Below are 103,035 nucleotides of genomic sequence, written 5' to 3'. Positions count from 1 at the left end.
TATTTACAACAGTCCTTTCTGAAATCATATAAATAAACACTGGAAAGTAATTGTCATCAGTTAACCGTTTATGTGTTTTAAGTAAGTAAGTAAGTAAGTAATTCTTATGTGTATAGCGCTTTTCTAGACCAGGGTCACAAAGCGCTTAAACAATCAAAACAATATTCAATAAAGTATATACTTTAAAGGTCAAGATAAAACTGATAACACAACAGGAGTTCCAGAAAATCAAGGAAACAGTTGATGTAAGGAAACAACACAAAGACTCATGGTAGCTCCAAGAAATGTCTCAAGCTCCAGTCGAACCTCTTACCTTCTGTCTGTGAGGCTGCTCCCACCGTAAATGTGTGTCAGAGGTCTATACATTATATGAAATAAAAATGTACAGCACTAGAGAGGCAATATCTTTGTTGCTATGCCAACAGAAGATGATGATTTATTTGACGGGGTGGGAGCTGAGTGTCATTAGAACGTCAGCGTGTGTTGTCTCAAAGCCAGGCAGGATTTTATCAAGCTGAGATTAAGGTTTGTTTTCGCTGGCTTTGAAGAGATAATGCATCCTGTGTGGAGTTAGATGAAGGACACATGAGTACCTCAATCCTTCATAAACCTTTAGCACCACCGCTTCAGTCCTAAATCTTTCTGAAGTCATCTTTGGGTATTTCATTTCTGTCAACGACCTGACATTGACCTCTCCAGCACTACAGCAGGCACAATATTTGTCATTCTCGTCTTCCCTCTCTTGCTAGTTCTTGTCTCCAGAGTACCGATTTCCTCTGCAGCATCTCTTTCGCTCCCTCCCACTGTTTGGTTTGATTCCCTGAGCTTTACAGAGGATTCATGGAAGAAAATGCCCAAGGACAGAAAGAAAACTCTTGAAAGTAATTCTCTTAAACTAAAGAGAGGGTTGGAGTGAAACAGAGTGACACACACCTGGGAACAACTTTCAGAGGTGGGCTTGTGTGAGAGCATGTACATGATGAAACCACGTTGCAAAACATCTGACATGACAAAAAGCACTGATCTTCTCGGCTGTGATCAGAAAAGAAATGAAACCCATAGCGTCTGAGATACTGGCCTAAATTCAACTAACATGTCGGCAAGAATCACTCGTCATTCGAGGTTTTGGAGATTATTCTGTTTTGATTAATATTGGATATAAAACTTAAAAGCAGTAAATGGGATTTTTTTTAATTCAACGGTTGATTACGCATAAAAAAAGTAGATAACTAATAAAAAAAGGTAAATTCTATCACAGGGTGTGTGCAGCTTTACTTAATCTGGATCGAGACATGGCTATGACTTAAAGATAAACCAAAATCTTAATAGTTGATGTGTCAGCTGGAAAGTCAAAAAACAACTTAATATTTAATGACATTCGGGATAAGAGAACACATATCACCACATAAAACCACTTGTGCTTCTATATTTACAGATAAGATAATGTCGTTCTTTAGAAGTAATACTTGGTTACCATCATGAACAAGATGCTAATAATTAATGTATAGTGATTACTAGCCATAATGCTAAATATTCTATGTACAAAGAAATAAAGTTAATGTTCAGACAGTGGGACACTTAACATAGTAATGATATATTCAAGGAAAAAATGACATGTTTAACATTCAAAGTGTTTCAGCAGATATCTGACTCTTGGAAGTGACGATTTACAATGTCATGAATGAGTGAAAAACGTAAATTATTATGACTTTCCAGTTACTCGTGTGGCTTCAGAGGTTTGAGCAGAGCTCCATCAAGTTCCATAAATCAAATCCATTAAAGTGTCAGTGGCTTCATATTTTAAAATGACGCAAAGCGAGGCTGCAAAATAAACTCCAGGGCACAGAGTGAGAAGCTCCATGTTCACACATACACACAACTGTGATGCAAAATATCACCTAGAGCATTTTTATAACTCTGTAGTAGATAATGTGATTGCGCACTAATTCACTCATTAAAACCCATATTGGGATTTTAATCTTCATTTTATAGCAAAATGTAATCACTTTTTTAGCATTTGAATTATGATTGATAGCCAGCACTGAGCTCAATAGGATGAAAGATAGCAGTGGTTTAATGTTTTTTGTTAAATTAAACGATTTAAAAATGCCACTTTAAAGGTAGAGCACTTAGTTCACAATTTTATTTATCACACATATTATAAAAAAAAAATTTCAAGGAAAATACTATGTCTTTTTTATCTAAAGACACATGGTATATATTCTTGAATGGCATTTAACGAGACTTCTGTCCTCTTTCTCAGAGGAGAAATCCGAGGCTTTCGTAACATTTCGAAGGAAAGCTCCTCCCTCTGGTGGAAAAATGCCAGAATATCCTCCTGTGTCAGTTGAGTCACCTCAACTGACACAGGAGGATATTCTGGCATTTTTCCAGGAGCAAAAGTTCAACATTGAGTCCATACAAAATAATTTGAGTTAAAAAGTCCCCTAATGCACCTCACTTGTTCAGTTTTGAAAGAGACAAATATTTGTTAGACACTTAAATATAAAGACAAGGTAATAGATAAACAGTTTGGAGGTGAAAGTGTGAGAAACATCCTGCAGCTGTGAACCACCACTCTCCTGACATACTTCCTTTGTCTAGCTGTGCTGCAGCAACATGTCCACTCTTGTCTCGAGGAACTCCTGCCCAATCTAACACGTTCGTGTTACGCATAAAAGTCTGAGAGTGTTGCTGCAAGCTGGGTTTCATCTGCTGAAGACAAAAAGGCTCTGAAGATGGTAAGTTTGGACAAACATGAGATTTTGATGAATCAATCTCTGAATGGATTTCTCCACAGATCGGCAGCAGCGTTTCCCTTCCTGCAGTGAGGAAACAAACTGCTTTGTTTGGGTTCATCCTCTTAGGTTGGGCCTTTACGAGTTCAGGTGAGCAGTTATCTCCATTTTGATTGGAATTTCATGTTTTAGCACAATCTTTCGCTAAACCAGCACACCAAGTAATAAGATAGATAAAATAGACACACATCTCTACTGAAAATATGCTATTTAAAGAAACAAGTTTTCATTTAACACGCTGTGAAAGACAAAGTGAACTCAAGAACAGGCAAAGAAAAATAGTTTCCTTCTTTAAAAGGACATTTAAATGTTTTATGTTGTAATCTTCAAAGTATTTAAAGTGTTATCGGGAGGCAAAATAATATTTTCAAGTATTATTTAAGATACAGTTGAGATTAAAATAACCAAGAATGTTTGAGACCTTGGCTCTGGAAGCGAGAGCATGCCTTATGTCAGCGGTATGTGAAAACACACCCACTATTAGGAAATTTCAATTACATATACAGTATATAAACAAATGCATTGGTTAAGCAATCCAACTAAGTGGTGAAAATAAAAATATAATCTGCTAACACGGACTGGAGGACAATATATATATGTACAATGATAATGACACAGGTTTGAAAATAGTTGTTTTATCTGTGGATCTCTCAGAGGTTCTGCTGGATGCTCCTAAGGAGGTGTCGGCTTCATGTGGGGAGAACCTGACGCTGACGTGCAAAACCTCCTCTGAAGAAAAGGACATTAAGATGTTTAGCTTTATGGGGAACGAGAAAGTGTTGTGTGACAAAGAGTACAAAGGGTCAAAGAACGAGTGCAGGATGGAGAGCAGCAATGGCACTCGAAACCTCATGATAACCATCCACAACATGACGATCAGCAAATCCGGACAGTACCTGTGCAAGCTGCACGCTGCTAATGGAGTCCTGACGAAGTTGATCAAGGTTCAAATTAAAGGTGAGAATGTTTTTATTGTGATTATAACTGTATTTTGAGGATTCTAATCCCTAAAGTCTTCATTATATATTCACATTTGAACTCCTCTCGATCTCTTAACCCTTGTGTTATCTCAGGGTCAAGGTGACTCAATAGGCCCCGAAAAAAAATGTGTTTGTAGTATCCCTTACATTGTCTCTAGGCCAAGGTGAACCTCCTTGATAAGAATTGAACCCTTTCAATAAGACTGTTTTTTTTTTGCTTCAAGATTGAGTTTATTGCAGAAATGCTTTTTTTGTTTCCTGTGTGCACTCCAGTTGCCTCACCTTTAAAGAAAAAATAAATGTGTGTAGGTGCCCCTTAAGTAAGATCACGCTTGACATAATCCAAATATTAAATAAATAATTTTCTTAAATAAGAAACCCATTAAGCAATTAATTTGCAACTATGAATGCAAACAGGGAAAACTACATGTTTTACTACTTGCATGCATTGTCAAGGAAAGAAATGCCTCCTGAAAAAAAAACTATAAATGTTAAACGTAAATATTGCTATTTATATAGGGGTGTTTGGGCATTTTTTATTTTCAAGGTAATTTATTTTCTTTATTAAATATATAGTTTGTTAAAATAAAAAAAGTTGATGTGAGAATGTCAGTGACTTTAAATGTTGTTGTTTTTTCTCCACAGAATGTCCTGTGGTACAAAGTTCCTCCATCGATGACAAGTTTGCTGTGTGTCAATTCACCAATGTTCATTTCCCGGCAAATGTTCACTGGTTCGTGGGAAACACTAATCTGTCCCTGTCTGCGGACAACGACGTTAAGAGACAAAGGGGAGGATTCTTCAACATAACAGGCTCTCTCATCCAGACCAAAGCGAAGCAACGTCACAAGTGTTCCTTGTGGAACATCCTTGAGAACAAGTACGTGGAAGGTCAGACCATGTATCTCGGCTCATCCGGCTGCTCTGCGACCACACCCTGGGCCTTGATGCTGACCATCTTCCTGCTGCTTAAACTCACCTTGTAAACTAAGGTTAAGCCTGGTGAACAAAAAGGCGTTGCAGTTTCTACTAATGACCAGATGAGGGCGATCGTTCCCCGCTACAAATCTTTAAGAACAAAAAAAAGGATAAAGTAAATGTTAACTACATTTTTTTTAATGAAAGACCATAAAATTATGTGAATCCATCAGAAAATTGCAATATTGAGCACTTGCATTCGATTTGTCATACATATCTACAGGACTCACGTTATGGCTGAACTGCTACTTTGGTGACACCTTGTTTTTCTTTACTAGGATTTGGTGGTGGCTGTTGAAATATTAGGTTTTTCATAGGTTGATGGGAATGTGGTGTGTCTGTCACTTGAATATCACCTAAGATGTTCAGTTTTATATTTTCCCTGTGTCTTTTATTTGAAATTAATATTTGAAGTCAATTCTCTTTTTCTGCTTTTTAGAGGGAAAATGTAATTCAAACAAATGATGCAATAGGATGTTATGTAACCCTCCAATGACGGAGACTTATCTGCAGCATGATTATTCATACTTGTGTCTTCTGCTGCTTCAGGCATTTCACAATAAAAACATGTTTAAGGAGTGAAATGATTTGCCTTTGTTTGTTTACCTTCGACTGTGAGGATGATCCGTCAGATTTTAGCCTCCAGACTCGCAGATAATTCTTCGGCAAGTAAGAATATGATCTTCTAATCATAAGAACACAGTGTATATTATCAAGATATTACATCTTCCCAAACTCTTGAAAATATAAGGGTGCACTTCGGTTACAGCTTTCACAATCAGCAACATCTTGCAATCAGACTTACAAATACAAACTTGTTTTAAACGTTTAAATAGCTAACTTGTACTTGTATTTTTGTTAAATGGGTTATTTTGCATTTTTTTATGTTTTCACAGTGTGCCAAAAAATTTCCAAATTAGTGGACACCCCTCCACTAATAATGATTCTGATTCCTATTGTGATTCTGACACTCAGAGAGGGCCATGTTAGTTTTACTGTGGGTCATTTGGACCACGTAGGGAAATAGTATCTTATTTTAGTTTTTAAGGTAACACAGCTTTTAAAAACGTTTGAAGCCAAATTTCACAACCAAAAATGTAGCTTTAATCTTGAATCTATAACTAGACTGATGTTGAGCGTTTAAACGTAGCTCTCTGGTAATTTTTTATACCTATCCATCACATTCAAAAGTAAAACTATCCAGTTTTTATTCAGAATTTTTCTTTGAAAAAAAAAATATAAAGATACAAAATTAAGTGTAATTTTATCTTCACTACAGTAAATAAAACACATTGAGTGTTTTATAGTCAATAGCCAGCTCATAGATGAGATAATTACCAACAAAATAAACCTTGATCTGCTTGTATTTTACAGTAAATTAGCTCTTCTAGTGCAAGGGTATTTATATAACAAAGCGAGCTCGGGAATTGACTTTACCTCATTTTTTACTGCCTATAAACCTTGTTTTATTAGCTGGTAATACGTCCACATATCCCTGTACTCCCTCTCATGAAGGGACCTGGATTGATCCAGGACAACCAACAAGGGATGCATAGATATTCATCAACAAAAGGTTTCCTTGAGGCTGAAGATAAGCTCAAAGTAAACATGTTGTTTTTGAGACATGCTGGGGGAGACGCAGCCATTCTCTGAAGAAACCTTGTTGAGCAGATGAACGACTCAGATGAGAAGATTATTATGAGAGTATATGAGATCAGTGAGGTCAGTTTAACCTTGAGGGTTATGGTCACGACAAGCTTTGAGGTCACCTGGATACAGACAAAGCTTTCTTTTGTGGTCAGAGAATGTGAGGCTATTTGTAGATGCTGCAGCATCTGAGTGTTTAGATGTATGTCAGTGCTGGCACCATAGAAAATAGTGTTACCTTCATTATAGTTTTTTTTCTGCAACTTACTAAAATTATAAACCAGCACTAAACTGCACTGATAAACACACACACACACACAACCCGTGACCCAGTTACTTAAATGAATGTTGATGATTTCCAATTGCATTTTTCCCCTTTTTATTTTTAGCTTTTACAATCATTTTGATCAAAAACCACTCAAAAATGTTATTTTATATAACACTGGATATGTCAAAGGTTGGAGCACATAGTGGCGCAGTGTTTAGCACGATTGCCCCACGAGAAGGTTGTCGGTTCACTTCCAACTCAGGAGTAAGCCTACTCGTAACCTTTGTGTGGAGTTTGTAAGTTCTCCTCATGTTGCGTGGGAAACTTTCCATAGGTATGAATGTATGTGTGAATGTTTGTATGTCTTTGTATGTCCTGTGACAGACTGGCATCCTGTTCCGGGTGTGCCCTGCCTCTCGGTCGTAGAATCTGCGATCCGCTCCAGCCCCCCCTGAGAAAATGACTTGGGTTTGAAAATTGATTATTTCTCTTCCACAATTTAGAAAAAAAAAGTCATTTCCTCTTATATTTGAGACACATCTGAAACCCTCTTTGTCCTCAGCTACACAACCAGGCGACACAAATGAACAAATGCTTTTAGCTAAAAGCCTGACTTAGACCCATCTGAGCTCAGTAATGACAGGCCTATTTCTAAGATTCCATTCTTCCATTCTGCTTCCAAGATCTTGGAGAAAGTGGTGTCTGAGCAGCTGTCTTTGTTCCTGGATCAGAATTTCAGTCTGGCTTCTGCAAACATCACTCTAAGGAGACGGCCTTGAAAGTGTCCAGTGACATCATGATGTTGGCTGTTCGGGTAAATACTCTGTTCTGGTTCGCTTGGATTTGTTCTCAGCCTTTGACACAGTTGATCACCAGATCCTGCTGAGAAGACTGAGGGATGAAGTGGGACTGTCTGGGTCTGTGTTACAGTTGTTCTCGTCATACCTTTCTGGGCGCAGTTTCAGTGTATCTGCCAACCAAATGAGGTCTGAATCAGCAGATCTGTTGTGTGGAGTCCCTCAAGGTTCTGTTCTGGGTCCTTCATTATTTTTGCTTTACTTGATTCCCCTGGGTTCAACGCTTCTTGCGTTCGATGGAATCCGTGAAGCATCTTAAGAACCATTCCTGTGTTCGATGGAATTCAAGAAGCATCTTAAGAACCATTTATTTGTGCTTTCTCTTAATTATCTTGGGGCTAGTATGTTTAGTTAGTATTACATGTAAATGGTTTTATTGTGTGACTTTTTTTATTTTAAAAGTTTCATTTCAATTTTTTGATAGCGACACTGTTTTATTGCTAAGGTTCGAAGAAGGATTTCTGGAAGTGCAACACCATCACAATCAGAAAGTGGACACCAGCTGTGGAGGACGCCATCAGAGACTGCTTTGAAACAACAGACTGGGATGTGCTGCTGAGGTCTCATGGTGAGGACATCGAGGGACAGACACACTGTCTAACAGATTATTTAAATTTCTGCTTGGACGTTGTCGCCCCTACTAAGACTGTCCGCTGTTACCCTAATAATAAACCGTGGGTAACAAAGGAGGTCAAGGATGTCCTTAACAGGAAGAAAGTGGCATTCAGGAGCAGAGACAGGGACGCCATGAGGTCAGCTCAGCAGGAGGTGAAGCGATGCTTGAAGGAGGCAAAGGACACCTACAGGAGGAGGTTGGAGGAGAAGCTGAGCCGAGAAGAAATAAGAGAGGTCTGGGATGGTGTTAAAACCATCACTGGACACAAGACCAAGGCCTCTCTGACTGCAGTGGACACGGTGGAGGAGGCAAATGGACTGAACAACTTTTTCAACAGGTTTGAGCAGGTCACCTCACCCTCACTGCTGCCCGCCTCAGGACCTGCCCCACCTTCTTGTGCCCCCCCCAGCTCCACAGAACCACTTCCCAGCTTCACCTCACTCCAGGTACAGGATGTACTTCGGAGGATTCGTCCAGGGAAGGCTGCTGGTCCTGATAAGGTGTCTGCTCGACTGCTAAAGACCTGCGCTGCTGAACTAGCTGAGCCACTCCAGCATGTCTTCAACCTCAGTCTACGGCTGGGGAAAGTACCAACTCTGTGGAAGACTTCCTGTATCGTTCCAGTCCCTAAAAAGATCCGACCGAGTGTGCTGAACGATTACAGACCGGTGGCACTGACTTCGCAGCTGATGAAGACACTGGAGCGGCTGGTCCTCAAACATCTCACGCCACAAGTCCAGCACGCGCAAGACCCCCTGCAGTTTGCCTACCAGCCAGCAGTTGGTGTGGAAGACGCCATCCTTCACCTCCTGCATCGGACCTACTCCCACTTGGATAAAGGAAGCGGTTCAGTGAGAATCCTGTTCCTGGACTTTTCTAGTGCCTTCAACACTATCCAACCCACTCTGCTGCAGGACAAACTGACTAAGATGCATGTGGACCCTGGTCTGGTCTCCTGGATTACGGACTATCTTACTGATCGACCACAGTATGTCAGGCTGAAGGACATCAAGTCTGACACTATGGTGTGCAGTACAGGAGCACCTCAGGGGACAGTACTGGCCCCTCTCCTCTTCACCATCTACACTTCAGACTTCTGCTACAACTCAGAGCTGAGTCTCGTCCAGAAGTATGCTGACGACACTGCCATTGTTGGATGCATCAGGGACAACAGCGAAGACGAGTACAGGAGTCTGATATGTGACTTTGTGGACTGGAGTGAGAGGAACCACTTGCAGCTGAACACCTCAAAAACCAAGGAGCTGGTCTTGGATTTCGGGAGGTCCAGGACAAAGCCACGTCCAGTGTCCATCAGAGGCGACGAGGTGGAGATAGTGGACAACTATAAGTACCTCGGTGTGTGGATGGACAGTAAACTGGACTGGTCCTGCAACACAGACCATGTGTATAAGAAGGTTCAGAGTAGACTGTACTTTCTGAGGAGGCTTCGATCATTTAACATCTGCAAGAAGCTCCTCTGCATGTTCTACCAGTCTGTGGTGGCCAGTGTCCTGTTCTATGCTGTGGTGTGTTGGGGTGGAAATGTGTCCAAGAGGAGTGTCAACAGGTTGGACAGGTTGATCAGGAGGGCTGGTTCTGTGGTTGGAATGAAGCTGGACTCACTGGTGACAGTTGCTGAGAGGATATCATTGAACAAACTACTGTCCATCATGGATGATGACAGTCATCCTCTGAACACTGTCATCAGTGAGCAGAGAAGCAGAATGAGTGCACGAATGCTCCTACCCAGGTGCAAAACAAATAGACTCAGGGACTCATTCATCCCTCGGGCTATTAAATTGTACAATTCTGAGTTCGGGGGCAGGAGTGGAGTGAAAGTATCTGGATGTTCTGTTCCATGTTAGTCTCTGTATCTTTGTCTTTGTTGTTTTTCTTTCCTTGACCTATGTCCTTTGTCTTTGTCTTTAGACTTAGATTGTGTCATCTTGTTCTTCCTCTTTATGTTCTTCTTATTTTATTTTTTTATGTATTATTTTTTATTGTTTATGAAAAATTGCTGGCTATTGGTAAAAAACAATTTCCCAAAGGAGACCTCCTGAGGGATCAATAAAGTTTTACCTTACCTTACCTTACCTTACCTCTGTTGTCTGAATGCCAAAGACACCCTGAGAACAACAGTAGAACCACACACGGCATGAATTCTAATGTTGATAACATAACAATCTTGTCTCTAAAGTTCTGTTAAAAAAATATATATCCGGCAGTTATGTAACCTTCCAATTATTTTATGTAACCGATCCCCCCTACTCATGTCTGAGCGCCACTGGCCATCTTACATCTTCCGAAGCGAAGCACCATTACTCGCTGTAAATACAACTGTGACCATTACCAACTGATAATGCTCGTCGGGGGTCAAAATATAGCCTGAGAGGAAAGTCAGGAACATTTCTATTCATTAGAAGGGGCAGAATGTGACTTTTCTTAAATTCATTTATATCCTACAGTTGAACATAAAACTGCCTTTTCCAAGAAAGAAGTAAATCATTATGCAACAATTATTCTGGATTCTCTATTTAAAAACCATAAAAAATACATGCAAATGCAACTGTGTCATGAGATGTGAACATTCTTAAAGGTTAAAAAAATATATATATGAAAACGAAAGAATGAAAGACAACCAGTACATTTGAGGAGGAAAATGGAAAAACAAAGTGATTAAATGGGCTGGACAAGTCAGAAAGGGAAAATAAGCTACAGAAAAGAACAAAAAAAAAAGGCAAGAAATTGCACAGAGGCTGAATCAAGATTACAAAGAGTGCAAAACATCCTAAACGGTCGTCCTGTCGGCTTCACCCTGAGTAACTCTCAGATAGTCATCCTGTAATTCTCAAGTCAATCGCTGAAGTTGCTGATGGTGTTACTATCCATTATCTCGCTGCATTACACAGTCAAACAAGGTCATGTGCCTCTGATCCCAAACATTAAACACAGCTACCTCTCTGTCAAGCTCAAGGGTCGCCGTAATCCCACCTCAGACACGAAAGAGCGTATCTGTTGGTGAATATTCAGACGTGTTTGGGGAGAACCTCGAAAGACCCTCGTTTGTAATTTGAGTGCAAACTGGGAAGTTATGAGTTACTGCTGCCTCCAATCAGAGTCCAGCGCTCCATTTGTACTGAAAGCTCGATGCTGAAACATCGAAAGAAAGGCAAATATGAAATAATACATCAAAGTCTTTTTCTTTATTGTTATTGACATCATAATTAGAGGTAACTTAGAGTGAGCTGCTCACAGGACCTTGTTTATCCAAGATTCTTGTCTTTGGTTTTATTTATTTTTTATTATTACTGTTGACTTATGAATCCATTTCTTTTTTAAGAAATTGACAGTTGCATTATGCCGAGAGTCTTACAAAGTAATGTACAGATCTCATTAGGAAAAAATTCCAGACTGTGACCCTAAATCGCTGTACCGCGAAGAAGAGGAACCTAACCTCCTACCAATTCCATCTTCTTTAGGTAAAAGTGGGCTGATTATTAACTATTTAAAAGCATCTAAAAGTCCTATAAATGTATATCTAATAGCCCTCAAGAAGAGGGCACATCTGGGAAAACAAAAAAATCCCTTGGTAATTCCCTGTGGGACTTTTCACAGCATACCTTGGAAGTCAGTAACAACCAGCTACTAGGACGTACAATGTAGAGTTTATAAAGATAAACCTGAGAGTGCATGCTTCTGTTTGTTCTCTCAGATTGAGGGAGAGCTCACTACATGTTATTGTTTGTTTTTTCTTATTCAAGAAGAATATATTTATTGACAGAATAAAGAAAGTCCTGAAGCAATTAACTACAGACTGAAGTCGTGATGAAGAGCAAGACTGACCTTCAGAAACATGTAACCATGCGTTGTATTGGAGTTCAAATGAGGAGTAAACAGGTTCTCATGGTCAGACCTAAATGCAAACAATGTTTGCATAAGAAATAAAAAGCCAGAATTATTCACAGCGACGTTCTATTTTTACACTATCTTTTTAGCAACATGCCACACTTCTAGCAGACACTACCTGCTGAGTCTTTACAGAATCTTTAGGAGGGGCACGATTGTGTTTATTGTCTGACCGACTGAGTTAGAACACTTAAGTGGCTACATTAGTTGCCATGGCAGCAGCGATCTCAGCGACTGCTGCTTGTTTAGCAGCAAGTTTTTTGGTGATCTTGATGTAACATGAAGAAAACCAGTAGATAAAGGTGATGAAAGAAAGAGTTATCTTCTCATCTTTGTTTGCCGTGCCAGAGCTTATGTGTCTTCTTTGATCATCACGTTGCATATAGATCCAAATGTGTTATGTATGTACACCACTTCAGGGTGAAGCTCCTCATTCAAGTCGAACAAGGGACTTGTGTTTGAGCACATAACTAGTGGATACAACGACCTGGTTTCTGTTGACGGACACGATAGTATGGCTGTTTGATATTAGTAAACTATGTTTTTCATGTTATCCCTGTGCTTGCGTGGTGTTCCTCTTCTCACTCTTCTCACTGTTTAAAACATAAAAGTTTAATAGATGGATTGAATTTGTTTGGAGGTGTGGATTTATGAGTTGTCTGTTTACATGCCCTGAAATTCATAGTAAGTAAGTAAGTAATTTTGTATAATGTTTGTGTAATTTGTATAGCGCTTTTCCAGACCAGGGTCACAAAACACTTAAACAATCAAAACAATATAAAATAAAGTATATACTTTAAAGGGCAAGATAAAACTGATAACACAACAGGAGTTCCAGAAAATCAAGGAAAAGCCTGAACAAATAAAAACGTCTTAAGATTTCTTAAAGGAGTCAGTAGATCCATCAAACACAGAGAGAGAGGAAGATCGTTCCAAAGCTTAGGAGCAACAGCCTGGAAGGATTTCTCTCCTCTGGTCCAGAACCGTGTGCGAGGAACCATCAGTAGATTCTGATCCACAGACCTCAGAGCCCGAGCTGGGGTGTAAGGCTGGATCAGATCAGTGATGTAAGGAGGAGCCTGACCATGAATAGCTCTGAAAGTAAGAACCAGAATTTTAAAGTTGATCCTGAAAGAAACTTGAAGCCAGTGAAGAGTTTTGCAGTATTTTAAACTATGGTTTCATCAGATTTAGTTAGCTATGCTAAATGTTACAATCTATTTTCTACTTCTTTTGTATATTTTTTTTGTTCTCTGTGAGTTACTCATATTCAAATGTATTGTGTGATCATCCATGCAGGAAGAAAAAAAACAGTGGAACCTTTAGTCCTTCAATACATGATGGGATGTTTATTTTTCCTAATAAAAAAGGATTTGAATGATTTGTGGCTGGAATAAAAAAAAAAGTGTACCTTCTAGCTTGAGAGAATGAAATTAAAAGATGTGCAATATGTCATAGAAACTGTCACTTGAAGACTTTGGACAGACTAAAATACCTTCAAAGAAAATCACACGATGTTCCTCCAGTGTGGCCAAAGGTTGTGTCAGATCAGAAGTGACTCTGAATCCAGGTCACTTTAAATTAGAGCCATGTTTGCCACAGATGGGTCCCTGGTGGTTCCAGCAGTGGCGGCCTTGACCCCGCAGTAATGAGCACATGAGGGGACAGCTTGATGCATCGGGATGTTCATCTGCTCCCCCAGCGTCTATTTTCCTCCATCTTAGCAGCAAAATGTTTTATTTTTTAATCTGGTCACACCTTGTCCTTGAGCCACCTGAAGGCTTGGATGTTTGAGGTCTAACTTTTATTTGAAATGATGGGTGTTTTCATAAGGAGGGTGTTTGTTTGAATATTTCGGTACATAAACGTAACTTATAGAGCTGCCAGGCAAGAAACGTCACTAGTTTGAACTAATATTTAAAAGTGAAACAAGGATGCAGAATATTTTACAATTTTCTCATGGGTCATTCTACAAATTAGGGGTCTTTCATGGGCCTGAAAATTGTAAAAACTATAAAAAGGGAATCACATAATGCATATTAAAATGTTAAAACCTATTTAATTGAAACATCTCGCAGAGAATTTGCACCTTATATATTCATCCAGCTATAAAGTGAGGCCTATGGGAATTACATAGTTTACTTGCTAGCGCAGCTTAGCATTCTAAGCTTACAATTTGAATATTTTTTTTATACTTTAAGAGTACGGTCTAAATTATTCAAATCCCATTAGAGAGAATATCTGATCAAAACAATGTGTTACATTAAAACATGTGAATACATTACAAAGGAAGCACCGCTGTCTTCATTTATAATCATTGCACACTTGACCGAGATGTAAAAATACTTTTGATATAGTCGATGAGTCTCAGGAGACAACGGTTAATAAAGGTTGCCCTTGTAAGATGTAATGCACCTGAAAACATGAGCAGGATTCACAGTCATTTCCATCTGGCACTAACATGGACAGTTAAGCTTTTTTTTTCCTCCCACAACAAACAGATTGAAGTCCTTCTGTAATGGAGGCGTTCACTCGTGTTGTTCAGGCTGTCGACACACCTCTCGTTATCCAGGACATGATGTTCCAGGGCCAAAGGACAATGTCACCGTGCATAGTAAAGTGAAGCCGCGTCATAAATTCTGCTAAAAAAAAGATCAGATGTCTATTATAGATGTGGCACAGAGATAATATAAAAAGATGTTTCTTATTTTCAGAATTAAAAACCTTTACTGCCAGTGTTGTTACCTTCTTTATTAAATACTACCAGAAATGAAATGTTATCTTGCTTTTGCATCATTTGACGGTAAGTCCTGCATGGGTTTCTGTTAAAACTTAAAGAAGCAAATACAGACATAAATACATTGGGCAATCCCAATTTATGCTAGAATCCATCTCCAAAATGAGAATCTTTCTGTGCTGCCTACTAGCGCTCTAACAGTCTTTATTAGTCAAATCTTTTTTATGCCCTCCATCAAAGTCAATTTTCAGAGAAGGTGCTAATGTGCTCTGAGGCGCCAGGCCCGGAGCAGATACGTGTGAATGAAGGAAGAAATAAGATGTTTCAAATATGGTGTATGATTAAAATCTGAATCAGGAACCTTTTATATTATATCAGATCTCCAGTGAAGATGGTACCCAGCTGAAATAAACTGTTAGTCTCAGTTTTACAAGTTTCAAGTGGTTCAAGACATCCCTGATCCAGTGCAACGGTGTAGGCGGTGAAGGAGATTTCCATTTTAAAAAGTCATCTTGCTAGTAGAGTTGTAAAGGCAGAGATGACAGGTTGTAGTTTGGTGGTGTAACTCTGAACCAATCCCACCAATTCTGACCACAAATCCCCAGTAATATTCTCCCTGAGATCTGTCTCCCACACTCTCCACTGCATCTGAGCGTTTAGCTGCAGGTTGTTCTCACTGAATATGTTGACAAATATGTTGATAGAATAGATTCTTGTAAACAATTTTCCATTCATTGGTTCAGAAAATGAATGAATGAATGAATGAATGAATGAATGGTCCAGTGATTATTACAGAATGGCTCAAAGGGCAGATAGACAGTTCTGGAGTGTACAATGGTGCGGGAATTGCATGTTGAGAAAAGCTAATATTATTTGATTTAATTAAAACTTGCATCAAATTGTTTGCTTCTGTCTGTATATTAAATGTTGAAAGTAATTTCCATCAGAAGCATTAGACTTCCGATTGTAGTTTATTCCAAGATTTCTTTAACCAAAAAAATATAAACATTTTTATATAAACACAAGTATTTTCAAATGTAAAAGTTGTGAAGTTTACAAGTCGTATGTAGGGCACCTCATAACTTAGTTGAAGAACTTTACTGCTGTACTTTAGCTCTAAACTAAAGGTAATTTAAGTTAAGTAAAGTCCAATGAAGGCCCAGACTGTTGTTTGCTCACTGCACTTCCTGCTTGATGCTTTCCCAAAATAGCTCCATAAACATTTGTTTCAAAAAGGTGTTGACATTGACATATAGTGGTATAGTATGAGATAAGACTGAAGACTTAAAGTGCAACAGGTCAAACTGCAAATAACCTCAAATGAACTTGCATCTCTGTAATTGCCCAAAACTGCAACACCATGCCTTGACTACTTTCCCGGGAATTACTAATGACAATTTAGTCAATAAACCCCGCAAGAGTGTAGAGTAAACGTGCCCTCGGGTCAGCGTGAGAACCAGCACAAAAGGATAATAGATGCACAGAGCAGCAGGTCATTTGATCATGTTCCCCTTTTTTGATGATAAAAGACCTCGTGTCGACGGAACAGCCTGTTCTTCCATAACCTGCCGGCCACTTCTTTAGACTAACACCTCTGTGCCGACGTACTTGCCTCGCAGATGGACGTGAGAGAAAGTTTTGTTCCACTGCTAGTCAAAAACACAATAAAAATTCTTAGAGAGAGCGAGCAAAATCAATCAGAATCATGTTTACTCCCCGTAATGAGAATTATAGTTTAAATAAATACCGCTTTACTCCAAGTAATCGCTTTTCAACTATCAGTTAAATATTGGATTTGTGGGCAGGAATTATAAAATTGAACTTTTGTACTTTTTAGGTCTTGTTGTTGTCAACAGGTAAGCAGAGGGGGAAGGACAAATAGTATTATTGGAAGGACGCCAGCGATAGTATAAATGTAAAAAGTGAAAAGAATGTTCAAGCTTATCGTTCTGTTCATCACTTTCACCTTCCTATTCGATATTGTTCCTTTGAACTATAGCAAATATGATCTTTGCTGCCAAACTTAAATGGAGTTTCACTACAAAAACTCCTCTGCACATAGAACTTGTTTTCTTTTGTGATTAACCTTCAGTGTCAAGAGAAATATGCAACATAGAGCTCCAATGTTGTCTCACCATTGGAGTGGAAACCTATGGAGATAAAAAAGGAATTGCTTCGAGCCTTTGAGGTTTACAGATAGTTATATTAGACCAGTCAAGAAATATGTTCAAAAAAGAATCAAGAATCAGTGCCAACCAGGCACATGTGTAATAAATTACTTTATAATTAGCTAATAAACAAACATTTCATAGAACATTATTTGTAAACCCTGAAATAAAAAAGGAAGTATTTTCTTTCAGCTCTTACGGTAAAGACTCTGATAACTACAGCGATAACAATCATAAATCTTGGTCTTGTATTGTTAAAATGAGTCCAAGCTATTTATTGTTTGTCAGAGCTATAACAGGATTGATAACAGATCTTAGATACATGTTGTTAAATGGGTCTGGAAAAAGTTATAAATCTCTGTGTTCCTGCAATGTTGGAACTTATTTGTTTTATATAAAGATTGGTCACAAATGTAAAGATACTACTTTAAACTATGTTAACAACACTTTTGATATTGTTATTTTATTAAAATAATGTCACTATTAATGTAATTAAGCTCATATACATTTTTCGTGTGCATATTCACAAATGACATGTGCAAACATATTGGGGGGAAAATATAAATATTACAGTAGAAATAAAGTTAAGTAAATGATTGCAGCATAAGAAATGTAAACTTACACATGGATACATTTTTGAACCATTCATCAGTGATACCCTGCTATCTGTGACTTGCTCAGCACATCTTTGAATTTTTACATTGTCTAATTGCTAACAGTAGTTAGCTTTGTACCTTTTTTCGATTTTCTTCTAATGTACTCATGATGAAAAGAAAAAAAATCCCAAAAATGGAGATGGTAAAGACATAATGTGTCCATTTCCTCCTTCAAAGAACAGCTTAGGTTTTTAATGAGTGAGCAGAGAATTAAGGTTCATCTTTATCCTCCTGGCTAATGGGATCTCTGGTATCATGGCAACAAGTGACACATTTTCCTCTTCAATTTACATACATGGTTTGCATGCGAGTCATGCAGCTGGGGTTCTTTTCTGTTCTCAATCCGAGCAAGATCTTCAAAATATAGTCTTGTAAAAAATAAATGTAAACATATAAACACACATCATGGTCGTGTTTTAAATACACATGAAATGAATTGTAAAATCCACAATTGAGGTGAATATAACAAATTATAGTTTTCTCAAAAATTCTTTATTAAATTGAAAGAAATCATATATATACTATATTAAGATAGTCATGCTTTAAAAGCCCACAGCATAACACCAGAAGAACAGCACTCACAAATGGAATTTCCTGACCTGCCTTTGTTCTTTCAATCCTGTGAAAATGACAGGGCAATTACCTTAATCATTTACATTTCTATAGCCGCCACCTGTGACCTTTTCTGATTTCTGTACGAAAGTCTAATCTTGCATTTGGACCCTGTCTTTCAGAAGGCGCAGTTGCCTGGTAGCGACTTTTCCCGACAAAGGGCACCGTCTCAATGGCCACTTTCCTTGTCTTGAGTCGGTCACGAAGTCACAAAGTCACGTGCGAGACGTGAAAAAAACATTTTTAGTTGACAGTTGAGGCACAAATCAATGGATTAAAGGAAATGCATTTTGAAAATCATGAAAGGAGAAAGTGGTGAGAAATGGAGAGTTAGCATCAAAGCCAGATTTTAAAGTTTTTTCATCTAGACAGATACTCGTGATCATCTGACTAAGATCAGACATCCTAAATTGAAATAGGATGCTGATACTGGAATATTGGAGTCCATTTAACAACAAGTAAAAATAGAACCAGTAATTCAGTGACTTTTAGTCTGTTGTAGTAATCAAATAGTTGATCTTGTTGATGAAAAGATTTGACGAATATTTCTATTACTGATCCATTACGAGTCCATCCATCGGGACCTATGAGTTATATTTAATATTTATTCAGTTTCAAAGCTTTTATTCAAAGTACATTCAAATAAGGATTTGATCCCTTCCACTGAAAATGAGGTCAAAACAGAATGGAACTAGGGGAAAACAAGTTTTGATCTTCAATTTTCATAATTGTTAATGTGAGCTATACATATTTTTTAATTTGAACCTTAACTCAACCTCACTCGGAACAACGACAAGATCATTTTTATCAATTTTTAAAAAGTTTTGAAATGATAAAATAAATGTCAATGATTTAAAACTACATACAGCAGCTTTTGTAATATTCCCTCTTTTTTCCCTGAATTATTTGTCCACCATGGCCTCACACTTCTTTAGTTGACTCATCTCCTCCACCATCTTCAGGGACCTTCTACCTTTAACTATCCCAAGCATTTCTACGCCATCACAAACATTAAACCTAACACAAACTCGTGACATAGTCTCAAGAGAAATCCCTCTTTCTTCTGAGCCTGCATACATTAGCTAAAAATTAAAGACCTGGTTGAAGTCCTCCACTCCTTGAAGTTTCAAACGTTTCCTAACCTGCAGTGGAATTAGCATTTTAAAGAACCTCTTGTTATAAAACAGACGCCCTCAGGTTCGTCAAGCTGACGACCTGTCTCCAGCACTTACCTGACCCAGCACACCGGGTTATTGACAGGGTAGGTACGGGAATATTCTGAAACGCTCTCATGGCTGATACATTTCCTCACAGTATGTTTCTGAAGGAGAATATTATTCCTAAAGGTCGGAGCCAATTACAAATCTTCAATCCTGGGATCTTGGTTGCCTCTGATGATAGGATGAAGAGATAATGTGACCAGACTTTTTAACATGCTAGATAAAAACTTTTACGCTGTTGTCTAACACAGTTCTGGGGAGTGACTCAGTTCGTAGTTCCACAGCTTGATGGAGTGTTGCTAACTCAATTACTGTGGGTTATGGTCCTGCTTCTGAGTTTAACCTTAAACGTGTACAAGCTGCTCAAACTCCCTTCCAAAAATGATTCTGAAAGAACGCCTAGTTTTCTACAGGTCTGCCTGTTTTGTTCTTTGTGGAGCACGTTGTTCTGTTTAATACCAGTACTACGTATGTACGTTCAGTGTTGTCGGTCTTGTATGTTTTGAGGGTCACAACTCTATTCCAAGTCAATACATTAAAAAAAAATGTTGTCTTTATATTACAGGTAATAAAATATGATTCTGATTCTGAAATGTGCAGTAGTTTCTGCGTCAAAGTTTTGATGTTCCTTGAAAGTGTTGTCATGTTTATTAGAACCAGTTTGAGTAGTCCACTTGCAGTTATAAACAAGACCTAATTAATCTACATTTACTTATATTTTTGATACGTTCGAGCAAGGTCTACTTGTAGCAAAGGAGGAAGTACTGCTTGAAATAGTGCTCAACTGAATAATTGAGATATCTCGTTTTTTAACCCTTGTGTCAACTGTGTTTGAGGTTTCTCTTATGTTATCCCTGGGTCAATAGGATATTTGTATTTCTGGAAGCCAGGGAGGTTGTCCACCTTGACCCAGAGACAACACAAGGGATACCACAAGTAAGTAAGTAAGTAATTTATATTTGTCTTTTAACAGGCCAGGGTCAGATCACCAATGTAAGGTGGAGCCTGACCATGAATAGTCTAAACGAGAAGACACAAACACATGGATTACAAGCTCCAAATCATGTTTTGAAACCATTTTCCCAAGTTTAGAGATTTTTCTCAGTTAAAGGAAACAGTTTTCGGTCATTTTTTTGCAACTAGAGACATGTCTTTGTCAAATACAACACCCAGGTTTCTCAGGCTCAGTTTAACAGACTGACCTAAATCACCCAAGTACTGACTTAACCCTGGAACTGTATCATCAGGAGCAATCACCAGAGTTTCAGTTTTGTCCACATTTAGCTGTTGGATCAAATTAGCAGTAAAGCTGGATGTCATCAGCAAAAATATGGTAAGAAACATCAGGAAATCTCTGAATGACCAAGTAAAGCAAAAGTAATAAAGGACCCAAAACCGAACCTTGAGGGACTCCGCTGATTCAGACCTTATGTGATTGGCAGATTCACAGGTATGACGAGAACCACTGTTACACAGACAGTCCCACTTCATCCCTCAGTCTTCTCAGCAGGATCTGGTGATCAACTGTGTCAAAGGCTGAGGACAGATCCAAGAGAACCAGAACATATTATTTGTGATGTCACTGGACACCTTCAGTAAGGTGGTCTCCGTAGAGTGATGTTTGTGGAAGCCAGACTGAAACTTCTCACGGACACACATTTGTTTTCTGGCCACCAGGTCACATTGACCGAGGGATAACACAAGGCTTAAGCCACACAACCCACACCAACTTTGTGATGCTATAATGAAATAATGCTCTTTGTAAAAACACCATTGAATGATTACCAAAGCTGCTACCCAATAAAAAGTCTCATGCACAGTTTAAAAAAAAAAATCCTTCTTGTATCATAGTTTGACACATTTTAGTCACTATTGATAACGATACTACAGGTTGTAGAAAGCTAAAGACAAACTTGTCTGAGGAGGTGAAACTGGCTCTGAGCAACATAAAATCAGAGTATATAGCATCTTTCTAGTACTATTTAGACTCATTTCAGGATCACAGTCAGTTTCCTTATCTGTGGTAGTTCAGGAGAAGTTAGTTGCCGACAATCAAGTGGAGAAACAGAGGTTGTGGAAGTTAAAAGTCTGTGAAGTGGAGCGTCTTATAGTGGATTCTAGGAATCTTCAGTGAGACAGAAACATCAGACAGAATGTCCTCGACAGACCGGAGCAAGAGTTTTTGTGTGACTGCTTTGTCATCGATGTCTAGCTCTGTTTGCACTGCTGAGCCAGAGCATCTGTGATTTGCTGTTGAGGGGAAACTCAGCCTCGCTCCGTGGATAGGCTGTGAGAGGAAGGGGCAGGGAAGAGCAGGACCATAAATACAGAGGCAGCATGTGTCTCCTCCACCTGCCCCTCCGTCTCCCAGTCAGCTGTGACCAGAACGAGAAGAACATGTCTATCGAGGAGAAGAAGAATGCAGAGGTGAGGCTGGTATTTTTGGGAGCAGCTGGAGTTGGGAAGACGGCGCTAATCCAGCGTTTTCTCAAAGATGAGTTTGAGCCCAAACACCGGCGGACGGTGGAGGAGCTCCACAGGAAAGAGTACGAGGTGGGCGGCGTGAAAGTCACCATCAACATCATGGACACCAGCGGCAGCTACTCCTTCCCCGCCATGAGGAAACTCTCCATTCAGAACAGCGACGCCTTCGCTCTGGTCTACGCCGTCAACGACCCTGAATCCTTAGAGGCGGTGAAGTGTCTACGCGACGAGATCCTGGAGGTGAAGGAGGACAAGTACACGCCCATCGTGGTGATCGGGAACAAGATCGACCGCCTGAACGAGCGGCAGGTGTCCAGTGAAGACGTGCTGTCCACGGTGGAGCTGGACTGGAACAACAGCTTCCTTGAGTCCTCTGCAAAAGACAACATCAATGTTCTAGAAGCTTTCCGGGAGCTTCTCCAACAGGCCAACCTGCCCATCCGACTCAGCCCGGCTCTGTTCCGAAGGCGGGAAACTTTCCCGAAAGAAAACAACAAACATCCTCCCATGAACAAAGCCAACAGCTGCACTGTGTGCTGACTGCAGACTGAGACGGTCCAAAAGACTTGAAGAATGTGAACAACTCTTTGTTATCAAATATCCAAAGTGTGTGAGGGAGAACTTCGTCTAGCCGGTGTAAACAAGTGCAATATCAGTGAGCCCACACATGGTTCTGTGACGGAGCCTAGTATGTTCTGTGTTTTATCATTCAATGCTGCTTTTCTTGTTCATAACAAAACATTTTGCCTAATAAAATACATTTTTAAAAATCGAAATGTTGCTTGTGTGTGTTGTCTCCACATGTTCAGCTGCTGCATCGCAGATTTCTGTGTTACTTATGTAAAGATTATTTATTTATTACAGTGACATGAATCTGAACATGTGTTTGATAATAGGTTAGTGAGAAAATCTCTAATGAAAAGACAAGAAAATAAATCAGATAATTTCTGATGCCATCTAAAAAGATTACGGATGAACTTATTACTAACTATTTTGGTGCGTTACTGCTCTCTAACGGTCATAAAGAATACTGCAGCGGGTTGTCAGTAAGTAATTTATATTGTCAAATAAATGTAAATACAACTATAAAACTTAATCATGAAAATGTTTGTACCCAAGACAGAGAGAGACCAAATTTCATTCTAAGATTCTTTAATAATATTAGTTACGATTATTATTAAACACTGTTTGGTATTCATTTAAAAATAATTGTGTCAATATCCTATCCATCCATCCATGCATTTTCTGCCGCTTATTCCCTTTTTTATTCCCTCCTATCCCAGTTTATTCGGGTGAGAGGCAGGGGACACCCTGGACAGGACGCCAGTCTGTCGCATTGCACACAAAGACATACAACCATCCACACACACACTCTTAAATTTGTCATCGATGGAAAAAAAGAGTTCCCGGAGTAAACCCACACAGCAAGGAGAGAACATATAAACTTCACACAGAAAGGTCACAAGTTGTCTCCGTACGGACCTAAATAATAAGTAGAAGAATAAGCAGTATCATTTTAATAACTTATAAAGATGAAATGATTATTTTATCTTTGCACCGTGTACATATAATTATTTCTATTCATACGTTCCAACTACAAGCTGTGTAAATTTGCTTATTGAATTCAAGCATATCATGTGATGTGTATTTACATAACTAAGGATTTTATTGTCTAAGGAGACCAACACTAAATTAATGTGTGCATTATTATTAAGCAGATTTTCACGTATGTATTTCTCATATGTATTTCTCTGAAGCCAGGGAGGTCGTTCATCTTGAACCAGAGACAACACATTACATTACTCTTGAAATAGCAAAATTGTCTGGGGTCATACAGAGGGTCGAAAAGCAACATGTTGAGAAGAAAATAACTGATTAAGATTTGTGTCAAATGTCAGGCAACCGCGAATCCATTATCTTTCAGTGCTTTCATATTCCAGAACCACAAGCTACATGGAGCGCCGAGAAGTATATGGTGTCCAGTGCAGAGACACAGTGACTTCTGAACAAGAGAGATACGTTGAAACATGGAGATTGGTTTAAGAAATATCTCAAGTCCGATTTCTCAAAGGTTTTGTGGACTGATGAGATCAGGGGGACCAGGTGGATGAACCGGTGGCTTGATCAGTGCACCACGGTGGTCTTTATTAATCCTTGTGTAATCTCAGGGTTAAGGTGACCCGGAGGCCCGAGAACAAATGGGTTTGTATCATCCCTTGTGTCGTATCTGGGTCAAGGAGAACGACTCTCACCACTGTATATGTATTTCTGGAAGACAGGGAGGTCGTTCACCTTGACCCAGAGACAATAAAGGGGTTACCACAAACTTTTTTGGGCCATTGGGTCACGTTGACCCACAGATAACACGATGATTGAATAAGGCTAGTTTGATATATATTTTATCTCAAGAAGCTCTGTTTTCATGCAGTTAAACGCTCCATCACATGGAAGTCATCCATGTTGTGGCTGCCATGTAAAGACCTTGAAGATGAAATGATAAAGACATGGCCCACTTGCTCACCTGACATCTACTCTACTAAGAACCTTTGGGCCCTTCTTAAGCAGGAGATTAAGTGTGAAGTGAAGCAGTACGTTCCTCTGAGAGGCTGTGGTTGCACCTGCACACACAGTTAATACTCAACAGCCTGAAAAACTGACTCCATGAAGACATCTTTGTCTTTATTTAGTCGCATAATAATTTTGCAACTTTTACTTCTTTTTCTTTTTTATACTTACAGTTTGAAGTTACATTTTGGATTAACCAAAAGCACTGTAGCACTATATAGATATATATATATATATGATATAAATGATAAACAATGAGTACAATAAAGTTAAAATAGTAAAGTACACACACTTTAAATAAATCCAAATATCTGTTATTGTATCCATGTTTCATACGTAAATCATAAAACAGGATTTAGCAGACTCAGGAAGTTAGCAGTTTATCTAGATAACTCGATGAGGAAATAATAAAAATTAATACATTTAGATACAATTTACAGCCATCATGAGAACACATTCTTTTTAAAGTAAACTATTGAATGTTTCGATGGATCTGAAAAATAAAATATCTAACAATAAGGTAATAATGTGCGTTATTAAATATAAATCAAAGCCTAGCAATATAATCGTATAACACCTTATATCTTCATAAAAACGCGGTTACGATTAAATTCTGTTGCAAGACTCGCTTCCCCTTTTCAGAACCGTGTAGCAAAAGTGTTCCGTTTCCCCACCTCAGACGAGGAAGTGACCCAAGATCATCAGAGCTCTGGTTCCGCTTTGTGTCAATTTAAACGCACATCTGCGTCCAGATTCGGCAGTGAAACGACAACCGCCCATGACTGGTGTGGACCTCTGGATCACCTGCTGGATCTGGACGCTCGTCTCCGCTCCCAGACTTGGTCAAAGCTCCTCAGAGATGAAACAGAAACCTGAGAAGTTTTGAACAAGTGTTGGAACCGTGACTGAAACTTCTTGTCAGGTATTGAATCTTTGAACTGTGACTTCTCTTCTGTGTTCCAAAGATGTGTCGGTTTTAAAATGAATTTGTGAATCCAAAACAACAGAAATATTGACCATTTGTTAAATTGAATAAAGTAGACTAAAGTGTTTTCATAAAGTCTGTGAATATAAAAACGTAAGCTAAAGATTTAACTTAATCAGCATAATTTATTTTATCTTTATTGTCTAAATATTTTGATATATTAGACTATCAGACGCATGCAGGAAAGATGATAATAAAGAAAGCTGCAAACATGCTGAACTCTTCATTGTCACTCTCTTCATCTTCACTCATCTCTAACAGACGTCTACCTTTCACAGAAAACTTGAGACAAACATGTGCAACAAAAGCTCACGTGGAGAAGAGCGTTTTATTATTGGAACAAACAGACAAATGTGAATCTTCTCCAGGCTGGGAGTGAAAACATCGTGGATTTGCATTTAACACTTTTTGCATTTTAGTATGTGTGCGACAACAGCCAGCGTGGTGACAACCGTTTAGAAGAAACACACCTTAAGGAACACACGTGACACCATTCTTATTGACTTTAAACATACATTTCCCTGAGCAAACCACATGTCAAGTCCTTCTGCCTCTTAATGTCTCTGCTGGTCATCTCTAGCTCACAGGCACTGGATCATTTAGATGACTTTTCTTTAACCATGAACACACCGACACACCATACTTTAAAAAGAGGGAACCTACATCACCAAATAGAAATGAAACCAGATTTTTTGACTCAAATTAAACAAGTTCAATCATTTCATCTTCATTAGCTAGAAATGTTGAGTCAGTAGTCCACTGTCGCCGAAAGTTCTGCGGCTCATCCAGACTATTTCGGCTCTGGTAGACTTTTAGGAGAAGAAAGGTGCCAAAGGTAGATGCATAAATATATTTTAGGGAGTCAACATGACGTACCGAAGCACGAGCAAACGTAAACGCTGAAGCAAAGTGCATGTCTCAACACAGATGATGACTTTTTGATCACGGCGAACAGATGTTTTAAGAGTCGCCGTCGCCTCTGTGCCGATCTCACCCTGTGCGTGTGATGCTGCCTCAGTCGTCCACCGTGATGTTGCGGAACAAGTACGCCATGGATTCTCCGTTGTGGATGCGCCGGATGGCCTCGGCAAGAATCATGCTGACGTCAACCGTCTTAATTTTAGGACACTGGAGCTTCTGCACCTCGTGAGGAACCGTGTTAGTGACCACCACCTGCATCACAGACACAATTGTCAACCAAAGATTTAGTGAAGGATTTTAAGAGCAGCATCATCTTTTTTATCAATTCATTTAAATATGATCTGATCCCTTGTTCTTCTGCGTCCTTTCTTCCAAGTTTATACGTTACAAAGAACACATTACATTGCTCTACACTGAGAAATAAAGGTCAATCACACTTCTTTGTTCTGTTCTGTACCACCACAAACATTCCCATGTTGCATTTACAGTGGCTATAAACGTTTTCTGATTTATGACTTATTAACTGTCAATAATAAGTAAATCATATTTATAAGAATGCAAATATCTAACTGCTAAAATATTAACACAAAACGATCTGTTTCACCTCAACCTTAAGATGGCCAGTTAACTGTAGAGGGCTGCATGGGGCCCCAAGCCGAACTTGCCCAGACGTGCCTTAAAGTTATGTGAAGCAAGAAAACTGGACCAGAGACTGCTGGTTAAACTTCTACTTCACGAACGTGTCTCACCTCGTCAATGGCGGACTCCTCGATCAGACGCGGCGCATCCGCTGACAAGAGTCCATGAGTAGCCATGATGTAGATCTTATAGGCTCCTCGCTCTTTGAGGAGTTCTGCAGCAGCAACAAAGTCTCCAACATCATCTATTATGTCATCCTAGGAGAACGAGAAACATTTTAGATTAAAACATGTTTAAAAATGGGAAATTCTAAACAACTTTTATTATAATAAAAAATTAAATGTAATAAAGATGCTTTTTGTATAGTCAAAATCAGTATATATATCATATAATTATTTACATCATTTTCTTTTCAGCTTAACAATGTGAAAAGAGATAAGAGAACACATTATCGATCTTATTTTACCTTTAAATATTCTTTCAGATTTGTAGTCTGAATAAAGTCCAAAGCACAAGAGCAAAACTGAAGATTATTACCACAATGATGGCGATTCTCCCTCCGACGTCTCCCACGACAGTGATGGGAGGTTTCTCTTTGGCCATCATCACTATAAGAGCAAAAACACAAAGTTACTCATCAAAAGAAGATTCATTTTCTGTCTCCACATCACCCCTCGAGTGGAAATAAGTCAGTAGATTGGGTAAAATGGGTTGAGAAAATGTTTTGCATTAGAATGGCAGCTCTAGCCGTCCAATCAGGCTTCACTGAATCAACTCCTCCCCCCATTCTACCGCATCTACCCGCCTGGAGGTTGGAGTAAGATGCCAAACGTAGTGGATAGCAACATGCCATGCAATAATCAGGAAGCAGGGTTTTTCTGCCCAGGATACCCAATCAAAAGACCCGGACGTAGTCAACCGTCGCCCGGGAGAACAGTGGCAGGCATATAGCAGCAGTCTGCATATGGCTGTCCGGCTTCACACTGGTCACTCACAAGCACGGATCATGAATTCACACTTGCCAAAGTCAGGATGTCTGTCCTTAGTCACCGCATCCTACATTTACATGCACACAATCCTCACGCCAGACTTCAAGCTGGGATTAAAAGACTGGAGGTGGTCATCCGTCACGTTTGGCGCTTCATTCAAACAGGAGTCTGGTTCAAATGAAAGTAGACTCATATTCACGACTCTAAGTGACTTTGGAAGGTGACAGGGTTTAACATAAGGGAAGGAGTTGATGGATCGCAACCATAAACGAGAAACTGATGAAGGATTTTTTTTGGTGAAGAACAAACGCAGAAATCATCAGATACATTTAACATCCTCCTACTTCCTTTTTCGGAAAACATTTTGATTCCTTGAACTGGTACAAGATATTGGACTTTTGTGTCATTGAGTTTGACGTGTGACGTAGAGAGATATTGTTCCCTAGAGGGCTTCTAAACTACAGTTAATTCTAAAAAAAACAAAACATTTATTGGGCGCCTCAAATTGCTGTGCATGTAAATGTAGTGGTTACAAAGTGAAACAATCAGCCAGGCAAGCCGATTGTGAAGGGGTTACATTTTGAAAGCAGAAAGGAAGCATGCCCGGGACAACACTTGGCTCAATACCATGAGTCGCACAGCATCAGAAAATCCTGCAGTGTCACAATAAGACCTCATAAAAAAAACAGCCATCTTGTTAGCGGAACACACCAAATACTACCCGAGGATCTACCGTGTTAGTTTTCTTCATGAGCACAGTAACATGAAGGGAAGGTCAACTTGAGCTTCGATTATTGAATGTTGAGTCAGAAACCATCACAATAATGACAAGAATGATTGCTCTGCGTTATTAGTCGACAGCATGCTTTGTTACGCAGATCACATGCAGAAACTGATCAATCTGAAGAGCAGGATCAATGCAACATGTTTTGATTGGCAAGATGAGTCCATATACAAATAATAAGAGATGTTTAGATTGATTTATGGTTTAACAGTCAAATCAGAACACATCAATAATAAAGAGCTTTGGTTTTGTCTGAGAAATAGCAGTCTGGGATGATTTGGAAAAATCATCCTTTTGTGTCAGACCATCATTTTCCACACAACACAAACTCTTTATCGACACATGCAAAAGAAATTGACTTGTTGAGGAAATTTGAGAAGTTAGATGGAGGTTAAGTTTACGCTCGTACTTGGAAGCTCTATGCCGGGGAACGGAGCTTGTTGTTTGCCTGCTATCGCCAACAAATAAACACCACGTTAACACAAATGCACAAATATATTTTACAAACACATGAATCCAGGACGTGAAAAATCCCCTCGGGGTGCACATTTGTTGGTCAAGAGGATTTTTAAGTCGAGGGTAAAAGTAGAAACGGATGTAAATAAAAAAATAAAAACAGTTCTACCAAATGATGGTGATGCTTTTTCATGAAGCTTAAAGACTGGGCTAGCTTCACTATTGTGTTGTTTGTTACAATGATCCCAGGACTTGCCATGGATGTATCCATAATCATGCAGTTTTATTTAAAACATGGTTGATGGAACGAGTGCAGAACAGCAAAACAACTATGGTTAGCAAAAACAAAAAGCTGCATTAGCTTAGAGGCAGTATGACGGATGACATGGTGAGTAACTCAAGCTGAGTAATCTGCAGAAATTTGGAAAACAAGATTCCTTGCTGGGATTGATTAGAGGATGAGCGGGTTGAACTGTGAGAAACAACAGGCAGTCAAATGTTATTGGCAATGCAGTAAAGGATTGTGGACTTGAAATGAAATCTGGTGGTAGAATTATTTTGTTCTTACAAGGTAGCTCCAGTCCTGTGTGTCCTGTTGCGTTTCGTACACAGGGAGGAGAGTGACGTCCGTCTGCCATGTCCGACTCGGAACACTGGGCCTCGCCATGAATCACAGCCAGACCCAAACGCAAGCGTTCTGCGTAAGACTGAGCTCTGAGGAGAAATCAAAGCATTCAAAACAGTTGCAACAACCACAATATTGGCTTTAAAAACAGGTTTCTAAAAACGATTATCAGCTACACAGACGTTTTTCTTTTTTGTTACCTATGCCAAGGATTCTATTTTATCAGTGAGTGTGTGTGCAAGCGAAATTACAGAGACACAAACTTGCTTCTTTACTTTCTGTGTTTGATGGAATGCTACTGCCACCTGCTGTCTCACTGTGTTTTTGGGATGTGTTTATAAATGAAATTACAAATGCTAAAGGACAAACAAACACACTTATGGTGTTAAAATGTGTGTCAATTGAAGGGTCCCCAAACTTTTTTCCTGTGAGGGCCACATAACTTTTCCATTCTCTGATAGAGGGCTTGGGTCAATTTGTTAAAGAAAAATTGCAACGATTGCAGGGGTGCCTGTAGAAATGTATTGTTTTCCAGAAAGCCAAACATAAATAAATAACATTTTCCGGATTATTCCCAGAAAAAAAAGTTGGTAAATAAAAATGAAGACTATTAATGAAACAAGCAATAACCGAATAACTCTTTATGCGTTCTTCATGGGAAAAAATAATATTATATTTATTTTGGATCTGTCCTCAGCCTTTGACACAGTTGATCACCAGATCCTGCTGAGAAGACTGAGGGATGAAGTGGGACTGTCTGGGTCTGTGTTAGAATGGTTCTCATCTTACCTTTCTGGGCGCAGTTTTAGTGTATCTGCCAATCAAATTAGGTCTGAATCGGCAGATCTGTTGTGTGGAGTCCCTCAAGGTTCTGTTCTGGGTCCTTTATCGTTTTTGTTGTACTTGATTCCCCTCGGTAAAATCATTCAGAGATTTCCAGATGTTTCTTATCACATTTTTGCTGTTGACATCCAGCTCTACTGCTCTTTTGATCCAACTGAGCCCCAGAGGCTGAACAGCTTAGTCAATTGTTTGCTAGAAATCAAACAATGGCTGAGTAAAAACACTCTACAGCTAAATGTGGACAAAACTGAAACACTGGTGATTGCTCCTGATGATAAGGTTCCAGGGTTGAGTCAGTACTTGGGTGACTTAGGTCAGTCTGTCAAACTGAGCCTGAGAAACCTGGGTGTTGTATTTGATAAATGATGTCTCTTGTTCGACACTGCAGAAAACTGACCAGAAACTGTTTCCTTCAACTGAGAAAAATCTCTAAACTTAGGAAAATGTTGTCACAACATGATCTGGAGTTTATAATCCATGCGTTTGTTTCTTCTCGTCTGAACTATTGTAACAGTTTGTTTTCATGTCTTAACAAGAAGGAGCCGTCTCGTCTGCAGTTGATTCAGAACTCTGCAGCGAGAATTCTGACCCGCTCAAGTAGAAGAACTCACATTTCTCCGATCCTTAAAACTCTTCACTGGCTTCCAGTTTCTTTCAGGATCAACTTTAAAATTCTGGTTCTTACTTTCAGAGCTATTCATGGTCAGGCTCCTCCTTACATCACTGATCTGAACCAGCCTTACACCCCAGCTCGGGCTCTGAGGTCTGTGGATCAGAATCTACTTATGGTTCCTCGCACACCGTTCAGGACCAGAGGAGAGAAATCTTTTCAGGCTGTTGCTCCTAAGCTTTGGAACGATCTTCCTCTCTCTCTGCGCTTGATGGAGTCTACTGACTCCTTCAAGAAACATCTTAAGACGTTTCTATTTGTTCAGGCTTTTCCTTGATTTTCTGGAACTCCTGTGTTGTTCTCAGTATTATCTAGATCTATAGACACTAGAAAGTATGTACTTTTTTGAGTATTGTTTTGATTGTTTAAGCGCTTTGTGACTCTGGTCTCGAAAAGCGCTATATAAATAAATATTACTTACTTACTTACTATTGATACTTGTGAAATAAACAATACCAAAAAAAGTCTGGTTTGAAAGATATCAACATTTTATGCCCTAACATATCTTTCAAAACAGACATTCTTAAAGAGCAAATAATAAAAGGTAAGTGTAGAATATAACAACAAAAAAACATTCAGTATTGATTTATATTTAGCTGCTCTAAAATATAATTCACCCCATTAAAATGTAGGGTCCTATATTCTTTCACGCACTATAACGTATAACTATAACTATATATATAGTTTTCTTCCAACAATTACCTTTTAGCTGCTGAAGGTGACTTTGCCACAATGATGGCGTTTCTGTAATCAGGAATCTGATTGGACAGAGAGAAAGATCATGATGATTTGTAACCAGCATATATAGCATCTGCAATCTGAGAAGCACCTCTTCTTGAATGTACTGAATTAGGAAAGGGGAGGCACGAAGGTTGTCCACCGGAAAGCTGAAGAAGCCCTGGATCTCCTTCTGATGCAAGTCCATGGTGATGATGTGTGTGAGACCTTGAGGCCAAGACAAGGAGTGTGACTTTTATGGGACTCATTTAAGCTTGTGGTTCAGTTTTACCTGCTTTAGCGAGCATAGAAGCCAACAGCTTGCTCACGATGGAGCCCCTCTTTCTCATCTTGCATTGCTTGCTGTAGGGGAAGTAGGGAATCACACCGATGATGTTCTTTGCACACGAGGTCTTGAGTGCATAGGCCATGACAAGCAACTCCATGATGGCTGTGTTGACATCTCTGATGTTTAAAAATCAAAGCAGAATTGATTTATTAGTGAGTGACATCGTTTTTTTGTATCCCACCTATAGTAGGCTATCCTTACCTTGGTATAGTTTGAATTATGAATATAGTTTGTCCACGGACGGATTCTTTCACATCCACTCGTGTTTCTGCAATAAAAAAAAAAGTCAATTGATATAAGAAAACTTGAAAAGATTTAAATGTTAATGAGCAAAGCTGAGCTGGAGCCTCACCTCTGTTAGATTCCTGAAACACCACAGACTTCCCCAGCTCTACACCCAGGCGCCTGCGAATGAAGAAAGAATGTCAATGTACCCACACGTCGTTCCCTAAAAGTGACAGCAGGTAATAGAAGGGGGAACAATGCGTGACCTGAGCTGGCAGTTTCAGAGTCAATATTGACGAATCCAACTGAGACAATCGCGGTATCAGTGTCAAACATTAACCACACGTTTCATTGAGATATCGTCACTTGCTGGATCAAGCATTACGACTGACATGGTTATAGTGACATGAATGAAGTCACTCTAATGGTGTCATTGGTCTGATAAAATACATGGACTCACTCCGTTATCTTCTTGGCCAGTTCTGTGCATGCTGCAGAGGAATTCGCGGAAAACACTCGGTATCCACTTTTAGCGACGTTCATCTTGGCTGGTTTTCGTTTCGGTTCCTTGGACACGAAAATGACTCTTTGTTCGCTTAGCAGCGATATGCACCTTCTGTTAGGACGACGTCGTTAGCAGACGTGCTAACTTCTTATCAACTAGCCAACCGGCTAAGCCCACAACGCTGCCCTGAGGGTCAACAAAACGTTTTAAATCATAACCATCGTCATTCAAAGATGTTTGTGGTTCAGTTGTAGACAGAAGTTACCTGTTTTATTAGCGCCGTGGCAACAATTGTTACTACGGTCTCCGGGTTGTGTCAAACTTGTCTGGTGTTCTTCTTCGTTGGTGGTGTTTTAACTTTACTGCCACCTGCTGGTTATACTGTGCTGTGCTATGGCGATCGTTTCTTTGATAGTCGAAGAGAACCCCAACTCTTTTCATTTATTCATTTATTTAGAAAATTCGGCTGGAAAGAACAAAGACCTTGGAAAATCGAAAATATTTGTGTGTTTTTATAACATCATTTTTGAAGTATGATGCAGATACCAGGTAAACAATGGGGTTTATTGAAGTGGAAAGTTAGGGTTGAACTGTAGTTTGTGTCTAAAAAAACAACTAAGCTAAAGGGCAAGTAACGAAGTAGCACAGTATCTGAAAGTCAAATCGTATTTTTTTTTAAACTTTAAAAGGTACTTTTCAATAGTAGAAGTTAGCGGAACGTCCGCTAGATGTCGCCACTGCTGCAGCAACAGTGTTGCGACTATTACATGTGGGTTAAAGGTAAAAGTGCCTCCATGTCATCCAAGTTAAGTAAGTAAACTCCTCCTCCAATGTGTTAAAACGTCACCTAAAAAGAACAAAACATGTAGCACGACACCCTGTAACCGATTTTAATGAAAGTATTTGAGGCGTTGTTGTTCTTAAACATGATATTGCAGTTATACAAGGAAGACATGATATTTCCTGGTCAGAAATGACAAGCTGTCAATGATTAACTTGAAGTTCACACCTAATGTACGTTGCACCCACATGTGCATGTGGTATGAGCTTCTTCCACCCCTGATTGTACCATGAAAATGAACATATTTACCTTTACATTTTTTTTTCTTTCAAAGTCAACAGACCAGATAGATCTGTCATATATTCTACTTCTGTGTGACATAACACTGCTTGACAAAAATGTTTTATGGCAACTTGATCACCTCCTTGTAACATCATAGTGGTGAGAATAACAGAGGGAGAGTGTTATTCTTCTGTGTTATTGTTTACTTTCTCCAGCACCAGTGACCCTGGTGTGGTAGGTATAGTGAGGGGAACCATCAAAAGGAGAGAGAGAGGGTGTAAAACAGAGAGGCTCCTCCTCATTTGCTGCGTGTCTGTCTTGTGTTTTTGCAGCCTGGTCTTCACTCACACTCTCTCTGAGCAGAGATTCAGTGGTGGGGAGCAAAGACACCCACTGTGAAAGAGGCAGGAAGCAAATCAGATCCTCTCTCGCACACCAGAGACGTTCAAGCAAAAGGTACTGTTTGTTTTGATTTTTTTTTTTTTTACCTAGCTTTCTGCACGTGCCTTCTCTCCTATCATCTCAGATGGAGAGGCTACAGGGAGAAGGAGAGGTGGAGCACCCAGAGAGACCCAGTCCACTGACCGACACAGAGAGGCAGCTGATCCAGGAGTCCTGGTCAAAAGTCTATGTGAACTGCGATGAGGTTGGAGTGGCCATTCTGCTCAGGTATTTATAGACTTGACACCTTCTGCTTCACCATGTTCCACCTCAATTTAACAGATTTTATCAGTAACGTGGATTTAATATCGTTCTGCCCAAGGTTTCTTCACAGTTCCATCTCACCGTTAAGACTTAATTTGCATGCTGTGTGACTAAGTCAAAAGCTGTTTGAAACTCCAATTGCAATTTAGTAACTCTGTGACCTTTTGAACTATTATTGTGGAACTCCTGCTGTCACGTTCTCCTATTCACTTACATTCGGAGCTCTTTCATTGATTCCTTTCATTCATTAATGAGCTCTCATCTTCATTTCAAAAAAGCTTCTTTGAGAAGCTGAAAATGTCAGACAATACATCTCTCCCTCTGTCTCGCAGATGTAACGTCCTTTTCTGGACTCCCAAGTTTTTCACAAATATTGACTTTTGTCCACAAACTGTGTGTGTTGATGACTGAACCTAACCAATAAGTTTGATTTTGTAAACTGGGCTCATTTCACAACAGTTATCTCCAGTTGACGCGATAAGTCAAAAACAGACTCGTTTATAGCTTTCAAGACAAATTATTTCAATTTCAAACTAGCTTGAAAAAGGAGGTAAATAGAGACTCGTACGAAATGGTTCAAATGAAAGCCTGTGAGTTCTTGAGTGAGCTTGTGAGTCATGACTGTCAACATCAAATCGTCATTACAGAACATATGACAACATATTAATAAAGTCTAACTGTTAAAATATATTATTTAAAGATAGCATGTCACAGATCTTGTAACTCACAGAAATATAAACTTTGTAAGAAGTCAGATTGTGTTAGGGAGCACTGAACATAACAACAAATCAAAGTTCACTAAAATGAGCCGTCAAAAGTAGGGAGGATTTGTCGGTCAACATTTGTTGCCTGTTGTCATTTGAGGTATTCAGCAACTTAGTACAAAGACTTCGTTAATGCATTTTTGTATATAATTTTTACTTCAATACATATCACTTTACTCTGTACCTCTCCACGTGTTTTATATTTTTATATGGACAAGCCTGTATTTCCTTCAATCATAAATCAGCGTGGGTGAAAGTAATAGAAAGTAAGTAAGTTACTTACCTATTTACTAGTATTAAGGCAATGAAATCAAAGTAGATTTTCATTTGCTGTATTTTTCTCAACTTGCAATTTTTCCATATCTTTTTGGCTACATAATATAATAAGCACAATTTTTGTGTTCGATTTCAATAGTTAGAAAGTTGAATTAAACTGTTTATTGTGTAAAAATATTTGAATTTTTGAAATGAAAATAATTTGCCAACTAATTATTTGAATGATTGTCAACATTGTTCTTTTTAGAATACATGACTTGCATACATGTAGAACTAAAATAGTAAAAGCTCTTATTAAAAATACAATCTTTAAATACATTTTTTGTACATTTGCCACAGGCTGACCAAAAAAAACTTTTATTATACTAATAAAACCGCGTATTCATTTGTATTTAGTGTTATATGACTACATATATTAAAGGGCCATTTATGTGAAAACCCAACCCTCCTGACTCACTCACATGTTTCAAATGTTGAAGTCTTCCTCTCCAAGATGCAGTAAATCACTCAACATGACTATAATTTTAGTTATTACTTTATAAAGTTCTCCTCCGAATGAAATCTCGACGAACAAGAGGTTATGAGAACAGAGCCCATAAATGAGCTAAACTCCTCCTCTAGCCAGCTGTAATCCTGCTCCGCTTTGTTTATACAACGAGTCCCTACAAGTTGGAGCCTTCCAGGATTGATGACATGCAGGGACAAACCTCAATGCATGACCAATAACAGAAGAGGTGATGTAGTTATGGTAGACAAGATTTAATCTCCAAAAACAACTTGTTTTCAGTAGATGGGGCTTCAGCACATTTTCTAATGTAAATATTGTTTATTAAAAGAGAGTTTTATACAAACAGACATATACTGATGAGTACAATAGAGGTTCAATATCTATTTAAGAGACAGTTAAAGCAACATGTTAGATGACCTTAAAAAAGTATTATAAAAAAACTCTATTTGATCAGTTTCATTATTATAATGTAATATCAACACTCGATCAAATATCATTGTTCAAATAAGCCCTATTTTCTTGTGTCTTACAGTTTGCGTTTTCATTAACCCTTTCTTTTGACTCTCTTCACTATCAAAGTTGTTTTTATCCTATCAAATTCTTGGATAAATGTTTTTAAAATGTTGTCTAAATATTTGAGCTATCTAACTGGGCGGTGAATAGATCCATATTTAACTTTTAACAGTGTCATCAGACAAAAAGTCTGATCTGATGTCCTTCCAAAATGGTTTGTTATCTCTATCTCTATGCATGCTGGTTTGAGCTGATGGTTTGCAGCCAACTGCAGCTGCAAGTCAAGAGTTTTGAATCAGATGATTGACGTTTAAACAAACTTGGACAAATATTTTTATGTATTTTCTTTGAAAATTCCTTCATGCAGCCCTTGTGGCATTCAAGAATCTGAGGAATGGTGTTTAACCATAACCATAACATTCATATTCCCCTGCTGGCCACAGAGAGTTATCTCCCTCCAGCTGTGAAGGTTAAAGCAAGGCCATCGTATAAAGAAGCATATGGTGTGCCTAAAAACTTTAGCTCATCTTGAGGAGATAAGAAGCTGAGGCGACAAATGTATTCAGCCTTAATGAGGCTATTTATATGCAACCACAGGTCATGCTTTTGTTGGAAAGAAAGTTCACAGCCCCTCATTAGACGAGTTAATGTATCCTGCCAGCCTTTTGTGTGATGTTTAAACGGATTCACCATCCAATAATTGTGAAGGTTGGCGACACCAACTTGAATCTTTGTTACCCAGTTCTCCAATTCTCGTTCACTATTTAAAAAATATCAAAAAGAGCGGATACATTGTAATTAACCATCCAGTATTAGAACATTCAATCCATTTTTTAAATTGAAGTCTGGTATTGCTTGTGCAAAATAGTCATTAAAGGAAATAGTTGAACCAATCAGGCGTCTGAATCAATAAATTGTCAGTCAGGTGTTGCTTGTTTAAGCCGACAGCTGATTCGTTAACTCATGTGCGTTTGACTGGTTAAACAGGAACCTGCACTCTCGTCTCTTTTCTGAACCACTTTGACACCCCTGTCCTAGACGAAGAGAAGTCTTATCAGAATTCTTCTCAGATTTTCTCCCTTCAAGACTGTTGGAGGGGGTCACATATCTGAATCAGAACAATTATGGAAGAAAACACATAGATAGGAAATATGGGGGCGTCATAGCTCAGATGGTAGAGTGGTTGCCTGCAGTCCAAAAGGTTGCAGGTTCAATCCCAGCTCCAGACAAGCTTGTGTCGTTGTGTCCCTGAGCAAGACACTTTACCCTGATTGCTCCTGATGGTAGACTTGGCGCAGGTGTGCAGCCTACTCCCATCAGTATGTGTGAATGGCTGTCAAAAGCACTACCGAATTTCCCCTCGCGGGACTAATAATGCAAAAAAAATGCAAAGACAATCCAAACACAAAGTAGTAATTTAAAGAACCATTCGAAGAGGAAAAACAAAGCCTGCAGAGGATTCGAGTGATACACAGAATTAAAGCTCAAAAATATCAGGGAGAAATTACAAACAAAAAAACATTACCTGCATACGAATCACAACCATCTGACACCACGGACTGGAACTAAGAAGCTTATGCAGAAGCTGCAGGAGCTCTGATTGCTAATTTGCTTCAGACTGATGCTGTGTCTCAAATCGCATACTTCTCTTAGTTTACTAGAAGTTAGTATGCATCAGGATAGTGTACGTACTAACTAGTAACTAGTAACTGCCGCTACGCACTAACAGGAAATATTTCTTCTTCTACTACTATTCAACGCAACCAGCTGTTGGAACACTATCACCGACACCTGATGGCAGCACGTTTTGCAAGTTTGGAAGAAGAAATAAAGAAAAAAAATGAGAAACAAAATATAATATATTCGCGGCTGTTTAGGGTAGATGGTGTCCATCGACCATACTCAGTTTTGTGGGTGTTTTAGTAGAATTGAGACGCATTTACGCACTAAAAATACTAACTTTGAGTACGCAAGTATGCGATTTGAGACACAGCATTGGTGTTATTACCTGTCAATTGAACACACTGGGTGGGAAGGAAGTGACTAATTAAAAGCAAATATTTAGGATTGGAAAAAGTAAAGCTACAATACAGTACTTATATAACTGTAAAACATTTAAAATTGATTGATAGAAAACATCTTGTTTAGTCAGATATTCCAAGATTTTGTTTCAAGATGAAGATATAGTTTATTGTTTTACTACATAAAATCTTTCTTAACATAAAAGTAAAAAAGCACTTTTTCATCAATTATTCAGCTCTACACATTTCTTCTCAATAGGTTTTTTGGGAACTTCCCTTCGTCCAAAAAATTCTTCAGCCAGTTCAGGCATGTGCAGGACGTGGAGGAGCTGGAGCAGAGCGTCCAGTTCAAGAAACATGCTCGCAGAGTCATGAACGCCATCAACACTCTGGTGCAGAACCTGGACAACGCAGAGAAAGTGGCGTCGACACTGAAGCAGCTGTCGAATGCCCACGCCATCAGACACAAGGTGGAGCCCGTCTACTTCAAGGTGAGGCGTCCAGAAAATATCCTGCTCAGTCCACACAGTTATTTAGGAGTTCCTTCTTGAGTCAATGGGTATGTGTGTCAAAGACGGTTACATAAACTTTACATGCATAAGGCAGCAACAAAAATTGCTTCACACCGGGAGAGATAAAAAAACAAACAAACACAAAACCCACTCATTGATCCAAAAGGATACACACACCCACACACTGGGACACAATTCACATTCACAAATGCTTTCAGCTGAAAATGCAAAGACATATTACTTTACACAAGAAAGTTAGATTAGTTAGTTAGTTAATATTAAGCTACAAAAACGCTCTTTTGAATTATTCATTTCTTAGTCTGTTTGAGAAAAATATAAACGAAAAACAAAAACGTTTTATTTATTTATTCTTTTTAAGTAAATGTTCTTAAAAAATAATCATTTTATAAATACTTTATCTGATTTTTTTGTTTAGATGAAGAAGTAATCAAATAATTTAAGTTATGCTCTGAATTATTTTAGTTCATTGGTTTTACTGACAAGAAAAATGGCCTCACCTCAAGTGTTGACCTCACAGATGTTTTAGATCCTATCTTTGAAATTCCTGGAATGTTTGACCTCAAACAAGGTCAAGCTCGCCAATCTTCCTGTTCCACCTAACAGAAGAACACACCTATGCTATCCTCAGGGACAGAACCACTTATCTACATGCTTGACCTACACTATTGCTTTGTTTTATTGGTTAGTTTATTGTGGAGTAAAGACACAACTACACAATCATGATAATTAGTGTCAGGAGGATAGTCATCGTAACACATTGTTTTGGTGTAGTTCCACAGGGAGCAGTTCTAGGTCTTGCTTTCTTTTCAATTAGTGCTTTTGTGGTATAGGGGGTTCATTTAGGTTTGTTCCATTACTGGTCCAAAATTTGTTTTCGTAAAATAGTATCTGCTTTGATGGTGCCCAAAATGGTGTTGTTTTCTTGTCTGCCATGTCTGTTGTTTGTTCTCTATATTCCAAATTATACATGAAGTTTTACATTATGGAACACTGCGGTCCAACTACTACTATGTCAGAACCACTGCAACTGTATGAGACCTGGGCCACCTGGACACATGCAACCCACTGACTGCATTAATGTGGCCCTCCTGAGGTTAAGCATAAAATAGATCATATAAAAAAGGTTTTACTTGTTTTAACTTTATAATAATTGTACCCATTTTCTTTAAGTATTTATTTTAATCATGTATAATCGTTATTAATGTCATATCTTTTTTATATATATAGAATTTGTGAGTATTTTTTAGATATAATACAGAGAAAATTAAAAGTGATATGTACTTGTTTTGTTATTTTTCGTTAAATGTATTTATATATAAAATACATTAATAAATATATTGAATAAAATAATATGCAGTAAACATGACTTAATATATTATTTTCATAAAACCATGGCATGATTGGATATTTAGTTATTTTGTTCTTGTTTGTCGTGGATGTTGTCCGTGGATGTTCAATCACATGGTGTGTGTTTCACAGATCCTGAACAGTGTCATCCTGGAAGTCTTGGCTGAGGAATTTTCGGATGTGGTGACTCCCGAGGTTGGCGCCAGCTGGACTAAACTCCTCGCCACGCTCTACTTTAACGTGACAGCCATCTACGAAGATCTGGGCTGGCCAAAGATCTCCACCTCCTCTGGGTAACACAATCAATCGGTGAGAAGCAGTGCACCATAAAAGCAACACAATCTGCAAAAAAAATAAAAACACATTTGTCTTGCCGCGAATGTTTACATTAGACGTAGACCTCTCCTTATGTACTGATGGATTTATGAAGGCGAAAACTGGAACAAGGGGTCACATTTGACACAAATGTGCCTTTAAATGAATGTGTGTATCAAATTACTGCCATGTATGTGTGTCTTTTTTGAATATATAATGTGATCAACCCGTGTTTTTACCAATCAAAATTGTGAACTGGAATATCTGTACATTTTTCTCGTTATAGCTAAAATTTGTATCGGAATTCTACTTTTTTGCAGTAAAATGTGCAATTAAAGATGCGTTGAGTGTTTTTTTTAACCCTTTGTTCATGTGTTGATTACACCTTTTAAATAACCTCTGTTTAATGTAAGGTAAGGTTTGTCAAATGTCAATGTCAAATATTATAAGTGGTTCAAAAAATAATATATATATATTTCTTACTTGTATATTTATTAGAATGTCTATTAAAATAATGTAACCCCATTTGTTGAACAATATTTTTTAAGACAATATCATTTTTTTTATTGCAATTGATAAATCATAAAATAAATCAATAAAATATTTTTAATATGATTTATAAGATTATCCTAATCTATTTTTTTTTCTTTTTAGAGTAACGTGTTGCTCCACAGTTTCTGTAGAATCATGGGAACTTATTTTTTACATTAAATTTCGTGTTACTCAAGGCGACAAACAGGGATTTAATGTAAACAGCCTTTGCAATTTATTAAAAAATAAAAATAAAAAGTTGATGATACAATTCAATTCATTTATTTGATTAAACGTTTTTTTCATTACCTCATTTTAGTGCTTTTTTGTGTTTTTCAAGCACACTCGAAACTTTTCTTATTTCACAAAAAGTGTCATGATGAATTGCTTTTTATAGCAATGACTCACACAGCCGGCTCTATTTACCTCAGTGCTCCCAGAGAGATCCAACCCTCCGTCTTTATCTCCGCTAATCCCTCCAGCTAATCTTCCTCATCGTGAGCAGGAGAGACAGGAATAGTCTTGTAGTCATCACACCACAAACTTTTCAATGGGAACTGTGCAGATCCAGGAGAAGTTCTGGAGAAGCGAGAGAACCCCAAGATAAAACCATGTGTACCACCATGATGGTCCTCACCACCTTCGCGCTTCTTCTTCGCCACCGGTTTGGCAACAAGATCTGGCCGTGAGTACTCTGAATAGCTGATCGTAGTTGCCATGAACATGTGAAGAAGACTCGAGTGGAAACTGTCTTAAAACCAAAGCAACTCTTCTTGTAACACAATCAAAATAATAATTTGAATGGGTAGTTCTTCCGAAATGATGCGTCCTCTTGAGTTATCTTTTCTCCTTCCAGCTCAACATCAGTGCAAACTGACGATGCGTTGTCAGTTTTTACATCACAATACGAAATAAAAACGTTGCTAGCTGCTGACCTGGTGAAGTAGAAACTGGTAGACAGATAACCAGAAGAAGCTGTTTAGAAGAAATTCACATTAATCGTCAATCCCTAATAATACTTTATATGTTTTTTGTTTTACCCAAATTTATTTCCAAAACATCTTTTTGAGGATGTCAAATTAAGAGTACCAAATATTACTTTGTTATTGAATTAAACACTTAAAAGTTGCAACAAGGTGGTAAATAAACCTCACTGCGGTGACTGCTGTTGGCCACTGGCTAAGATAGTAAGTACAGCGTTCAGTTTAAAATGTCCTTCACTAAACTGCACTGCTGAAAATAAAATAAAAACGTCCATCTTGTGTTATGGGGTAAAGAGGTTGACCTCAACAGACCTTATGTGAGTGCAAAAGGGGCAGGAACTAGTGCAGTTCTTGGGTGAGGCAACCAGTGGAATCTGTCCTTAACATTACCTTGACAACTCTGAAACAATCTCTTTATAAAGTATTTAAGTCATAGGTTTGCATGTAGAACATATCTTTCTAGAGTTATTTTAATTTAATACGAGAATGTGAAATGTATCGGTTGGAACAATATTAAATCCAGAGTGATGAGAAAAGAAGAGCCCTGATCCTAATGAGCAAAGAGAAAAAACCTTATTCATGTTATTTTATTAAAGGTATTGTCAACCACATACAAGTTATTTTCTCCAATAGACTTGCAATGATACGTTGTATAAATAGCAAGCAATTACATTTTATTTGGTGGCTGTAAAATGACAGAAAAGAAATGTTAGGGAAGACAAAAGAAAAGAAGGAGTGAATGACAAGAGAAATATGAAATAAATTACTATATTAGACATTTAGACATAACATTTATCCTTGTCTGTATGTGTTCACTTCATTTTGTCTATTTTATTTGTTTTTCCTACACCTTGTTTTCCACCAACTTACATAAAAATGTGCAAGTTATGGGGCAGTTTTAATGTCTTTCAACATGAGCACTATCTGCAGCAGCTTTCTAGTGTTTGAATAAGACAAAGCCATGCATGTAACAGCCCTTTTTTTTCTAAATGTAATTTCTTACATTTTGTTTCCATCTATGTTGCACCTGCAAATCCTCTTCTTGTTACCACACAGGCAGAATGAGGTCATTGAGATGGAGGTTCCATACACGAAATCAAATGGAGCAGACGTGAACAAATGAGTGTCATGAGAGGGTAAGAATGCAATACATATCTTGCCATGATTTATATTCAAACCGAAATCGAAAACTATCTCAGTGTGTTGTTTCAACCTGACCTGAAAGATAAGCTTAAAAGCTGGAAAGCAGAAGGAAGATATGTTTGTTTTTTTTATCCACTGATTTGGATTTTGTAGGAGAGTGTATTTATCATGAGCATGACCTTCACCTCGATAGGACTTGTTGTCTACTTCGGTCCACATAAATTTAAGGTTTTGTTTTTCGTGAATACGCCGAAATCCAATGAAAACTTAACAATGATCCATATTGTCTGACGGAACACTTAACTCACACTTCAACCAAATCAAAGTGAAAACAGATAACGTGAAATGTGTGTCAGCCCAAGTGCTGGGGTGACGAAGGACGATGGGGAAAGTGGAACAATGGAGCATGTTCCAGAGGCACAGATGCATAAAGAGCTGACACGTCTGTCCCACATTCCGCTCTTAAGATGTGAACCTGCTAAGGATAAATGATTCAACGATCTATCTCTTTGATGGCTTATTATAAATACATCACCTCAGAAGAATGTGCAATAAAGATGCTAAATCCAATGAGGGGGCTTAGTCTGTTTTTGGAGATGCGCCAAACTTTTTGGAGCATCTTCCTTCTAAAACCAGAGGTGAGGAAACCACCTGAATTATGGGAATGTGAATACGAGGGTGATGGCATGGGCATCGCCATCGGAGTGGTTACATTTCATAAGACATTCATGAGGTTTTTGACACAACAAAACAGTTCAGAAGGACAATTGTGGCTCAATTGGAATACTTGCCTTGTATAAGGGTTAAACTTGATCTGGATGTTCTTTTATTTTAAAATATATATCATTATTTTTAGGAAAAAATCAGAAAATCAGTGTTTCAGTTATAGAATATAACCCTTTTTATTCCAATAGATAGTAAAAAGTCTTATTATTTTACCAATAAATAACAAAACATTAATAAAATTGCCCTGTTATTCTAATATCCGTCTAATTTAAAAGTAACATTGTCAAGCTTTCCTCTTAGAAAACACTGTTGCCAAGAGTTGGCTTTGCAAAATAGAGACACATATAATATAATATGAGTCAGTGAGTTAACTTAAATATTACTATAATATTGTGCCAGTAAATTAAGACCAATTTTTGCCCTGCTTCTTCTTACAAGTTGTAAACAAGCAGCAACAAGATCAGTGAAATAATATGCATTTAATTTGAAGCTCCATAAAATAGTTGATGAATTGAATCCAAACGATTTATATTTCTGATTCAAGAAATGGAGAGAAGCTGAGGTGTAAGATAAGATATAGAACATACTGCTTCATGCGACAAGTACAGCTCGACCCTCGGTTAAATTTAGATGAAGGAATTTATAATTCATCGAGATCCTTACGTCTGCCTTAAATTCACACTTTAAACGCCACCTGGCGGTGAGATGAGGTTTCGTCTCATCCAGTGGAAAACTGTGGAAACATATCTCAGAGTAGCAGGAAGATTACGTTAGGCTCGAGCGTGTGACGTCATTCCACAATAACGTTGACAGGATTATGATGCAGTGGTGTGTCTGTGTGACATCAAACACTTCTCTGAGGTAATCTTGTGACCCAGATGTTCCACGAGGCTCTGCATCTGTGTGGTCTCTGAAAAAGTTTCAATGACCTCAACAAACATAGTGTTACTGCTCCAGGTGTCAAGATTATTTCTCTTTATCAAAATTAAATTGGAGGTAAAGTATTCTTATGGTTCAAGTATAATCCCAGCTGCCTTCCTACAATGACATTCCTTATATAACACTTTAGAATGAGGATCACATATTAACTATTAATAAGCTACTTATTTATCTGTATTTACAGAAGATTAGCCACGTATTAACCATTATGATATACTAACTGGAACCTTGTTCATTGTGTATATATTCTACACTTAATGGCATTATAATAAGAAGTTTGAGCTAAAAACACACATCCTGATTAATGATTGTTAACAGAAAATAAAGATGTAATTAAAGATTAACTTTGGTGAAAACTGGCTTCTTGCTATTTATTTCTTATCATGTGTAAGAACAGATGCCATTCACTATTAATAAGTGTGTCTCTTTTAAAGAAAAAACATAAAAAGTATTAATATAATTCATATAATAGTAACTAAAAATTCGATTTTAAATTGTGAATGCTTATACTGTTAATACCTTTAGATGAGTACACCAGTATTATTTGTAAACCACCTTACACAAACCAGGGTCACCCAAACAACTAAACTATGCACACTTAAAAATACAGAAAAACTGTTCATTTTAAAACACTTTTGATGTTATAATACGATCTTATAATACTTAAATTCAGAGACTTATGTATGAATATGCTGCCACTTTAGAATAGGGAACACATTCACAATTATAAATACTTACTTACTGTCTTACTTACTTATTGAGTAATTAGGAAGCTACTTTTACAGTTGTGTTTTTTTTTACTGAAAAAGTTAAAATTGAACTACTTCTCTTGTTGTACTTTATATCTAATAAGGAGTCAATAGAAAGAATATTGTTTTTGCTAAAACTAGTGACTATAGTCACAATAAACATAGTGTGAGTAAGTACTTTATAATGGTTACAAAGTGGTGCTATTAGTATATATATAAATATATAATATATGTGTGTGCGTGCGTGTGTTTACGTGTGTGTGTTGCCCATTCTAAAATGGTACTTTGTGTTTATTCTGTGAATATTTGAAACAGTATAAACAAATATTTCTTGCAGGCAACATATAGAGAAAATACTGCTGTTTAAACTACTGTACCCATAATGCATTGGGTCTAATAAACAGGAAGTGCTTTTCCTAACTGCAGGAGCAAACCTCTTCGTTCTTTTTACCCGAAAAGCAGATTAAATAGGAAACAAGCTTCATAAAGTTGTTGTTTACTTTATTATTTGAGAGGTTTTAAGTCACAAACAATATTTAGTTTCACCCGTGGTACTATAAAAATACTACTTTTGCTACCGTGATTCAAAATTAAGCGTCGATTTATATTTTTAGGTATATTCTAAGCACTTTTATAAACGAGACTAAATAAGCCCAAACATGGCTTAGGTTTGGTAACTATACGTTAACTAATCGGTTACCAATGGAGACGGAAGACGCTTGGTGAGATTGAGCATTAGCTACCAGATGCTACACACTCCCATCATGGTGAGTTCATCGTGTTTATGTGAGCAAAATCACAACCTTGTTTGCTATTCGCTAATAATGGTTTAATTTGCGAAGTTTATCTGTAATGAGTTTTCTATGGCTCTGTTTTTCTCTTTCCAGGCAACTAAAGGCAACTACTTCAGAAGTAAGATGAAACTGTCATTCATATAGTATGTTTTTCTTGAATACAACTAAGATAACATTTAAGTTTAATACATAAATACGTGGGTTTCAATTATTTCTAAAATTATATTATTTTTGCGTTGTATAACTGAATTTTTCCACAAGTACCTACTTCCAAACCATCTGGTCTCCTTTACTTTGTATTCATACGTCTCCACATGAGCTTTCTATTTGATATACGTATTTTCCAAACTCTTGCTCTGTTCTTTCATTGCCGGTAACAAAGCTGTTTCTGGTTCTGTTTGTTAACAATGTATACTAGCTTTCCGACAAAGGTAAAGGCAAATTTCAGAGATAAGTATATCATATTGAAAGCTCACATGGTGACGTTTGAAGACAAGGTTAAGGAGAGCAAAACTGCATCTTCTTACACGTTTAAAGATCTTGAATCATTCCTTTTAACTTAACACACTTAACACTTTTGATCACACAGTCTTCAAAATACACCTTTATTTACCCTTTTAAATTCTTTTCAAGGCTCTATTGAAAATGACTCAACAGAACAAGTCAAATGGAGATTTAATCAGAGGGGATCACTAAATCGGTCAGTGGGCTTCTTGATCTTGCACAGTTGCAATCATTTCTCCTCTCTTTCTTTACCGTTATGTTTTTCTGTTGCAGCACATCGGCTTCAGACAATATCTTTAGTATGCTAGAAGAGGAGATGAAGCAGGATGGAGGAGGCAGTGAGGTAAGTTGACAAATGATGAGCATAATAATGGAGATTAAGCAGAACAACTCTTACTTTTTTAGGGCTCTGACATATCGGCTGCAGATCCTGATGCTATACTACAGACATTAAAGGTATTTATTAATCAATTTGTTCAAACATTTATCTCTACTTTGTATCTCTAATTTCTGACCTCAATTTAACAGGACATAGATGACATGGATGCAGACCTGTTTGCACCCAGAAGGAAAGGTGTTTTGTCACCAAAGCTAAAAAAGCAAATGGGCAGCGAAGAGTCCAAGAAGGATTCTACAGCTGACACAAAGCAGGAAGGAAAAAGAGGTGAGAAATCGGCACTTTCAAAGAAACTACCAAATTTACTTATGTTTTTTTCACTTAGACGAACCAATGATGTTAAAGAAACCTGCACACTCATTAAGTCGTAGCATTGTAAAGAAGAAGTCGTCAGGTGAGTGAGCAAAAAAAAAAAAGACAGTAGTTATTGTGTTGGATCAGGTTTTATGTTTATATGTTAATGAAAGGTACTGCTAGAGGAGACATTAAGATGAGATTTATAATCGGGGAATAAGGGGGCAAAAATATATATGATATTTTTGCATAAGAATCATAATGATAACCTGATATTTGTTGTCCAGATGAACCTCTCTCTGACCTGTTGGCTGATTTATTACCTGATGATTCCATACCCGACTCTAAAACCAACATGAGAGAAACATTGGAGCTGTCTCCTTCGCCATCTCCAGTCTTGAAAGCTGAGACAAGTAAGGATCACTTATCTATAAACGTTGAAGTATTGACCTGCAAACCTTTCATATTTTCTATCAGACAAACTGAGCCAAAAACGAACTGAGATCACATTTGAGGACGATAAAGACGACTTGATGGATGCACTCGGGTTTGACAGGGATGAGAAGGAATCAAAGAAAAAAGAAACTTCTCTTTGGTCAAATAAACAACGGTAATTGAGCTCTTTATCTTTAATGTGTATCGCTGAGCAAGCAACTTTTGTTCTGTAGTCCGAGAACCCTTATTTAGATTTGACATGTGACATCACATACCATCACAAGCAGCTTACAGGAGTGGAGAGAGGAACTGCTACAAAGAGTTTAAATCCAGCTATAGAAGGGAGTTGGAGAAAGCTAAAGTGGTACATTCAAACAAACTCAAGCAGCAGTTCGGAAAGGGCTCAAGCTTTTACTACAAGCCCCCCAGCTCTGAACAATCTCGCCCCTGCTCAGAGCTTCAATACACACTAGTGACGGTTTGACCCCCCGTCTGCACTCAACACCTCCACACCTCTATATCTCCCTCCTCCTTCCTCTCCAACCGATGTCACCACTTCATCAAAGGACAACACACGCATGGATGAGACCCCCCTCCGTCCCCCCGTCCCCCCTGCCATTACAGTGTTCACAGACATCTTCAACACTTCCCTGGAGTCCTGTCACGTTCTGCTTAAATTCCTCCAGCATCGTTGACCCCAAGAAGTATATCTCCAGGACCCGGAGACATGTAGATTAGATCACAGTTCCTGTTTGCCTCCCCTCAGGCAGTAGACTCCGGTCTATCCAAACTAGAACCTCCCGCCACAACAACTGTTTCTTTCCCTTTGCAATAAGACTCTTGAACACAAACTTATGATAACACACACTTTCATTTCTTAATCTGCACCGTCTAAACACTTTATTTTTAAAATATGTTTCAGATTTGATTTAATGTTTACCGTTGCCGACGCTAGCAAAAAAAAAAAGGATCCTAATGGGTGGAACTCTGCACTGATGATGACAATCAAAAGAAATCTGACACTTTTGTGTTTGTTTGTGATGGCAGAAGTGAAAAGCCACAGAGACCTCGCACAAAAGTGGATGAGATTTTGGACGGTCTGTCCTCATCTCGTCCTGAGAGGAAGGACGAGGAAGACAACAAGCCTAAAGATAAGACAGCAAGTGTTAGAGGTAAGATCAATATACTATACAAACCAGTACTTTCTGCTAATTAAATAACCTGAACACAGATGATGGACTCACTCTGGGCTTGTATCAGCCGACCATCGGATCGAACCTCGAGGGACGGCAATCCAGAAGACAGTCTGTCAGGTGAGTGTCAAGCTCAAGGGTCTTCATGATATTGATCTAATAGATGCTGCTTCTGTCAGATTTTCTAACGAGGACGTAAGTGTGTCCACACCTGAGAGGAAACCTATTCTCACTCAACCTTCTCGAACCCGCGGATCAGCCGACTGGCTTGGCCTCGGGTCTGATGTCAAGAACGACCATCTAGAAGATGACGCCAAAAATGAAACGTCTTCTGTCGACTCTCCAAATGTTCCCTCTTCTCCGTTGTTGGAGAGAAAATCCTCACTCACAAGAAGTCAAGTGACTAGAACTGCTGCGAAGAAAGAAGCCCCGGCAGAGCCTAAAGTAGAGAAACCCAGTGAAGAAGATGAGGATGACTGGTTGACTGGAGCTCTGAGCAGGAAGAAAACTACACCAAAGTCAGAGGTCAGAAGTCCAATTCAAGAGGAACAACCTCTTGATTTGGACTTATTTGAAAGGTAGATCAAGCAAAGTTAAACCAGTTAATGTTGTATTTTCACACAACTTTGCTGTCTCTCCACAGTGACCCAGCAACATCACACACTCCAAGGGCTAAATCCAGAAATGGCTCATCCAGCAGAGACACAAAGTATGAATTCTGTATTGAGAAATACTATTTTGGATTTAGTCTAATGTTTCATTTTCTCATTCAGGAGCGATGAGCAATCCATTTCTGTGAACAAGGAAGCTAAAGAAGGTGAAGCTCAGCTAAGTTTCAAAACATACAAATCAGCTTCAGGGTCTATATAGAATAAAAGGTCCTTATTGACCAATCAAACTACTGTAAATATGCTTGCACTATAACTATACCTAAAGGCCCACTAGGAGGCAGCAGATGAAAGGATTTTACCAAAAATGTTAAGTGAGCCTGTCATTTTTAAAATATAACTCGATGATAAATATTTTTTTTAATCTGCTCTAGATTACCAAATGTAGTGACTGTAATGTGCCTTTTTTCAATTGGTTTCACAGTGTTACCACAAGTGCAAATCCAGAGTTCCCCTGCAGTGGTTAAGCAACAGGTACTGTAAGTTCAGTTCAAGGATCTCTGTGGTGTCCTAACCATTTTCATCCTCAAAGACAACACTTGCAGCTGATAGTCTGCAGCAGTTGTTATTACAGCAGCAGCAGGTAGGATTATCTTTCTTTAAATCTTGAGTGTTTGCAGCTGCTTGGAATGTTAAAAGTTTATTTCCCCTGTTATTTAGATGATACAGTCTCAGCTGCTGGGGTCCGTGGATGTTGGTGCAGTGCAGCGACTCAACCAGTTTCATGGTGACCATCAGGTGTTACATTCTCGCATCTTACAGCTAGAAGGACAAGTAGGTTTTTCTTATAATGGTGATGACCATGATTTTCCTCACAATTCAGTTTTATGGTTTTCAAGATAAAAATCTTGTATTCCAGGTTAAGACTCTGCAGAGGGAACGAGACCAAAGCTATTCTCTTCTGGAGAACATCCAGCAAAGACACCAACGAGACATGGAGCTGTTAGAAAACACACACAAGTGAGGCCTCTGTCTTTTACCTACTGTCACATACTTTTGTTTGTCCTCCACACACATCATACTTTATGTTGGTATGGTGAGATTGAGAATCTTTATGTCTTCCGGCAGAGCACGTGTAAAACTTTCTGAGGAATCGGCCGCACAGAGGGAAGAACGAATGCAGAAGGATTACGACGACATGATGGAGCGCCTGAGCGCGCTGAAGCTAGCGGCTGAGAATGAGCGGACCGAGCTGCAGCTGCAGTATCAACGGAAACGATCCCAGGACCAACAAGAAAGAGACCGTGATGTGGAAAGACTCAGAGATCTGCAGAGGTAAAATAGCATATTTCACCTGTGCCCTTCTGATTAGAAAAATAAGCTCCAATTGATTATATTATTTCATTTTATTTCACAATTCTCAATTTTTTTCTAATCTTCTTTACCAAGTACCAAATAACTACAACTAAACAACTAAATAAACAACTAGTGGTGGGCCATGAAGCAGTGTCATGTTGTTTAGAGGTCAGTAGGTGGAGCCATCCGTTTAAAAATAATGTGATGTTTCATTATAACAGTTTTTCAAAACAAAGGAAAGTGGGTTCGAGAAAATAATGACACTGCTTCATGAAGCTTCGAAGCTTCATCAGACCATCACTACAATTAACATGACCACATGTGGCTCTTGGGCCAGACTATGTCCAGCTCTGGCCTAAAAGAACTAACTTGAATTCCCTTGTTTTTAAACAGAAAGTCCATTTTAGAGATGAAGAAGGACCACGAAGATCAAGTAAGAAGGCTGAAGAAGTTAAAAGAAGAAGAAATTGATGCAGTTACAAGTGCAACTTCTCAAACAAGGTGACTTTTGAAATCAAAATAGAAAATGTGTCTGTTGATGCTTGTTGTTCATGTAGCAGCACAACAAGTAAACATGCATGCCGATTACATTTGAGTGTGATCATTTGATAACTGCACTCTTCTGTACATCATCTAGATTTGAATTGCATTTATTAGAAAATAAATGAATGTCTGGCTCTCAGGTCTTTGACAGCCGTGATCGAGCAGATGGAGCAGTTCTCCTCGAAGCTTGGTGAGATCTCCTCGCGGGTGGAGAGCACCCACGAAAACACAGCTCATGACCTGGAGCAGGGAGCGAGACACAGAGACGAGCAGCTGAAAAGTAAACCCACTTCACATAGACTAACCAGCTAGTGCATCAAGTTAAACGGTACGAATGTCTAGTCACTCAGGATCGCCTGGCTCAGCAGCAGAAGTCCATGGTGCAGGAGCGAGCGTATCTGAAGGACATCATCTCCAGGATGGACACTCAGATCAGTGAGCAACAAAGACAGCTGGAAAAGGTCAGTGAGAGTTGGTTCACAGAGTCGTAGTTTCACAGAAAGGATCTGACTGATTCCAAGGCAGTGTTGTGCCTCAACGAGTTCATATTTTGGACGAATATTAACTGAACATATTTATTACTGCCTGATGAACGTTCCTGTGAACATTTTTGTACTGGTGTCTTTGAACATCACACTCTCTCCGTTCATCTTCGTCCAATAGGTTGCCAGATTTTGACAGAGACTTAGAGTTAGAACTTCGCTAAAATACACTGTAAACACGTCTTAATATATTGCGGCAAAACACCAAATCTGGCAACACCAGCCACCAGTGGTGCACAACCTCTGATCATCAAATCAAAGAATAGAAGGTGAGGCTACAGCAGCATGTAGTCGACACACTAGACAAAGTTTAAATGATTTTGAAATTCATTCATTTAAAAAATAAAACCTGCATGTCAGGGCCGCAAACGCATCACTGCTACTGTAGACTCAATAGAAAAAAATGCTCTGATCCAAACCCTAGTTCTTCAGGGTTCTGAAGATGATCTGGATCATGAAGTCTTCAGTTATTTCATTGGTATATGCCTACTTAAAGAGTAATTTGTTTTATTGTATTTTATTCATCTTATTTTTGGGTATATTTTTTCATTTATTCTATTATAAACTGTATTCAACAACAACACATACAAAACCTGTGTTGTTTTGAAAATACATCTAAAATTGAACCTGGTATGACGATCAAATCTGAGGAATATATTTAATGCAATATATATGATATAATAAAATATACAGTATATTTAATGTTAAAACAGACATAATAATTGCTGACTTTGCTTATATATGGGCTTAGGCAATAATTTAGAAAAAGTTGAGCTTATAGCAAAAAAAATAACTATGAACTAGTTTATTCTTGCAGCCATGAACCTTTTAACATTTTGAATTATGAACAGAACTATTTCATTTTAAAATTGGTAAACACATTTTCCACTAAGATTCCAAGATGGACAGAGCATTGATAAGCTATGTGACTGAATCATGTCCTTAGAATACAAATTGTTCTCATTTCTGAGGTATAAATGAAGCTTTGTGAATCAGATTTGTTTCCTATTTGTGAAGTGTCTTTGAACTCGTATTGTTATCTCTGTTTTACACTTACCTTGATTCTTCTTAATCTCACCATATTTTATATCTTCTTGCATCGTACATTAGAGAAAGATTTTCATCTTGTTCAGGGTTGATTCACTAATGATGCAATGCTTTTTTAATTCAGAGATTATCTAGAAAAGTGCGCCATCTAGTGGCCTTACAGAATGAAGCCATGCTTCATAGTGTATGATTGCATCTTATCAACTCATCTTTTCCTGTCTTCAGGAGCGCTGGAAAGTCAGCGCTGAGCAGGCCAAGGCCGACTCGAGCCTCAGAACCCTGGAAGAGGAGCGACGTTCCCTCAGCATGCAGATCAATATGGAGAGAGAAGAGCTGGAAAGGGCCAAAGTGAGGCTGAGCAGAAATGAGAGATAACAAAATGTCACCAGTTATTCACTGTCTGGCCTGCTCCGTCAGAGCGCTCTGCTGGAGGAGCAGAAGTCAGTGATGCAGCAGTGCGCAGAAGAGAGAAGGAAGCTGGCAGCCGAGTGGAGCCACTTCCACGCTCAGGAGAAGGAGCGACAGGAGCGAGCCGAGCGAGCCGTCAGCAGTCTACTGGAGAAGAAGGAAGACTCCATCATGAGTCTGGTGCAGGTGGGCTCTACCAAAGTCTCTTTTTGTTGACCACGGGAACATTCATCTGCAGGCTTGATTGGTTGTTGAGTGTCAGCGAGTCTCACCAAAAGTTCAACGGTCTGTCAGGAACAAGCCGAGTGGAAGCTTCGCACTGCTGAGCTGAAGCAGAAGGAGGCGTTGGTCAACCAGGCGCGAGAACAGCTGGAGCGACTCAAAGAGGAACTTCATCTGGAAAAAGAGAGGGTCAGCAGCAGCGCCCTGAGACTGAAGACGCGCGTACAGGAAGTGGAAGCTTTCAGTAAGGTGAGTACGTCCCACCCTGAGTAGCTTTCTGGTTCCGTGGACGTGCAGTGACGCTCCAGTTCACAGCTGGCGGCAGACAAATACGAGGAGGGAGAGAGAGCACTGCAGGACGCCAGACAAGTGGAGCAGGAGCACGAGGCCAGACTGAAGAACATCCACTTCCAGACAGAGAGGCTAAGACAGCATGAAAAACGCATCCTTGAGGTGCTCAGTTCAGAACATCCTCTTGAGATCTTCATTCCTGCTTCTCACGGTATTAACCAGCCTCTACTCGCAGGAGCGGTTGAGTGGCAGCACCCAGCAGAAGGTCACTCGGAACATTCCGCCCACATCTTTCCCACAAATGCCCACCATTCTACAAGGTTTGTGGAGATCGTGTCACGAGCCAAACATGATGTTAAAGTGTGACTTTTCTGCTTCATGTCAAGCGTCGCCGCATGTCGAACCAACATCTGCTGTCAACACGTTCCCGTCCAGTGCCTCACAAGCTCAGTCCATGGCACTGGCGGCGAGTCTGGCTCTGTGGAAGTTCACTGCCGCTAAGGTAGGCTGGTCCAAATAAAGTTCTCACTGATGACAATAAAAGATACACAAAATAAAAATTTGGAACGGAATTCTTAAAATACTGTACAATTGAAGGTGAGTGAGGAGAATTTGAGCTTCAAACTGATTCACCTCCTTGTTTGATGATGTCTAATATTATAATGGGGTTTTTTGGTCCAACACACACATATCTTCATGTCTTTGCTGGCATTATGATTGGTTTCTTTATAAATTAAATGCGTTTTTCCTCCCGCAGGACCGTGAATATTTGAAAGAGGAGCAGATCTTCCTGGAAAGCTTAAAAAAGAAATCCTACAGGTCGACCTTCAGCACCAACAGATGAACTTTTTACCTTTAATTTAATGCTACCTGTGACCAACATTAAGGAATCAACATGGATTGAAGGCCAAGCTTAAATCTTTTCCAATAAACAGGTTCTGAGATAGCAACATCCAGATGCCAAGTCTTAGAACTGTGCTCATGTTCATGTTGTTGGGTCACTCATGTACAGTGGGAATGTTTAACCAAGTAATGTGGTTTCTATCCTTATATCGTTAGGGTGGCGGTTTCGGATTCCAAGCCGTTTTTACAAGCCAAATATGCTTCATTGAGATCTGCTCATTGAATACTGAAACGGTCATGATTCTACCGACATGGCAATTGCGAAGATCAATATTGTTACATGTATGATCATACAAGTGTGTTTAGTTCATGTTTACACATTTGCCATATTTAAAAAAAATAATCCAAGCTGAAATTGAACCCTGCACACATTTAAACTAAATTCAAGACAAACAATTTAACTTCTTTGAAATTAAGTAGTCAATTGAAAAAAATTCAAAATCCAGAATAGTGTCTCAGACAATTCATTGAACTTCTGCCATGACCAAAGCAAACGTCTAATGCGCAAGTCGTTTCATCTACTTCATTGAGGCAGAACCCTTGCTTTTGTAATCGCATAAGTTCCAAAATATTAAGAGACCAGCATGATAACCTACTCATGTATCCACATTTTATGACTTCAGGGATCAGGTAAGAAATAAGTCAAGTGTATTTAAGATTTATTGACCACACAGATTAAAACAGAACTTTAGTTGCAAGTTTCTGGCCTCAAAAACATCCAGGAGGTATCCTTATCAGATGCCCGAGCCTCACAAGGAGCACCGTTTCTACTCCGAGCCTCTCATGGATGATCTTGTCTCAGTCTTTTATAGAAAAAAACACGACTCCATGAGGCCTGGACAGTGAAGCCTTCAAAGAAAAAAAGTAGGAATTAGACTTAGTGTGCAGGAAAGCAAACCAACAATATAAAAATAATTTCTCAGAACTATTGCAATCGTCAGTTATCGCATAAGACGGCACTTCCTATTGCGGCAGATTTAATCACAGAAAAATGGATGTGATGAGTTCAGGGTAGACTTGACACATACTTTTTGATGCCGTTCCTCATGCTATACTTTTGTAGTGCATTGATTCCATTAATCTGGGGTTGATGGATGCAATTCTGTCTGCGTGCCAATCATTCCCAACAAGTTTGGCCTTCTGGTCTCTGAAAATGACAAAGTGAAAAGTTAAAAAACAAGAAAGTTAAGCATCAGATTACCATGACTTCACAGCTCAGACAGATAAACTAGTGACTATATAGAGCTAATGTAACTTTTCAGTTTCCATCTATGTACTCTTTTGGTTATGGCATCAGGTCATAGCTGTAATTTAAGGTTTGTACATTTAAATCAGTCAAAGAACCTTTGCAATCAGGCATCGCATCAGACGACATTTAGTATTGCAGTAGTTTGTATTTATCCATCTTATACTCGTTTATTGATAAATAAACACCTTTAACTCATGTTCCAAACTCCTGACACGACTCCACGAGGCCTGGACAGGAAAGCCTACAGAAAAAGTAGGAATTAGACCTTGTGTGCAGGAAAGCAAACCAACAATATAACAATCATTTCTCAGAACTATTGCAATCGTCAGTTATCGCATAAGACGGCACTTCCTATTGCGGCAGATTTAATCACAGAAATATGGATGTGATGAGTTCAGGGCAGACTTGACAACATACCTTTTTCTCAGAGAAATGATCAGTGTTGCTTCCATTCACCGAGAGTTGGATTCTGTGATCAGAATATAGTTTTAGCAACGAATTGAAGACACCACACGACACGAAGTAACACAAACAAAGTCAGATATAAAAGTTGTCAACACTGAGATTTCAGTCAGGGATAACAAATCATCATTCACATGGAATGGCAGGAGAAACACCTTCATAACTTCTCACCTTTCTCTACTCAACAGTCCTTCACATGTTGACAAGTTCCATGGAGATCTGAGGAAGAAACACATGCTAGTTAGCATGCGTTCAACACGTGCTCTCTGTGCAGCTAACAGCTAACTTTACTAGCCTAGCTGAATAAAACCCTCAATAAATACTTCACACAAGAGATTAAGTTGATCTAAATTACCTTTTATGGAGGGTCTCTCTTTTTCAACCATAGTTGTAGACAGAGTTGAGAGTTGTTCAGAACAGTCATGTTTGAACACCAGCGCATCTGAGAAGAGGAAGTGAGGTCAGAAGGCGCGTGTGATTTCTTTATATATGCCGTCATTGTACACGTCATACTTCTGGGCGTGGCTAACGAAGCGCGTACACGTAGTTTAAAAAATATTATTATTATTAGAGGTACATTCCTTTATTGTGATTTAACTTCCGCCTTAATAGTCACACTGTTATGATTAAAAATAACTTGGCAGAAAAGTTGAAAATCATATCTGAACGAAGAAACGTCAAAGTTTGACCTGATGATGACTCGGAGCACCTGTCACTCATCTGGAGCTGAAGATGAGTGACGTCATCATATTTACCAACTCCGTTTATAAACGTCCGTCTCCGGTGCTTTGAAACGATTCCAGATGTTTCCTGACCACACCCAGGACCACTAGTTCCATGAGACCAGAGAAGTATTTCTCACCCTGAAATGTGAATGAATCCATTGACACACAAGAGGCTGAACTCTCGTGTGGTTGATGGAAAAGTTAGTTATTGAGGAAGTTATATGGTGTGATATAAATACACCTTTGGGTTTCAGATGATCGCAAAATAAAAGAGATGACTCTGATTTGACATTTGAAATTACATTTAATTCAAATATTTATAAAATAGCAAGGTTAATGTTTTAGTTCACTTCATAAAACAGAAAAATAAATACTTGATTCTAACATTTCTAACATGGATTGTGTGCATTATGGTTTCTTTTAGCAAAACTTGAATTCATTTTCTTCTCTTTTTATAAACATTTTAAGGTAGTTTGATGTGGACCAGAAACATACAGGCAAAGATACACATATGGTCACTTTCAGTTTCATGTACACAATGTTATCAATTGTATTGGGTTTTTTTGTTACTCAATATTATTGTTAGAGTTCTGAAGACTGTTGTGTTCCCATTCAGACTTTGGTGCAGTTCTCCCTTTTTCCACTAGAGGACTTTTGTCCGTAAATCTTGACATGCTCAAGAGTCCAGGGAAAGACTGGTATCAAGGAATGTCTTTTTTATCTGTTAAATTTTTATGGTGGCTGTATAGGACTTTAACTGTTGTCATTCTTCAATGTGCATTAATTAGCAAAATTGAAGAGGTGTTGGAAGGATTTGCTTCCACTAGTTGAGAAATTATGGAAACAGATGAAACATGCAATTTTTTTTAAACAAGCCAAATATGCATCACTCAATTGAGATCTGCTGGTTGACAAGTGCCATTGAAAACAAAACTGAAACATAATTAACCCAAGTTGCAATTGCAAATAAAGTGTTATATGTACATGCATATAAGAATCACATGTCAAGGTTATGTTTACAAAGTTGAAATTGTGGAACTAAAACAGACCATTTAGGCTGAAGCCAAGAATTAAACTTCACTCCAACCATCTTCTCTGTACATTGAGTTACTGCAGCTCAAGTTATTCCATTGAAATTAAATTCAAGACAAACTCAGCCAGCAATAAGGCAAATAGACAATTCAACCAAAAAGTTAGCTAAATTAAAACCGGTCAAGTTGTGACATAAACCATGATTGAGGTAGAACCACAATCATTTCAGTTTGGTCTGCCTTCGGGACCGTTATATGCATCTCAAAGTTAATATATTGAGACATGAAAACTCACGCAACATCTAAGAGTTCAGAAACTGTTACTCATAATTTTTGAATGCCAATTATAACCTTTAGAGCAATTCATTCAACACATTTTAAGCTCAGATGGAACCCCTGTGTAACACAGTCAAAGATAAGACATGAATGCATTTTAGACATTTTATTCATCACGTTCACACAAATGAACAGCTTTTGTTGCAAACGTTCCTGACATTCTAGACCAAGACTCTCAGCTGCTCCGGGAACAGTCTCTACAGCGTATCCTGGGTCATCCACTTGGTCTGCTACTGGCGTGACATGCACTGAACATCTCAGCTAGTCTAGGAGGCATCTTAGAGGAAAAAGCCACCTCAACACAGACTAGCGGTCCTACCAAGAGCCTCTTCCTGATGAACTTGCTTCTCACTCCATCTCTAAAGAAAGTGACTCTGGACCCTTTAGGACGCCTGTTGTGACTCCATGAGGCCTGGACAGTAAAGCCTTCAAAGAAAAAGTAGGAATTAGACCTTGTGTGCAGGAAAGCAAACCAACCATACAAGAATCATTTCTCAGAACTATTGCAATCGTCAGTTATCGCATAAGACGGCACTTCCTATTGCGGCAGATTTAATCACAGAAATATGGATGTGATGAGTTCAGGGCAGACTTGACAACATACCTTTTTCTCAGAGAGAAATGATCAGTGTTGCTTCCATTCACCGAGAGCTGGATTCTGTGATCAGAATATAGTTTTAGCAACGAATTGAAGACACCACACGACACGAAGTAACACAAACAAAGTCAGATATAAAAGTTGTCAACACTGAGATTTCAGTCAGGGATAACAAATCATCACTCACATGGAATGGCAGGAGAAACACCTTCATAACTTCTCACCTTTCTCTACTCAACAGTCCTTCACATGTTGACAAGTTCCATGGAGATCTGAGGAAGAAACACATGCTAGTTAGCATGCGTTCAACACGTGCTCTCTGTGCAGCTAACAGCTAACTTTACTAGCCTAGCTGAATAAAACCCTCAATAAATACTTCACACAAGAGATTAAGTTGATCTAAATTACCTTTTATGGAGGGTCTCTCTTTTTCAACCATAGTTGTAGACAGAGTTGAGAGTTGTTCAGAACAGTCATGTTTGAACACCAGCGCATCTGAGAAGAGGAAGTGAGGTCAGAAGGCGCGTGTGATTTCTTTATATATGCCGTCATTGTACACGTCATACTTCTGGGCGTGGCTAACGAAGCGCGTACACGTAGTTTAAAAAATATTATTATTATTAGAGGTACATTCCTTTATTGTGATTTAACTTCCGTCTAAATAGTCACACTGTTATGATTAAAAAATAATTTAGCAGAAAAGTTGAAAATCATATCTAAACGAAGAAACGTCAATGTTTGACCTGATGATGACTCGGAGCACCTGTCACTCATCTGGAGCTGAAGATGAGTGACGTCATCATATTTACCGACTCCGTTTAAAACGTCCTTCCAGGTGCTTTGAAACGATTCCAGATGTTTCCTGACCACACCCAGAACCACTAGTTCCATGAGACCAGAGAAGTATTTCTCACCCTGAAATGTGAATGAATCCATTGACACACAAGAGGCTGAACTCTCGTGTGGTTGATGGAAAAGTTAGTTATTGAGGAAGTTATATGGTGTGATATAAATACACCTTTGGGTTTCAGATGATCGCAAAATAAGAGAGATGACTCTGATTTGACATTTGAAATTACATTTAATTAAAATATTCATAAAATAGCAAGTTAATGTTTTTGTTCACTTCATAAAACAGAAAAATAAATACTTGATTCTAACATTTCTTACATGGATTGTGTGCATTATGGTTTCTTTTAGCAAAACTTGAATTCATTTTCTTCTCTTTTTATAAACATTTTAAGGGAGTTTGATGTGGACCAGAAACATACCGGCAAAGACACACATATGGTCACTTTCAGTTTCATGTACACAATGTTATTTATTGTATTGGTTTTTTTTTGTTACACAATATTATTGTTAGAGTCAGGGCCGGGTCTACGCAGGGGCAAGAGGGGGCCTGGCCCCCTCAAATAAATGTTGTGCCCCCTCAAACTTACATGTAAGTAAGTAAGTAACAGCACAATGCCCCCTCAAGATTTGTGGCTGCCCCCTCATACATGCCTGTCTAGACCCGGCCCTTTAGAGTTCTGAAGACCGTTGTGTTCCCATTCAGACTTTGGTGCAGTTCTCCCTTTTTCCACTAGAGGAGGACTTTTGTCCGTAAATCTTGACATGCTCAAGAGTCCAGGGAAAGACTGGTATCAACAAGTATTTTTTTTTATCTGTTAAATTGTTATGGTGGCTGTAAGGGCTTTAACTGCTGTCATTCTTCAATGTGCATTAATTAGCAAAATTGAAGAAGTGGTGTTGGAAGGATTTGCTTCCACTAGTTGAGAAATTATGGAAACAGATGAAACATGCAATTGTTTTTAAACAAGCCAAATATGTGTCGCTCAATTGAGAGTGCCATTGAAAACAAAACTGAAACAAATTAATTAAATTAATTAACCCTGTTATATATACACAGGCATATATGATCACATGTCAAGTTCATGTTTACAAAGTTGACATTGTGGCACTAAAGACTATTTAGGCTGAAGCAAAAATTAAACTTCACCCCAACCATCTTCTCTGTACATTGAGTTACTGCAGTTCAAGTTATTCCATTGAAATTAAATTCAAGACAAACTCAGCCAGCAATAAGGCAAATATTTGGACAATTTAACCAAAAAGTTAGCTAAATTAAAACCGGTCAAGTTGTGACATAAACCATGATTGAGGTAGAACCACAATCGTTTCAGTTTGGTCTGCTTTTGTGACCGTTATATGCATCTCAAAGTTAATATATTTAGAGACATGAAAACTCACGCAACATCTAAGAGTCCAGATAACAATCATTTCTCAGAACTATTGCAATCGTCAGTTATCGCATAAGACGGCACTTCCTATTGCATCAGATTTAATCACAGAAATATGGATGCGAGTTCAGGGCAGACTTTACAACATACTTTTTGATGGTGATCCTCATGTTATACTTCTGTAGTGCATTGTTCATTCCATTAATCTGGGGTCGATTGATGCAATTCTGTCTGCTTGCCAATCATTCAATTTTGGCCTTCTGGACTCTGAAAATGACAAAGTGAAAAGTTAGAAAACAAATATAAAGTTAAGCCTCAGGTTACCATGACTTCACACAGTTCAGACAGATAAACTAGTCACCATATGTAGAGCTAATGTAACTTTTCAGTTTCCATCTATGTACTCTTTTGGGTATGACATCAGGTCATAGCTGTAATTTAAGGTTTGTACATTGAAACAGTCAAAGAACCTTTGCAATCACCAGTTATCACATCAGACGACATTTAGTATTGCAGTAGTTTGTAGTTTATTGAGGAAGTTACGCCTCTCAATGGTGTGATATAAATACACATTTGGGTTTTAGGATGATAGCAAAATAAAAGAGGGCTTCATGGTTGGACATCTATTATAGTTATTAACGGACAAGATTCACCACATTGGTGACACAATGAATACGTTTATTTTAAAACAGTGAAATTGTCATGTCTTAAAATTAACCTCAACCTGGAATCAAATGTATTTTTTTGATATTTCTCTTGTGATGTACAGGATTTAGATTTTTAATCTAAGAATACAAACATACAAGGTGGTAAATATCATTTAAACTAGCATTATTTAAATTGCTGTGTCTTTAGATCACGCTGATTTTAAGTTTTGAATTTAAATAAAATTCGGACACTTTCTTTTTTTTTTCAAATTTAATTTAAATGGCATAGTTAGTATTCCGTTTAGTTCAGAAAATAGTTGAATAAGTAATAACAAAAAAATAATGATAGATTGCGTGTAGTTCTCATTACCAAAACTTGAATTAATGTGATTCAAACAATTTCCCGAATGAGACCTCCTGAGGGATCAATAAAGTTCTACCTATCTGGACAGGAAACATGCCAAGGGCCACATATGGCCCCCCGCACTTTGCCCTGGTCTGCTCCAGATAAACCATGTTTTTTGGGAAGTTGTCTGAGGACGGTTGTGTTCGTTCAGAATTGGGTGCAGTTCCTCTTTTGTGCCACTAGAGTGGGACTTTTGCTCGCACAGCCTGCCGTGCTCAAAGGTCCCGGGGCAGACTGGTAGCTGGTCCAGTGTCAGAACAGCACCGCCATCTGCCTGCGGGACGCTGCGCTCTCTGCGTCCAGGATGGAGGACTCTGTGCCGGACCCTCCCTGCCAGCAGCAGCAGCTCAACGGGGTCGCGGGGATGCTGCTGTACGGGGAGTTCACCGACGTGCTCAACGACAAGGTCCGGTTCTCGGTGAGCCTGACGGAGGGCGCCCTGACCATCCGGAGGATCTCCTCGTCGCCCGGCAGGACCACGGTGGTCTTCGACCTGGCGGACTGTGTGGGCTGCAGGTCCTACAGGGGTCCGGACGGCCAGGACGTGGGCGCCTACTTCACCGCCTATTTCTACCCGTTCAAGAGGCGCTGGATGAGCGCAGGGGTGACCCGGCAGAGGGTGGAGCAGTGCTTTCGGGTGGCGCTGGTCCAGGACCCGCTCAGGAACCTCCAGGAGGCTGAGAAGTGGGCTCACGCCATCAGAGACGCGTCTGTGCGGCAGAGACCCCGGAGAGACGGTGAGCCTGATCCACACACTTCACCTCACAACTTCACTGTAGGGGGGCTAGGCTCTATGCTTGGACCCTGCAAATGTATTTACTCGATCACCCCATTTCTGGGTCACACCAGAGGAACCTGAACCGAGTCCACCTGAGAGATACATAAAAGCCAGCCAGGCCGGTTTTGAAACAGAAGCTGGTCACATTCTTTCACTCTCTGTGAGAAACCTGCTGGACCTGCTGGACCTGCTGTCCTGCCCACCGACCTGCTGTCACTCTTCTGGTCCTTCTTCTGCTACAACACTTTAATTACTCATTAATCTTAATGAGCTTAAAGAAATGAAGAGAACAGGAGAAAAGTTTGATCCAGAATCAAAACGGTTAATTCTATAGGAATTAAATCTAAATTCTAGACGTTTAATAATGTTAAGGTAAGGTAAGGTAAAACTTTATTGATCCCTCAGGAGGTCTCCTTCGGGAAATAGTTTTTTTCCAATAGCCACAGAAAATACAGCAATTTTTCATGAAAGATAAAAAATAAATCAAAATAAAATAAGAACAAGAACATAAAGAGAAAGAACAAGATGACACAATCTAAGTCTAAAGATAAAGACAAAGAACATAGATCAAAGAAAAACAACGATATATATAGTATAATACCTGCACTCAATATTTCAACCTATTTAAAAAATACCATTATCTGCCCGTGTTACATTAATATGTAACATCTCAAATAAAAGACTCTACTTCCCAGCCTGTATACATGTTCATGGTTGATTGACAGTTTGAAACATTGAATACAACGATTTAAATATACAATTAAATGGATGAAAGAACCAATAAATTCCTTCAAATCAAGGACATTCGAAATAAATCTGTCTGTTGTGTTCAAATGTGTTTGTCTGCTAAATGACAGCTTGATAAAAAATGGGATTAAAGAGGATTTTTGCCTGAATTGGGAAACCTTTTTTTTTTTGCTGGAATGTCTTTAAAAAATGTATTTCAAAAACAAATTGGTCATGACAACGGTTGCAACCAATTGCTGCTACACCACAACAGTATTTTAAACTTGCGGCACGTGGGCCATTTGTGACAAAATATTTTGCAGCGTCAATTTTTTTGTTTTGTTTGTTCAAGGTCAGATGGCTATAGAATAAGGATAATCAAATCAAACGTGATTATTTATTGAACTTGTATTATACTATCAATCTAACATCAGATGTGTTGGACTTCCTGAGCCTAGTTGTCCAACGAGTGTCAGTTCTCTCAGCTCCCAGCGAGTGTTCATCATAACAGCCGAACAGTAGCATCATAACAAGGCCAGTTTTGGATACTTTGTCCTAATAGACGCCTTATTTTTTTCTTGTTGAGATGCAGATGCTTTCCTTTGTTTTCCAGCCTCATTAGTGTCGCTCCACATGAATTAACATGAGAAGAATACAAAAGTGTTTACGCAGCTAATCAGCCGATCGCTCATTAGGGAGCGGTGGAGACGGTTCACACCAGTGAGTCGTTTTCAGGCTGTTTGAGGAGATGTGAGGCATGTCAGCAGCAGGACCACACTGCGGCTGAAAGCAGAAGGTGTGTGAGAGGATACAGTCTGCCCTGCAGGTGAAACACAGAGAGCAGGCAGGGACACTGGCCTCACTGTCCGCCACCACATCCAGCCTTCCTCTGCTCAGACGCCAGCACAAACATGATGCCAGGCAGGAGAACAGATGGTAACCTGAGCAGTAGGTAACTCCCCCAGCACTGGCCTCATCAAAGAGCTTTCAAATAGCCTGCACTTGTGGCCTTATTGTGGTGGATTCTGATGTGATTGCATCTTTAATTAACTTAATTGACTTCTTTAATTTAAGCTTGTGTTGGCAGCCCCGGCCCAGGGTTTACTACTGAGTCATAACGTCAAGCATGACGTCTCAGTCGATTCATGCTGTGTCATCTTGCCTGGTCCACATGGAGACAGCGACCGTTTGTCCGCATGTTGTTCTCAGTCACTGGAGGTACAGCTTTATGTGCTTTGAAAATGCCTGATTTGTAGTTTTCTCAAGGTGTCCAATCCCCAGGCTTTGAAGGTTTCACTCAATGGAGGATGTAACGGGCAACCCAGCCCCAAAGATGAGCATCATCGTCGATGTGAAGTCTCTTATGTCGTAACTTAACTTGTAGTAAAGTGCCTAGCATGTGTAATAATTGGTTTTTAGTGTGTGCGGCTGAAACAGCTCCATCTTTACAATGTACTTTTGAAAAAAAAGCACAGAAGATGTTTATGATGGGAAAAAATACATATTTATGTAAGTGAATGTACGTGAAAATGCACCACTATTTGGGCTAGTGAGGAGAATCTTACGAGGAACCCCATGATGAGTGGAAATGAAGACAGAAAAGCTTGACACAGAATCAGCTTTTGCATGGCATCAGAGGCTGGTGGATCCGACACTTGCAATGTGTTTGTTTGAATGAGGGTAAACATGTAGCTGGAGCTGAGAAGCCTGGAGAATTATTAAAGTTTTTTTTCATCATGTTGAGGCTTCAATACAAGACATATTACTCTGAAAATAATCCTAACCTTTAGTCGAAATGAGGGTGAGTAGAAAACGGGTGGAATTTCGGGTGAACGTTCACTTAAAGTAATGACTTTGCTTGAGGCGATACGAGAGTTGCTCCGTACCAGACCTCAAAAATGTGTTTTGCAATAGAAGGTGGAGTTGGGGAAAAGTTCAAGTATGGTTCATGCTCGACACCTAATTTCAGATTAATGAGCAAATCAAGACAGAACTTTTTCTGACTCTCTCTTTTCAACTAAACTTTCTAACTTCTAAACAAAGGCACTACAGAGAGACAGCCGAGCTGTGGAGTACATTTTGTTTGTATGATGCTGCCACACACGACTGATCACATTGATAAAATATGAGCAACACCAGCGAAGACAGAATTGATGGTAGGTGTGAGTTGGGTCCTCTTGCCCTATGTAGCTGGGATAGCCTCCAGCCCAATACCACACTGTGTACAAAAATAGTGCAAAGAATAAAAAACACAAAGCATCAACTTATGCTATACCTTCATTTTGGTCTTCTATCTCTTTGCTGGGGTCATGTCGCAAGTACCTATCAGCACTAATCTGAGTCTCTCGTTACGTTACGCTCCATTATTCCCTAACTTGTGAACAAGATCCAGTGATGCTTGAAATCCTTGATCTTATCCCCCCATCTTGAGAGGGCTCCCCAGCTTCTTCCATCTTCCTTATATACCTTCATCTTCCTCCTCTCTAACCCACACATACTCACAGACCAAGAACACTTTTATAGCCAATTAGAAAAAATCCTTCTGAAATACCTCAAGCTAACTACCTCTCAAATGTCTCAACCACTGCAAGAGAAGAAACCTTCCCCTTTAATTGCTCCAAGCCCCCCACATTTATCCTGATTGAATATGCCATTAGATCATTCTCCTTCTGGTAGAGGTCGTCTGAAAGTCACAGTGATCCTCTAATCCTTGGTTGTGTTTTCGCCACGCAGTTAATTGAGTGGCATGTGCAGATGGGAAGGTTGGATTAAGAGTGCGACGGCGGCGGCACAAGATTTTTTATTAAGTCAGATAATGAGTGTGAAAAGCGCTCGCTCAACAGTGGCTCCTTATTTATATCACTTCATTCTTCAAGTTGCTCCCAATTAGTTGGGAGTTGTTTTGATCTACTTCAGCGGGCATGTTAATCTTCGTCACAGCCTCTGCAGGCTTCGGAATAAATCAGTCTGAAATAATAAGGCCTGCTGATACGCTCCCGCGCGCTCTTTGTCCCAAACAGTATTATTCACTGGTCGACTCGCTGACTCAAAGCAGATTTTAAAGTTCTCCTCTTGTGAGCGACCCACGGAAGGGTTGGACGCCGCATAATGAGACACTGACATGTTTTGACTTTTCATACTCGTGGCGTAGTTCGTTACTTCTGGCTCTTTTCTTCTCTGCCGGTGTGTCACAGATTTCACAAGCAGTACCTTTAGATTCTTTTCTTCGAGCGCACCTCCCGAAAAGTTGCTACGAGGGTTTAAGATGACCAGTTCTGAAGGGATGTCACAGGGGTATATACTTGGATCATTATGGAAAATATTATTTTTCTCTTTTAACAGTGAATAACTAAATAGAAATTCTCATAAACACACCTTGAATTAATGTGTAGTATCTTTTACAGTAACCTCTGTGACATTTGAAAAGGAGAATCATTTTAAATGAATCTGTAAACTTATTAAGTCGTTTCATTAAAAAAAATAATTAAACAGTGATTAACACTTGTGTTATGTCTGTGTCAGGGTGACCTGGTGGCCCTCAGTTCATCTTGACCCTGAGATTACACAAGGGTTATCAATGTTGTGTCGTCTGTGAAATACTGGATCTACAATATAGACGAGTATTTAATGTCTCAACGTGAATTGAACGTTCCAATCTTATTAACACCATTTTTCATCATAACAAACTTTATTTGAAGTGTAAAATCACCTCGAGCAAAAACTAGACTCAGTGTTGACCTGCTGTAAACAGAGGGATGGAAAAAAAGGGAGAGGGAGGATAAAGTAGAAAACACAATAACAACAATATATAACAATTAACAAAGTTGTTTAAAAAATATGTGTTCTTTTTAGAGAGATTCCCATAATAATGGTATCCTATGTTATAATCTTGTCATTATTTTCTGTATATGTTGATTTTGTTTTGGGTCTGTTTGGTTCTCTGGTTTTTAAGCATCTTGCTTTTACAAACTCAGCAGGGATCTGAGGAGAAATATACATTCTGAGTTGCTCAGTGCTTTTCTTAGATATGATAATTCATGTGTGTGCTCAAGGGAATGTTGTAATAATATGTCACAGCAGGAAACCTCATTTCACGATTAAAGCAGCATCATATTTCTTATCTTTCATTTGATGCCGAGATATATATCATGACAAACTAGAGCCGACGAAGATGTTTGTGGCCCAAAGTTCAGCAGGTGTGTGCCGCCTCCCTCCGCAAGCTCACTACTCCGCCAGTAGACGACCTTTGACCCCAGCCTGCATCCGAGTCCCGCTTGAGGCTTTTTGTCCTGCTCCGTGACACACAACTGCGATGGCCTGTCAGCTCCCCTCGTCCTCCCCTCTTCCTCCCCCCCTTCTGGCTCGGGCTTCCAGACTTCCAGCCGTCCTGCCTCAGTGAGCAGAGAGCGACGCTTGTACTCTTTCATCCTCCTCCCGTCTCCTCCGCAAACCACTCAACCCTGGAATTTAGCTTGTTTGCAGACGTCTGGATATATCGTGTCAAACTTTCCTCACATATCCACAAATATTTGCCTCCGATCCAAAACAAAAAAGTTTTTTTGCTTGAATGCTACAAATCAGTGAAGGACACCGGAGGAAAAAGATGGCCCCATTAAAACCTGTCAAGGGATGCACTTTTGACAGCGAGCCGACAAATATCACTTCATCCTCAGTGCAGCACTTGTTAGCGCTGACACATGCAGCTTTTCTTCTCGCCTGCTTGCCTGAGTGTGCGTGTTACCGGTAGAGTTTAAGTGATGGACAGAACCTCGCTGTAGGTCTTTGACTTCTATTAAGAACACACCGTCCTAGATCTGGTGGAAAAGCTTGGGACGCTTTAGTTTTCAAGAAAACGGCCTTGAAAGGTTCCATCAATGATGGAGAGTTCCATTGACCAATCAATACTAAAACAAACAGCCTCGAGGTTGAGACAGTACATCTTGTTAAGTGAGCTACAAAATGGGAGTAAACAAAGTGACACATTTTAAAGCGACAGCTTCACTGAATTTGTTTCTGGCGATATCTGTTCTGTAGAATGAAACTGAAAAAATAACATAAATAAAAAAATTGTATGTTGTTTGTCCATTACATGTTAATAAAAATGCCAATAAAGTTGACTTAAATAAACATAATGCACTTAAATGCACCAATTGCACTATTTTTGATGTTCTACTAACTTTAGACCCGCCTCATGCAGATTAACCTGCTTTTTTAGATGTAACTGGACAGTTTTTGAATTGTCAAAACATTGAAAATTCCCCAAATCACAAAGGTCCTGGTACTGTTGTACCGATTTAACACAAATACATTTCCGGATATAAGTGATTTTCTGAATAGTCAATAAAATATGTAAAGAATGAAAAAAATCTCCTCACAATTATTCCAAACGTGTATCCTCTTACATTATGACCACCTGTCTTATATTGTTAATTTGACGGATATGATTGATTGGCAGGCATTTTTGACTTGGTTATATTTTCACATATACTACTCATATGACAAGAGCATTATAACTTCTGTACGTCCACATCATTGTATGTCTGCCTCTCGTCGGTGTTCAGCTCAGGGCTTTTGTCCTCGGGAAGGTGAAGGAGAGTGGATGGGGGTGAGGAGGGGCACTTTTTTATCCTACAAGGACACTGCTGGATTATTTTTAGCTTCCGTGCTAGGTCATGTTTCATCTTCTTCATATTAGCAATGCGTGAAAGCGCTTTGCCAACAAAGAGCTGAGTGAATTTCTAAAATTTCGGTCATAATACGCTGCACAGCGGAAATTAGACAACATAAGATATTCCATAATACATATCATGGTTATTATTCATTAGGGCTGAACCGTCCTGGAAAATAATCAAATTGCCACTTTTTCCTGATTATTGGGATTTCCATTTAATGTGCATTTATTTTTTCAATGTTCACTTTCAATGTATTTTGTCTCTAAAACAAAAAATTATATATAACAATAAAACAAAGTTGTACACAGTTGTACACAGTTGTACACAGTCGTACACTATTGTACACAGTCGTACACCGTCATACACAGTTGTACACAGTTTTATGCAGTGGTACACGTTCGTACACTGTTGTACACAGTTGTACACTGTTGTACACAGTTTTACACGTTCGTACACTGTTGTACACAGTTGTACACAGTTATACACAGTCATACACAGTCGTACACAGTCGTACACAGTCGTACACAGTCGTACACCGTCATAAACAGTTGTACACAGTTTTATGCAGTGGTACACGTTCGTACACAGTCGTACACAGTCGTACACAGTCGTACACCGTCATAAACAGTTGTACACAGTTTTATGCAGTGGTACACGTTCGTACACTGTTGTACACAGTCGTACACAGTCTTACACAGTCGTACACAGTTGTACACAGTCGTACACTGTCATACACAGTTGTACACAGTTGTACACTGTTGTACATCGTCGTACACAGTCATGCATAGTTGTACACAGTCGTACACCGTAGTACACAGTCGTACACTGTTCTACACAGTTGTACACAGTTGTACCAGTCGTACACAGTTGTACACAGTCGTATACAGTTGTACACAGTTGTACATCGTCGTACACAGTTGTACACAGTCGTATACAGTTGTACACAGTTGTACATCATCGTACACAGTTGTACACAGTCGTACACCGTGGTACGCAGTCGTACACAGTTGTATACAGTTGTACACAGTTGTACACAGTTGTACATCGTCGTACACAGTTGTACACAGTCCTACACAGTCCTACACAGTAGTACCAGTCGTACACAGTTGTTCACAGTCGTACACAGTTGTACACAGTTGTACATCGTCGTACACAGTTGTAAACAGACGTAGACAGTTGTACACAGTTGTACACAGTCCTACACAGTTGTAAAAAGTCTTGCACAGTCGTGCACAGTCGTACACAGTTGTACACAGTTGTACACAGTTGTACACAGTTGTACACAGTTGTACACAGTACTAAATTTCTTAAATTACTCTTGTAATGATTGTGTGATGAGCCAAAAGTCAAATAAATTGAATCAAAACCTTTTCACTTTTTAAAACCACGTTTTTTAAAATGTATTAAATTCCCCTGTAATACTGTCACACATGCAGGTTTAAAACACTTAAATTATAATTCACCAACATCTACCACTACAACCACACTACAAGTCCCATAATGCACTGCAACAAGGTTTCATTCACGTCTGTACTACTGTTTAAGCCCTCCCTTTGTGGGCCGACACCCGGCAAAGTCTAGAAAACCGGATTTAAAAGCACATCCGATGCTCAAATACCAATTTCTTTTGTTTGCGTGGACAATATTCTGGAAGTGTAGCGATGACCTTTTGTGTGTAAATGCCACACGCGCTCCTGCACAATAAAGTTTGAAGGACAATGACACCTCTGTGTGGGTCAGTGGAGTCACAACTTTGCCTTGTGCCAGAGTGTTTTTCATGCTCTCTCTCTGCTGGTGGCTTTTCAGGAGATATTCTACAGCCGAGCTGCATGTGGTGTTTGCACGTCTGCGCCATCAAAGCTGTCAGGAAGAGAGATGTTAGCAAGACAGCGTGAGGTTCCTCTGTCACTCCCCCAGTGATGGAAAAAAAGAGAGCTGACATGTTTTTCCAGCCCATAAACGTCATTGACAGAAAGATGAAAAGTCAGCATTGATCATTAAAAACACAGTTAATTAATCATTATCGCATATACTTCATGACTGGAAGTGGAATTGGGTCACCAGTTTGAGTGAGCATCAAAGATGGAACATAAAGGAAGGAGAAATAAAGTGGGCCAGCATAAAATAATAATCGTCATAAACACACATACGCGCAGACGAAGTTAGAAGCTCGAGGGCCCACAACTACTACGACGGCCAGCACTACCGCTTCCATGTACTCTTAGACTTAGACAAACAGTACTCTGCAAATACTTGTGTGGATTATGCAGTGTTTGTGTTCAACTGAGACGTCTAGACTTTCCAAAAGAATTATCTGTAATGCTCTAATGGTGACTTTAAGCAGACTTTTTGTCTCATAGTAGAGCCTCAGACTGTCAGGGTCACATCACAAGAAGGAAGCTAGAGTAAGTCAGACTTGGAACAAGATGTCTTCATCATGTCTGCAGCAGGAGATTTGAAGACTCGATGGGAGTTTATTCTGAGGGAAATGATATGCACAGTCAAGGAACAGCAAGTCTTATTGAGATTCGTTGTTTCCATTTTTACTCTTCCCTCATAAAGTTTCAACTCTAAGGTGTCTTGAGAGAACTGTTATGATTACACACTTTAAACAGAACTGAGTTGAGGTCAACACGCTGGATGTGACCTCAATCCCAAGTCTTGATGTTTAGTCTCTGTCATTCTCACAAGACACAACAAACTTCTTTGTCTCCTGTCGTGAAACTCTTTCGATGAGCTGTCATTGGTGAGGAGGCAGACTTTTCTTTGTTGGTCCAGATACCCTGGTTCTCCCGGAATTGAAAAAAAAAGCATTAATGACTGTGAGTCATTGGCCTCTTGGCCTATGTAGCTGGGATAGCCTACATACCATTATCACCGTGCACAATAGTAGGCGTGGGGGATGAAAAGAATGAAGAAAACACAAAACAAATGTTTAACCTGATATTACATCTCGCTCAAGATTTTGTTACACTTTTCCCAGTTTGCCGGGGTCACAGTTAAATGTATACCAGTTCATTTTAAAAGGTGTTAGAGTAGTGGCCAAGGTTGTTTTTGTTTGTTTGTCAACAACTTTACTCGTACAAATTGTTATGATGATTATGATCTTTTTTATTTGGGATTTTGTAAGATTTTAAAGGTGTTATCATTAAGTTGTACGCTGTAAAGTTGTCTTTCAGAAAAACAATATATATCATATAAATTAAAATTTAACTAATTTAGCATCATATGTTGAAATTCATTCATTGAATTTGGGAGACCGTAAATCAAGTAAATATAGTCAGAGAAATAGGCTTTTGCCCTGAACCAACAGGCTTTGACAGTAGTTAATCAATTTTATCACAAAATTCGTATAACTTGATTCAACACAACATTCATATCATTACAGCATATTCTGACTACAGCATAAATAAGTGTTAAAGTTAGTCAATTCTGCTTCTTGCCTGCAGTATCTACGACCCACCTGACAATAGTCCATTATTATTATTATTATTATTATTATTATTTTTTTTTTTTTTTAACTATTTTTATTATTTTTATTATTATTATCATTTTTATTATGCTGTATGTCTTGCAAACATAAAAGAACTAGAACTTGAACTTGAATTATGAGCACAAAATCTTATTAGTACTGTCATTGGTTGAGCTCCACTGGTCGAAGACTCCACATGCTGAGACTGAATGATCATCTGGGTTCATAAAAGAAAGTGAATGAGTTCATGTTCTTCTGTGCTAGTCATTTATTTAGCACTTACAGCACCTGGATGTATTAGTAGATGCTGTCGTACGTGCCCTGCACACACATTTGTGTCAGCTCTGATCCACAGAAACAAGTGCGTGACCCGAGAGGATCAAAACGCTTTTTCATTTCAACTTGCCTTTAAGCCAATTACTTGTAAACATGCAACTCTGGATCTACGGCTCTTTCACTCGCGACGCTCAACAGTTTCATGAATTCACATTTGACTTAGTAACAGCCTCAGAGAAAGATGGTTAAAAAGCTAGTCTAGGGTCGGTGTGCGCAGGTGCAAGATGCCAGAACATGAAACATTTAAAAGTTATTCCATTACAATTTTTTCCGTTCCTAGCACATGCAAGTCACATATATGCTATTAATGATATTCTTTAATTCAACATTGTTTTGTGAAATACTTCATGTAATTCTACATACTGACGCAAATACTGACCACACTGGCATTACTAGGTCTACTTTTATTATGACCACCAAACCGTTAACTATCTTGGTTCATGGTGGGATTTACGCTGAGTTGTTTAAGTATTACAGTATTCCTAAATCTACTTTTTAAAATCATGCCTTGATGAGAGATTCAGCTTTCACCTGAAGAAATGTTAGGTTGTTCCTATAGTAGACATAGAACACATTGTATTGTATTGTATTATATTGATTTATTGATTTATCCTGTGAATGAGGGAAGCCTCTGCTGTACTAAACACTGTTGCTATGACTTCTTAACCACCATATACCACTCTGATGATAATGGAGTTGGCACACGGCTACTTTTATACAAGGTAGGGATTGCCATTGTCAGGTTTTATCCAACATTTCTGACATGACAACATGTTAATTATTGTTTTTTTAAAGTGGTATATAATTCTGAAAAATTGGGTCTTAACTTTCATGAAGATGAACTGGTGCTGTCGTGGTACCAAGTATGCGTATCCATCCCAACTAAACAACTGACTACCCAAATGTTAATGGTAATATCTTTTTTATCCTTATACACGTAGGTCATTGGTTCTCTTCCTCTTCTCCTTTTCCCTGAAAGCATTCTTAAATCAAGATGTTCTCCTTCATCCACATGTTCAAAGCTTCTAAAATAACTTAAATGTGTTGTCTTATCTTTGCCATCTGTGGCCCTCAGGTGTCATCTACTCGGAGATCCGGAGGCCGTGCAGAGTCATGATCCTGGTGAACCCAAACAGCGGGCGTGGTCAAGCGCTCCAGCTCTTCACTGGACACGTGCAGGCCATGCTGACCGAGGCTTCTGTTCCCTACACACTCGTCATCACAGGTGGGCACACACACACACACACACACACACACACACACACACACACACACACACACACACACACACACACACACACACCACTATCATTTGTCGGGAGGAGAAAAGTCTCTAAAATGAAATGTGTAATGAACATTAATACAGCTTCTGACAGAGACATGATCTATATTAGAGAGCGTCAACAGTTGTTATTAGGCTCTTAGCTGTTCACTTTTGAACAGTGTTAAGTATCATCACCTGACAAGTCGACGTGTCAAACCCGAAGAAAGACAGGATTTATTCCTGGAGCTGCATCCTTCACCCTCCTCCACTCCAGCTGCCGAGCTGCCTGACAACATCAACAGATCGGCAGTCGTGCTGTTTCCTCCCGCAGACGCTCGGCGGTGCATACGATGAATCTCTGATACATCTCAGAAGTGAGGCTGGGAAAAATAACGAGCTCTTTTTTTTTTGCTGACAGCTCAGGGGTTCTGCTGTAAACAGACATTCCAAAAATAAAATATGTGAATCGAAGCAATTAGATTCATCACATATTTTAAGATTTATTTAAATGAATCACTTGACCTTCATATCTCGTCTAGAACTTTGTCAGGAGACATTCAAACTATGGCCAGATTTTTTGTTGTTTTTAATGATGGCTTTTAAAACAAGTTCAAAAGCAAATTGAACAATCCAGACAATTACTTTTTATCAACTTAGATTAATTATACTATAAAATAAGGTCACATCTTCCAGGGTTGGGCTACATTTCACCTACAATTTGCACACTGCACACTTCACCCTCAACATTTTACCTTGTTTTCTGTTTTTATTGTGTGCCCTATTTATGACTTTGAATGTATGCTGAGAGTCTCATGTTTGCATAATAACAATAATAAATCTTGAAGCTTGATTCCTATGTGGGCAGCAGCTGGATAAGAGAAGCTCAGGCTCCCCTCCTACTGGAACATCATCTTAAATCACGATGAAAATAAATTCATCAGAACAAAATAACTACAAAAAATGTTTTTATTCTTGAGAAAATCGGTTTAATAATCATGTAGCATTTTAAAGTAGATATCAATAACAGGCTATTTGTCAGTGGCAAAGCAGAAGGAATCGTCTTTAATTGAAGGACTTGATGATGTAAGAAACGTCATGTTTGTTCGCCGTGAAATTAAATCAGTGACATTGCTACAGAACGGTTCTGTGCGATGTGTCCACAGGGTGCGGGCGTGTCTGTTAATGTGCCAGAATTGACTGGATGGATTAACTGGATTAAACAGCACGACACGTTCGGTCAGTTCTCGAAAGAATGGATGTAGCAGCAGCATCTTGTGTCAGTGTGGACCTTTTACATAGTGTATGCAGCAGCCAGAGCTGGTCCTCACCCTGGTTCCACATATCAAGGCCAAGCATCAGGGTGCCAATATAACTGCTTTACATTTGAAACTTCAGCAGTGGATCACTGGCTTCAGTCGGTCTGGCAGTGATTTTGAATAAGGAAGTGGCAAGGAAGTAGAGCTTGAGCACGGTGGGCTCAAAGGGCTGAGTCAGCAGTGCTGTGCAGCGTACTCCCTGTGCCTGTCTGTCCACTCCGCTCTGCCACGCCTGCCTCTCCCACATGAGTAACTGGAAAGCAGGAAGACAGGTGGATCGCGAGTTAAGAGAGGTTTCTGCTCCTTCAAAGTGTGCTTGATCAATACCGGGCCTGAGGGAACTCCACCTTCACTGTGGCGGCACGTCAATATTTGCCGTTCTAGACTGTCTCCTCGGCTGTCGCTGCCTCTGTCTGAAGCTGTCTGGCTCTTCCTCCACTCACATGCACGACTAGCACCACTACGCTTAGAAGCCGCAGCTGCCGGAGACTCCAATGTTAATGGGATGAGTCCACCGAGACCCCCCGCAGTGGGACCACAGCATCGACACAAGGCTGGGAAAAACAGCTCTCCACACACACACACACACACACACGATCAGGGCGAACACACACATGATGACAGCGAGTCCCAGCTGTTTGTCGAGCCGCTAAGCTGCCTGGGAGCTGTTGAGTAGCCAGTGGATGAGCGAACGTGATATGTCTGCACTGATAAGACACAAATTGAATCCCTTTCCAGCCTGATCGCTGTGATTCTGACCCGAGGGCCGGTGATGAAGAGAGCATCGCTCACGCTTTGACCTTGTCCCTGTTCTCGCTGGCTTGCCCTCTAAGTTTGTGCTGTGTAACAACTTCTGACATCAACTGCACTGATTTGTCCACCGATGAACCCTTTCTAAATTTGAACGTGACTTTGTTACCCTACAGCGTCCACGGGCACCCGAGGACTGAGATGACATATACCACAATATAATAATAACCTTTGAAAAATCCATTCCAACTTTATTGTGATCTTGGGAACATTGAGGTTTTAATTAAGCCCACTGTGGTTTTATTGCCTATTATCGATTATGTTTCATTCTTTCACATTGTGCAAAATTAAGTGCTGAGTCTAAGCCTAGTTAGTTTGTCTTCACAAACAATCAAAGCAAACATGACCTGCTTTGCGGATAAACCACAAATGTATTCGTGAAAATAAACAAAATTCATCTGTTGGTAGATTATGTGTTCTATTTTGAGCTTAGTGGTGTGTGTGTGTGTGTGTGTGTGTGTGTCTGTGTATGTGTGTGTGTGTGTGTGTGTAAGCTCGTAGCCACTTAGGTGTAATACACAAAGGACACACTGACTGTTGCTGCCAAAGACGAGCAACAAACTTCTTAGGTGAACATTTGATAACAACTCCCTCTGTTACGTTGAATGAATTAAGCAGCAAGAAGAACACAACGTAACACAGCAGTGATCATGTTCTGTTATAATGACATGATGTTTATTTTCTATCAGTTTAGGAGAGATTATGCCACTCCTTTCTGCCCACTACTTTATATTAAATATATATATATGTATATTTACTTGTGTTGTAACCTTGTCTCCCGCTTCTATACTTGTGTACGTGTGATAATGTTTATGTTGTGATTGACATATTCATCATTATCTTTATTAATCATTATGCCTTATTTTATGTGTTCCTTTTAAAATGTAATGTCATTTTTAGTTACTTGCTAGGCCCTGTGGGCGAAAGCTTCACTTCACACTTGAAACTGTTGCATTTTTGTTTTAGTGCCAACTTTTCACCCGATTTTCGGGGACAAAATGGCTGTAAAGTAAAACAATCATTGGGGTAGAAGCTGACCTTGAATCGGTCTTAATTTTGCGTGGATAGTCGTTTATACAATTAACTATTCTATCAAAATACTACGCCTTTTTGGCTGCAAAGTGGCTGCAAAGGTGTAGTTTACAAATTTAGATTTCCACAAACTTCACATTTTTGTGCCAACTTTGCGACCTTGTGGCGGCCTCTGACCAATGCCTCCAAACCAAAAAAGTTCAGGCAATGATCTGTGACCTCCCAAAATTATGCGGCCACATTCTGTCTGTTCGGCCACAGTAACGTTTTGAAAATTGCGACCTTTCTGCCTTGATAGCGACCACCATCAGCCTTGGAGTTAATTTTTTTGCCGTCCGACCCACTAAATTTGGGGTCTAGATGTCATGTGAATTGCGGTTCCCAAAATAAATCCACAAACGTATCTTGGAACTGAAGTGATGATGTCTAATGGAATTGATTTCCGTCTGTAAAGTCCTGTTTCCTCCTTCTCCAGAACACCAGAACCACGCTCGGGACCTGGTGAGGAAGACTGACCTGTCACAGTGGGACGCCCTGGTGATCATGTCTGGAGACGGTCTACTTTTCGAGGTGCTTCCACTTTCACCTCTTTCTCTTTCCCAGCGACGGCAATGATACGGTCGGGTTTCTATTCTTGGAGCGCTTTTAACCATGAATTTTTCATCCCGACTCAGACATGACAAAGATCCTTTTGGCACAAATCCAGAAAGCTCTAGAATCTCATTTATTAAAATCTTTCGCCTGCGTCACGTTTTATGTAACATTTACGAGCCACATTGGTCATGAATATGTAGAAGCTCCACGCCAGCACACGAGTGAAGCAGGAGAAACACATCATCTTTTCCTCATGTGTCTCAAGTTTACACTCTGATTCTCTTTGTTTGTGTTCATTCAGGTGATAAATGGGCTAATGGACAGAGAGGACTGGCAGGAGGCCATCCAGATCCCTCTGGGAATTCTACCTGGTGGCTCGGGCAACGCCCTGGCTGCCTCCGTTCACCACTACTCGAAGTAAGTCAGTCGACTAATGAGCCATTTGAATTCAGAGACATAAAAAACAAAACAAGGACCAAAATAAGAATGATTTATATCCCAGATGTGTAATTATGCCAGTGGCTGACCTGGCACATCATTCCTCAGGAGGGCAGAGAGAGCCAGTGAACAAAGTGCTTCCCTGTGCAGCGAAAGGACATTTCATGGCTTGTGTAAACTACTTAGGGATTTCTTTAATGGATTTATAGACGTAGTGCATTAAGAGCGATAAGACTTCTTATACATCAGGTTAAGGTTACCATCTACTGGATGCGTTGACAGCTGAAAAGTGATTCCAACGATCCCTTAAAGCAGCTCTAGTACATATTATTATTTGTATTTTCTATGATGGTTAGTTAAATATTGAACAGTCATCGTTACGGCTAATATTTGGATGGTATTCTAAACTTTGATTTAGGGCACTAGGTAGACGACAGCTTTGTATTTATACATAATGGTTGACATCCTGAGTAGATTTTTTAAAGTTTGCATTGTGGGGATTTTTTTGTTCCGGTGAACCGACCACTGGAAAATGAAGGACAGACACATGGATGAGTTTAAGAAAAATGCTCGTTTAGTGAATTATGCAAAAGTCAGAGACAAACTTGAACGTGAACACGGGCGCTAGCAAGCAGAGAGATCTATCGCAGACGTCTTCGAATGCCAGAATGCGAAGATCTCACAAAATGGCGGATCTTTTATAGTAGAATATTCAGGTTAACGCCTCTAGTCAATTGTACATGTAGGATTGGTCAGTAACTGTAAACACTTGATTCTAAGATGGCCGCCGCATGTGGTCGTCCTGGAAATTTACCAAAGGTTGTTGTCTTCTAGAGAGAGTCTATTCCCAGCGACTTGCTGGCCTGTTGTGTCTTTCAGTGTGAGTTCTCAAAGAGGTTCTTACAGATTTGCTGGGAATCTGGGATTGTTTAATCTTTCTGTGTGTGAAAGGCTTTTCGACCTGGGCCTGTGAGTTGTTGCAGTCAGTGAATGCCATACAAGAAAATGATTATTTAATATGAATTAAATATGTAAGATTATCAGTTAATCAAGTGACTATTTGAAATGTGTGTTAAATCTAGATGATTGATTACAGTAAAGTTGTAATTTTCCTTACAGCATAAAGATAAAACAGGAAAACGGACACAACTAAAGTATTTTGTCAACACTTATTGTTTCCGACAGTATCGCTTCATACACTGTTGTGCGCCTGATCGAGAATATAATATTTGCGTACTCAAGTTATGTTTTCCTCTTCATTATTGTTGTAATTCACTATTATTCTTATACATTTTTAATTTTATGTCTTGTTTTTGTACGTCAAATTGTTACATTAATAATATTATGAGGTGAATTATTATCTATTATAGCTTTATGTTGCATTCTTTTAAATTGTGCAAATTTAAAATTCTAAAAAAATCCGTCTAAGCCTAGTTAGTTGGTATTCCCATCCAGGATTTAAGCGCAAAATTGACACTGACCCAGGATAGAGTCTGTATTGCATATGGTCGATATTTTCCTTCCTGACTTCCAGGAAGTCAACTTGGAAGTCTGCAGGCAGATACATGATAGGATATCGTTCTACTTTTATTCTCTGCTAATGGGGTCCTTTGTGTTTCAGGGCTCCTCCAGCATGGAACGAGGAGCTCCTCTTGAGTTGTGGCTTCATGCTGTGCAAAGGTATCGTGGGCTCCCTGGACCTCGTCTCCATCCACCTGGCCTCCAGACAGCGCCTCTTCTCCTTCCTCTCCATTGCCTGGGGCTTCGTGGCCGACGTGGACATCGAGAGTGAAAAGTACCGCCATGTCGGAGCTATTCGCTTCCTGATGGGAACCCTGGTGCGCTTGGCGTCCCTCCGAGTGTATCAAGGCAGACTGGCGTACTTACCTGTGAAGGATTCGGTCAAGCATCCGAAGGGAAAGGCAAACGTCCCGCCGTCGACGGCTCAGCATTCGTTGCTCTGCTCCTCCCTCCCTTGCCAGCTTATTCCCGACACCTCTCCAAACCAAAACTCTCGGCACAACGGCAACAGCACAGTATCCAACCAGAACACCATCACCAATTCTTCCAACAATGTGATCACGAGCAAAAGACCAGAACCTCTGAGCGAGAGTAAATCTAGTCGTCTCGTGGATTCCCTGCTGCCAGAACTGGACCAACCGCTACCAGAGAGCTGGACTGTCGTCAAGGAAGAGGACTTCGTCTTAGTTCTGGCGATTTATCAGTCGCACCTGGCGGAGGATCTATGGACAGTTCCCGGTGCGATGGCAGACGATGGCGTGATTCATCTATTCTACGTGACGGCGGGGATCTCCAGGCCAGCGCTCCTTCGCCTTTTCCTCGCCATGGAAAAAGGGGCGCACTTGGCCTGTGGATGCCCTCATCTGGTTTACGAGAAAGTGAAGGCTCTTCGGCTGGAGCCGATTTCTCCTGAAGGAGTGATCACGGTAGATGGAGAAATGGTGGAATACGGGCCGGTGCAGGCTCAAATACACCCAGGATTGGGGAGACTCATAGGAGGGTGAGCTCCCAAAAATAATTCCTGCTGAGCTTCAACAATTCTAAATTGTGCTGAGGTGACAATACCAGGAGGTAAACAAGTCGTACCTCTTCACCCGGGCTTCAGACGGGAGTGGCTAAGCGCTATTAATCTCATTCTTTCAGCCACGACCGAGCACACGCGGCCATAGGTGAGAGCAGCGACAAAAGTCATCTGGAAAATAAAGAGCTTTGCCTTTTGGTGTGGTGAAGCAAATGGGACATGGATGAAGTCAGATTATCTTAATCTATTTCTGGCTTGGAGAGCTTTCCATTTTGGCCTTTAAAACCCTATTTTTTAATGTGTTTTCAAAAGTGCCAAAGACATTTTATTCAGCCTCTTCAAAGTCTTCTCTATTTTTCTACCCAATGTAAAACGAAAAAAAAAAAATGGCCTATTTTTTATGTGCCATCCCGTCCTTAGTGTCTTCCCCTCGCAGTGTTTGATTCAGGGTCAACGCTCTGGATTATTGCTGTAGTTGCTGGCAGGTCCCAGTTTAGATGTGGTGGAAGGGTGTGTGTGTGTGTGTGTGTGTTTGTGTGAGCGAGAGATCTTCATGTTTGTCTGTGCTCACTGGAGTGTGTGTACGTGTGCGATTGTGCATGAGCAGCTTTGGCACAGTGCGGTGTAATGCAGTGGCTAAGGAGAGCGTTGTGCACTCTGCTGTCGGACCTCATAAGCAAGACCCACGTGAAGACAAGCACATTTTCCCCCCCGTCCGGGGAGATTCCAGCTGGAACGGCACGCCCTCGCCGTACAGCTGTACACTAAGCCGCCAATCTTCCGCCTCTGCTGAGGAGTCCTGACGGAGTCAGCTCCTCCTCTGGCTAACCAGAAGTTTAAAATAATCCCTCGTGGATGTTGACGAAGCTTTAATCTGTGAATGGTGGATATGAAAATACCGTCCTTTGGTCAGTGGCTCGAATTCACCTTTTATTTTTTATTTTTTGGGATAAGAAAACTTAACAGCTGAAGTTGCACCATAACCAGTGTTGCATCTGAAACATACATTTTACACAACCCCCTCTCTGACTGTGCTGGTCGCACACGCGTGTACACAAACACTCTTACATCTCTGCAGCACTTAGTGAGGGGGGAGGGGTATGGCTGCTACTATGCATATGATACCCCTACAAGGCAACCACCACCATCTTCCCATCCCTAGTTGATACTTTTTCCTCTCTCCGTACAGCTAATATTAATGATACCCGTGTGTCACAAATGATTTTCATTAGTTTGATTCATTTATGCTTTAACTTACGAATCTCAAGGGTGACGCTTTGATATTAAAATGCAAAAAAGATATATACATGTGGAGATACAGGCGGGATACATCCATATGGGGATACGTTTATTTTATTATTTTCACAACCAGGAAAACTTGCTTTCCGAATCAGGCCTTTTCTGAAAAACATCCCTCTGCCAAGGAGACTATTTTAAACAACTAAATTAAAAAAAACAGCATGCAGTAATAAGACAATAAAAGAAAAATGTAAATTAAAACCAAGTTTTCCTAACTGTCAATCAAACCTAGTTACAAAGAAGTTGATATATTTTAATGAATCTACTACATTATGAGTTTTCTAAGAGTTGTTGTGAGCAGTGGTGGTTGGAAGTCTAGCTGGACCCAGACAATGATCTGTAAATCACAACAAAATGTAAACACATCTAAGCTAGTTCAAGGATTCAATTCAAATCAAAAATCATTTGTTAGTGCTATGCTGTTTACAAACCAATAGCAGCAAATACAACAGCTCCTTGGCAGATGTAATGATTCTTGGCTCTCCTATGAATCCGGTCCTAAAGTTTGACTTTATTTTTTTCAATAACTGATGCAGTAAGTACAACTAAACACAGGATTTTATTTTTCTATGGAAGAGGATTAGGGCTAGTGGGAAAAAACAATCCCAAAATTCTGAACTTGATTCTCAGAATTGTGACTTTAATCTTAGAATTCTCCCTTCTGAGATACTTCTTTCCTTCACTGGCCCTAATACTCTTCCGTAGTTTTACACATGAATTTAAACATATCACAAAAACAGAAGAACCAGGGATGTGTGGAGAGCCATCTAGTGGATACATATGCACACAGCAACACTTTCTTTGCTTACCTTTCTCTGGTGTGGAAAAACTTTTTGTCATTTGTACATCTGTTCTGTTCAAAAACACTGCTTATCTTCAGGAACACACTGTAGTCAAGATGTTCCAGCTCTTCATTCATTGCTTTCTCTGGTATCATATCAGCTGCAGATAAAATGTCTCCTGACTTTCATGTTCTGGGCTACATGGGAGATATTAAGAAACCTTACGGTCACACTTCATTGGGATGTGATCGATGAGAGCTGCAGAACTGCTCAGCTGTGTGGAGTGGTGAAGCAGATGACAGATGTTCGGATTATTACAAAACGGTAATTCAGTTCATTTCAGGTCATGACAACAGCACAGATGAACCCTCATTTGTGAGCCTTTGAAATATTGTATTCCAGGCACTTGTGTGTGTGTAAGTGCTGTTTAAGCAGTTTATGCTGTACTTAGCTCAAAACAACAGGGCAATACACTTTGATGCCCAAAAATGTTTTAACACAACTTCCTAGAAACACAAAGGGACTACATTAATGATCATGAATAGGGTTATTATCATTCATGAGCAGCAGCATGTTACCCATAAATACATACATGTAACACACATTTCCTGCACTATCATGCTTTTTTCACTTTGACCTATCAGCCTCATTTAGAGACACTAAATGCACTATAAATAAAGACAGTAATAGACAGTAACATATTTGCCAAAATGCTTCATCATTTAGCATCCCAATCAATATCTGCCAGTGAGTGACATGGAAAGACATGAAAGTTACTTAAATTGTTCAAAAAAGCCTTTTACTCTGGGGTGAATGTGTGAAGTGTTGATATTCGAACATCATCAGGATGGCAACACTTCAACAAACAGCTCAGTGTGGACACCTCTGGTTCAGGGCTGCCCTTGTTTTCTCCAGTCACCTCAGAACCAAAACCCAAGGACCTCAAGATCAAGTGTTCTCATGCTTGTCTACATCACAGTATGCTGTTTTAACACCTCATCTCCTCCAGTTTGCCTTTCTGTGGATTCCTTACATGATCTTCAATACCATGGAGTCTTTGTCTTTTATTTAACACACTCAAAAATGTTCTCACTTTTAAGCTTGAGTATGAAGATTTTCCAGAGCTGTTGGTGTTTGAATATAAAGCTGAAGTTCATTTCTTTAAGTTCACGACAGTGCCGAGTACTTCCTGACACTTGATTTTCCATTCAGCCCTACTGTTTGAACATTTGGTAGTGTTTATCGTGCCCTCAGCCGCACTGGTGCTTTATGGTGTAATTCTGTAGATGATGAAGTTCTCATTCTGCCTATTATTGTTGTTTATGCAAAACTACTCATCCAGTGTGAGGGCTCCCTCTGCTGGCATAGTTATGTTGTTGCTGCCTTCCCTCTTCTACTGTTACAAACTGGTTTTATACAGAATATACATATTATTTTATAACGTCAAGATTATCACAAAAGAGCTGTTGTGGTTACACACTGTTATAAAGCATCATAAATTCAGCACATACAAATAGGATAAATAATGAAACATAACATTTCTCGCCATGAAGATCGATGTTTGAAATTCAGATTTTGGGGTTTGTTTGGTATGATCGAATGTATCGTGTGATCAAAACGTGCCTTAAAGTTGCAGAAGCCTGATGCACTGTTATTTAGTCAAATGAAAACCAAAATGTTGTTTTTGTCATTGGCAGTTCCCACAACAGTATGTACCCACTTGTAATAGAATATTGGTGTTGGGTTTTAAAAGTGGAATTCTAACATTGACCTGGTTGAAAGTAACTCAATCTTTAATAATGGATTTAATATTAAAAATGTGCATTTCCATACTGCAAGTGACTCTTGGGTTTGTTTTAATACAAATAAAATGATTAAATAAAACATCTTCTCGTGTAATGTCAATTTGTGCCTAACATTTAACGTGTAACATTTTTAATGCATTTTCGAAGTATCAAGAAGTAAGTAAGACAGTTCTGCTAAAATATGTGTAAGTCATTTTGGTATCATGGTCATTTATTAACTGAAATGTCGATTAATCGCTATCGCACGGCATTCGGAATTAAAATAATAATAATATTAATAATAATAATAATAACAATGGGATTATTACAATAGTATTCGTAGCATATTATAAATAAAGGAGTGGTCTTTTCAACACACTCAGACTGTTGGAAACCAAACGCAGTTACGTTATGTAAGAATAACTAAAATAGTAAAAATAAGTAAAATCAGCAACGGTTAATGCATTAGAATAACTTTTTAACGCTACATACAAATCTCATAAACGATAAAAATAATAATTGGGGAGTGAAAAAAAAAGAAGTATATATTTCTTTAGGTTTTACCTTTCTTTTCCTCAAGATGGCAACAGAGGATTGGATGTTATGCAGAATTGACGATGAAACCCTTCAAGAGCAACTCTTCAGGTACCATATTATTAAATGGTCTAAAATGGTACCTTTCCTCTCTAGTGAGAGGGTTTGTGGTGCAAAAAAAGACTTATGGAGGGAACATTTATGGGTTCATGGTTTTTGTTATCAGGCCATTAAAATGAGTTAAAAAGCTTTTAAATGTAATAAACAATGGTTGAATAATACTTTACTGACTAGCTTGTGCCCCCTCAGCTAGTTTTACTCTTAACCTTCTACAATTTAAATATGGAGAGAGGACATGATGGACATAAGTAAGTAAGTAAGTAAGTAATATTTATTTATATAGCGCTTTTCGAGACCAGGGTCACTGTGAAAACAAAACGAGTGGCTGTTTGTATCCAGCACAGCACTGGTGTTGTCTTTAATCAATTATCCCAAATTGTTAACGCAAATGATCCTGGCTGTGGCTCAATCTGGAAATCCGAGTGGAAATCCAGAGAGCCCAGAGTGTTGAGGCACTGTCACGTCTCTTTAGCATCGCTGTGAAGTCTGGGACAAAGAGTGGCAGACCGGAAAAAAGGAGTACCAGAGGCTGTGTGCCAATTACAGAGGCATCACATTGCTCAGACTCCAGGCCAGCATGGCATCACTGGATTTATTTTGAGAGCAGTCTTGTTCCTCTTCAGGGTTGTGCTGTGTCACCAATATTGTGTTTGATTTTCTGCAGTTCAGGAAGCATCAGTGGATTTGTTTGGTCTATTTTACTCTTTACTACTACCACAACTATTTTTTCTGAGCTTTAAATGATAAATGATTAATACAGGAAGTTTATGGAGTTATTAACTCATATCTAATTATAAAAGTGAAGTGAAAATCCACATCTGTCCTCCGCTAACTCCGCTCATAAATTGGTTTCATAACTTCAGGTTCTACGAATTGGTGCGAAGCCCTCTAACTGCTTCACTACTGGGTTACCCTCGAGGCCCTGCCTCGTCTGAGAAAGCTTGAATGAACTCGCTCAAAACCGTATGAGCTACTGATCCTGTCTCCACGTCGAGGAGGCTCTAGCAAAGGTTGAGGTGGACGCCCAAGAAGCAGCTGAGCAGATGTCTTCTGCTACAACACCCCGCAAAAGAGCCACTGACACCCCATGGGTGGAATGTGCCCTCAGGCCGCTAGGAGCGGATCCACCCTGTGGTAACTTGCACTCGTGAAATAATCACGTGGAAACTTCCAGCCGTTTAACTCACTTTATCCTTGGAGCGGCATCGCTCAGCTGTCACTGACAGCGCATCAACAGGAAGAGAAAAAAAGACAAGGGGCGTTTAGGGCCCAACATAAAATAAGACATCGTCAACTTGCCCGCCAACAGCTTTATATCGCAATGGAAACTAATAATGAAAATCATGTTTGTTTAGCACATTATAACACTTCTCCCCCCTTGAGTTCAAACAACACATTCCCAAAACTTAAAATAGCATTCTGGAAACTTAAAATCTACCCGTTATCTGAAACAAAACAGGTAGCCATTATCATCCATATCACCCTAACATATAACACAACAAAATGTCAAAATCAAATGTCCAGTCTATCCAGAGGTTTGCATGTGCGCTGGGTTCTACGCAAATCCATGGGCCATTCCAGCTGGGGGTCAACTGGAGATGGAGACCCTGATGGTTCTGGTTGGTCGGAGAGAAGACGTTCCGTCAGCATGTGATGGTACGGTCGCTTTCCTTGGTACCTGCCTCTCTTCCCGGCTTACACAATCGGCTATCGCCGGTTGAGGAGTACCACTCCAAACTGAAGTTCTTTCATCACTCCACTGGCTTCTGGCGCTTTACAAACACACAGACGGACGTGATCCTGATGCCTGGGGAAAATCCTCCCGTCTTTCAACTGGACTACATAAGAAACCGGTCCACTTTCCTTTATGAATACTCCAGGCAACCATCGCTGGTTGTCATTAACACTGAAACTTCTTACATAGACTTGGTCATTTTCATTCGTCAGTCTCATCTTTGAATGTTGATCATGCCTCACTTTCTGTTCTGCTTGCTTCCTGCAGACTTTGGTTTTAATGTCATGGCGAAGGAGATCGAACAGTGACTTCGGTCTACGGCCCAGTGACATTTCTGCTGGCGAGCAAGCAGTCGTAGTGTGGGGAGTAAGACGGCATTTGAACAGGAAACGAGAGAGACACGTACTCCCTGTCATTCGCTTTGGCCCATCTTTAATCGTTTGACCAGCCCGCTCGGCCAAGCCATTTGAAGCAGGATGAAATGGAGCAGTTTTGATATAGTGAATGTCATTTTGCTGCATAAACTCCTAAACTCGCTGGTGAAAGTAGGGCCATTATCTAAGACCACAGCATTGGGTAAACCGTGAATCGCAAAAACCTTTTGAGCCTTTCTATATTAGATACAGCTGTAATACTGCTCATAATATGGGCTTCTATCCATTTAGAATGGGCATCTACCACCACAAGAAACATCTGTCCCATAAAAGGACCTGCAAAGTCCACATGCAGTCTCAATTATGGGTGATAAGGCCACTCCCATTGAAGCAAGGGGGCTGGCGCTGGCATGTTCTGATTTAGAGTCCTGGTCCTTCTTCGGCCACCAGATATATGATCTGGCCAGGCTTTTCATCCGTGAAACTCCTGGATGACTCTCATGCAGCTCTTCAATTATTTGTGAAGAGCAGGAGGAGGTACTACTCAACTCTTGAGCACCAGAAGATGCAGCCCTCGTGCAGACTCATTTCTGACTTTCTTGAGACAGGCCCTGTACCCTGTATGTGCTCTATTGAACAACATCGCCGTTAACCTGTCTTCAGCTCTAGGCAGAGCTACAGGGCGGCCTGGCCAGAGCAGAGCTCCAGGATCGAGGGCGGTTCGCACTGCGTCTGAGGGTTCCGGGACCCTGCGCCTCCAGTCCACCCCATCCACACAGCAGTAGGGTCCGTAGGTTGCTACGGGAGTCCCCACAGCCATGGGTGAGGCAGACCCTCTCAGTATGTAGTCCCAGATCACATCCACCTTCGGACCAGACCCGGATTTGCAGTTCTGCGAGCCTCTTCCTTCCCGACTCCGAGTCCGCATGTGAAATGAGGTTGAGCGACTGGGGTCACTGGGGGCAGCTCGACCATCATGCGGTTTGCCTTGGTATTTGTTTTGGAGACAGAGCTCACATCAGCATTTCATCTGTTGTGGATATGATTCTGATAATGTGTTGTCTTCTTTGTTGTTATCCAGACCTAGTTTTGTGGCCTATTTTCTTCTCATCATCATCTTAAAATGGTGAAACAACTTCATGAATATCAGATGTCTCTTTGAAGAATCTATACTGCCTGTTTCTGGCCATCGTTCACAATGTTTGTGTGTTTGTGTATATGTGTTTGCGTTTGTGCGCAGATGTTTGTGTGTATTTAAGATTGTATGTAAGTGGAAGCATAACAATAACCACATTTTACGCTCAACGCATAAGAAATGAAAACTATTATCATCTAAATCTTATTGAAGTAGTGTGTGCACAATTACTCATACAAAAAGTTTTAATTTGCAATTTATTAAAAGAAAAAGCATCGTAGGTCGATCACTGTTGTATGACGTTCACACTTTTTTACTTTGCCTTTATTTGGTCTATAACTAGTATAACTAGCTTTTAATCATTTTTTACGTAGCATTCTGTCTTCATGCTGCTGGTGTTGTAATGTGTTTATCTTATCTTATCTGTTTAGTACACACACCAAGAATCAGCCACTAAGAGGCTTCTTTATAGAGGAAATGATCTTCTCAAACAATAGTTTCATAACACCATGAGATTTTAATGAAAAACAATGGGATAGATTGTGGAAATAAAAACCTCTACCTCTAATTTGTCTATGTTGGGATCTTTTTTTGGTTGACCATTGTGAACAAAACATGTATAATTACATTTTGTTTTCACAGCAACTCACCCATCAAATAGATGTCAGAGTTAACAGTTATCTGGCTCGCCATCTGAACGTTTTGATAAATTGTACAGTTTGAAAAAATGTTTTTTCAAGTTAATTCTTGATGTATGTCAACTTGTTGCTTTAGGGTTTTTTAAGTAATATCCTCAGAGAGTTGGGATAGTATAAGCATCTATTGAAGATAATTACTACTCAACTAAACACCTGCCTCGGGAGAATTACACGGAAATGGTTTCTTTGGGGTTTTGACTTTTGTGCAAAACAAGATTGAAACTAAACGATCTAGTGTCTGGAAATTGAAATTGCTTTTGTGTAATCAATGGCCTCTTTCTCTGTTGACAAATAGAGTGATTTAATTTGGGTACCCTATTCTTTTTTCAACCCTTTCCAGACAGGATTAATGAAGTGTCACTCCGACACTGAGCTGCATGCCAGAGGAGGGAGTGGGCCTGAGAGTGTGAGAGCAGAGAGACCTCAAATTTTCTTTTCTGATACACATCTTTTGTAGACATGTTCTTATCATGCTCTCTTCTGGTTTATTTTTGGACCTGTGTACAGTTGACAGTGATGATTTACCTCAAGTTAGTCCCTAGATGTCAAATGTTTAAAACTCTACATGTAGGAAACTGACACACACATATCAAGGTTCAAACACATACACACCACACACATATCAAGGTTCAAACACATACACACCACACAAATATGAAGGTTCAAACACATACACTACACACACATATCAAGGTTCAAACACATACACTACACACACATATCAAGGTTCAAACACATACACTACACACACATATCAAGGTTCATACACACACACTACAAACACATATCAAGGTTCAAACACATACACTACAAAAACATATCAAGGTTCAAACACATACACTACAAACACACATATCAAGGTTCACATACATACACTACAAACACACATATCAAGGTTCATACACATACACTACAAACACACATATCAAGGTTCTTACACATACACTACACACACATATCAAGGTTCATACAAACACATATCAAGGTTCAAACACATACACTACAAAAACATATCAAGGTTCAAACACATACACTACAAACACACATATCAAGGTTCATATACATACACTACAAACACACATATCAAGGTTCATACACATACACTACAAACACACATATCAAGGTTCTTACACATACACTACACACACATATCAAGGTTCAAACACATACACTACAAACACATATCAAGGTTCAAACACATACACTACAAACACACATATCAAGGTTCATAAACATACACTACAAACACACATATCAAGTTTCATACACATACACTATAAACACAAATATCAAGATTCATACACAAACACTACACACACATATCAAGGTTCAAACACATACAATACACACACACATATCAAGGTTCATACACATACACTATAAACACACATATCAAGGTTCATACACATACACTACACACACAAATATCAAGGTTCAAACACATACACTACACACACACATATCAAGGTTCATACACATACACTATAAACACACATATCAAGGTTCATACACATACACTACACACGTACTTATCAAGGTTCATACACACACACTGTAAACACACATATCAAGGTTCATACACATACACTACACACACATATCAAGGTTCATACACATACACTACACACACACATATCAAGGTTCAAACACATACATTACAAACACACATATCAAGGTTCTTACACATACACTACAAACACACATATCAAGTTTCATACACATACACTACACAAACATATCAAGGTTCAAACTAATACATACCACACACATATCAAGGTTCAAACACATACACTACAAACATATATCAAGTTTCAAACACATACATATCAAGGTTCATATACATACACTACAAACACACATATCAAGGTTCATACACATACACTACAAACACACATATCAAGGTTCATATACATACACTACAAACACACATATAAAGGTTCATATACACACACACTACAAACACATATCAAGGTTCATACACATACACTACACACACATATCAAGGTTCATACACATACACTACAAAAACATATATCAAGGTTCATACACACACAATACAAACACATATCAAGGTTCATATACATACACTACAAACACATATCAAGGTTCATACACACACACTACAAACACATATCAAGGTTCATACACATACACTACACACACATATCAAGGTTCAAACACATACACTACAAACATATATCAAGTTTCAAACACATACATATCAAGGTTCATACACATACACTACAAACACACATATCAAGGTTCATATACATACACTACAAACACACATATAAAGGTTCATACACACACACTACAAACACATATCAAGGTTCATACACATACACTACAAACACACATATCAAGGTTCATACACACACACTACACACACATATCAAGGTTCATATACATACACTACAAACACACATATAAAGGTTCATACACACACACTACAAACACATATCAAGGTTCATACACATACACTACAAACACACATATCAAGGTTAATATACATACACTACAAACACACATATAAAGGTTCATACACACACACTACACACACATATCAAGGTTCATACACATACACTACAAACACACATATCAAGGTTCATACACACACACTACACACACATATCAAGGTTCATATACATACACTACAAACACACATATAAAGGTTCATACACACACACTACAAACACATATCAAGGTTCATACACATACACTACAAACACACATATCAAGGTTCATATACAGACACTACAAACACACATATCAAGGTTCATATACATACACTACAAACACACATATAAAGGTTCATACACACACACTACACACACATATCAAGGTTCATACACATACACTACAAACACACATATAAAGGTTCATACACACACACTACACACACATATCAAGGTTCATACACATACACTACAAACACACATATCAAGGTTCATACACACACACTACAAACACATATCAAGGTTCATACACATATACTACACAAACATATCAAGGTTCATACACATACACTACAAACACATATCAAGGTTCATACACACACACTACAAACACATATCAAGGTTCATACACATACACTACACACACATATCAAGGTTCATACACATACACTACAAACACATATCAAGGTTCATACACACACACTACAAACACATATCAAGCTTCATACACATACACTACACACACATATCAAGGTTCATACACATACACTACAAACACACATATCACGGTTCATACACACACACTACAAACACATATCAAGGTTCATACACACACACTACAAACACATATCAAGGTTCATACACATACACTACACACACATATCAAGGTTCATACACATACACTACAAACACATATCAAGGTTCATACACACACACTACACACACATATCAAGGTTCATATACATACACTACAAACACACATATCAAGGTTCATACACATACACTACAAACACATATCAAGGTTCATACACACACACTACAAACACATATCAAGGTTCATACACATACACTACACACACATATCAAGGTTCATACACATACACTACAAACACACATCAAGGTTCATACACACACACTACAAACACATATCAAGGTTCATACACATACACTACACACACATATCAAGGTTCATACACATACACTACAAACACACATCAAGGTTCATACACACACACTACAAACACATATCAAGGTTCATACACATACACTACACACACATATCAAGGTTCATACACACACACTACAAACACATATCAAGGTTCATACACATACACTACACATTATTATCAAGGTTCATATACATACACTACAAACACATATCAAGGTTCATACACACACACTACAAACACATATCAAGGTTCATACACATACACTACACACACATATCAAGGTTCAAACACATACACTACAAACATATATCAAGTTTCAAACACATACATATCAAGGTTCATACACATACACTACAAACACATATCAAGGTTCATACACATACACTACAAACACACATATCAAGGTTCATACACACACACTACACACACATATCAAGGTTCATATACATACACTACAAACACACATATAAAGGTTCATACACACACACTACAAACACATATCAAGGTTCATACACATACACTACAAACACACATATCAAGGTTCATATACATACACTACAAACACACATATAAAGGTTCATACACACGCACTACAAACACATATCAAGGTTCATACACATACACTACAAACACACATATAAAGGTTCATACACACACACTACACACACATATCAAGGTTCATACACATTACAAACACACATATCAAGGTTCATACACACACACTACAAACACATATCAAGGTTCATATACATACACTACAAACACATATCAAGGTTCATACACACACACTACAAACACATATGAAGGTTCATACACATACACTACACACACATATCAAGGTTCATTCACATACACTACAAACACATATCAAGGTTCATACACATACACTACACACACATATCAAGGTTCATATACATACACTACAAACACATATCAAGGTTCATACACATACACTACACATAAATATCAAGGTTCATACACATACACTACAAACACATATCAAGGTTCATACACATACACTACACACACATATCAAGGTTCATACACACACACTACAAACACATATCAAGGTTCATACACATACACTACAAACACACATATCAAGGTTCATACACACACACTACAAACACATATCAAGGTTCATACACATACACTACAAACACACATATCAAGGTTCATACACACACACTACACACACATATCAAGGTTCATATACATACACTACAAACACACATATAAAGGTTCATACACACACACTACAAACACATATCAAGGTTCATACACACACACTACAAACACATATCAAGGTTCATACACATACACTACACATTATTATCAAGGTTCATATACATACACTACAAACACATATCAAGGTTCATACACACACACTACAAACACATATCAAGGTTCATACACATACACTACACACACATATCAAGGTTCAAACACATACACTACAAACATATATCAAGTTTCAAACACATACATATCAAGGTTCATACACATACACTACAAACACATATCAAGGTTCATACACATACACTACAAACACACATATCAAGGTTCATACACACACACTACAAACACATATCAAGGTTCATACACATACACTACACACACATATCAAGGTTCAAACACATACACTACAAACATATATCAAGTTTCAAACACATACATATCAAGGTTCATACACATACACTACAAACACATATCAAGGTTCATACACATACACTACAAACACACATATCAAGGTTCATACACACACACTACACACACATATCAAGGTTCATATACATACACTACAAACACACATATAAAGGTTCATACACACACACTACAAACACATATCAAGGTTCATACACATACACTACAAACACACATATCAAGGTTCATATACATACACTACAAACACACATATAAAGGTTCATACACACGCACTACAAACACATATCAAGGTTCATACACATACACTACAAACACACATATAAAGGTTCATACACACACACTACACACACATATCAAGGTTCATACACATTACAAACACACATATCAAGGTTCATACACACACACTACAAACACATATCAAGGTTCATATACATACACTACAAACACATATCAAGGTTCATACACACACACTACAAACACATATGAAGGTTCATACACATACACTACACACACATATCAAGGTTCATACACATACACTACAAACACATATCAAGGTTCATACACATACACTAGACACACATATCAAGGTTCATATACATACACTACAAACACATATCAAGGTTCATACACATACACTACACATAAATATCAAGGTTCATACACATACACTACAAACACATATCAAGGTTCATACACATACACCACACACATATCAAGGTTCATACACACACACTACAAACACATATCAAGGTTCATACACATACACTACAAACACACATATCAAGGTTCATACACACACACTACAAACACATATCAAGGTTCATACACATACACTACAAACACACATATCAAGGTTCATACACACACACTACACACACATATCAAGGTTCATATACATACACTACAAACACACATATAAAGGTTCATACACACACACTACAAACACATATCAAGGTTCATACACATACACTACAAACACACATATCAAGGTTCATATACATACACTACAAACACACATATCAAGGTTCATATACATACACTACAAACACACATATAAAGGTTCATACACACACACTACACACACATATCAAGGTTCATACACATACACTACAAACACACATATAAAGGTTCATACACACACACTACACACACATATCAAGGTTCATACACATACACTACAAACACACATATCAAGGTTCATACACACACACTACAAACACATATCAAGGTTCATACACATATACTACACAAACATATCAAGGTTCATACACACACACTACAAACACATATCAAGGTTCATACACATACACTACACACACATATCAAGGTTCATACACACACACTACAAACACATATCAAGGTTCATACACATACACTACAAACACATATCAAGGTTCATACACACACACTACAAACACATATCAAGGTTCATACACATACACTACAAACACATATCAAGGTTCATACACATACACTACACACACATATCAAGGTTCATACACATACACTACAAACACATATCAAGGTTCATACACACACACTACAAACACATATCAAGGTTCATACACATACACTACAAACACATATCAAGGTTCATACACATACACTACAAACACATATCAAGGTTCATACACACACACTACAAACACATATCAAGGTTCATACACATACACTACACACACATATCAAGGTTCATACACATACACTACAAACACACATCAAGGTTCATACACACACACTACAAACACATATCAAGGTTCATACACATACACTACACACACATATCAAGGTTCATACACACACACTACAAACACATATCAAGGTTCATACACATACACTACACATTATTATCAAGGTTCATATACATACACTACAAACACATATCAAGGTTCATACACACACACTACAAACACATATCAAGGTTCATACACATACACTACACACACATATCAAGGTTCAAACACATACACTACAAACATATATCAAGTTTCAAACACATACATATCAAGGTTCATACACATACACTACAAACACATATCAAGGTTCATACACATACACTACAAACACACATATCAAGGTTCATACACACACACTACACACACATATCAAGGTTCATATACATACACTACAAACACACATATAAAGGTTCATACACACACACTACAAACACATATCAAGGTTCATACACATACACTACAAACACACATATCAAGGTTCATATACATACACTACAAACACACATATAAAGGTTCATACACATACACTATAAACACACATATAAAGGTTCATACACACACACTACACACACATATCAAGGTTCATACACATTACAAACACACATATCAAGGTTCATACACACACACTACAAACACATATCAAGGTTCATATACATACACTACAAACACATATCAAGGTTCATACACATACACTACAAACACATATGAAGGTTCATACACATACACTACACACACATATGAAGGTTCATACACACACACTACACACACATATCAAGGTTCATACACATTACAAACACACATATCAAGGTTCATACACACACACTACAAACACATATCAAGGTTCATACACATACACTACAAACACATATGAAGGTTCATACACATACACTACACACACATATCAAGGTTCATACACATACACTACAAACACATATCAAGGTTCATACACATACACTACACACACATATCAAGGTTCATATACATACACTACAAACACATATCAAGGTTCATACACATACACTACACATAAATATCAAGGTTCATACACATACACTACAAACACATATCAAGGTTCATACACATACACTACACACACATATCAAGGTTCATACACATAAACTTTAAACACACATATCAAGCTTCATACACACACACTACACACACATATCAAGCTTCATACACATACACTACAAACACATATCAAGGTTCAAACACATACACTACAAACACACATATCAAGGTTCATACACATACACTATGAACACAAATATCAAGGTTCATACACAAACACTACACACACATATCAAGGTTCAAACACATACACTACACACACACATATCAAGGTCCATACACACACACTACAAACACATATCAAGGTTCATACACATACACTACAAACACATATCAAGGTTCATACACACACACTACAAACACATATCAAGGTTCATACACATACACTACAAACACACATATCAAGGTTCATACACATACACTACAAACACATATCAAGGTTCATACACACACACTACAAACACATATCAAGGTTCATACACATACACTACAAACACACATATCAAGGTTCATACACATACACTATAAACACAAATATCAAGGTTCATACACAAACACTACACACACATATCAAGGTTCAAACACATACACTACACATACACATATCAAGGTTCATACACATACACTATAAACACACATATCAAGGTTCATACACATACATTACACACACACATATCAAGGTTCAAACACATTCACTACACACACACATATCAAGGTTCATACACATACACTATAAACACACATATCAAGGTTCATACACATACACTACACACACACATATCAAGGTTCATACACATACACTATAAACACACATATCAAGGTTCATACACATACACTACACACACATATCAAGGTTCATACACATACACTACACACACACATATCAAGGTTCAAACACATACACTACAAACACACATATCAAGGTTCTTACACATACACTACAAACACACATATCAAGTTTCAAACTAATACATACCACACACATATCAAGGTTCATACACATACACTACAAACACACATATCAAGGTTCATATACATACACTACAAACACACATATCAAGGTTCATACACACACACTACAAACACATATCAAGGTTCATACACATACACTACACACACATATCAAGGTTCATACACATACACTACAAACACACATATCAAGGTTTATACACACACACTACAAACACATATCAAGGTTCATACACATACACTACACACACATATCAAGGTTCATACACATACACTACAAACACATATCAAGGTTCATACACACACACTACAAACACATATCAAGGTTCATACACATACACTACACAAACATATCAAGGTTCATACACATACACTACAAACACATATCAAGGTTCATACACACACACTACAAACACATATCAAGGTTCATACACATACACTACACAAACATATCAAGGTTCATACACATACACTACAAACACATATCAAGGTTCATACACACACACTACAAACACATATAAAGGTTCATACACATACACTACAAACACATATCAAGGTTCATACACATACACTACACATAAATATCAAGCTTCATACACATACACTACAAACACATATCAAGGTTCATACACATACACTACACACACATATCAAGGTTCATACACATACACTACAAACACATATCAAGCTTCATACACATACACTACAAACACATATCAAGGTTCAAACACATACACTACAAACACATATCAAGCTTCATACACATACACTACAGACACACATCAAGCCTCATACACACACACTACAAACACATATCAAGCGTCATACACATACACTACAAACACATATCAAGATTCAAACACATACACTACAAACACATATCAAGGTTCAAACACATACACTACAAACACATATCAAGGTTCATACACACACACTACAAACACATATCAAGGTTCAAACACATACACTACAAACACATATCAAGGTTCAAACACATACACTACAAACACATATCAAGGTTCATACACATACACTACACACACATATCAAGGTTCATACACATACACTACAAACACATATCAAGCTTCATACACACACACTACAAACACATATCAAGGTTCATACACACACACTACAAACACATATCAAGGTTCATACACATACACTACACACACATATCAAGGTTCATACACATACACTACAAACACATATCAAGCTTCATACACATACACTACAAACACATATCAAGGTTCATACACATACACTACAAACACATATCAAGCTTCATACACATACACTACAAACACATATCAAGCTTCATACACACACACTACAAACACATATCAAGCTTCATACACATACACTACAAACACATATCAAGGTTCAAACACATACACTACAAACACATATCAAGGTTCATACACACACACTACAAACACATATCAAGGTTCATACACATACACTACAAACACACATATCAAGGTTCATACACATACACTACACACACATATCAAGGTTCATACACATACACTACAAACACATATCAAGCTTCATACACACACACTACAAACACATATCAAGGTTCAAACACATACACTACAAACACATATCAAGGTTCATACACACACACTACAAACACATATCAAGGTTCAAACACATACACTACAAACACATATCAAGGTTCATACACACACACTACAAACACATATCAAGGTTCAAACACATACACTACATACACACATATCAAGGTTTAAACACATACACTACAAACACATATCAAGGTTCAAACACATACACTACAAACACATATCAAGGTTCATACACACACACTACACACACATATCAAGCTTCAAACACATACACTACATACACACATATCAAGGTTTAAACACATACACTACAAACACATATATCAAGGTTCTTACACATACACTACAAACACACATATCAAGGTTCAAACACATACACTACAAACACATATCAAGGTTCAAACACATACACTACAAACACACATATATCAAGGTTCATATACATACACTACAAACACACATATCAAGGTTCATACACATACACTATAAACACAAATATCAAGGTTCATACACAAACACTACACACACATATCAAGGTTCAAACACATACACTACACACACACATATCAAGGTTCATACACATACACTATAAACACACATATCAAGGTTCATACACATACACTACACACACATATCAAGGTTCATATACATACACTACAAACACATATCAAGGTTCATACACATACACTACAAACACATATCAAGGTTCATACACATACACTACAAACACATATTAAGGTTCATACACATACACTACACATAAATATCAAGCTTCATACACATACACTACACACACATATCAAGGTTCATACACATACACTATAAACACACATATCAAGGTTCAAACACATACACTACACACACACATATCAAGGTTTAAACACATACACTACAAACACACATATCAAGGTTATTACACATACACTACAAACACACATATCAAGGTTCAAACACATACACTACACACACATATCAAGGTTCAAACACATACACTACAAACATATATCAAGTTTCAAACACATACATATCAAGGTTCATACACATACACTACAAACACACATATCAAGGTTCATATACATACACTAAAAACACACATCAAGGTTCATACACACACACTACAAACACATATCAAGGTTAATACACATACACTACAAACACATATCAAGGTTCATACACATACACTACAAACACATATCAAGCTTCATACACATACACTACAGACACATATCAAGGTTCAAACACATACACTACAAACACACATATCAAGGTTCATATACATACACTATAAACACAAATATCAAGGTTCATACACAAACACTACACACACATATCAAGGTTCAAACACATACACTACACACACATATATCAAGGTTCATACACATACACTATAAA

General features: G+C 38.8%; 6 protein-coding genes, 2 long non-coding RNA genes and 4 other non-coding genes across 18 annotated transcripts; 5 read left to right on the top strand and 7 right to left on the bottom strand.

The window, feature by feature from the left end:
* Positions 1-2,510: 2,510 nt before the first annotated feature.
* Positions 2,511-5,340, top strand: LOC148065492 (uncharacterized). The gene is made up of 4 exons (XM_087809515.1): positions 2,511-2,741; positions 2,801-2,888; positions 3,453-3,755; positions 4,424-5,340. Exons 1-4 carry the CDS (start codon positions 2,739-2,741, stop codon positions 4,762-4,764), a joined length of 735 nt encoding a protein of 244 aa, XP_087665641.1. The 5' UTR covers positions 2,511-2,738; the 3' UTR covers positions 4,765-5,340.
* Positions 5,341-21,840: 16,500 nt separating this feature from the next.
* On the top strand, positions 21,841-22,666 carry rasd4 (rasd family member 4). Its single transcript, XM_087809336.1, has one exon. It carries the CDS (start codon positions 21,841-21,843, stop codon positions 22,465-22,467), a length of 627 nt encoding a protein of 208 aa, XP_087665462.1. The 3' UTR covers positions 22,468-22,666.
* A 3,120-nt stretch (positions 22,667-25,786) lies between these two features.
* Positions 25,787-33,541, bottom strand: LOC148065490 (phosphoribosyl pyrophosphate synthase-associated protein 1). 2 transcript variants are annotated; one of them, XM_087808925.1, is made up of 12 exons: positions 33,466-33,541; positions 33,156-33,386; positions 32,823-32,875; positions 32,672-32,738; positions 32,414-32,586; positions 32,234-32,349; positions 32,107-32,162; positions 29,835-29,980; positions 29,220-29,261; positions 27,575-27,645; positions 27,148-27,294; positions 25,787-26,650 (listed from the first exon to the last, which is right to left on the bottom strand). In XM_087808925.1, the coding sequence occupies exons 2-12, from the start codon at positions 33,236-33,238 to the stop codon at positions 26,492-26,494; spliced, it is 1,113 nt and encodes a 370-aa protein (XP_087665051.1). In that variant the 5' UTR covers positions 33,239-33,386; positions 33,466-33,541; the 3' UTR covers positions 25,787-26,491. The 2 variants fall into 2 exon arrangements, with proteins under 2 accessions (XP_087665051.1, XP_087665052.1); XM_087808926.1 differs by lacking the exon at positions 29,220-29,261.
* A 160-nt stretch (positions 33,542-33,701) lies between these two features.
* LOC148065489 (cytoglobin-1-like) lies at positions 33,702-41,586 on the top strand. 2 transcript variants are annotated; one of them, XM_087809214.1, is made up of 5 exons: positions 33,702-33,749; positions 34,596-34,719; positions 34,790-34,932; positions 39,310-39,541; positions 41,063-41,586. In XM_087809214.1, exons 3-5 carry the CDS (start codon positions 34,790-34,792, stop codon positions 41,225-41,227), a joined length of 540 nt encoding a protein of 179 aa, XP_087665340.1. In that variant the 5' UTR covers positions 33,702-33,749; positions 34,596-34,719; the 3' UTR covers positions 41,228-41,586. The 2 variants fall into 2 exon arrangements, with proteins under 2 accessions (XP_087665340.1, XP_087665339.1); XM_087809213.1 differs by lacking the exon at positions 33,702-33,749 and having other exon boundaries at positions 34,550-34,719.
* Positions 41,587-46,732: 5,146 nt separating this feature from the next.
* fbf1 (Fas binding factor 1) lies at positions 46,733-55,909 on the top strand. 3 transcript variants are annotated; one of them, XM_087809846.1, is made up of 29 exons: positions 46,733-47,083; positions 47,204-47,228; positions 47,744-47,810; positions 47,888-47,957; positions 48,020-48,070; positions 48,143-48,278; positions 48,337-48,405; positions 48,593-48,718; positions 48,783-48,915; positions 49,788-49,912; positions 49,972-50,053; positions 50,113-50,511; positions 50,577-50,642; positions 50,707-50,750; positions 51,026-51,075; positions 51,134-51,184; positions 51,262-51,375; positions 51,461-51,561; positions 51,670-51,876; positions 52,291-52,398; positions 52,581-52,720; positions 52,783-52,901; positions 54,255-54,377; positions 54,447-54,623; positions 54,732-54,908; positions 54,975-55,112; positions 55,186-55,270; positions 55,337-55,452; positions 55,708-55,909. In XM_087809846.1, exons 1-29 carry the CDS (start codon positions 47,063-47,065, stop codon positions 55,792-55,794), a joined length of 3,207 nt encoding a protein of 1,068 aa, XP_087665972.1. In that variant the 5' UTR covers positions 46,733-47,062; the 3' UTR covers positions 55,795-55,909. The 3 variants fall into 3 exon arrangements, with proteins under 3 accessions (XP_087665972.1, XP_087665973.1, XP_087665974.1); XM_087809847.1 differs by lacking the exon at positions 46,733-47,083 and having other exon boundaries at positions 47,204-47,253; positions 55,708-55,908; XM_087809848.1 differs by lacking the exons at positions 46,733-47,083; positions 47,744-47,810 and having other exon boundaries at positions 47,211-47,228; positions 55,708-55,908.
* A 588-nt stretch (positions 55,910-56,497) lies between these two features.
* On the bottom strand, positions 56,498-58,019 carry LOC148065485 (uncharacterized). Of its 2 annotated transcripts, XR_015713409.1 has the most exons (6): positions 57,920-58,019; positions 57,736-57,783; positions 57,520-57,571; positions 57,288-57,343; positions 56,882-57,000; positions 56,498-56,702 (listed from the first exon to the last, which is right to left on the bottom strand). It is a non-coding gene; the product is annotated as an uncharacterized LOC148065485 (long non-coding RNA). The 2 variants fall into 2 exon arrangements; XR_015713408.1 differs by having other exon boundaries at positions 56,498-57,000.
* On the bottom strand, positions 56,771-56,842 carry LOC148065487 (small nucleolar RNA SNORD49). Its single transcript, XR_015713479.1, has one exon. It is a non-coding gene; the product is annotated as a small nucleolar RNA SNORD49 (small nucleolar RNA).
* LOC148065486 (small nucleolar RNA SNORD49) lies at positions 57,408-57,479 on the bottom strand. Its single transcript, XR_015713478.1, has one exon. It is a non-coding gene; the product is annotated as a small nucleolar RNA SNORD49 (small nucleolar RNA).
* Positions 58,020-59,774: 1,755 nt separating the features above from the next.
* Positions 59,775-60,744, bottom strand: LOC148065483 (uncharacterized). Its single transcript, XR_015713407.1, has 4 exons — positions 60,663-60,744; positions 60,479-60,526; positions 60,261-60,314; positions 59,775-60,082 (listed from the first exon to the last, which is right to left on the bottom strand). It is a non-coding gene; the product is annotated as an uncharacterized LOC148065483 (long non-coding RNA).
* On the bottom strand, positions 60,149-60,220 carry LOC148065484 (small nucleolar RNA SNORD49). Its single transcript, XR_015713477.1, has one exon. It is a non-coding gene; the product is annotated as a small nucleolar RNA SNORD49 (small nucleolar RNA).
* A 1,791-nt stretch (positions 60,745-62,535) lies between the features above and the next one.
* Positions 62,536-62,607, bottom strand: LOC148065482 (small nucleolar RNA SNORD49). Its single transcript, XR_015713476.1, has one exon. It is a non-coding gene; the product is annotated as a small nucleolar RNA SNORD49 (small nucleolar RNA).
* A 1,206-nt stretch (positions 62,608-63,813) lies between these two features.
* sphk1 (sphingosine kinase 1) lies at positions 63,814-82,745 on the top strand. Of its 2 annotated transcripts, XM_087809426.1 has the most exons (5): positions 63,814-64,284; positions 75,607-75,756; positions 79,429-79,523; positions 79,849-79,964; positions 81,607-82,745. In XM_087809426.1, the coding sequence occupies exons 1-5, from the start codon at positions 63,852-63,854 to the stop codon at positions 82,508-82,510; spliced, it is 1,698 nt and encodes a 565-aa protein (XP_087665552.1). In that variant the 5' UTR covers positions 63,814-63,851; the 3' UTR covers positions 82,511-82,745. The 2 variants fall into 2 exon arrangements, with proteins under 2 accessions (XP_087665552.1, XP_087665553.1); XM_087809427.1 differs by lacking the exon at positions 75,607-75,756.
* Positions 82,746-103,035: the final 20,290 nt, after the last annotated feature.

Source organism: Callionymus lyra, chromosome 15, assembly GCF_982586985.1.
Source record: "Callionymus lyra chromosome 15, fCalLyr1.hap1.1, whole genome shotgun sequence".
In the NCBI taxonomy this organism is placed as follows: Eukaryota; Metazoa; Chordata; class Actinopteri; order Syngnathiformes; family Callionymidae; genus Callionymus; species Callionymus lyra.
The sequence above is the reverse complement of the archived record's forward strand: the minus strand, read 5'-3'. Positions and strand labels throughout refer to the sequence as shown.

Coding starts and splice junctions, on each gene's coding strand:
- LOC148065492 (XM_087809515.1), top strand. Junction 2,889..3,452: donor TTGGGCCTTTACGAGTTCAG/GTGAGCAGTTAT, acceptor TGGATCTCTCAG/AGGTTCTGCTGGATGCTCCT. Junction 3,756..4,423: donor GATCAAGGTTCAAATTAAAG/GTGAGAATGTTT, acceptor TTTTCTCCACAG/AATGTCCTGTGGTACAAAGT.
- rasd4 (XM_087809336.1), top strand. CDS start 21,841: ATGTCTATCGAGGAGAAGAAGAATGCAGAGGTGAGGCTGGTATTTTTG.
- LOC148065490 (XM_087808925.1), bottom strand. CDS start 33,238: ATGAACGTCGCTAAAAGTGGATACCGAGTGTTTTCCGCGAATTCCTCT. Junction 32,739..32,822: donor GTTTCAGGAATCTAACAGAG/GTGAGGCTCCAG, acceptor TTTTTATTGCAG/AAACACGAGTGGATGTGAAA. Junction 29,981..32,106: donor TCACCTTCAGCAGCTAAAAG/GTAATTGTTGGA, acceptor ATTTCTCCTCAG/AGCTCAGTCTTACGCAGAAC.
- LOC148065489 (XM_087809214.1), top strand. CDS start 34,790: ATGGAGAGGCTACAGGGAGAAGGAGAGGTGGAGCACCCAGAGAGACCC. Junction 34,933..39,309: donor GGAGTGGCCATTCTGCTCAG/GTATTTATAGAC, acceptor TCTTCTCAATAG/GTTTTTTGGGAACTTCCCTT. Junction 39,542..41,062: donor TGGAGCCCGTCTACTTCAAG/GTGAGGCGTCCA, acceptor TGTGTTTCACAG/ATCCTGAACAGTGTCATCCT.
- fbf1 (XM_087809846.1), top strand. CDS start 47,063: ATGCTACACACTCCCATCATG. Junction 50,054..50,112: donor TCCAGAAGACAGTCTGTCAG/GTGAGTGTCAAG, acceptor TGCTTCTGTCAG/ATTTTCTAACGAGGACGTAA. Junction 50,643..50,706: donor TCATCCAGCAGAGACACAAA/GTATGAATTCTG, acceptor TTTCTCATTCAG/GAGCGATGAGCAATCCATTT.
- sphk1 (XM_087809426.1), top strand. CDS start 63,852: ATGGAGGACTCTGTGCCGGACCCTCCCTGCCAGCAGCAGCAGCTCAAC. Junction 75,757..79,428: donor CTACACACTCGTCATCACAG/GTGGGCACACAC, acceptor CTCCTTCTCCAG/AACACCAGAACCACGCTCGG. Junction 79,965..81,606: donor TCCGTTCACCACTACTCGAA/GTAAGTCAGTCG, acceptor TTTGTGTTTCAG/GGCTCCTCCAGCATGGAACG.